At 46.9% G+C, this 144,179-nt stretch overlaps 1 protein-coding gene and 1 long non-coding RNA gene across 6 annotated transcripts; one reads left to right on the top strand and one right to left on the bottom strand.

The window, feature by feature from the left end:
- The first annotated feature begins 45,154 nt into the window (after positions 1 to 45,154).
- On the top strand, positions 45,155 to 115,320 carry LOC146059435 (uncharacterized). Of its 4 annotated transcripts, XM_083171657.1 has the most exons (7): positions 45,167 to 45,401; positions 49,106 to 49,234; positions 54,491 to 54,620; positions 111,513 to 111,608; positions 113,888 to 114,037; positions 114,164 to 114,244; positions 114,624 to 115,320. In XM_083171657.1, the coding sequence occupies exons 1-5, from the start codon at positions 45,329 to 45,331 to the stop codon at positions 113,994 to 113,996; spliced, it is 537 nt and encodes a 178-aa protein (XP_083027783.1). In that variant the 5' UTR covers positions 45,167 to 45,328; the 3' UTR covers positions 113,997 to 114,037; positions 114,164 to 114,244; positions 114,624 to 115,320. The 4 variants fall into 4 exon arrangements, with proteins under 4 accessions (XP_083027784.1, XP_083027783.1, XP_083027785.1 ...); XM_083171659.1 differs by lacking the exons at positions 45,167 to 45,401; positions 49,106 to 49,234; positions 54,491 to 54,620 and adding an exon at positions 105,794 to 106,575; XM_083171658.1 differs by lacking the exons at positions 111,513 to 111,608; positions 113,888 to 114,037; positions 114,164 to 114,244; positions 114,624 to 115,320 and adding an exon at positions 87,451 to 88,104 and having other exon boundaries at positions 45,155 to 45,401.
- On the bottom strand, positions 85,775 to 89,887 carry LOC146059436 (uncharacterized). 2 transcript variants are annotated; one of them, XR_014470238.1, is made up of 5 exons: positions 89,592 to 89,887; positions 88,959 to 89,250; positions 88,339 to 88,621; positions 86,821 to 87,992; positions 85,775 to 86,257 (listed from the first exon to the last, which is right to left on the bottom strand). It is a non-coding gene; the product is annotated as an uncharacterized LOC146059436 (long non-coding RNA). The 2 variants fall into 2 exon arrangements; XR_014470237.1 differs by lacking the exon at positions 85,775 to 86,257 and having other exon boundaries at positions 86,297 to 86,980; positions 87,056 to 87,992.
- Positions 115,321 to 144,179: the final 28,859 nt, after the last annotated feature.

Here is a 144,179-nt window from a genome sequence, read left to right as displayed (position 1 = left end):
AAAGGCACATTTTACCCTCAATTCCATTTGCAATATCACCAATAAAGATATTAAAAAGCACCGGTCCAAGTACAGATCCCTGGGGTACTCCACTTGTAACCTTTCCCTCCTTTGACTGTACTCCGTTTACTACAACTCTCTGTTTTCTGTCCTGCAACCACGCTCTTATCCATTCAACTATCTTAGAATCCAATCCCAAGCTTTCAAGTTTATTTAATAGTCTGCGATGTGGGACAGTGTCAAAAGCTTTACTAAAGTCTAGATAAGCTACATCTACAGCCCCACCTTGATCTATTACTTTAGTCACCCAGTCAAAAAAGTCAATAAGATTTGTTTGACATGATCTTCCCCCAGTAAACCCATGCTGTTTTGGATCCTGTAAATTGCTGGTTTTGAGATATTCTACAACTCTTTGTTTTAAGAGTGTTTCCATCAATTTCCCTACTACTGATGTAAGGCTCACTAGTCGATAGTTGCTTACCTCTTCCTTGCTTCCACTTTTGTGCAGTGGGACTACATTCGCTGTTTTCCAGTCCTCTGGGATTACTCCAGTAGCTAGTGACTGGTTGAATAATTCTGTTATTGGTTTTACCAGCTCCCCTTTAAGCTCTTTTAGTATCCTTGGATGTATCCCATCTGGCCCCATTGATTTATCCACTTTCAGTTTTGAGAGTTCTGTGAGGACTTTCTCCTCTGTAAATGTACTTGCCTCTCCCTCAGTTTTCTGACTATATTTGCAACTTAACTGTGGCCCCTTCCCCTCTCTTTCAGTAGTAAAGAAACTCCTAAAAAGAGAGCTCCACGGAGAACTTCTGAACCGTACTAATCTAAAATGCGGAGCCCGAAGGTTTATATAGTAAAGTACTAAGGGTATAGACAGGGCCGGTGCTAGGGTGTGTGGCGGCCCCCTGCAAACTAAAATTTTGCGCCTTCCCTTCCATAGCACATAAAGGGACAGCTTGTGCTACAAAAAAAGGTTTTGATAGAGTACCTCTTCCCCGTTTGCTGGAAGAGGAACAGTGGAGGAGTAGCTTAGCGCTGTGAAGTAGTGGTGGTGGGGGGAGGGGGGGGCAGCACGGCAGCAGAATTAGTTTTTTTTTTAAACACTGGCCAGATCTCTGAGAGAGCACAGCCATTCAGAGGGTCACTCAGTGTTTTCAACTGTTTATTCAAATTTTGCTGCCGCCGCTGACCCCTGCTGCCCACTAGCACTACTTAACAGCGGTACGTTACTCCACCCTTTTTAGTCCAGAGACCCTTATGTCCCCAGCACTGACTGAATAGTCCCAGTGCACATGGTGCCATGACTACCCTGACTGCTTAGAACCTCAGTCACATGGTACCTTAAGGTGCCCATACACGGTGCGTTTGCACCGTGCGATGCGCGCTCCCGTGGGCATCTCATCGTACAGTACAAAAAGTATGTGCTGCACATACTTTTTGTACTGCCTTCTGATCTCATTGCAAGCATATCGCGTTTCAAAGCAATGTGATCCAGCCCAAAAAGGGTGCGATCGTCACACCTTGTATGGGCACCTTTAGACTCAGTGACTGCACTAGGTGCCATGACCCATAACTGGCAATGGTGAATTTAAAAAGCACCGTTGCTGTATGCCTATCTTCCTCAGCGCCACTGTGCACTACAAGATGACATATTTTAGCAGCATCTTATACAGAGATATCGAGAGAGACAGGCAGAGATAGATAGTATAGACAAAAAGAGAGAGGCAGGCAGGCAGAGATAGATTATATATAGAGAGAGAAACAGGCAGGCAGAGATAGATTATATATAGAGAGAGAGAGGCAGGCAGGCAGGCAGAGATAGATTATATATAGAGAGAGAAACAGGCAGGCAGAGATAGATTATATATATAGAGAGAGAGGCAGGCAGGCATAGATAGATTATATATAGAGAGAGAAACAGGCAGGCAGAGATAGATTATATATAGAGAGAGAGAAACAGGCAGGCAGAGATAGATTATATATAGAGAAACAGGCAGGCAGAGATAGATTATATAGAGAGACAGGCAGGCAGAGATAGATTATATATAGAGAGAGAAACAGGCAGGCAGAGATAGATTATAGAGAGAAACAGGCAGGCAGAGATAGATTATATATAGAGAAACAGGCAGGCAGAGATAGATTATAGAGAGAAACAGGCAGGCAGAGATAGATTATATATAGAGAAACAGGCAGGCAGAGATAGATTATATATAGAGAAACAGGCAGGCAGAGATAGATTATAGAGAGAAACAGGCAGGCAGAGATAGATTATATATAGAGAAACAGGCAGGCAGAGATAGATTATAGAGAGAAACAGGCAGGCAGAGATAGATTATAGAGAGAAACAGGCAGGCAGAGATAGATTATAGAGAGAAACAGGCAGGCAGAGATAGATTATATATAGAGAAACAGGCAGGCAGAGATAGATTATATAGAGAGACAGGCAGGCAGAGATAGATTATATAGAGAGACAGGCAGGCAGAGATAGATTAGGTACTCTTTACCTAGAACGGCGCCCGCGATTAGAATCGCGGGCGTCGGGGGTAAAAAATCGCGGGCATCGCGGGTACATAAAAAACGTGTGCGACGCGATGCCCGCGATTTTCCCATAGGGATCAATGTTAAAAGTCAGATTGGTCGCGATTTTAGTGTTAAATGCCTCAATGCCCGCGATTTTTACATAGGAAACAATGTTAAATGGGCCACAGAGCCCTAATAGTCCCCCTGAAGTCTTAAATGGCCCCCACAATTTTTAACGCCACCCCACGATCAACGTGAACCAGAAGCGTGGCGAGCGCAGCGAGCCCGCGAGGGGCGGCGGTACGCGTCCTCCGACCTTTTCATACCCCCACTATCCACGTCGGCGTGGAGTTGAGAATAGAATAGTGTGGCGAGCGCAGCGAGCCACCGAGCCCGAAGCGTGGCAAGCGCAGCGAGCCCCGCAAGGGGACGTGGATACCTTCACAGTTATACGCGCCCCTTCGCGGGCTTCACAGGTGTCCGTGGCGACGCGGACACCTGTGAAGCCCGCGAGGGGACGCGTTTACCTGTGAAGGTATCCGCGTCCCCTTGCTGGGCTCGCTGCACTCGCCACGCTTCGGGCTCGGTGGCTCGCTGCGCTCGCCACACTATTCTATTCTCAACTCCACGCCGACGTGGATAGTGGGGGTATGAAAAGGTCGGAGGACGCGTACCGCCGCCCCTCGCGGGCTTGCTGCGCTCGCCACGCTTCAGGTTGACGTTGATCGTGGGGTGCCGTTAAAAATTGTGGGGGCCATTTCAGACTTCAGGGGGACTATTAGGGCTCTGTGGCCCATTTAACATTGTTTCCTATGGAAAAATCGCGGGCATTGAGGCATTGAACACTAAAATCGCGACCAATCTGACTTTTAACATTGGTCCCTATGGGAAATCGCGGGCATCGCGTCGCACCCGTTTTTTAGTGCATTCGATGGTCGCGATGGTCGCGATGGTCGCCGTTCTAGGTAAAGAGTACCATAGATTATATAGAGAGACAGGCAGGCAGAGACAGATTATATAGAGAGAGAAACAGGCAGAGATAGATTATATAAAGAGAGAGAGACAGGCAGGCAGAGACAGAGAGAATGAGAGAGATTGATAGATATAGACATACAGACACACATAAAAACAAACTCACTCCTCAAGCAGCTGCTCCTCGGTAGGGTCCCGGGCCATCTCTCACCACCACCACTGATAAGGGCAGAGCTACAGTAGTACAGTGGGATCACATAGGGGCATCTAGTGGCTCCTGGCAGTACAGCAGTTAAGCAGAACTCCGGAGCCATGCTATGCAGATTCGCAATCTTCTGCCTCCCCCAACCCTCCTGCAGGCAGGACATCAGCGGCATGGGTAAGTGCTTCATTTTGCACTACTTTCTGTCATGCTGCGTAACAGGCAGCGGCAGCCGGCAGGAGCAGGGATAGCGCCTCTACTGGTCAGCGCTTACCTGCTTTGCATCCCTTGCTGAGCGGGTTCCGCCGGCCCTGGGTATAAAGTCACCAGGTCAACAAGAGGAAGTTCGACCACTGAGGGGGATATTCAATGTTAGGCCACGACTGTCGGGCTGGCCCGACAGCCGTGACCCTTTCCCGTTCTCGGTCTGTTCGACCGAGAATTTGCAGGCGGGATCCAATGTCCCGCCTGCCGCCGGTCGAGAAGGGGGCCTGGCCATGAGGATCGGCAGGGAATTGGCAACCTGTGGTCGGGAGCTCATCATTTCCCAGCTGTTCTCGGCAGAACGAGCTCAGGTTTTCTTATTGTATGGCTATAGCTGTGCTTGTCTGATAAGGTTAGTGGAAATGATTTACAATTACTTAATTGTACTGATAAGAGAGGACTTCTATTCAGAAGTGCATAAGCTGAGGTGATCCGGTTCATAATCAGTCATTGTGTTGTCTGTAATGGTCTGTATCTTCTGATCCAAAGTTCTTTCAGTAACAAGGGCCAAGCCGGACAAGTTCCAGCGAACTAAACTGTGATTAGCGCTATTGCTGCGTAAGTTATTAACCCACTCAGTGCCAATGTTGCTGTGAGAGGTAAGCAAAATATCCGCTAAAAATGCCAGGGCCGTAGACGAGGAATGTAAATCCCTTTAGTTAATGCCGACAAGTGATCTGAGTCAATGAATTGAAACTTTTGCTGTTCATTCATCAGGATGATTTGGAATCTTTATGATTTCAGACACCGTTTCCCTTAAACTCTCCGGCAGCTTCTCTGACACACAATAGATCTTATGTGTATAATTTCACATAAGATCTATTGTAAGATCTGCAACTCCCAGCACAGCGGTCTTTAGCTGCATTTTCAGATCATGCGTGCAGCACATAAGATCCACCTCACGACCCGCGGACCCTCGTATCGGATTGTAATCACACCAAAGCACCTCAAGATGTGCACAAAAACACACACAATGAATCGTATGACCCGTCACAATTGTGCATTTGGCCCTGAAATCGTTCTAATGTATAGTCAGCTTTATTCAAATCTTCTATATAATAAGTTGAAGAATGTGTGTGCGTCTGTGATCGTCTGTCGCATTGCAAACACACCGTGGCACTCAGAGCCACCAAATTCAGCATCAAGATACCTCTGGACCCGGTGGTGTGCACCTCGAAGCCGTTTTTGGGAAATTTCACTTAGAAATTTAAAGAACACCAAGTTTTAATTTGCCTTCATTGATGATCTGGGAAAAAGATTGACGATCTGGGAAACCAATGACGAATGAACCTGATTTAATTGCCGTCATTTAGGGGGTTATTCTAGTTCATTCTTTCTGACAAAATCCTTCTTAGATGGACAAAACCATGTGCACTGCGGGTGGGGCAGATGTAACTTGTGCAGAGAGAGTTAGATTTGGGTGGGGTTTTTCTTCAAAGTGAGATATATATTGCAGTGTAAAATCATGCAGTCAGTATTTTCCCTGCACAGAAACAAAATAACTCACCCAAATCTAACTCTCTCTGCACATGTTACATCTGCCCCCCCTGCAGTGCACATGGTTTTGTCCGTCTAAGAAGGATTTTGTCAGAAAGAATGAACTAGAATAAACCCCTTAGTAAGAATGACACATTCTAACATTATGGTGGAGGCTTTAAACAATTAGGAATAATTAAGGATATACATAGACCACATATCACACACACACGTACACATTGTACACGCACACACACACACAGTACACCACATACGCACACATAGCACACAACACACACACATATATATGTAGCGCACCTCACACACTTACACATTGGGCAGATACACACAACAAAACACACACACAACACACCACATACACTACAACACACACCCAAATACAGTACAACAAACACACAGAACACACACACTTAAACATTGTGCAAATACAGAAACACACAGAACACACACGCTTAAACATTGCACAGATACACAAAGACACAACACACACACATACACACATATATACATAGCACACCTCATACACTTACGCATTGGACAGATACATACAACACAACACACAACCACATACACTACAACACACACACAAAAACAGTACAACACACAAACACACAGAACACAAAAAAATAATTTCATCATAGCATACCCTCCAACTGTACCGAATTTGCCGTTTATTTCACAGTCTGTACCGGCAAATAAAAACTGTACCTAATGTACCATTTTTCTTTTTTTTCCCATAACTGTCTCTCCAGTCCTCCAGGCTGTCACTGTGCTCCCCAGCCAGTTGCACTGAGAAATCTTTGTCCTGGCCAATGCACCCGTCGATCAATACAGAGTGGGTACACTGCACTCACCCTGTTAGTCAGTTGGATGTTAGGCACTGCCTTAAGGGTTTCCCAGACCCTTTTGGTTCATAGATAATGTTTGGTCGATGGGCATGAGCACTGCCTGTATTTATTTGAATGTTATGAGTGTAAGAAATTGAAGAATAAGACTGATAGATTGTCACGTTAAAGTGATAGTGAAGATTTGTCACGTTAAAGTGTACAATTTACTCAATAAATCGAGCAAAAAATATGGGTACATAGAAGTACAATCAAGAAATGAAAGTAGGATTAAAAAGTAAATTCTGATTCAAACTGATAATTGTTTGGATGGGGGTGGGTTGCGAAACAAATCTATAGGTGGAGGGGGGTATGGATATTGGTACCATAATTGGTGTTTGGTACACCTACAGGGGGTCCCCAGTTGATGAGAAATTTTTACTACAGTGTCACCGTAGGGGGATTTCCAATTGGGGTTCAGGTGGTCTTTTAGGGACCCCTTTACAATCCCCTTGGTCTCTTCTCCTGGAGCCTACAGTCTCCCTCACTAATTAACTATCATTAAGGGAGACCATAGGCTCAAGAGAAGAGGGTACTTGTGTATTATCACGGCGCCCCCGATTTCCATCGCAGGTCATTGTACAACGAAAAATCACGTCGCATCGCATGCGATATGATCGCATGCGATGCTATGCGACCGATTTTAAGTCGTACATGCACCCAGATGCCTAATTCATATGATAAATGCCCCCAGACCCGATTTTAGATTGTACACCCACCCTGATGGGTAATGACTATGTTAAATGCTCCCCCATTGTTAAAGCCACCCCACTATCAACGCCAACCCGAAGTGTGGCGAGCGGCGGCGGTACGCGTCCTACGACCTTTTCATACCCCCACTATCCACGTCGGCGTGGAGTTGATTTTATATAGTGTGGAGAGCGCAGCGAGCCACCGAGCCCGAAGCGTGGCAAGCGCAGCGAGCCCCGTGAGGGGACGCATAATACTTGTGAAGGGGGGGGGGGGCATAATACTTGTGAATGGGGGGGGGCATTTAATATTATACAAGCAGACTCAAAATAATAATGACAAAGAAGTGTATCTTGCCAGACGCAAAGAGGCTAAGAAAGTGATCAGGCATGCCAAGGCACAAGCTGAGGAGAAAATGGCTCAGTCGGTAGATAAAGGAAACAAAACTTTTTTTAAGTATATAAATGAAAGGAGAAAATCAAATGGAGGAATAATAAGACTGCGGACAGACACTGAGAATTTGGTGGAGGGAGACAAGGCAATTGCAGATCATCTAAATAATTACTTTTGCTCTGTATTCACTATAGAAGGAGAAGGGAAGGGACCACAGTTAAGTTGCAAGGACATTCATAAAAATAAGGTAGATGGAGGTACATTTACTAGGGAGAAAGTCCTAACAGAACTTTCAAGACTGAAAGTGGATAAATCAATGGGGCCAGACGGAGTGCATCCAAGGATACTAAAAGAACTAAAAGATGTGTTGGTAGCGCCATTAACAGATTTATTCAATCAGTCACTAGATACAGGTGCAGTTCCAGAGGACTGGAGAAAAGCAAATGTAGTTCCACTGCACAAAAGCGGATGCAAAGAAGAAGCAAGTAACTACAGACCAGTGAGCCTTACATCAGTAGTAGGGAAAATAATGGAAACACTATTAAAAGAAAGAATAGTGGAATATCTTAAATTAAACAACTTACAGGATCCAAAACAGCATGGTTTTACTGCAGGGAGATCATGCCAAACAAGTCTCATTGACTTTTTTGACTCCGTGACCAAAATACTAGATGAAGGGGGGGCTGTAGATGTGGCATATCTAGACTTTAGTAAGGCATTTGACACTGTCCCACATCGCAGGCTGCTAAATAAACTTGAAAGTGTGGGATTGGATTATAAAACAATTAAATGGATAAGAACCTGGTTGCAGGATAGGAAACAGACAGTTGTCGTAAATGGAGTGCATTCTATGGAGGGACATGTTACCAGTGGAGTACCCCAGGGATCTGTACTTGGACCGGTGCTCTTTAATATCTTTGTTAGTGACATTGCAAATGGTATTGAAGGGAAAGTATGCCTTTTTGCAGATGATACAAAAATATGCAACAGAGTAGACACACCAGGAGGGGTAAATCAAATGACTGATGATCTAAGTAAACTTGAGAATTGGTCAAGAGAATGGCAACTACAGTTTAATGCTAAAAAATGCAAAATTATGCACTTGGGACTCAAAAACCCAAAGGCTCAATATAGTATCAAGGGTACTATAATGGAAACTACTGAGGAGGAAAGAGATCTAGGAGTCACTATTTCAAGTGACTTAAAGGCAGGGAGGCAATGTAACAAAGCAATGAGGAAGGCTAGTCAGATGCTTGGTTGCATAGGGAGAGGAATCAGTAGCAGAAAAAAAGACGTAATAATGCCACTTTATAGGTCATTGGTACGACCTCATCTGGAATACTGTGTCCAGTTCTGGAGGCCATATCTTCAGAAGGATATAAATACATTGGAGAGTGTACAAAGAAGGGCAACTAAAATGGTTCATGGCCTACATCACAAAACTTACCTAGATAGACTAAAAGATCTTAACATGTATAGTTTGGAGCAGAGAAGGGAAAGGGGGGACATGATAGAAATCTTCAAATATATCAAGGGTTTTAACATAGTACAGGTGGGAAATTTTCTTCAAAGGAAAACAAGTAATAAAACACGAGGACATGCACTGAAACTGGAGGGAGGTAGGTTCAGGGGAAATGTTAGAAAGAATTACTTCACAGAAAGGGTAGTGGATAAGTGGAATAGCCTCCCATCAGAGGTGGTAGAGGCTAAGACAGTAGAACAATTTAAACATGCTTGGGATAGGCATATGAATATCCTTACAAAGAAATAAGGATTAAAAAGGGTTGAGTTTACCTGAAGGGTAAAAAAGGGGCAGACTAGATGGGCCAAATGGTTCTTATCTGCCGTCAAATTCTATGTTTCTATGTTTATTACCCATCAGGGTGAGGATACAATTAAAAATCGGGTCTGGGTGGGCATTTAACATTGAAATCGCGTCGCATCGCATGCCATCGCATGCCATCGATGCGACGCGCTATTAAAATTGTACACTCTGCATGGGAAAAGCCTCAAATCGGTCCCATCGCATACCTTAATTAGTGGTATGCGATGCGATGGGCGCCGTGATAATACACAAGTACCTACGGGATTGTAAATGTTCCCTAAAAGACCACCTGGACCCCAATTGGGAATCCTCCTATGCTGACACTGTGACCGTGACACTGTAGTGAAAATCCCATCAATTGAGGACCCCCTGTAGGTGTACCAAACACCAATTATGCCCACAATATCCATACACCCCACCTAGAGATTTGTTTTGCAACCCACCTCCATCCAAACAATTATTAGTTTGAATCAGAACTTATTTTTTAATCCTACTTTCATTTCTTGATTGTACGTCTATGTACACTTATATTTTTTTTTTTCACGATTTATTGAGCAAATTGTACACTATAACATGACAAATCTTTATCTCAGTGTTATTCTTCAACTTCTTACAATCCAAACCTTATCAATACATCCATTGATGATTGCAATGGCTGGATCGGTGGATTGGCCCGGCGGGTGTAGGGAAGAATTTGGCCCATTGTACCCGTTCCCAGTGGTGCATTGTAGTCCGGGTAGCGTGCCTTGTGTCATGTTGTCATGTGGCCAGGCCCGAGGACCTGCTCCCACACTCAGGGGCTGCCCCACTGTTGGTAGAGACGCCCGGTGCATGTGCTTTACAGATCTCCAGACCTCAGAGACTGCTGCAGGCAGGATTGTTGAGGGGAGCGGCAGTGGCAGGGAGCAGTACATTTTTAATTAATTATGGCGCGGTAAGTAACACCCACCCCAGTCTCCACGCACTCAGCGCCTGTAATTACACACCCTAGAAACTGTACCATTGAATGTATAGAAATGGAGGTGTGGTCATGCCCCCTTTCCCGTGGCCACGTCCATTTCTGATTTTGTACCAATTTCTGACCCTCAGATGTTGGAGGATATGTCATACAGTAGGTGCTAAATCTCAGGAGTGGATGTGGAATTCATCAACACATACAAGTTATCAACTCAGGAGCGTTGTGTTTCAAACAACAACACCACGCCTGATTTCATTGCCATCATTGAGTATCAATGCAAACACATTCTAACATTATGGTGGAATCTATAACAAATTACAATCTTAGGTCTTTGGCACAGCATACTGTAAGATGACATTTTTCAGCAATTTTGGAAATAAAAAAAAAACCAAGGTTTTCCCGGGCAACGCCGGGCCGGTCAGCTAGTTATTAATAAACCCTTGAGGGAGCGTTACTATCAAAGCAGAATGTGCTATACGCTGTATTCAATTGTTCTTTTGTACTTCAGTAATCCCTTTGCCAAAAACCACATACTGTATAATCAAGCTGTAATGACCGCTTACAGGAATATTAGTCCCTAATTAAGCGGAACTTATGATAAGTTTGGAAAGATACAGAGAGATTTCTGATATCCTCATACTACGCCTTAATTAGGAGTTTATTTGATTCTGAAGTAAGGTTTTTGTTGATAGGCATAAAAAAAACTGGAGATTTCTTACCAAATCTCTCACTTTCTAAATCTCTCATTCTATTACATTCCCCCCCTAATCTGGTAAGAAGTACAATCAATGTGTTGTCTCTTGCTTATCTGAAACACCGGAACCTCTAGTACTTTCCTGAATGTTACAGGATGCTTCGAAGTAGCAAGTAGTTGGGTCAAAAGTGAACGAGACTTACTTCAAGTGTACATTTCTCAAAGGCAACCCGGCTGGCAAGTATTAATATCCATGGAATGGTTGCAGCATGTCAACTAGTGACGACAGTCACCATATAGACTGTGATAATATGTTGACATGATTAGAATGTAGACAAAAAGTTCTTGGTAATCTAATGATGACTTACCTTATTCTGCATCCAGCAGTGTATTCCAGGCCTGGCGATGATGTAATGATGACATCACCTCATCCTGCAAAAGTTCCGGCAATGATTCTCAGTGGGGTCAATAAGAGCTTGTTAGGCTGAGCTGCTGTGTCTCTGCCCGATGTGTTGCTGCACTACTATAGAGCAGCTATCAGTAGCGGGCGTGTTAAAAATGTTACAAAGGGGATAGGGGAATCTCTCTGATCACCCCCCCCCCCCAGATCTGCCACTGTAAAGGCCCCCATTCATTGTGCAATTTGGGCCTGATTTCAGCTGATTCCGGTGGATCGGGCCATGAAATTGACACAAACCACATGTTTATGACATCCAAACCGATGCACGGAGATCATGGGTGAGATTTAATGGAATGAGAGATTCAGAAAGTGAGAGCTTTGGGAAGAAATCTCCAGTTTTTTTAAAGCGGCAATCATTTACACTTCAAAATCAAACTTGTTTTGCAGTGTAAATGGTTACCGCTTTAAAAAAACTGGAGATTTCTTCCCAAATCTCTCACTTTTTGAATCTCTCATCCTATTAAATCTCACCTATTATGTGCAAATCTTATGCGCACCTACGATTTATATCATCCAATGCAGGGGCCTCCGAGAGACGGGAGGAGGGAGCCAGGTGGGTGGACGTCAGGCGCCAGGCAGGGGGATACAGACAGCTGGGTGGGAGGAGCCGGGCAGAGCACGAATTAAAAAAAAATCATACAAATGACTAGGTAGCAATCATTTAAGGCCCCCATCCACTAGGGCGACTTGTCCTTAGGACAAGTCGCCCCCGACTTCCCCCTGAGCTTCCCCGGCTGCTCCCCGGGGGAGCTTGATTAGATTGGCACTTGATGTGCCATTTTTTACATGTGATAAATCGTCTCGATTTATCACATGTAAAAAACCCGGGGAGCAGGGGGGGGGGGGGGGCCTACAGAGCAGGGCTGCTGGTGGGAGCAGGGGGGCTGGGGACGCTGCGGGGGACACAGGCGGCATAGAGCCGGGAGCTGTCAGTGCTAGAAAAAAAAAAGCCTATACAATGAATGGGCAGCCTGTGATTGGCTGAGCGCTCTCTCAGCTAATTGCTGACTGGCTGAGAGAGCGCTCAGCCAATCACAGGCCACCCATTCATTGTATGGGATTTTTTTTTTATTCCGTACGGACAGCTCCCGCCGGCTCTATGCCGCCTGTGTCCCCCGCAGCGTCCCCAGCCCCCCCTGCTCCCTCTACCGCCGCGCCGCCCCACTAGGTCCCAAGTCAGGTGGTCGGACGTGCAGCAGATCTGAGGGGACATCAAAACTAGCCGATTTTGGTCCGATCCGACTGAAATCTGACGAAAATCGGCTAGTGTATGGGGGCCTTTACACTGCAAAACCAGTTTGATTTGGAGTTTTTTTTTACCAAATCTCTCACTTTCGGAATCTCTCATCCTATTGCATTTCACCCTTTGGGTCTGATTCAGATTTTTGCAGATGGACAAAACCATGCTGCACTGCAGTGGGGCAGATGTAACAGATGCAGAGAGAGTTAGATTTGGGCAGGGTGTGTTCAAACTGAAATTTTAATTGCAGCGTTAAAATAAAGCAGCCAGCGTTTACCCTGCACAGAAACAAAATAACTCCCCCAATTCTAACTCTCTCTGCAACCTTAATCCTAACTGCTGACCTGAGTCTAGTCCCTAACCAAACCCCTTTCCTCCTGCAGCCTAACCCACCCCTCACTCCCGGCAGAATGTTGACGTGTCACATGGCAACATTGCAACCATGACGGCATTCCGCAGATACTGTATCAACATGTTCCACCTAGACATTTCAACAATGTGGACATCATAACTGTTGACTTTGTGATTGACGCAGGGTCTGTATCCCATTGTCATACATCTATTGTATACCAACAGCAACAAGGATGTTAGTTTGGAGTTAATAAAGAACACGTAATAGTTTGGTGTATTGTATATGAGTTATTTCTGGACCAATCACATCGCGTCCAGGTTGTCAGTTTGATTTGTCCTCACACACGTGTTCTAAGGCCGCCTGTGTATATGACGGTCACTTGCTGTGTACAGATAAGGTCTGAGCCTGCTTGCAATGCCACCCAGCTAATATTTGCCTGTTTCATTACACGCATCACTGAGTCTGATATAGACGGGGGAAATAGAAATCATTAAATACATATTTTGCCTATTTGGGTATAGTGAGTTCCCCCACCTCTCCAGGACCACTTTAAGCACTGGGTGGTGCTGATGCACAGTTCAAAATTCAAATTGGGTAGACCCAGCAACTGCCACCAACTGTCATTCCAAACTGAAGGTTTGGACTGTGCTGCAGCCCCTCCTCTGGATTATCAAATCCTAAAGTCAAGCGGGTCAATTGGTCAATCTGGGAAAAGGTACTTTAGACAGTAGAAAAGGTTGACAGCAAAATGTCAACAGATTCAAACTGTCTACCTGTAATCACTGTCAACCAATTTCCTGTCTGTAGACCCGGACAACTTTTGGAACCTGTCGACCTGTTGTCATGTCAACCATTTGGGTGAACCTATTGACCGTCTTATCTTTTACTGTAGATCTATCAACCAGTGTGGTCACATGCCCTGACTCAGGTGTTTGGCAGGAACATGTGAGTCACGGATACACCTAAAAGACCACGCTGCAAGTCGGTTCTGATCGCTGCTGGTTTGTCAATAGAGGATATTTCCCAAGTGAAGCAACCAGAAAATACTCCCATAGTACCTGTTGCATAGTTCCTGGTATGTTACCAAGCTGTCTAACTATGACAGGTGATAGAGAATAATAACAGAAGATGCTGAATCATGCTGACTGCTGCGCACATGGGAACAGCACATACATTTCCTATTCTCTCCTCAAGTCCCCAGTCAGCCACAGCGCCGCTGTCTGAGCACCGAGTCTAGGACACAGTGGGAGCGCTGCGCTGATACCGATCGGTGCTCGCCTCTTTGTCCTAATCTCAGCGCTCTTATCAGCAGGTGGCAACGTGACTGGCTCGCTGCCCTACACACTCTTCGGGCACGGTGTTCCGCTACATATGGCACACTGTTATATTCTCACTCTATGCCCACTAAAGTATGAAAACCGCCTTTAAAAAAAAAAGAAAACATGACAAAGTCATGTCAATCTTTTTCATGTCGGCCTTTCCTGTGTTGACCTAATGCTTGTATTGACCTAATGTCCATATTGCCCTATTTTATGGGTCGTCCTAGTGATTCTCGACAAAGGTCCACAAAGGTAAAACTAGTACTTTGTGGGCCCCACAGCAAACTCTTTGAGAGAATGAGAGACTTAGGGCTATTTCACAAGACTCCGGTTCCTGGCCAAAAGCTGTGCCGTGCACAGTAGTTGTCAATGGACACTATTGTGTCCATTCACACGGGACGGCCGCGGCCTGGCTGCCCAGTTGCAGCCGGATCCCACCACTGGAGGGGATGGCTGCCGGGCTGTGGCCATCCCCTCCATTCTAAACTTCTTCACGGTTTCCTGGCCGTGTGGGATTTCGCCGACGGCAGGAGCTGGAGCGTGTGAAATAGCCCAAACGGCTGTTACTGTATCTGGAAGCATGTCGCGGGTATTTAGCCTGCTGGACCTTGGGGCACCCGCAAGCTACTTGGCTGATAGCAGTTCCATTCCCTTCACCCTCTATAGTTACGCCACTGGTGTTCGAACTAATGACTGGCAACCAAGGGACTGCATCCCCCCCTCCACTAATATTGGTGGCAATGGCAGGGAACCAGTGTCGGCAAGTGTGTACACACTAGCTGCTGTCGGCAGGAGGGATTTCTGACGCATAAGAGAAGCGAATGTCATGTGTATTTGTGGAGAAGTCTTTGGATAAACCGTGCGACCAGCTTAGTCCATGGCGCACCAAATGCGTCTGTTAGACGCAACTTAACGTCTCATCTGAGGTGTTTTCTAGACGATCTCCTCTGTCCAACAGACAGTCATTATGGCAACACAAAATGGCCGACATGCATTAGGTCACACAAGGTCAACATGTACAAAATACTGCAACTATAGGTGAAAGGTCAACAGGGTCACAAGGGTAACAAAACATCGGTCGGCACTAAAATGGTTTACACAATGTCGACACTTTTACTAGATAGTGTAGTTCTATCATCTGGATTCCCCTCCAGAACTCCACCTAGAACTGAGTATTCCTATATTTTATTCTAGTAAATATTAATATCCCATCCAACCAAAGCACTGACACTCAGTAGTCACTATAGTAATAATAATAATGATAGTCGAAGATTATCGCAATGTTAGAAAAACTATGATTACCTGCTGACGTCCTGTGCTGCCATCTAGTGGTTAGTGTTGGATTACGCTGTGGTTTCTCTGGTTTGTTGTAAATAATCTTTAACATAATACAGCGTTTATCTTGATATTCTTTTTGCCTACTACTGCAAGATGGTAGAAAGGTGGAAAAGTCCACAGAACTGTATGGATGGAGGCGGGCAGGGGGCGTTCGCATGCCAAAATGCTGGGCGTCCTCGTGGGAAATGATGGGAGTCCCCATGTGAAAGCAGGTGGGCACCTGCCTTCCAGTGGCGGGCGGCTGACTTAACAGGATGTCAGCCGCCCGCCTAGTTCTTGAACCCGGACGCCGAAAGTCTAAGTCATCCCAGACTGACATCGATTTGTGAGCAGGGTAGAAATCATTCGATGATCAGCAACTATTATTGGTTACGCATCCGAGCAAATCACCCAGAATAACCCCCATGGTATACAGGCCAATATCTACCAGTCAGCACCTTCTATATCCAGGTGGCACGCCCTCTCGTGTCCACACACCCCCTCCACGCCCTCTCGTGTCCACACACCCCCTCCACGCCCTCTCGTGTCCGCACACTCCCCCCACGCCCTCTCGTGTCCACACACCCCCTCCACGCCCTCTCGTGTCCGCACACCCCCTCCACGCCCTCTCGTGTCCGCACACGCCCTCCACGCCCTCTCGGGTCCGCACACCCCCTCCACGCCCTCTCGTGTCCACACACCCCCTCCACGCCCTCTCGTGTCCACACACCCCCTCCACGCCCTCTCGTGTCCGCACACCCCCTCCACGCCCTCTCGTGTCCGCACACCCCCTCCACGCCCTCTCGTGTCCGCACACTCCCTCCACGCCCTCTCGTGTCCGCACAACCCCTCCACGCCCTCTCGTGTCCGCACACTCCCTCCACGCCCTCTCGTGTCCACACACCCCCTCCACGCCCTCTCGTGTCCGCACACCCCCTCCACGCCCTCTCGTGTCCGCACACCTCCTCCACGCCCTCTCGTGTCCGCACACTTCCTCCACGCCCTCTCGTGTCCACACACCCCCTCCACGCCCTCTCGTGTCCGCACACCCCCTCCACGCCCTCTCGTGTCCGCACACCCCCTCCACGCCCTCTCGTGTCCGCACACTCCCTCCACGCCCTCTCGTGTCCGCACAACCCCTCCACGCCCTCTCGTGTCCGCACACTCCCTCCACGCCCTCTCGTGTCCACACACCCCCTCCACGCCCTCTCGTGTCCGCACACCCCCTCCACGCCCTCTCGTGTCCGCACACCTCCTCCACGCCCTCTCGTGTCCGCACACTTCCTCCACGCCCTCTCGTGTCCGCACACTCCCTCCACGCCCTCTCGTGTCCGCACACTCCCTCCACGCCCTCTCGTGTCCGCACACCCCCTCCACGCCCTCTCGTGTCCGCACACTCCCTCCACGCCCTCTCGTGTCCGCACACTCCCCCCACGCCCTCTCGTGTCCACACACTCCCTCCACGCCCTCTCGTGTCCACACACTCCCTCCACGCCCTCTCGTGTCCACACACTCCCTCCACGCCCTCTCGTGTCCACACACTCCCTCCACGCCCTCTCGTGTCCGCACACCCCCTCCACGCCCTCTCGTGTCCGCACACCCCCTCCACGCCCTCTCGTGTCCGCACACCCCCTCCACGCCCTCTCGTGTCCACACACCCCCTCCACGCCCTCTCGTGTCCACACACCCCCTCCACGCCCTCTCGTGTCCACACACCCCCTCCACGCCCTCTCGTGTCCACACACCCCCTCCACGCCCTCTCGTGTCCGCACACCCCCTCCACGCCCTCTCGTGTCCGCACACCCCCTCCACGCCCTCTCGTGTCCGCACACCCCCTCCACGCCCTCTCGTGTCCGCACACCCCCTCCACGCCCTCTCGTGTCCGCACACCCCCTCCACGCCCTCTCGTGTCCGCACACTCCCCCACGCCCTCTCGTGTCCGCACACTCCCTCCACGCCCTCTCGTGTCCGCACACCCCCTCCACGCCCTCTCGTGTCCACACACTCCCCCCACACCCTCTCGTGTCCACACACTCCCCCCACGCACTCTAGTGTCCACACACTCCCTCCACGCACTCTCGTGTCCACACACTCCCTCCACGCCCTCTCGTGTCCACACACTCCCTCCACGCCCTCTCGTGTCCACACACTCCCTCCACGCCCTCTCGTGTCCACACACTCCCCCCACGTGTCCACACCCTTCCCCCACATTCTCTCGTGTCCACACACTCCCCCCACACCCTCTCGTGTCCACACACTCCCCCCACGCCCTCTCGTGTCCACACACTCCCTCCACGCACTCTCGTGTCCATACACTCTCTCCACGCCCTCTCGTGTCCACACCCTTCCCCCACATTCTCTCGTGTCCACACACTCCCCCCACACCCTCTCGTGTCCACACACTCCCTCCACGCCCTCTCGTGTCCACACACTCCCTCCACGCCCTCTCGTGTCCACACACTCCCCCCACGTGTCCACACCCTTCCCCCACATTCTCTCGTGTCCACACACTCCCCCCACACCCTCTCGTGTCCACACACTCCCCCACGCCCTCTCGTGTCCACACACTCCCTCCACGCACTCTCGTGTCCATACACTCTCTCCACGCCCTCTCGTGTCCACACCCTTCCCCCACATTCTCTCGTGTCCACACACTCCCCCCACACCCTCTCGTGTCCACACACTCCCCCCACGCCCTCTCGTGTCCACACACTCCCTCCACGCACTCTCGTGTCCATACACTCTCTCCACGCCCTCTCGTGTCCACACACCCCCTCCACGCCCTCTCGTGTCCACACACCCCCTCCACGCCCTCTCGTGTCCACACACCCCCTCCACGCCCTCTCGTGTCCGCACACCCCCTCCACGCCCTCTCGTGTCCGCACACCCCCTCCACGCCCTATCGTGTCCGCACACCCCCTCCACGCCCTCTCGTGTCCGCACACCCCCTCCACGCCCTCTCGTGTCCGCACACCCCCTCCACGCCCTCTCGTGTCCGCACACCCCCTCCACGCCCTCTCGTGTCCGCACACTCCCCCCACGCCCTCTCGTGTCCGCACACTCCCTCCACGCCCTCTCGTGTCCGCACACCCCCTCCACGCCCTCTCGTGTCCACACACTCCCCCCACACCCTCTCGTGTCCACACACTCCCCCCACGCACTCTAGTGTCCACACACTCCCTCCACGCACTCTCGTGTCCACACACTCCCTCCACGTCCTCTCGTGTCCACACACTCCCTCCACGCCCTCTCGTGTCCACACACTCCCTCCACGCCCTCTCGTGTCCACACACTCCCCCCACGTGTCCACACCCTTCCCCCACATTCTCTCGTGTCCACACACTCCCCCCACACCCTCTCGTGTCCACACACTCCCCCCACGCCCTCTCGTGTCCACACACTCCCTCCACGCACTCTCGTGTCCATACACTCTCTCCACGCCCTCTCGTGTCCACACCCTTCCCCCACATTCTCTCGTGTCCACACACTCCCCCCACACCCTCTCGTGTCCACACACTCCCCCCACGCCCTCTCGTGTCCACACACTCCCTCCACGCACTCTCGTGTCCATACACTCTCTCCACGCCCTCTCGTGTCCACACACTCCCCCCACGCCCTCTCGTGTCCGCACACTCCCTCCACGCCCTCTCGTGTCCACACACTCCCCCCACACCCTCTCGTGTCCACACACTCCCCCCACGCACTCTAGTGTCCACACACTCCCCCCACACCCTCTAGTGTCCACACACTCCCTCCACGCCCTCTCGTGTCCACACACTCCCTCCACGCCCTCTCGTGTCCACACACTCCCTCCACGCCCTCTCGTGTCCACACACTCCCCCCACGTGTCCACACCCTTCCCCCACATTCTCTCGTGTCCACACACTCCCCCCACACCCTCTCGTGTCCACACACTCCCCCCACGCCCTCTCGTGTCCACACACTCCCTCCACGCACTCTCGTGTCCATACACTCTCTCCACGCCCTCTCGTGTCCACACACTCCCCCCACGCTCTCTCGTGTCCACACACTCCCCCACGCCCTCTCGTGTCCACACACTCCCTCCATGCACTCTCGTGTCCACACACTCCCTCCACGCCCTCTCGTGTCCACACACTCCCTCCACGCCCTCTCGTGTCCACACACTCCCTCCACGCCCTCTCGTGTCCACACACTACCTCCATGCACTCTCGTGTCCACACACTCCCTCCACGCCCTCTCGTGTCCACACACTCCCTCCACGCCCTCTCGTGTCCACACACTCCCTCCACGCCCTCTCTCGTGTCCACACACTCCCTCCACACCCTCTCGTGTCCACACACTCCCTCCACGCCCTCTCTCGTGTCCACACACTCCCTCCACGCCCTCTCGTGTCCACACACTCCCTCCACGCCCTCTCGTGTCCACACACTCCCCTCCAACTCTCGCAGACTCTTCATTTCTATAACGTTTCATGAACTTTCCCTCACTTTACTCCGTAATAATAGTAGTAGTAGTTTGTTTATAAGGCACCACAAAGTGTCCGCAGCGCCATACATAGCAAACTAAAAAACAAATTACAAGGTAACGTACAGGGTGGGTTGATAAAATACAGCATAAATAGGGGTATAGCTGGTAGAACTAAAATCAGCATCAGTTCTGAAGTAGGCGTCAAAATTGTCGAGGAGACTGAAGATCAGGGTTGCCGACCCTCTCGGAATTACCGGGAGTCTCCCGAAAATCCGGTCCCCCTCCCGGAAGGGTGGCCAACCCTCCTGGACCCCCACTGAGCCCCCCGATCGTGGCATTTAAATGCCGCAATCCGCGGGTCTCAGAGGAGGGGCGGAGCTAAAATGACACACTCGTGTCATTTTAGCCCCGCCCCCTCCATGGAGATCAGTGATTTCGACTATTTCCCGTAATGGGGGCGTCACAGTCAAGCCCCCCCCCCCCCCCCCCCTGAACAGGTAATGAAAGTCTCCTCTCCGGGCTTCTCCTGGAGAGGAGCATTTGAAAGTCGGCAAACCTGCTAAAGATGAAGTAGAGGAAGGGAAGTACAGGGCAAGAGCGCTGGTGAGGTAAAGAGGTAGGGTGAGTACGTGAGGAAGGAGGGCCCTACTCATAAGAGTTAACAGACTAAAAGGAGGTGGGTGGACGAAAAACAATAGGATAAGTAGGAACGGATGGGTACGGATGGAGGGGTAGGGTAGGCAGGATAGGAGGAGCGAAAGAGGTTAGGAGGAGGAGGGATAGGCTAGTCGGAAGAAGTGGGTTTTGAGGGAGCGCTTGAAGGAGGTAAGGGAAAGGGTGGTGGGAGGTTGTTCCAGTGCAGGGAGGCAGCGTGAGAGAAGTCTTGGACACGGGAGTGGGAGGAGGTGATTAGGTGAGAGGTCAGGCGGCGGTCCGCGATGGAGCTAAGAGGACGGGAGGGAGTGTGGATAGAGATCAGTGAAGAGAGGTAAGGAGCAGTGGAGGAGGAGAGAGCCTTGTAGGTGGTGGTGAGGAGTTTAAAGACAACTCGGAAAGGATCGGGGAGCCAGTGAAGAGATAGACAGCGGGGGGAGGTGGAGGTGGAGCGACGGAAGAGGAAGATGAGCCTAGCAGCAGCGTTAAGAATGGATTGGAGAGGTGCGAGGCGGGTGAGAGGTAGCCCAGAGAGAAGGATATTGCAGTAGTCAAGGCGGGAGATGACAAGAGAGTGAATGAGAATTTTGGTCGCGTCAGTGGAGAGGAATGGTCTGTAATACCTACAGTAGTTATTGGATACGGTCCCTAGGTCAACACTTTGAAGGTCGATAATTAAAGGTCGATAGGGCTTAAGTGGACACATGAAATAGGTTGACAGGCATAAGGTCGACAGGGTCAGTAGGTTGACGCAAGCATTAGGTTGACAATGGGAAGGTTGACAGTAAAAAGGTGAACACATTTTTTTTACGTTTAAAAAAAAAAACCAGGCGGTATTTCCTACGTATCATCCGCTAGGGCGCGGAGGGAGAATAGCGTGCCGAGAGCAGCGAGCCGTGCGAGGGGACACTGATACATGTCCATGTCGATTTACACTGAAACTCCTGTCAACTTAATGCTTGTGTCAATCTTTCGACCCTGTCGGCCTTAGGCTTGTCGACATTTTTCATGTATCGATATAAGCCCTGTAGACCCTTTGACCCATATGTGTATTTATCGCCCCAAAGCCTTTACCAAATCATTCCAACTAGGGATGAGCGGGTTCGGATCCTAGAGATCCGAACCCCCACAAACTTACCTGATCCGAGGCGTTCTCGAGCCGTTCGCTTCCATCCCGCCGAAAATCCAGTCCGAAAACGAGGCTAGAACGTCATCAGCTTGCGTCGGATTCTCGCGAGACCGCTACACTATAAATCCCGGCTTCCAGCGCCTGAAACTGGACTTGTGACCAAGCCAGTGCATGGGCCCCGCTGCTGTCTGCACCGCAACCGCCATTTTCCTGTCCACTTTTTTTTTTTTTACTTGACGTTTGGTAGTGCGGGGGCCACGGAATGACAGGCTTTTGTGCAGCGGGCGGGGGATGATCAGTAGTGACAGATCGGATCTCTGTTGTGGATCCGATCTGCGCCGGCACTGCTCCCCCTAGTGACAGCCGCCGCCTGAGCCTGTCACACACACAGAACACAGGCAGCGGCGCTCGCAGCATGGGCTGTCTACGGCGGCGGCCTTCCTACCTCTCCTGCCCGCTGGTCCTCTTGTCCTACCACAGCAACCTCTCTCCCTGTGGAGGAGAGCAGTGACAGCGCTGCCCACCTTTCCACCATCTGTTATGATGCTACCTCCCTCTCCCTCATACCAGCAGCAACAGACCAGCAGCCACACCTGATGGAGGAGGAGCCAGCAGGTCTAGGAAGAGCCTGCAACAGCTCCAAAGTTAGTCAGCACAGTTTCAGGTATGTGATATGTGCTGCTGGGGAGGGGCTTAATATATTAATTTGGGTACTCTTTACCTAGAACGGCGCCACCGATCAAAATCGTGGTCATCGCGGGTAAAAATCGCGGTGATCGCGGTTATCGCGGGCATCGCGGGTAAAATTGGATGGTCGCGATGCCCGCGATGACCGCGATCACCGCGATTTTCCCATAGGGAACAATGTTAAAAAGCCTGATTGACCGCGATTTTACACTTAAATGCCTCAATGGACCCGATTTTGGCATATAAATCAATGTAAAATGGGCCACACAGCCCAAATAGGGCCAATGAACCGTTAAATGTCCCCCCAAATTTTTAACGCCACCCCACGATCCACGCCAACCCGAAGCGTGGCGAGCGCAGCGAGCCCGCGAGGGGCGGCGGTACGCGTCCTCCGACCTTTTCATGCCCTACTATCCACGTCGGCGTGGTGTGAGAATAGAATAGTGTGGCGAGCGCAGCGAGCCACCGAGCCCGAAGCGTGGCGAGCGCAGCGAGCCCCGCGAGGGGACGCGGATACCTTCACAGGTAGACGCGTCCCCTCGCGGGCTTCACAGGTGTCCGGGTCGCCACGGACACCTGTGAAGCCCGCAAGGGGACGCGTATAACTGTGAAGGTATCCGCGTCCCCTCGCGGGGCTCGCTGCGCTCGCCACGCTTCGGGCTCGGTGGCTCGCTGCGCTCGCCACACTATTATATTCTCACACCACGCCGACGTGGATAGTAGGGCATGAAAAGGTCGGAGGACGCGTACCGCCGCCCCTCGCGGGCTCGCTGCGCTCGCCACGCTTCGGGTCGGCGTGGATCGTGGGGTGGCGTTAAAAATTTGGGGGGACATTTAAGGGTTAATGGGCTCTGTGGCCCATTTAACATTGATTCCTATGGCCAAATCGGGTGGATTGAGCCATTTAACACTAAAATCGGGTCCATCGCGACTTTTAACATTGTTCCCTATGGGAAATCGTGAGCATCGCGTCGCGGGCATCGCGGGTGCATTTATGGCCGGCCGCGACGCGACCGACACGATTTCCCTGTTTAACATTGGTTTCAATGGGAAATCGCGGGCATCGCGTCGGTCGCGTCGCGGCCATACATTAATGTACCCGCGATGCCCGCGACGGGCGCCGCACTAAGTAAAGAGTACCACAATTTGTGCTGAAGAGGGGGGTGTCATGGAAATCTGTGCTGAGGAGGGGGGGGTCATGTAAATGTGTGCTGGGGGGTCATGCAAATGTGTGCTGGGGAGGGGGGGTCATATGAATGTGTGCTGCGGAGAGGGGGTGTCATGTAACCGTGTCTGGGGAGGGGGGTGACATGTAAATGTATGCTAGGCAGTAGGTTATGCAAGGGTAGAAGCATATGGAGCGTATGTGGGTGGACAGGAGGAGTAGTGTGTGTGTGTCTGATGGGTATAGGGGAATGGTGATAGCTGTTAGGGAATGTATGTGGACTGTTAAGTGGTAACAAGCGAGAGGAGAAGTGCAAGGGTAATGGGGCATAGAGGTACAGGGGGACGCAGTGGGGCACTGAAAGGCTAAGTATTTTTTTATTTTTTGTGGGCTGCCAACCTCCTGCCACTACTGCTTCTGAGTGCCTGGAGGCAAAAGGGGCACAGCAGTCAGTGAGCAGCAATTGGAAGCAGCAGAGGTGGGACGTCAGCAATAGTGGCACCGGCAGGCAGTCTGCAGTGGAGGGGGAGGTAAGCACTATAAATTTTCTTGACCTCGGCAGCGATGGGGATTTCAGCACTAAGGGGCAGTGCTGTAACGAGGGTGCAGCAGCCGCAGGGGGGGAGCCGGCACCAAGGGGGCGCAAGATAGCGGTGCAGTGGTTTGCTGGGCCAGAGGCTGCGAGAGCTGGAGGCAGGATGAGTGCCAGACCAGGGGTGATGCTAGTTGTGCAGTATCAGCCTAGGGGGATGCTAAGTGTGTCATGTCAGTCCAGGGGTGATGATGCTAAATGTGCCGTATCAGTCCAGGGGTAATTCTAGGTGTGCAGTATCAGCCTAGAGGGTATGCTAAGTGTGCCATATCAGTCTAGTGTTTGTGCCGCACAATTGTGTGGCTTTGCATAGTTATACAGCTACCTCGGTGCAACCTTTTGCCCTAAAAATAATATTGTAAGGTGTGAGCTGTTCAGAATAGACTGTAAATGAGTGGAAATGAATGTTATTGAGGTTAATATAGCGTAGGAGCAAAAAAAATAAAATTCTGTGATTTTAGCAGTTTTTATGCTTTTTTAACAAAAAAAACAACCCAAAACCCAAAAAATCCAAACACAAAACACTTAGGAGGTGTTTTGCCAAAACCCATTAGAACCCAAAACCTCAAGGTAATCAGAACCCAAAACCTCGAAAAGTGGCCGGTGCACATCCCTAATTCCAACCAGAGGTGCCTAAGGCACACATCACTCAGCACAAATGCAGCGCACCCGCAATCAGGGCCAGTGCAAGTCCTGTCATCACCCCAGGTGACCTGCCGCCCCGCGCCCCCCCCCCTCACCTGCTCCGACCCGGTCCACAGGGGAGGCTCATAGGGGGAGGGGGAATTGCCAGTGGGCACCACCTGCCGATTACAGGGGGGGGGGGGGGGGGGGTGCACGCCTCTCTGCGTCTGATTGCCAACTAGCTCCAGGAGGTGGGAGGGGGGGTGTGCGGGTGCTACCCCCGCCGAAGATTTCCTCTGATGACCAGCACAGGTAGGAGGGCAGCTGGCTTAACACTGCTCCATGGGCGGATGCAGGCGGGAAGGGGGGCGTATGGCTCACCTGCTGGTACGAACTCCTGGGTCAGGTGCCGTACTTGGCAGCGCAGAGTTTTCTTCTTCCTGCTCTCCTGCAGCTCTTTACCGCCCTCTAGTGGCTGCAATGTGTGCTGAGAGATGTGTACTGAGTGATCTGTGTTGAGCAGGGAACCCTGCGATCTAAGCAGGAAAGACCGCGCTCACCATCTAATGATTTTTCCTGTGTGAGCAGTAGCCCGGGACTTGCTCAGCGGCTGCGATAGAAGCAGTCAGCCCAGGTCCGGAACGTCACACAACTTCTACTAAACTCCTGAGCAAGCTTGTATGTTCCCTGACACTCCCAGAAATCGGCCGGGGGGCATAGTTAGATCACTTCTAAATGGGGCTTAAATCGTCCGGTGTGCACAAGCCTTTAGATGCTATAGAGGAATCTGTCATAATGATTATTTCTGCTGGGATCACAGTTATCCGGCTGATAGATCCGCAGTATACATAGACAGTCAAAAGGGTTTTTAACCCCTGGATGCTAACTTATGACCGATGAGGACGCCATCTACACTGGAGGTGAGTATCATTTTTTTCTACAGACGGAGCCAGGCGCCCCCTTGCCACCAGCGCACCAGAGTGCATCACAGTGTGGTAGACGGCGCGATGGGTGCTGATGATAGCGGCTCCACCTTTAGGTCTCTTTTTCATTTCTACTGGAGAAGTGGACTGAACCTATGGATAAGAATATGGTGTATGTAAAAAAGTTCTACTTTATTTTGTGCAAGTGTGTTTATTTGGGGATGGGTTATGTTGTGGGACTACAGGACCCAGCTGCTGGAACTTGGGGTTCTCTAAGTATCTGCATGTGGGGGGGGGGGGGGGTGTTGCTGGGACTTTTTGTTCTACATCAAAAACCAATACCTTATTTTTTAATCTAATTTTACACCTTTAATATCAGCCCGGCAGCCAACACCCAGGGGTGCTGGGGACAGCCCCGAGCTGCAGCCTGAGCCGGGGGTGGCCCTTTTAGTAGGGGTTCCCACTCCCACAAGCACCTGACCAGGGCTGACCAGACAGGGTGTTAATGTGATGGCTGGGGGGACCTTGTATAAAAAGTCTCCCCAAGCTGCGGCATGACACAACTGGCTGTTGGAGCCTGGCGATGGTTAAAATAATTTAGGGGACAACTAGTCTTTTTGTCCTTCATATTTTTGTAACCAGGACCAGTCCAAGAACCGGTGCTGGTGTAATATCAGCCCGTGTGACGGTGCACTGTCGGACCTGTACCTTTCAGATGACGGGTTGACTTGATGACTCTGGAGACTTCTTAAATACGTGGGCCTGTAGCAGAAGGATGAGCACCCCAAGCGAGCCCCACACATACAGTATAATCAATATACAAGATAACGTTGACAACAATTTATTGATCGGGAATGACTGGTCACCTCTGCAAGTGAAATTCAGTTAATACCAATTGCAAATATTAAGGACCAACACAATATGCAAGTACAATTGACATTCATGGCAACAACCACCTATAATGGTTCAATAAAGCACTGAATAAAATTAGTGAAGAATTGCATTAATCAGGAACAATACAGTAATACGATTAAATATTTACCAACTAACTCACCATAAAAGAGTAAACTTTCCTTTTTCTATTAACCATATATATCATATATACCCCTTTCACACCGCACTTGTAAAACGGTATATTGCCGTTTTTTTTTTCACATTTCAACACGTTTAAGGCTGCAGTGGGAAAGCGCCAGAGTTGATTTACCGGTTAAAGATAACCGGTATTTCAAAACATTTAAAAAAGCAGAGTCCTACACGTTTCAGAGCCGGTTTTTATGCAGTGAGAATGGCTCTGAAACGGTATTTAGCAAAAAACAACAGATTACAGGCCTGTTATAGGCTGTCCCCTGCATTCTGCCCTGAAACGTGTTGAGGGGATTAAAAATGGTGGTACTTGTTTCCTAGCACGGCACCCATCGGGGTTAATCGCATACCTTAAGTTAAGGTACTTAAGGTATGCGATGGACGCGATTTTCTGTCAATTACCAGCCTTTATTCCCGGCAATGAGAAAACCGCGTTGATCGCGACCATCGCATGCCATTATAATGCATGCGATGCGAGCGACGCGATCAACGCGGTTTTCCCATAGAGATCAATGTTAAATTAGCTTTAAAAGTTAAAATCGCGTTGATCGCGTCAATCACATGCCATTATAATGATTTTACATAGGGAACAATGTAAAAAGGGCCAATGTGCCCGATTTTTGATTGTATATACCCCCTCATGGGCATTAAGTATGGTAAATGGTCCCCCATTGTTAACGCTACCCCACTATTGACGCCAACCCGAAGCGTGGCGAGCGCAGCGAGCCCACGAGAGGCGACGGTACGCGTCCTCCGACCTTTTCATACCCCCACTATCGTCGTCGGCGTGGCGTTTTCATACCCCACTATCCACGTCGGCGTGGATAACTGTGAAGTTATGCGCGTCCGCTCGCCACGCTTCGGGCTTGGTGGCTCCCCACACTTTATAAAATCAACTCCACGCCGACGTGGATAGTGGGGGTATGAAAAGGTCGGAGGACGCGTACCGCCGCTACTCGCGGGCTCTCTGCGCTCGCCACGCTTCAGGTTGGCGTCAATAGTGGGGTGGCGTTAACAATGGGGGGGGGGGGCATTTCACCCATGAGGGGGGTTAGCAATTAAAATTAGGGTTTTGGGGGCTTTTTACATTGGAATCAATGTAAAATTGGGTCTCAGGGACCATTTCACATTGATTCCAATGTAAAAATCGCATTGATTGCGTCGATCGCATCGCATGCGATTTGGTTGCAATTTTTTTGCCCGCGATCAATGCAATTAAAATCGCAGGCACTGTGCTAGGAAACAAGTACCAAAAGTAGTTTTATTGCCGATATCGTATGCATCGCATGCATCTTATGCCGCTCAAACACGACATCCGATACAATCGATGCGATAAAAAAAAAAAGTACTTTAATCGCATAAATCGGATGCATCACATGCATCTTATGCCGCACAAACACATAAGATGCATGCGATGCTTGCAATATCGGCCCGACACATACAATTTAGATCGTGGGCGCCGTGCTAGGAAACAAGTACCAAAATGGTATTTAAAACGGTAATCTACTGCAATGTCAAGGCTCAAACCTGTTTTAAATACTGTTTTAAAATACAGTGTTTTAAAATGTTTAGGCAGTGTGAAAGTGGTAATAGAGAGTTAGTTTTGCCCTGTGCACAGTATTGTATTGTATTCCAGTAGAGTAGAGGGTGCTGTGGTGTATGCAAAACACTGGGTGCATCTCAGCCAATCAGCATATGACCAGTGTTTTCAAAGTTAGAAGCGCTTCCCGTGCCGCCAGGCGGCGGATAGTGCATTGTTTCCAGGTCACTGCAGGGACCCTGGCAACGTCATACTCAGTGCCGCAATGGCCCTTAAGGCTCTCCCTGACAGCAGGTGCCCCCGTGCCGCACAGACCTCCCTGCCAGCTCCCCGGGGGGGGACCTTGTGTTTTAACGGGGGTTAGGGGGCGCCAAAATTGTCCTGGCGGGGGGGCGCCAAAATTGTCCCGGCCACTGGCCTAGCACATAGAGGTGAATTACTCACTATGCTCCTTAGCTGAAGAGTTACATAGCAACACTGGGCTGCTACCAGACTGTGTAAGTGGATGATACTGCCACCTGGTGTTCCCATCACATAAGTACAGTCATTATTTTGTGTTCTCTGTTGTGCATTAGACCCAGATTGCCAGAACCAGATTATCTGTGGTTATCTATTTCCTCTGATAGAGAATGAGAATTTATCCTGGTATCAGTAAGAGAATAAAGCTGGGCGTTCCATAGCTGCATAATCTCTCCTACAGATATAGTTACAATATAATAAGTACATTGCATTCAGAACGCACACATGAATAAATCATGTGTGGAGGTGACAGGGTTAATGTAGTTCACGGAGCCGCGGCTCCGCTGCTCATGATATATCAGGCTGTCACAACATAAAGGAATTTGAGAGGCACAAGCAGACCGACAATAGCCCTTAAAATGAAGGATAATACAAGGCACAGTTGCTAATATTTCAATATGCATTACATAATGTGACACACACGGATCACCAAACTTCTATAAAGCCGTGTATGCGACTAGTCAGTTTGCGGTAGTCATCCTGCCAAACTGCTATAAAGCCGGGTATGCGAGTATAGTCAGTTTGCGGTAGTCACCCTGTAGTCGCATACCCGGCTTTATAGCAGTTTGGCAGGGTGACTACCGCAAACTGACTAGTCGCATATCCGGCTTTAAAGAAATAATGAACTACAATAGTTACACTATAATAAGTACATAGATTCCATTCATGAAGTTGTAATGGCTGGACGAACATGCATATTAGATGTAAATGTGTAGCAGCAAATGATATCAGAAATAAAAAGGGGAGATTTATGAGGTGAATATACTGAACACAGTTTATTTAATCAGTAATAGTGCAATGTTACAATGTTGTCAAAACAAGTCTAGATGGTAACAATTGGAAGCAACACATGTAACAATGTTAGATAAAAGGGTATGTGCACATATTGGGGGAAATTTACCAATATGAAAAACCTAGTTTTTCGTATTGGTATTTTCCCTACGACTGCATACGACTGTTTAAGTCGTATGCAAAGTCGTGTTCCGAAGGATCAGTTACAAAGCAGTCATATACGACTGCTTTGTAACCCTCCGATGTCGTAGGAATTCGTATTAGCAGCCGTATATACAGCTGCTAATACGAATTATTTGTAGGCAGTCTGCACGGATCAGTCAGATCCGTGCAGGCTGCAAGGTGTAAAAAAAAAATTAAATAAATAAATAAATAAAAAAAAAAAACGGCGTGGGGTCCCCCCCACAGCCGAAACAAGCACCAGGCTGACAGAGGCTGGAGCCGGTAATTAAAAATCAGGGAACCCGACAAATAGGGGTTCCCTGATTTTTAACAACCAGCCCCAGGCTCCTGCTCTGGGGCTGGTTCCCAAAATACGGGGGACAAAATGACTAGGGGTCCCCCGTATTTTAAGAACCAGCCCCAGGCAAAACCAGCCAGCAGGGTAATGCCACAGCCGGGGGGACTTGCATAAAAAGTCTCCCCCCGGCTGTGGCATTACCCTGTTGGCTGGTTTTGCCTGGGGCTGGTTCTTAAAATACGGGGGACCCCTAGTCATTTTGTCCCCCGTATTTTGGGAACCAGCCCCAGAGCAGGAGCCTGGGGCTGGTTGTTAAAAATCAGGGAACCCCTATTTGTCGGGTTCCCTGATTTTTAATTATCGGCTCCAGCCTCTGTCAGCCTGGTGCTGGTTTCGGCTGTGGGGGGGACCCCACGCCGTTTTTTTATTTATTTATTTAATTTTTCTATTTTTTTACACTGCAGCCTGCACGGATCTGACTGATCCGTGCAGGCTAAAACGCAAATACGACATGAAAATGGTGTTCTATTTTCCTGTCGTATTTGCGTGGGTGTTTTACACCACTATGCAGCCGTATTATCAGTACGGCTGCTTAGTAAATCAGAAACCACCATTCTTTTGAATGGTGATTTCTGTCGTATTCTATCGATGGTGTAGACATTCGTATTTGTAAATACAAATACGAATGTTCCATCTTTAGGACTACGAATTGTTGTATTTTTGGGATTGTAAATCCCGAAAATACAAATTCGTAAAAAAAAGGTGTATTTCTCCCTACGAATACACCTTTTTTCTACGAATCCATTTTGGTAAATGTCCCCCATTATGTCTGAAAATGGTGAAGAGCAGCCAGATGTGGTGTGGAGCCCCTGGCCAGGGGTCTGTTGGCCGGCTGATCGTAGGGGATGGACAGTAGTGGTGCGGGAGGAGTCAGGTGGGATACCTGAATTCCCACAAAGTTCTTTAAGGTACCTTGTCTTGTAAGCACAGTCCAATGGTAATGAATAGGTCCCCCGTCGCAAGGTCGGACCCTCGACGCCGCTTCCAGTCAAGGCACTGGTGTCCGCGGGTATCTGTGACACTGATGCCGATGATGGCGGATGCACAGGTGTGAGGCTGGATGGCAGTGGCATTGGGTTCCCGTGCTGGTACCGCTGGAGAGGCGCTCTGGGTATCCCTGTGCAGCGTGGTGATGCCGGGGGGGTGAGTTGTCAGTGGGGAACGAGACCGTGGTGATGTGGTGCGGAGCCCCCGGCGGCGTGGACTACACAGGACCCACCACCTAGGTCAACAGGCACCGCCGTCCCCTGTCGCTGCACCACGGTCGCTGGCAGGTGCTCCACGACTATGGGAACCGGGGCAGCGGCGCTCTCACTGTGACATGAAGTCTGAGGTGACTGTGTCCCGACTGTATGGGCGCCTCACAGTGTAAGCTGCCCGGGTACCGCTCTGCCTTCCCACCGCTTACAGCCTTCCATTGATGCCCGAGCTACCCTGCGTCTCCAGTACCCAGGCCACCTCACCGCCACTGCCTGGAGCTGGGACCGGTCACTCACCTCATCCAACCCGGTCCCGGCTGGAACAACCCAGGAACAGCACCAGAAGAACAGTACCGGCTGGAGTTTGCTGAGCCTTGAGGACAGAGGTGCACTGCGGCAAACAGGAATTTAGATTAAATAAATATATATCTTGCTAACTGGAGCCTGGACATATATATTTATATATGAGGGGATATAAATAACAGAGCTACCGCAGTTAATGTGAATTTTCCCGACAACGTAGCAGCTGCTGGGGGTTTATTGGGGGAACTTAATCTAAATTCCTGTTAATGTGGCTATTACAAAACAATATGCATTACATAATGTGACACACACGGAGCACCAAACTGCTATAAAGCCGGGTATGCGACTAGTCAGTTTGCGGTAGTCACCCTGCCAAACTGCTATAAAGCTGGGTATGCGACTACAGGGTGACTACCGCAAACTGACTATACTCGCATACCCGGCTTTATAGCAATTTGGCAGGATGACTACCGCAAACTGACTAGTCGCATACCCGGCTTTATAGAAGTTTGGTGCTCCGTGTGTGTCACATTATGTAATGCATATTGAAATATTAGCAACTGTGCCTTGTATTATCCTTAGACATTTTAAGGGCTATTGTCTGTCTGCTTGTGCCTCTCAAATTTAACTGCGGGACCAGACCGGCATTTCTATACAGAAGTTTAGTAGACGCGTACCCCGTCACTTTTGTTTAGGTTCTGTACTCACGCCTCTTTGTTTTGGTATGCCCTTAACCCAGCCCATTATGATAATTTTGTTCATATATATCGTTTCAAAAGCCCAAATCGAGAGAGTGTGTACGGTGGTACAATCTTTTTCTTGCGACTGTTTGGACGGGAGTACATCGGACGTCGCAAGTAAAATTGTACAGGTGTGTACGCACGTGATCGGCTGTTGTTTGTGGACGGTCCGACGGGAGTACAGTCGGCCAAACGGTTAAAAGAGACATGGATTGTATATATGTGTACCCAGCTTAAGACAGCGGTTCCCAAACACACACAGTTTGGGAACCACTGGTATAAGAGATTACTTCTTCATGGTCTGGAGAAAAGTTGAGATGAGTAAATAGTATGCAATGTGACTCTTCTCTCATCCCCCTATACTTGCCTATGCTCCTGGAATGGTCAGTAGGCTCCCGAAAATTGGGTCCCCCTACCAGTCCCTCAAGAAGGTGAGTTAGTCTCCCGCATCATCCCTGCAGCCTCTTCCCCACTCTTACAAATACCGGATTTCATGGGTCAGCAAGAGGGGGCGGGGCTTAAATGACATCAATAGCATCATTTTAGCCCCGCCCCCGATCCAGGAACCTGCGATTTGCATGGTTTAACTTGCATGGGGGTAGGGCTTGGTGACGGCAGCCTCGTCCCTACCCCTTGACATGTAGGATCTGGTCTCCCCTTTGGGCTCCTCCAGTGGAGGAAAAAACTAAAGTAAGCAAGTATACGCTCCACTCTGTCCTGGTACTCTGAGCTGGGTGCACACATTGATTCTGGCCTGACATGGCTATATCTGTCATACAGGGCTGACATTAGTGTGGTGTGCACAGCACAGTCTGTGTAATACCCATCAGGCCGTCTCCTGATTTAGCTTGTGCTGCACATGCTATGATGGTCAGAAGTACAGACCTCGCCCAATATCTGCAGGCCGAGGTAGGAGGCACCACAGTATATCAGCGAGGTGGTTTGGAATCAAAAGCACTATTTGGGACTAATCTAGTACAGGTCTGCCTACCCTCCCGCATTCAGCTGGAGGCTGCCAACTTTTACAGGCCCCATATATCCCCTCAGCCCTCACAGTTTCTGGTGACCTCTGCATTAAAATCCGGACTGCGCATGTGCACATCTGCAAATGGTCGGTGGGCGCGGCCTGCAGGGAAGACTTTACAACCGGCCAATATGTGGTTTTGGGTAGCGGTGGCCAAGCTGCACTTCTTGCTGACAGGAAGTCCCTTCAGAGTAGGGTGGCCAATCCCGGGATTGGGATCGCCGGGATCCCGGGATTTGGCCCCTAAAATTTCAAATTCCGGGATTGAAAAAATGCCCTGTGATTGGCATCCCTACTTCAGAGCAGCCAGCAGGGGCGCCAGCTCCCAGGACTCTGCTTTACTGAAGCTGGCCCCGCCCACCACACTGACAGTGGACTGTGTGGATCAGACTAGCCTGCTACCATAGTTGCCAAGTCAGCTTGAAACAAGCGGATTTGGGCTTGTTTTTTTCGGGAGTTGCTTATTTTTTTTGATGGTTGCTTGTTGCTTGTTTTTGGGCTTATAATTTTTTTTAGTAGCTTGTTTTGGGCTTGTTTTATTTTGGGCTTCTCTGTAATTCAGTTATTCAGCACAGAGATAAGGGACAAACACAGGTGAGAACTAGGCTTATAGAAATGGTAATGACTCCCATTATCTATGTTGCGGCTTGTGTGTATTCAGTAGGGCTAATCTGATTTTAGCAATGATGCTTGTAGTAAGATTGTTCTATCTTTTCTTAAGATGTCCACGCATGGTACAATTTATCCCGCTCACATCGCACAGCACAAAAAGTATGTGCTCACTAGATTGCATTGCAGCACATTCAAAACGCATGCGATCTAGTACAAAACGTACATCGCCTGTCGCACCATGTATGGTAAATATTTCTCAGTGTGTACAAAGGACAATGTTCACTTGAGATTTTTATTTTCGAGAAAAAAATGAAAGTAAAATATCTCATATTGGGGCAGATGTATGAAGGCGTGCTATGGGGGAGAAGGGGGAATCAGTGCATGTTATGTGCACTGATACCGCTTCTCCCCCATGTAAGAAGGAGCTGGTGTGCACAGGCCGCTATGTAAGGTAAATGTATGAACGGTCCACAGTGCTGACTGTTCCGCCCCCTGCCGCTATCCGCTTCAACAGCTGCAGGGTGACGAAGCCCTATACCCAAAACAGTGACATCACTGTCCCTACTGCTGGCTTCGGGCTGCGCTGGGATCTCACGTGAGTAGCGATATCTCACACATGCCCAGTACAGCCGGCCATGGGGAAGGAGTCAGCGCGCAAGTTTGTGTTCGCCCGCTTCGGCAGACAAGATGTTAATACATCATGAAGCAGGAAGTGTTATAGTATTCTTTAAAAGCCAGTTTTGTGTTTTGATAAAATATCATTGTAAAGACATTACATGTAGATTGTATAAATAATATGTAAAATATGTAAAATATCTACCTATCTATAGTCAAATGTAGTTGGGCTTGTTTTGGGGCTTTTTAGGATTAGATTGGGCTTGTTTTGGGCTTGTTTTTTGGTCATCGGTTGCTTGTTTTACATTTCAGAGTTGGCAACACTGCCTGCTACTCGTGTCTGCCTGTGGTGAGCTGTCTCCTCCCCAGCACACTGCTGGGTCCCAGCACCTCCACAGAATGGGCAACACAGTCAGGTGAGCGCTGTGTTTTCTGAGGGAGTGGGGGCTGTATGTACTACTGGGTGGAGTGAAGGCTGTATGTACTACTGGGGGAGTGGGGGCTGTATGTACTACTGGGGGAGTGGGGGCTGTATGTACTACTGGGGGGAGTGGGGGCTGTATGTACTACTGGGTGGAGTGGGGGCTGTATGTACTACTGGGGGGAGTGGGGGCTGTATGTACTACTTGGTGGAGTGAAGGCTGTATGTACTACTGGGGGAGTGGGGGCTGTATGTACTACTGGGGGAGTGGGGGCTGTATGTACTACTGGGGGGAGTGGGGGCTGTATGTACTACTGGGTGGAGTGGGGGCTGTATGTACTACTGGGGGGAGTGGGGGCTGTATGTACTACTTGGTGGAGTGAAGGCTGTATGTACTACTGGGGGAGTTGGGGCTGTATGTACTACTGGGGGGAGTGGGGGGTGTATGTACTACTGGGGGAGTGGAGGATGTGTATAATTGGGAGTGGGGGGCTGTGTATAATAGGGAGTGGGGGCTGTGTATAATAGGGAGTGGGGGGCTGTGTATAATAGGGAGTGGGGGCTGTGTATAATAGGGAGTGGGGGCTGTATGTACAACTGGGGGAGTATGGGCTGTGTATAATAGGCAGTGGGGGCAGTATGTACTACTGGGGGAGTATGGGCTGTGTATAATAGGAGTGGGGGCTGTATGTACAACTGGGGGAGTATGGGCTGTGTATAATAGGAGTGGGGGCTGTATGTACAACTGGGGGAGTATGGGATGTGTATAATAGGGAGTGGGGGCTGTATGTACTACTGGGGGAGTATGGGCTGTGTATAATAGGGAGTGGGGGCAGTATGTACTACTGGGGGAGTATGGGCTGTGTATAATAGGGAGTGGGGGCTGTATGTACAACTGGGGGAGTATGGGCTGTGTATAATAGGGAGTGGGGGCAGTATGTACTACTGGGGGAGTATGGGCTGTGTATAATAGGGAGTGGGGGCTGTATGTACAACTGGGGGAGTATGGGCTGTGTATAATAGGGAGTGGGGGCTGTATGTACAACTAGGGGAGTATGGGCTGTGTATAATAGGAGTGGGGGCAGTATGTACTACTGGGGGAGTATGGGCTGTGTATAATAGGCAGTGGGGGCAGTATGTACTACTGGGGGAGTATGGGCTGTGTATAATAGGAGTGGGGGCTGTATGTACAACTGGGGGAGTATGGGCTGTGTATAATAGGAGTGGGGGCTGTATGTACAACTGGGGGAGTATGGGATGTGTATAATAGGGAGTGGGGGCTGTATGTACTACTGGGGGAGTATGGGCTGTGTATAATAGGGAGTGGGGGCAGTATGTACTACTGGGGGAGTATGGGCTGTGTATAATAGGGAGTGGGGGCTGTATGTACAACTGGGGGAGTATGGGCTGTGTATAATAGGGAGTGGGGGCTGTATGTACAACTAGGGGAGTATGGGCTGTGTATAATAGGAGTGGGGGCAGTATGTACTACTGGGGGAGTATGGGCTGTGTATAATAGGGAGTGGGGGCAGTATGTACTACTGGGGGAGTATGGGCTGTGTATAATAGGGAGTGGGGGCTGTATGTACAACTGGGGGAGTATGGGCTGTGTATAATAGAAGTGGGGGCAGTATGTACTACTGGGGGAGTATGGGCTTTGTATAATAGGGAGTGGGGGCAGTATGTACTACTGGGGGAGTATGGGCTTTGTATAATAGGGAGTGGGGGCAGTATGTACTACTGGGGGAGTATGGGCTGTGCATAATAGGGAGTGGGGGCTGTATGTACAACTGGGGGAGTATGGGCTTTGTATAATAGGGAGTGGGGGCAGTATGTACTACTGGGGGAGTATGGGCTGTGTATAATAGGGAGTGGGGGCTGTATGTACAACTGGGGGAGTATGGGCTGTGTATAATAGGAGTGGGGGCAGTATGTACAACTGGGGGAGTATGGGCTGTGCATAATAGGAGTGGGGACAGTATGTACTACTGGGGAGAGTGGGTGCTGTGTATAAAAGGGAATGGGGGCTAACTTTAATTACATTTGGCACCCCCAATCTATAAAGTACCTGGGTGTACAAAACACTTTTGACCAATTATTTAAAGCCAATTACGTACCTCTTCTCTGCTCCATTAAAAAAGACCTAACAACCTGGTCCCCTTTATTTATATCCTGGACAGGCCGGATAAACTCGATTAAAATGAACATCTTACCCCGATTATTATACCTATTTCAAACAATCCCCATAGTGGTCCCGACTTCTTACCTTCGTACAATTCAGTCTTTATGTGGTAAATTTATATGGTTAAACAAATCCCCTAGATTAAACAGATCCTGTCTAGCGAAATCTGCTTCCAATGGTGGACTAGGCCTCCGCATGTTTGAACGTTACTTTCAGGCTACGCAATTGAGCCATGTTGTAGCTTTGCACACGCAGTCGGGTGTCAAGAAATGGGTATCTCTGGAGAGCGAACTAATTGACTACCACTCGGTTTGTTTCCTCCCCTGGCTACCGACGAAATTGAGACCAGCCTGGGTCCTGGACACCCCTTGTGTCCACTCTGTGTTAAAAACGTGGGACTATCTAAACAAAAAACTTCATCTGGCACCATATCCCTCCCCTCTCACCCCTCTCTGGCGACACCCGGACTTTCCTTTAGGATGTATGTCTCCTTACTCACAACCCTGGATCTCAGCAGGTATCACTCATCTGTCGCACATTTCAGGGGAATTCGCCCCTCAAAACTATAAAGCACTGTTTAGTCTATGGGATTTTGTGAGAAATATGACAGACAGCGTCTTAGATACTTTGACTACCTCCAGATTCCCAGTTTTGTACAGTCTCTATACAAATCAACTAAGCCCAGATCCCCACTTCCCATTGTACGTTTCTGTATATATAGCCCAGACCGCAGGGGCGCAATCTCATAGCTATAATCCCTGCTGGCAGACAAACCCCCAGCTAAAGAACCTTTCGAGGTAGCTTGGGAAAGGGATTTGGGCATGGCTCTGGACGAGGAGGAGTGGTCAGAAATAAAAACACTAATAGCAAAATCTTCAATAAACTCGAATCTCAAGGAAAATGCCTTTAAAGTCTACTCTAGGTGGTACATGGTTCCCACATTAATACACCATATTTTCCCTTCTAGCTCCAGTCAGTGCTGGCAGAACTGTGGATAAGAGGGTACGTTCATCCACATATGGTGGGACTGCCCCCAGATTAGCTCCTACTGGGATGACATTTTATTTCTTTTAGGAAAGATATTTGACTCCCCGACCCCAAAAAATCCCTTGTTGGCTCTACTTTGCAGACCAGTGCAGGGTCCTCAAACCTTAAAAGCAAGCTATGTGGCCACGTACTCAACTCTGCCAGATTGCTGATCGCGGCAAACTGGAAACAACCTACCGCCCCTTCCATTCAGTCCGTTATCAACAAGGTCTGGTTCGCAGCTTCCATGGAGTATATCACTGCGCTGCTACATGACTCAGTGGGGAAATACAGATCAATCTGGACTCCCTGGTATGTTCATCACCAGAGGCAACTCCCTGGGTAGGAACGATCACTGGCTCGTACTTGTTGCTCTGATAAATTTAGTTCTTGGACAGTAGATACCCTTTCATGTGCAAGGTTAAATGTTCCCCATCCCCCCTCTCTTTTTCCCCCTTCCCCCCTCTGTTCTTTCTTTTTCCGTGTTTCCCCAATGCTATTACTTTGCTGTTTGTTCGCTGATCTAACATAAAAACAAAAAAGACAGTGGAACTCATAGCAGTATATTTTATTTATATGCATTATACCATGTTGTTTGTTTACACCAAATTGTCTGTAAATGCATTGTTCAGATATCAGCCTCATTCAACTGTATTGTTTACCACTGCAAAAATAAAGAGTTAAAAAAAAAAAAAGGGAATGGTGGCTGTACAGTATGTACTACTAGGGGGAGTGGGGACTATGTATAATAGGAGTGAGGGCTGTATGTACTACTGGGGGGAGTGGGGGCTGTATGTAATGGGGAGTGAGGGCTGTATGTAATGGGGAGTGAGGGCTGTATGTAATGGGGAGTGGGGGCTGTGTATAATGGGAAGTGGGGGCTGTAAGTACTACTGGGAGGAGAGGGGGCTATGTATAATGGGGAGTGGGGGCTGTATGTAATGGGGAGTGGGGGCTGTATGTAATGGGGAGTGAGGGCTGTATGTAATGGGGAGTGTGGGCTGTATGTAATGGGGAGTGGGGGCTGTATGTAATGGGGAGTGTGGGCTGTATGTAATGGGGAGTGGGGGCTGTGTATAATAGGAGTGGGGCTGTATGTACTACTGGGGGAGTGGGGGCTATGCATATTGGGAGTGGGGGCTGTATGTACTACTGGGGGAGTGGGGGCTGTGTATAATGGGGAGTGTGGGCTGTATGTAATGGGGAGTGGGGGCTGTATGTACTACTGGAGTGGAGGCTGTGAATAATAGTGGAGCTGTATGTACTACTAGGGGGAGTGAAGGCTGTATGTAATGGGGAGTGGGAGCTGTGTATAATGGGGAGTGTGGGCTGTATGTAATGGGGAGTGGGAGCTGTGTATAATGGGGAGTGGGGGCTGTGTGTACTGGGGTTGTGGGTGCTATATATAATAGGAGTGGGGGCTGAATGTACTTCTGGGGGAGTGGGGGCTGTGTATAATAGGGAATGGGGTGGTATTTACTACTGGGGGGAGTGGGGGCTGTGTACAATAGGGAGTGGGGGCTGAAAATAATAGGAGTGGGGATATGGTCGCTGAGTGACTTTTTGCTAGAAGCGCACTGTGTGTACTGGGCGGTGACACTAGTAGCAAAAAGGCAGGTGGCAGGTGAGGTGATGGTGCAGGCTGCAGCATAAAATATTTCAGAAGTCAGCTCGAGCTTGCTCTGGAGCACTGGCGGCTGTGATGGGTGCACTGGCGTAACTAAGTTTTGGGCGCACCCCCCCCGGCCGTTAGGGGGGGGCGCCCCCCCCCCGCCAAGCACCCCCAATCCCCCGCCGCCCATGCAAACCCCCCCCCCCCCCAATCCCCTGCAGCCTTACCTATCGCGCTGGTCCCGGCGGCTCCGTTCTTCTTCTGCTGAGGACCACCACAAAATGGCCGCCCCCATACAGCAGACAGTTTCAGAGAACTGTGTGCTATATGGGGGCGGCCATTTTGTGGTGGTCCTCAGCAGAAGAACGGAGCCGCCAGGACCAGCGAGATAGGCAAGTCTGCGGGGGATTGGGTGGGGGTGTAACTGTAACACCGCAGCCCCCGGCGCCCCCACATGCACAGCGCCCCCCCCCCTGCGGTGGTGGGGGCTGCGGTGATATAGTTACGCCGCTGGATGGGTGTCAGTGTGGGGGAGCTTTGCCGCGGATCGGATTACCAACAAAGGTCTGATCAGCGGCTGTTGGAGGGGGGCCCTTTAGAGAGGGGGCAGGGGCATTAGAGCATTTTTTGGCTGGGGGGTGGGGTCAAGCTGAAACCTCAGTTTGGTGTAGCCCCACCTCCTTTTCGGACCTTTGGCTGCACTGTAGTGAGGATAGGAAAGTGAAAGTGAACTCCAGCTCACTGCAGCAAGGGCTGCTGGGAAATGTAGTTTATTTTTCTGTTTCTTCACTGCAGTGCACTAGGCTCCTTGACAGGGTGAGGCTCAGCCGGGGTGGTGGGGACTGCTGGGGGGTTATGTGTGTCCTGTCTCCTGAGCTGACCAGTATATTAGGCCAGAACTGTATAATTCTGAGCGGAGATATAGAGTGGACTCCGCCCAGCGTTATACACACATTCAGAGATTGACAGATCTGGCCAAATATACAAGATATACAAATATATATATATATATATATATATATATATATATACACACACAAATTTTCAGCAGGAGTCACTCACCAGTCTTGCAGCTGAAAATATTTTTAATCAGGCAGCATGGCAGACAATTGTGTGGTCGACGTTTCGGTCTACCTCTAGGACCTCTTGACAAATACTCTTGGACCTCGGCGACTATTGTTATAGGAAGTAAGACTATGAGTAGGTATATAGGAAATATAAACAATGTATTCAATAAGGGCGTACAACACCAGTGCACATAAAATGGATCAGATTCCTGAGTGAAAAATCCGCTAATAGTACAGTTCAAAAAATACTAAATAAAACCTATATATATACCATATGTAAATATACTCCTAGAAACACAATAGATATATATAGGATTAAAAATCTATATATAAAAAACGCTGAATAAAAATAGATAGACCGCTTAGCTTAGGTAGAAAGTGAGGTAGGTCTCAGGAGCTTCTGAGACCTACCTCACTTTCTACCTATAAGCTAAGCGTTCACGTTGTGAACATAACCGCACTCAGGAGACGATGTAAATACAATGAATTGTATTAAAAAGACATGGGGGAACGTCTTGGGAGGTCAATCCCATCCTTAGCCCCAACCTACAGCAAGGGGGAATACACCTGCAATACAATTTATACTTACCAGTCCCCGGTATCTCCCAGACCCGCTGGCTGCACGCGCCGGAAGTGGTCATCGCGGCACTTCAGGGATACAGCGCCGCTGCCTGGTTGCCAAGCAACCCCCAGGGTGCATCTCATTCCCCAGATGGCCATGCGTTCCACTGACCAGGCTGTCAGACCAGCACAGCTCTATGTGATGTGGGGAGCCGGGGACTGGCGTACAACACAAGTAAGTGCAATATGACAAAACTCACAGCCCACTGATCCTGCTCCAGTGGCTCATATGTAAATGATTACCTGCAAAGGATCTCTCTCCGGCCTGGATCGCATCACTAGAGCGGCCCCACAGGTAGGATTCCAGGTCCAAGCATTGGTCCAATCACATAGAGACTCCCTGGGCTTCTTGATCCGATCAGGCTAGAGTCTGCAGCAAAGAAAATAAAAAAGTGAATAAAAATGTGAACACACAATGTGATTAAACAGACATGTACATTGCAAGCAGACTAGAGAACATACAAAAAGAACATTAATATCCAATCCAGGATTACACCTGAACGGAATCATCAATCAGAGTTATGTCAAACTGTTCCAATTAATTTTTTCATCCAGGCCATTAGGGAAAATAGTGCCCATTCGGTAAATCCATTCAGATTCCTTGATGAGTAATTGTTTGGCCCTGTCTCAGCCCCGTAAGGATTCCACTACATGATCAATCATGAAGTATTTAAGTTATGACAATGAATGGCCAAAGCTTTTGAAATGATGCACCACCGGTTGGTCCACATCCCTACCTGAACCGGACAGGTTTATGGCCAACCGGTGGGCTGCCATTCGTTCTCTAAAGGTACGGGTAGTTTGGCCAATATAAGGAAGACTGCAAGGGCAAACAATGATGTAAACTACATGAGACATTTTACAGGTCAAGAATGTCATCTTGGAAGAGTGGGGATGTTTGAATTGCTTACACACTACCAGGTGTTTACACGTCGCACAAGAAATGCAACTGTAGCAACCTGGTGCTTTCCTGTGTGTATTGGGAGGTTTGGGAAAACCTATACCTGTAATGTCGGCCCTGACCAGATGGTCTCTTAAGTTTGGACCCCTCCTAAATGCTGCCAGAGGTCTGATTTTGTTCAGCCCAGGTAGCTCAGGGTCAGACTTGATGATAGGCCAAAGGGCATTCGTGGCATGTCTAATCACAGGACTAGCCACAGTGAAGGAGCTAGACCAGGGTAGTACCGCTCTGGGATCTCTGGTTTTAGTGGGTTAATAGTTGAGTTTTTTTTTTTTTTGTTCTAGTAGAGTGCTATAATCATATCCCCTGGTGACAAATTTGGAGACCAAATTATCCAGACGTGGTTCAATTTCAGAGGGATTGCTGATGATCCTAGCAACCCGCATCATCTGTGATCGTGGTAAACCACGTTTCAATGCGGGCGGATGATGACTTGAGGCCATTAGTAAGGTGTTTCTATCAACGTCTTTAAAAAATACATCTGTGCTGATCCTATTGGATCTAATGGACACTGCCACATCTAGAAAATGGGCCTCATCTGTACTCCACGTGGCTGTGTATTTGATGGTTTAGGTACCCGTGTTGATGTCAACCATTAGATTGGATAGGGCCTCAGATCCACCCGTCCATAAGATGAAAATATCATCGATATAATGGGTGAATACTCGCAGGTGATCCCTGACACTGGGATTGGAGAAGAATCTTGCTTCTTCCTCATAAAACATGAAAATGTTGGCAAAAGAGGGGGCCACGGGAGACCCCATGGCACACCCTCTTTGCTGTAGGTAATACATCCTGTCAAATAGAAACTAATTCCTTTGTAATGTAAGGGTTAATAACTGTATAAACAAATCGTGATTAAAAATGGCTGGGTCGAGAAACTGTGTGATAAACCTGCGAACAGCCTTCCCCCCCCCCCCATTTGAGGGATGGAGGTATAGAGGCTGCACACATCGAGGCACACCATTATTGTGCCATCCGGTACCTTGCCCACTTGGTTAAGTAATTGAAGAAAGCTAGTAGTGTCCTTCAAGAACGATGGTTTGAGTAGCGGTAAAGGTTGAAGAAGGTAAAGGTTGAAGAAGATAGTCCAATAATTGAGCGACAGGTTGATATAGTGCATGGGTCTTCAAACTGTGGCCCTCCAGATGTTGTGAAACTACAAATCCCAGCATGCCTTGCCACAGTTTTGCTATAAGGGAGTGTTAAAACTGTGGCAAGGCATGCTGGGATTTGTAGTTTCACAACATCTGGAGGGCCACAGTTTGAAGACCCATGATATAGTGAGTCGCGGGCCGAAATAATTGGCCTACCTGGAGGTAACTGAGGATCTTTGTGTACTTTAGGTAACAAGTGGTGTGTACAGGTGTTCTTTATATACAGCTTTTTTTAAATAACTTTGTGGAAATCATACCCTCTTTGACCGCTGATGAAAGGATCCTATGTAACTCCTGTTGGTATTTGATTGCCAAGTAACCTTTTATAAACCTCTGGATCAGATAATTGATTGTATAGCTCTTGCCGATATTTGGAAATGTCCTGGATGACAACGGCTCTGCCTTTGTCTGCGGGCCTGATGACAATTTCCTATATATTTAGCCAGAACTGTCACTCATGTGTGTATAACGCTGGGAGGAGTCCCAAACTCTGCCCCCCCCCCCCCCATCCTACCTTACACACTCCAAGCGTTATACACACAAGTGGGACAGATTTGGCCACCGTCCCTGCACCCATCGCCTCCTCACTCACCCATCCCATGTCCAGTGTAGAGGTGGGTCGTTCGCGAACAAAGCGATTCTTTGAGACGTATCCCATCCAAGAACGACTGAGCCGCCGATCCCAAAAAGGTGATCCGTCGTTCTTTTACTTTCAGTTTCGTTTTTAATTACAATGCATTTTCTTGATCTCAGCACTGCCACCTGTGGCAGCTGAGATGTACTGACTCCGGAGACTGAGTTCAGTGCTGCTACTGCAAGTAAAAGAAAGAATGATAAGGCTGCTGCTGCTAGGGATGGCCATCGGTGCAGATGCCATCGATGGTTGCCATCAATGGCGATTCTGCACCCAGCCATCGATCAGTGTTTTACTCGGTAATGTGTGTTATTTGTTCAGCTCAATGTTTTTTTTTTTTTTAAAAGTAAAAAATACTGGGGATAAATTATTGTAAGACAAAGTATGCTTCGTTATTAACAATTACCCCTTCTTTCAAACTGAACCGTTGATCCGCCTAAAAGATAAGAATCTTTTCACTGACTGATCTGCTGAACCCCAGCTCTCAGTAGTGACCCGTTTTGCCCATCTCTTGTCCGGTCATGTACTCTACAGTGACGCGCAATCCCCACCCGCACCACGGTTTCCCGTTCTTCCCCCCAACACACACACACTGCGCATGCGCCACACGGCGGTGGGATGCGCAATCCCCACCCGCACCACTGCTCTGTTCTCCCCTTCACCCACTGCGCATGCGCCACACAGCGCCGACGTGATGCACCACGTGAAGTCGCCGTCACTCCCTCTGCTCGCCAGCCACCGCGGGGCTCTGTGGGTAGGGGTGGCTTGCCCAAACAAGGCACAGGCCCCAGCTACACCAGCCGGACCGGAACACCCACACCACCAGAGACCTGCGCCCGACCCACCACCCCTGCCAAGCAACTTAGAAGCATTCTCATGCAGACAGAATGACCCGTCTCCAGCCTCCTGATGCCTGCTTCCAGAGTTCTGACGCCCGCCTGCCTCCGCTCCTTCTTTCTGGTGAGCGTCCTCCCCCCGACATCCGCCTCCAGCATCCCGCCTAGCTCCTCACTTTATCAATAGTGAGCGTCCTCCTTCCTGGCTCCAGGCTCAGTGATGCACCCCCCCTCCCCCCCACTCCAAGCAGTGAGCACCCGTTCCCAAGGGTGCATTGCGGCTCCCAGCCCGGCGTGTGACGTCATTACAAGTATGTAGGGCTGGGGAAATGTTGCCCAGTGCAGAGGCCGGGTCTGTGTCGGTGGCTCCTCCCCCTGCTGCTGGAGCCTGGACAGAGGGAGACACTTCACTCATCCGCCAGCGTGACTGTACAAGCAGCCTTGGCAGCAGCAGAGGAGCCTTCCCCTTTTCCCCTCACCTGGGACTCGGAGCTGGAGGTATCCTGGAGGGGGAGTGACATAAACCAATACAGGAAGCAGCTGTGGGGAGATTGACAGCCCAGGACAGCTAGGAGCTTGGAGGAGATGCTGGGGGAGGAGCAGGAGTGCTCCCAGTTAGTGCATGTGGTCCCTCTGCCTTAGCAGCTACATACTGGTTGGGACTGTATTTAAACAGCTGGGTGTGGCTGTGCATGCTGGTAGTGACCCGTGTGTGTGTGTGTGTTTGTGTATGCTAGGGTGACCCCTGTGTGTGGGGGGGCTGGTAGTGACCCCTGTGTGCGTGTGTGTAGGCTGGTAGTAACCTGTGTGTGTCTGTGTAGGCTGTTATTAACCTGTGTGTGTGTGTGTGTGTGTGTGTGTAGGCTGGTGGTGACCCCTGTGTGTGTGTGTGTGTGTGTGTGTGTGTAGGCTGGTAGTGAAGCCAATCTCCAATATATTTGCCCAGATCTGTCACTCTGTTAGTGTATGTGTGTATAATGCTGGGCGGAGTCACTTTATGACGCCGCTCAGCGTTATACACACATATCTGGCCTAATACATAGAAAAAAAGAGATATAGGTGGGCAATGGGCCACAGCAGATGGTACATATATACTGTATATGCAACCTGTGTGCGCCAGCGGGTGCCCGCTGTTAACCTGCTGCCATTGTTAGGGGACAGGGAGGGGGCGGTGCTCTTGGACAGTAGGGGCGGGTGTTGGGCTGTGATTGGCAGCCGGAGCCGCTAATCCCGGAAGAGAAGTGGCTGGCCACATCACCTGCGATGTTTGGAGACAGGGTGCCGGAGCAACAGGAGGTTCCCCCCCATGAGCTGCTATCTGCTATCTCCCCCCTCACACACACACACCCCATCATCACAAACATACACCGGCGTCATCACCATCCGCCGCACCCACTCTCCCGCCAGTGTCCCCAGCCCTCAGTCCTCGGCACCGTGATCTCCCCCCAGTGTCCCCAGCCCTTACTCCCCCACCAGCCGCAGCCCCCTCACTCCGGACAGTGTCCCCATCAGTCCCTCTATAGCATCACCAGCCACACTCCACCTCCGCAATCTCCCTCCACAGTGTCCCCAGCCATCAGTCCCTTGGCAGCATTAGTTGACGCACCGCACCACCGTTTTGCCAAACTGCACCAAAACCCCCATCCCCGGCGATCTCCGGACAGTCCCCTACAGCGTGGGTGGTGATGCTGTGGGAGACTGTCCGGAGATTAGGGGAACTGAGGGTCAGCGCCCCTACAGCATCACCACCCACACCCCCTCCCACCGATCTCCCGCCACTGTACCCAGCCCTCAATAACCCAACAGCATCACCAGCTGCGCCCCCCTCCCTCAAGATCGGCCGCCACTGTCCCCAGCCCTCAGACCCCCCGCCAGCATCGCCAGCTGCACCAAAACCCCCTCCCCCCGTCCACGGCAATCTCGGGACAGTCCCATACACCATCACCACCTGGCCTCAGTCCCCCTACAGCATTACCACCCGCACCCCCTCCCACCGATCTCATGCTACTGTCTCCAGCCCTCAATCCCCTGGCAGCATCACCAGCTGAACCCCAACCCCTCAAGATACCCCACCAGTGTCCCCGCCACCTCCTTTATCCCCCATTAGCATCCCCGCACCAAACACTGTAATTTACCATGTTACCAACTACAGTACAAAAGTAACAAAATATTAAATTTGTGCTTCTACAAGAACAAAGGGGCTAATTCAAATCTGCTCGCAAGGCTGCCTATATTCGCTGCCTACCGAGCATGTAAACACCGCCCCGCCAAACACACCGCCCCCCCCCCCCCCAAAAAAAAAAAAACAACAACATTCCTGCACTACCAAACGGGCGGATATAAACACTTATGCGTCCACTTACGGGCGGATGCAAGGAAGATAAATCATTCGATAGTCGTTCCCCATCCAATGATTTGTGTAGCCTTCACTCTGAAAACTCTATACTTACCTTTCAGATGCTCGCTATCTATCCGCCAAATTGGGGAATGGCGGCTAATGTCATATGACGTCAGCCACCCACCCCATGAATGCATGTCCATGCCTACGTTCCCAAGGGTACGCCCACCATTTCCATAATCGCAGCAGCACATCCACCATCCACAACAACACCGCACCCGCCCCAGCGTCCACTTACAAAACACTGCAACCACACCTCCACCACCCGCAGTACACCTGCCCCTCCCCCACAGCACTCAAGCCTCTCCGACATCCACAGCACGCACAAACCCCATCCCGCGTCCACCCCTCCAACACTGCCAGCACACCCGCCACCGTCCATCCCCAACCCAACTAAAGCACATCTGCCCCTACACTGCCCACATGCGCCCACGCACCTAGCCAAACCACCCTCATGGCCCAATCCAGACCAGGCAACAGTATCCACCCACAGTATCCACAAACCCACCACTCCCCCACCCACACCCACCGATAGCACCCATCCCTCACCCACTCATTAAATGCGTTAACAGGTTAAGGGGGCGCAGACCCTTACGACGGTGTGTGAAGAGCGCCCGTAGGGCGCGATGAATCACCTAGTGTCCTCATATTTACCAAGAGCACTGAGAGCCTGTGATTCCAGTGTTGACATAGTGTTCCTTCTAGGAACTAGGGCGGGCAGGGCGGGGGGGTCGGACCGGGCACGCCGACGTCACTATTTTGGGCGTGCCCGGGCCGCCAACGTCACAAAAGGGTTGTGCCCGGGTCGCGCCGTGACAAAAAGGGGCGTGCCCGGCCAGCGGAATCACGCAGAAGAGAGGGCGCGGCCGGCGGCGTCATGCACAGGGGTGGGCGCGGCCGGCGGCGTCATGCACAGGGGGGCGGACCCGGCCACCCGGAAGGCTGTAAACTGCCGGGGAAGTGCCGGGCATCGCTATGTACAGCGGCGCCGGGCTTCCCCGGTCAAAACAGCGGGGACAAAGGCAGGCTGGTTTAGCGGGGCGCTGCCAGAGGGGCAGGGCGCATTTTTCACTTTAGAAATCGGGCAGGGCGCAGCGCCCCGCTAAAACAGCCTAGCGGGAACACTATTGACAAATTATTTTTCATTTTGGCCGAAGAGAACTTAATTATCGAGTCATCCAATAGTCTGCCAAATGTCTGGATTGACGGATTGACAGAAACAGGAAACAGATTTTCCCTAATGGCCTGAATGAAAAAATTAATTGGAACAGTTTGACATAACTCTGATTGATGATTCCGTTCAGGCGTAATCCTGGATTGGATATTAATGTTCTTTTTGTATGTTCTCTAGTCTGCTTGCAATGTACATGTATGTTTAATCACATTGTGTGTTCACATTTTTATTTACTTTTTTATTTTCTTTGGTGCAGACTCTAGCCGGATCGGATCAAGAAGCCCAGAGGGTCTCTATGTGATTGGAGCAATGGTTGGCCCTGGAATCCTACCTGTGGGGCCGTTCTTTAGTGATGCGATCCGGGCCGGAGTGCGGTCCTTTGCAGGTAACCATTCACATATGAGCCACTGGAGCAGGATCAGCGGACTTTGAGTTTTGTCATGTTGCACTTATTTGTGCTGTACGCCAGTCCCTGGCTCCCCACATCACATAGAGCTGCGCTCATCTGACAGACTGGTCGGTAGAACGCATGGCCGTCCGGGGAATGAGCCGCACGCTGGGGGTTGCTTGGCAACCAGGCAGTGGCGCTGTGTCCCGGAAGTGCCGCCATGACCACTTTCGGCGGTTTGACGCATACAGCCAGTGGGTCTGGGAGATGCCGGGGACTAGTAAGTATAAATTGTATTGCAGGTGTATTCCCCCTTGCTGTAGGTTGGGGCTGAGGATGGGATTGACCTCCCAAAATGTTCCCCCATGTCTTTTTAATACAATTTATTGCATTTACATCATCTTCTGAGTGCTGTTTTGTTCACATGAGAGCAGGAGGCTGGGCAGTAAAGCATGATAGGGGAATGTGGGCAACACAGGGTGAGCGGGTCCCCACTGGCGGAAGTTACGGGGCAGGAGAACAGGAGGCAGGGCAGTGATAGAGGTGTGTGGGCATGAGGGGTAGTAAAGGTTTTTGGCTGTTGCAGAGTAGGGATGGCCCTTGGTGCAGAGGCCATCGATGGTTGGCATTGATGGCGATTTTGTACCCTGCCATCGATAGTAGTAAAATATTACTTGGATAACCATCGATTGTCACAGCTATCGATGGTCATCCCATTATTTCTGACTGAATAGGCAGTGGGTCAATCAGAACTCGGTGGCGGGACTTCCGGTTGTGTGTGTGGGGGGGGGGGGGGGGGGAGCTATGCTCCGTGTCCCGGCACCTTAAAATTCTGAAACTTGATCGGTTCTCCTTTGCCATCGATGTAGGGAAATCATCTGGTCCTCACATCGATGGCAAAAGTATTCAACATCGGCCATAAACCATCGATGATTTGAAATCATTGATGGTTGATGGGCATCCCTAGAACTGGAAGAGGGTGGGGGACAGTATGCAGCTCCCGGCAGTGGGTGAGCGTCTCCTCCCACTGGGAGGGAGGGTGCATGAGAGCAGGAGGCTTAATAATAGTGGTATGTGGGCAAGACATTGATAAAAGTTGTGGCGCTGGTGCAGAGGACCGTGGGGACACTTCTGGATATATATATATATATATATATATCCGGCCCCCGAAGCGTTACCTGGATAGACCAATTATGCAATAAAGCTTGGTCTTGATTCACTGCTGATGGAGTCCCTGAGTGCCCGTTATTTCTGAAATATATGCTGTGGGCTGTGTTGTCACGCTGCCCTCTTTGGTTGGCACCAGGGCAAGTTATCCACCACTGCAGCTACAGTAAGTCCTGAGTGACGGTACTCTCCTCTCGCCATCATTGTGTGCACACACAGCCTTTCTCAAGACCCTTGTGTGTATTCAGGACCAAGCACCAGGCATGCTGCTTTTCTTCAGATTCATCTACCTCCATCCCTGAGTGTGTGATACATTCAGGCAGAGTAGTCCTCCCCCGAGGCTTAGAGGTAGTAGGTCTGGCAAATAGGTCCATACCTGTAGCCCACAGTTGCTGTACACCATCTGGATAATGACCAGTACAGAACCGGAGTTTCCCGCAGCAGCTGCATATGTACTACAATGTGATAACATCGATTTGCTTAGTTACTCCGAAGCTGAAGCTGAGGAAATTCTCCTAAAAGATTCAGCATTTGAGGACACTGGTCTTAACACCAATGATGACATCTACAAGAAGCTTTACAAATTAAAAAAGAGGGTTACTACCGAAACAAACAAATTCCTAGGGGATTTCATGTCCATAACACCCCAACGATTGGACGTTACAGTGTACCATTTTGTAAAAAAATGGATTTCTATTCTAAATAAATGCTTCATGGACCTAATCTTGCTAGTCATAGAGGAGTCCACAAAGGAGTATAATTCAACCAAGGAGAAGATCAAGAGTTTTGAATCCACCAATCTACATACACTGGTTGCTGATCCCAGCACTAAAAGCCAACTTGACACGTACAAGTCTGAATTGTTACGGTTTAAAAAAGAAAAACTCAAAAAAGTGCAGCTCGATTACGAGCAACATTCTGTGTACCCTTGGCTCGGTAACTCATCTAGACCTACCATCCGCAATAGAATTGGTGGCCATTTTACACCACGCCATCGTTTTCAAAATTCCAGCACCTCTGGCAGTGAAACGGATTCCATCCAAAGAAGTGGCCCACAGTCTAGCCGCGGTCCCAGCCCTTTAGGGGTGAACACCAGGACCGGAGGCAAGACCGGCCCAAGAAACCAACAAGAAGAGGCAGGTAAAACCAACGCAAAACCAATGCAAAAACAAAAAGGAAACCTCCAAGGGGCCAGTGGACATAATATTCAATTTGTCATCTACCCCTCTCACAGCTCCAGAGATGGGAGTATTGAGTAAAGGGCTGTCCTTTGTGCCTCTAGAGGGCCTGCCAAATTTTGCTGGAAAGAAGATTCTTACAAATTCCAGAGGAATTTAAAATTTATGGATTATTTTTCTAAACAAACGACATCTCAGTCTGAGGAAATGCTCCCTATGGCAGTCAAAAATCTTTGAACTAAATCCAAGTTCAATCCACCCTCAACCAATGTATCCATTAAAACTTTCTATCGCCTGTTGGACTCTGCTCTCCCTAACCCCCCACCGCAGGTGTTTCCCAATTTGTCCCAGGCAGAACGTTCAGCCCTAAAGGACTTGGGTCAAAGGACTGACATTATAATCCAGGGGGGGGGGGGGGGCGGATAAAGGGGGTGCCATAGTTGTTATGGACACCTCCTATTACAGACCTATGAAAAATTCCATGGGGATCCCACTCAGAAGTTTAAGATCCATTTAGATACGATGTTGGCAAAGGCTATGGGGGATAGTGTAATCTCTGAGGTGGTATGTAAAAAGTTGGGGACTGAGTTTTCCGTCATCTCAATTTTTTATACCATCCCTAAAATCCATAAGGATGCCCAGCGGCCCCCCGGCAGACCCATCATATCTGCCAGGGGGTCGCTGTGCGAATCCATTGCCATATATTTGGACACATTTCTCCAACCTTGTATACAGCTATTGCCCGCATACCTCAGAGATTCCACCTCCCTGCTACAAAAGGTTTTGACTACTACCACTATACAGGAGGATACGGTACATGCCACACTGGATGTGTCAAGTTTATATAGTTGCATTCCTCATGCTGATGGCATTAAGGCAGTTATAGGTCTCATACAAGGCAACCCGGCATATCACGGGCCTTAGTTTTTTGCACGGCTATTGGAGTACACTCTGTCACACAATTATTTATTTTCCGATGGTGGCTTCTATTTGCAAAGGACGGGTGTGCCAATAGCCCCGTCCTTTGCAAATGCTTACATGTGGCAGTTGGAGCAAGAGTTTTGTACAACCCTGTGATTGAGCCGTTTGTCCATTTATATGTGCGTTATATAGATGATATCTATATCATGTAGAACGGGCCTATACAGCCCTTATGTGACCTTGTTAACACACAAAATGAGTCACCACATCCAGTTAAGCTGACCCTGACCACTAGCACCACACAAATCGCCTTTCTTGACATCCTCATTTCCATTTCAGCAGGGCAGTTGCATACATCTTTGTTCGTCAAACCAACGGACCGCATCACATTGCTCAGACACAACAGTTTCCACCCACGCAATACGGTGGAAAGCCTCCGTATTCCCAGTTTCTTAGAGTGTGCAGGATTACTGACACCGACTCAGAAACTATGCACACATTTGAAGAGAAAGGCTACCCTAGGCAGAGCCTACTACTAGCGTGTGATCGCACAGCCCTTATCACTGGTGCTAAACCCAAAGTCAAAAAAACATGTATCCCATGGGTGAATTACTTTAGTTCAGCTAGGTCAGAGAAACCATTGGTAGAGTTAAAAACTGGTGGGAGAACGTCAGTACTGATCCTGAACTACCTGTTTTCAAAGATACCAAGCTCATGCCCAGTTACAAACGTGGCCCAAACTTGAAAGACCTGTTAGTTAAGACCGAGATCACTAACTTTGACACCCCTTCTAGTCAAACTAGGCCTCCCAGAGTTGGTTGTTACCTTTGTCGTGGCTGCACGACGTGCAGCTATATGACATCCTGCAAGGAAATTGTGCACCCATACACGGGCAAGAAGTTTAGGATTAAATGGCCCCTTAACTTGCACCACAAAATTTGTTATCTATGTTATCTTCTGTCCGTGCGGGTTACATTACATCGCAAAACTAACTCTACTTTCAAAGTAAGGATGGCACAACATTGTTGTGCCATCCGGGCGGCTTTACAATCTGGTACTAGTGAGCAGCCAGTTGCTAGGCACTTTGCTGAAGCTAAACACGTAAACACGCTAAATAACGTTAAGATATAAAATCTTAGACCACGTGCCTGCACACGTACGGGGTGGCAATCGCTCCAAGATACTTCTCCAACATGAGTCCCAATGGATTTTCAAGTTGGACACTTTATATCCCAGAGCCCTTAATGACACCTTGGGCCTCCATAATTTTTGTATAATTTTTATAATTTGGATATTACTTTGCTATTGTGACAGCAATTTCCATTATTGTCATTAGTTGCATCAATATGTCTTTGCCTCCCTATTTTGCCTCTCTATTCTGCCCTCCACTTATATCCATATCCATTGTAGGGTGTCATTTGCTGGCTGTTCTCATTTTACAGCTCCGCAGGACTGTACAGCTTATATTGATATCATACAGTACAAATGTGCAAACTGGTGGCACAGCTGTTTTATCCACCCAATGCACTTATGTCAAATCTTAGGGCCTCTATCAGGTTCATTAGTTATTGCATACAGCAGAGAGTGTTAAAGTCCCCCTGCTAGTCTGGCACTTAGCCATTGTCCAATTTTGAACCAGCCAATTCTTGTGATTTATTTAGGTGTATTTATTGACATTACTGTTTGTAACAGCTGTCATACCCCACATTGAGGTTTGCGCCTAATTTAGTATTACATTATTACCTGATACTTGCATAGCCGTAATATGGCTATTTTTATGTTGTATGTCATTTTAACTTTTTAACCACTAGATGTCACTGTACTTATCATATTTCACGTTTGATATTTCTATTTTTTTTATTTCTTCATTTGTGCACGTATGTTTTGCATCCTCAGAAGTATGTGTTTTCATGGACGCCCTTTTTTTAATATGATAATGTTACACTGTTTTGATTAATAATACTGTGTGCTGCATACCCCTTTGCAGCCTCCCCACGTGACCACGGGATGACGGCCATGATGATGCGCCTGCGGCCGAGCGCGGTGACGTCACCGCAGTGTGCAGGATCCCAGAAACCGGCCCGGAAGCGTGTGTGTGTGACGGCTGCAGGGAGGGGGTGAGTATGCTTTACTTTCTCTATATATTTCCATGCACTTGCACTTTACCACTGTTATACACCGCTTTTCACTTGTCCTGATGACGGGGGTCCGGCCCCCGAAACGTTGATTGGATAGACCAATTATGCAATAAAGCTTGGTCTTGATTCACTGCTGATGGAGTCCCTGAGTGCCCGTTAATTCTGAAAAAAAAAAAAAATTGGACGTGAATAAAGTGATTAAGTGCTTATCTTAAAAAGAAGAAACGCGTTGGGTGTTCCTAGCCTCCAGAATCTTATTTTTAAGATAAGCACTTACCGTATATACTCGAGTATAAGTCGACCCGAATATAAGCCGAGGCACCTAATTTTACCACAAAAAAATGGGAAAACTTATTGACCCGAGTATAAGCCTAGGGTGGGAAATGCAGCAGCTACTGGTATATTTCCCTGTATAAAAATACCAGGACACAACAGACTGCTCCCCTTGCATAATAGCAGGACACCACAGGCTGCTCCCCCTGCCTAATAGCAGGACACCACAGGCTGCTCCCCCTGCCTAATAGCAGGACACCACAGGTGGCTCCCCCTGCATAATAGCAGGACACCACAGGGGGCTCCCCCTGCAGAGGACACCACAGGCTGCTACTCCTGCACAATACACCTCAGGCTGGGACACCACAGGCTGATCCCCCTGCTCACCCCTGGGACACCACAGGCTGCTCCTTCTGCCTAATAGCAGGACACCACAGGTGGCTCCCCCTGCATAATAGCAGGACACCACAGGTGGCTCCCCCTGCAGAGGACACCACAGGCTGCTCCTCCTGCACAATACATTATAGGCTGGGACACCACAGGCTGATTCCCCTGCTCACCCCTGGGACACCACAGGCTTATCCCCATGCAAGCGACACCACACAAGTGCAGCCGGGCAGCGAAGTGGATGGCTGGACGCAGCAAAGAAGCCACTGACTCGAGTATAAGCCGAGTGGGGGCTTTTTCAGCTAAAAAAAGGGCTGAAAAACTCGGCTTATACTCGAGTATATACGGTAATCACTTTATTCACATCCAATTTTCATTATATATTTGTGGTTTTTTTTTAATATTTTATATATATATTTTTTTTACTGTAGTGTCATAAATTATTTTATATTTATATACCCTCTCCTCTAAAAAATACTTTTTCACTGACCATATATCTCCAATTCCAGATTACTACAAAACAATTAGTCGCCGCCTCTTTATCCATTGTACACATTTCTATTTTGAGTAATATTGTTCCCCCTAGGAATTTTTTGGGGCAGGGCGCCGCTGTATGGGATGGGGGCGGACAGGACACACCGACGCCATCGTTGTAGGCGTGCCCGCGCCGCCGCGTCACCACAGGAGGCGTGCCCGCGCCGCCGCGTCACCACAGGAGGCGTGCCCGGGCCGCCGCGTCATCAGAGGAGGTGTGTCTGGGCCGCCTCGTCACCAAAGGAGGCGTGCCCGGGCCGCCGCGTCACCAAAGCGGGCGTGCCCGGGCTTCCTCCTTCGTACAAGGGGGCGGACCTGGCCCCGCCGAAGTCCGTGAGCTGCCGAGGAAGCCTAGCGCCGCCGAGATTGCGGTGCCTGGAGCTTCCCCGGGCACAACATTAGTCAGGCAGCAGGCTCTTTTCGCGGGGCGCTGCTGGAGTGGCAGGGCGCATTTTGCCCTTTAGAAATCGGGCAGGGCGCAGCGCCCCGCTAAAACAGCCTAGCGGGAACACTAAGTAATATACCAATACACTATTTTTTAAAGACTGGCTGACACCTTTTGTGAGGGAATATCGTTTTTTAAATAATTGTCCAATCAGAACACACAAGTGGTGCCCCTCATCCAATTTTTCACACACACACACACACACACACATATATATATATATATATATATATATATAAAAATCTGTGCCTCCCTATTAGTTACTTAGTTGAATAGCTGTTTATGTCCCTTTCTCATTGATAGATATTTCAATGTCAACTATTGTTCTAACTAACTTCACGTTCACTATATCAAGGTTGTTTAGAAACTATATGCTTTCACTAATAGTATTTGGAATTGGGTAGAATTCCCAATTTAAATAATTGAATTCTACCCAATTAAACCCAGAATTCTACCCAGAATTTAAATAATTATTGTTACACCATATACCGAATCACAAGCATCAATTATATTATATAGATATATTTCTTTAGAAAAAACAGTATAAAGTATATTAATAATAGTGTATACTTTGATACGGTGGCCACCGAGTAATGTTTAAATCAAATCAAATGTATACATATAATGCATAATAAAATGACAATCTAATAGTAGATTTATATTGGTCAGGTGTGAATATATTAAAGAAGTGTGTGGATGCACCACACATAGACAACTCTGTCCAGGTGATGCCTGATTACAATGTTTATTAGCAGGGTTCTATAAACCTATGGACTGGGACTGGTATTGGGTTATTGTTGTGTTCGTAGGAGATCACCACATGTACATATGAGCGACACTTCAGTGCTGATTAATGTCACTTCCAGCTTGTGTCATCTCATTACCTCACCTGCAGGTGGATTCCAACCTTGTAGGTGGCAGCTGTCACTTCAGCGCTAGATGAATGTCACATACAGTACTGTGGGACCTTGTGAGGGAGGAGAACACAACCTGTGGAAGTTATTATCCAAACTGCCTTCACCAGTCCTGCATTATGCTTATTGTGCACTCAAGGTTTCCTTTTAAGTGTGTGTAGATATAAAAGCCGCTCACGCGGATGTACAAGTTCTCAGATATAATAGCCACTCACGCGGATGTACAAGTTCTCAGATATAATAGCCGCTCACGCAGATGTACAAGTTCTCAGATATAATAGCCGCTCACGCGGATGTACAAGTTCTCACATATAATAGCCGCTCACGCAGATGTACAAGTTCTCAGATATAATAGCCGCTCACGCGGATGTACAAGTTCTCAGATATAATAGCCGCTCACGCGGATGTACAAGTTCTCACATATAATAGCCACTCACGCGGAGGTACAAGTTCTCAGATATAATAGCCGCTCACGCGGATGTACAAGTTCTCAGATATAATAGCCGATCACGCGGATGTACAAGTTCTCAGATATAATAGCCGCTCACGCGGATGTACAAGTTCTCAGATATAATAGCCGCTCACGCGGATGTACAAGTTCTCAGATATAATAGCCGCTCACGCGGATGTACAAGTTCTCAGATATAATACCCGCTCACGCCGATGTACAAGTTCTCAGATATAATAGCCACTCACGCGGATGTACATGTTCTCAGATATAATAGCCGCTCACGCGGATGTACATGTTCTCAGATATAATAGCCGCTCACGCGGATGTACAAGTTCTCACATATAATAGCCGCTCACGCGGATGTACAAGTTCTCAGATATAATAGTCGCTCACGCGGATGTACAAGTTCTCAGATATAATAGCCGCTCCCGCGGATGTACAAGTTCTCAGATATAATAGCCACTCACGCGGATGTACAAGTTCTCAGATATAATAGCCGCTCACGCAGATGTACAAGTACTCAGATATAAAAGTTGCTCACGCGGATGTACAAGTTCTCAGATATAATAGCCGCTCACGCGGATGTACAAGTCCTCAGATATAATAGCCGCTCACGCAGATGTACAAGTACTCAGATATAAAAGTTGCTCACGCGGATGTACAAGTTCTCAGATATAATACCCGCTCATGCCGATGTACAAGTTCTCAGATATAATAGCCACTCACGCGGATGTACATGTTCTCAGATATAATAGCCGCTCATGCGGATGTACAAGTTCTCAAATATAATAGCCGCTCATGCAGATGTACAAGTTCTCAGATATAATAGCCGCTCACGCGGATGTAGAAGTCCTCAGATATAATAGCCGCTCACGCAGATGTACAAGTACTCAGATATAAAAGTTGCTCACGCGGATGTACAAGTTCTCAGATATAATAGCCGCTCACGCGGATGTACAAGTTCTCAGATATAATAGCCGCTCACGCGGATGTACAAGTTCTCAGATATAATAGCCGCTCACGCGGATGTACAAGTTCTCAGATATAAAAGCCGCTCACGCGGATGTACAAGTTCTCAGATATAATAGCCGCTCACGCGGATGTACAAGTTCTCAGATATAATACCCGCTCATGCCGATGTACAAGTTCTCAGATATAATAGCCGCTCACGCGGATGTACATGTTCTCAGATATAATAGCCGCTCACGCGGATGTACAAGTTCTCAGATATAATAGCCGCTCACGCGGATGTACAAGTTCTCAGATATAAAAGCCGCTCACGCGGATGTAGAAGTCCTCAGATATAATAGCCGCTCACGCAGATGTACAAGTACTCAGATATAAAAGTTGCTCACGCGGATGTACAAGTTCTCAGATATAATAGCCGCTCACGCGGATGTACAAGTCCTCAGATATAATAGCCGCTCACGCAGATGTACAAGTGCTGAGATATAAAAGTTGCTCACGCGGATGTACAAGTTCCCAGATATAATAGCCGCTCACGCAGATGTACAAGTTCTCAGATATAAAAGCCGCTCACGCGGATGTACAAGTTCTCAGATATAATAGCCGCTCACGCGGATGTACAAGTTCTCAGATAGTAGCCGCTCATGCGGATGTACAAGTTCTCAGATATAATAGCCGCTCACGCGGATGTACAAGTTCTCAGATATAATAGCCGCTCACGCGGATGTACAAGTTCTCAGATATAATAGCCGCTCACGCGGATGTACAAGTTCTCAGATATAATAGCCGCTCACGCGGATGTACAAGTTCTCAGATATAAAAGCCGCTCACGCGGATGTACAAGTACTCAGATATAATAGCCGCTCACGCGGATGTACAAGTTCTCAGATATAATAGCCGCTCACGCGGATGTACAAGTTCTCAGATATAAAAGCCGCTCACGCGGATGTACAAGTTCTCAGATATAATAGCCGCTCACGCGGATGTACAAGTTCTCAGATATAATAGCCGCTCACGCGGATGTACAAGTTCTCAGATATAATACCCGCTCATGCCGATGTACAAGTTCTCAGATATAATAGCCACTCACGCGGATGTACAAGTTCTCAGATATAATAGCCGCTCACGCGGATGTACAAGTCCTCAGATATAATAGCCGCTCACGCAGATGTACAAGTGCTGAGATATAAAAGTTGCTCACGCGGATGTACAAGTTCCCAGATATAATAGCCGCTCACGCAGATGTACAAGTTCTCAGATATAAAAGCCGCTCACGCGGATGTACAAGTTCTCAGATATAATAGCCGCTCACGCGGATGTACAAGTTCTCAGATAGTAGCCGCTCATGCGGATGTACAAGTTCTCAGATATAATAGCCGCTCACGCGGATGTACAAGTTCTCAGATATAATAGCCGCTCACGCGGATGTACAAGTTCTCAGATATAATAGCCGCTCACGCGGATGTACAAGTTCTCAGATATAATAGCCGCTCACGCGGATGTACAAGTTCTCAGATATAAAAGCCGCTCACGCGGATGTACAAGTACTCAGATATAATAGCCGCTCACGCGGATGTACAAGTTCTCAGATATAATAGCCGCTCACGCGGATGTACAAGTTCTCAGATATAAAAGCCGCTCACGCGGATGTACAAGTTCTCAGATATAATAGCCGCTCACGCGGATGTACAAGTTCTCAGATATAATAGCCGCTCACGCGGATGTACAAGTTCTCAGATATAATACCCGCTCATGCCGATGTACAAGTTCTCAGATATAATAGCCACTCACGCGGATGTACATGTTCTCAGATATAATAGCCGCTCACGCGGATGTACAAGTTCTCAGATATAATAGCCGCTTACGCGGATGTACAAGTTCTCAGATATAAAAGCCGCTCACGCGGATGTAGAAGTCCTCAGATATAATAGCCGCTCACGCAGATGTACAAGTACTCAGATATAAAAGTTGCTCACGCGGATGTACAAGTTCTCAGATATAATAGCCGCTCACGCGGATGTACAAGTCCTCAGATATAATAGCCGCTCACGCAGATGTACAAGTACTGAGATATAAAAGTTGCTCACGCGGATGTACAAGTTCTCAGATATAATAGCCGCTCACGCAGATGTACAAGTTCTCAGATAATAGCCGCTCATGCGGATGTACAAGTTCTCAGATATAATAGCCGCTCACGCGGATGTACAAGTTCTCAGATATAAACGCCGCTCACTCGGATGTAGAAGTCCTCAGATATAATAGCCGCTCACGCGGATGTAGAAGTTCTCAGATATAATAGCCGCTCACGCGGATGTACAAGTTCTCAGATATAATACCCGCTCACGCCGATGTACAAGTTCTCAGATATAATAGCCACTCACGCTCATGTACATGTTCTCAGATATAATAGCCGCTCACGCGGATGTACAAGTTCTCAGATATAATAGCCGCTCATGCGGATGTACAAGTTCTCAGATATAATAGCCGCTCACGCGGATGTAGAAGTCCTCAGATATAATAGCCGCTCACGCAGATGTACAAGTACTCAGATATAAAAGTTGCTCACGCGGATGTACAAGTTCTCAGATATAATAGCCGCTCATGCGGATGTACAAGTTCTCAGATATAATAGCTGCTCACGTGGATGTACAAGTTCTCAGATATAATAGCCGCTCACGCGGATGTACAAGTTCTCAGATATAAAATCCGCTCACGCGGATGTACAAGTTCTCAGATATAATAGCCGCTCACGCGGATGTACAAGTTCTCAGATATAATTCCCGCTCATGCCGATGTACAAGTTCTCAGATATAATAGCCACTCACGCGGATGTACATGTTCTCAGATATAATAGCCGCTCACGCGGATGTACACGTTCTCAGATATAATAGCCGCTCACGCGGATGTACAAGTTCTCAGATATAATAGCCGCTCACGCGGATGTAGAAGTCCTCAGATATAATAGCCGCTCACGCAGATGTACAAGTACTCAGATATAAAAGTTGCTCACGCGGATGTACAAGTTCTCAGATATAATAGCCGCTCACGCGGATGTACAAGTCCTCAGATATAATAGCCGCTCACGCAGATGTACAAGTACTCAGATATAAAAGTTGCTCACGCGGATGTACAAGTTCTCAGATATAATACCCGCTCATGCCGATGTACAAGTTCTCAGATATAATAGCCACTCACGCGGATGTACATGTTCTCAGATATAATAGCCGCTCACGCGGATGTACAAGTTCTCAGATATAATAGCCGCTCATGCGGATGTACAAGTTCTCAGATATAATAGCCGCTCACGCGGATGTAGAAGTCCTCAGATATAATAGCCGCTCACGCAGATGTACAAGTACTCAGATATAAAAGTTGCTCACGCGGATGTACAAGTTCTCAGATATAATAGCCGCTCACGCGGATGTACAAGTCCTCAGATATAATAGCCGCTCACGCAGATGTACAAGTACTCAGATATAAAAGTTGCTCACGCGGATGTACAAGTTCTCAGATATAATAGCCGCTCACGCGGATGTACAAGTTCTCAGATATAATAGCCGCTCACGCGGATGTACAAGTTCTCAGATATAAAAGTTCCTCACGCGGATGTACAAGTTCTCAGATATAATAGCCGCTCACGCGGATGTACAAGTTCTCAGATATAATAGCCGCTCACGCGGATGTACAAGTTCTCAGATATAGTGGGACATTTACCAAAATGGATTCGTAGAAAAAAGGTGTATTCGTAGGGAGAAATACACCTTTTTTTTACGAATTTGTATTTTCGGGATTTACAATCCCAAAAATACAACAATTCGTAGTCCTAAAGATGGAACATTCGTATTTGTAGTTACAAATACGAATGTCTACACCATCGATAGGATACGACAGAAATCACCATTCAAAAGAATGGTGGTTTCTGATTTACTAAGCAGCCGTACTGACAATACGGCTGCTTAGTGGTGTGAAACACCCACGCAAATACGACAGGAAAATAGAACACCATTTTCCTGTTCTATTTGCGTTTTAGCCTGCACGGATCAGTCAGATCCGTGCAGGCTACAGTGTAAAAAAATAGAAAAAATAAATAAATAAAAAAAAAAACCGGCGTGGGGTCCCCCCCACAGCCGAAATCAGCACCAGGCTGAAGGAGCCGGGGCCGGTAATTAAAAATCAGGGAACCCGACAAATAGGGGTTCCCCGATTTTTAACAACCAGCCCCAGGCTCCAGGTCCGGGGCTGGTTCCCAAAATACGGGGGACAAAATGAGTAGGGGTCCCCCGTATTTTAAGAACCAGCCCCAGGCACAACCAGCCGGCAGGGTAATGTCACAGCCGGGGGACACTTATAAGGTCCCGCGGCCAAAACATTCTCCCTACCGACCAGTCAGCCTGGCCAGGGGCCCTGGGGGAGTGGGGACCCCCCCAATGAAGGGGTCCCCCCCCCTCCAGGACTTACCTGACCAGGCTGAAGCCTGGTGCTGTCCTCGATGCCCCTGGGCGGTGGGCATCGAGCTGATAAATGGTGTAAAAAAAAGATGAACCTATTGTTTTTTACTGTGGCACTACAAGTGCCAGCAAGCCTCCCCAGCAAGCTGGGACTTGGAGAACCACAAGTCCCAGCCTGCTGGGCATTAAAGGGCCCGCTGGCACTTGTAGTTCTACAGTTAAAAAAATAGTGCACAAAACACACTGACACACTTTTAAAATAAAACTTTATTACATACAAAGCCCACACATACTGATACTTACCTATCTTCTTTCCATAGGTCGCCCTGATGTCCTGTGTCGGCGTCTTCTGGTCCTGTGTCGTCTTCTTCCTCCATGTCGACCGTCGCTGTCGCCGTCCGGATCCGACGAAATCCATTTGGGAAGCTGTGGAAGGAAACCATACTCACCTGTCCCAGCGCGACGAAGTCCAGGTAAGGGTCTTTGCAAAAAAACAAACCGAACACCCCAAAACCAGACCGGACTGACGGAGACGCACGGTGTTTACATCGTGCGGCTCCGCCTCCCGAATGCCGCTATTGGCCGCCTTGCGGCCTAGCGGCTCCTGATTGGCCGCTAGGCCGCAAGGCGGCCAATAGCGGCATTCGGGAGGCGGAGCCGCACGATGTAAACACCGTGCGGCTCCCTGCTTGTCCGGCTGGATTCGGGTGCTCGTTTTGTTTTTTTGCAAAGACCCTTACCTGGACTACGTCGCGCTGGGACAGGTGAGTATAGTTTCCTTCCACAGCTTCCCAAATGGATTTCGTCGGATCCGGACGGCGACAGCGACGGTCGACATGGAGGAAGAAGACGACACAGGACCAGAAGACGCCGACACAGGACCAGGGCGACCTATGGGAAGAAGATAGGTAAGTATTAGTATGTGTGGGCTTTGTGTGTAATAAAGTTTTATTTTAAAAGTGTGTCAGTGTGTTTTGTGCACTATTTTTTTAACTGTAGAACTACAAGTGCCAGCGGGCCCTTTAATGCCCAGCAGGCTGGGACTTGTGGTTCTCCAAGTCCCAGCTTGCTGGGGAGGCTTGCTGGCACTTGTAGTGCCACAGTAAAAAACAATAGGTTCATCTTTTTTTTACACCATTTATCAGCTCGATGCCCACCGCCCAGGGGCATCGAGGACAGCACCAGGCTTCAGCCTGGTCAGGTAAGTCCTGGAGGGGGGGGACCCCTTCATTGGGGGGGTCCCCACTCCCCCAGGGCCCCTGGCCAGGCTGACTGGTCGGTAGGGAGAATGTTTTGGCCGCTGGACCTTATATTATAAGTTGAAGACACAAAAACAAAACAAATATATTGGCGCTAAAACTCAAACCGTACTATGTCCTTATTTAGTTTATTGGGGTGTAGACCATATACTCTACTATCTGCTAAATCCCAAAACTATGGGGATAATGCACACAGTAGGTTCCTGCAGCGTATTTGTAGGAAATGCCAATTTCCCAGAAGTAAAAATACAGAAAAAGAACATATAACGCGCCGGAAACAATGTATATATAAAATAATACAAATATTTATTAAGCTAAGAAAAAAGTATTTAAATACACATATAATATGTAACACTGGCCAGTGATAAAAAAACAATTTTATAAAAGCACAATCATTTGCAGACAAAATCCAGTGTGATGGGTTCAACACAAATGGGATATGAATTTTCTATTTATCCCATATATAGGTAGGGAGTGTTAGTAGCTCCCTTAAATATTTGATTTTGCCTGGCCAGACACACTAAAAAGTATGAAGAAAAAATAATAAAATAAAAATAAAAATAAAAATGAAAAATAAAAATAGGTAAGTTTATATTATATAATATAAAAGTCCAAAGGGAGAGATCTCCCTGTACCTGCTATTTATGCACCGGTGCAGTTTTGTTTGGTAGGGCTGTTTGTTGTCAGTGTTTGTTGCTGCAACACAGCCCTACCAAACAAAACTGCACCGGTGCATAAATAGCAGGTACAGGGAGATCTCTCCCTTTGGACTTTTATATTATATAATATAAACTTACCTATTTTTATTTTTCATTTTTATTTTTATTTTTATTTTATTATTTTTTCTTCATACTTTTTAGTGTGTCTGGCCAGGCAAAATCAAATATTTAAGGGAGCTACTAACACTCCCTACCTATATATGGGATAAATAGAAAATTCATATCCCATTTGTGTTGAACCCATCACACTGGATTTTGTCTGCAAATGATTGTGCTTTTATAAAATTGTTTTTTTATCACTGGCCAGTGTTACATATTATATGTGTATTTAAATAATTTTTTCTTAGCTTAATAAATATTTGTATTATTTTATATATACATTGTTTCCGGCGCGTTATATGTTCTTTTTTTATATTATAAGTGTCCCCCGGCTGTGACATTACCCTGCCGGCTGGTTGTGCCTGGGGCTGGTTCTTAAAATACGGGGGACCCCTACTCATTTTGTCCCCCGTATTTTGGGAACCAGCCCCGGACCTGGAGCCTGGGGCTGGTTGTTAAAAATCGGGGAACCCCTATTTGTCGGGTTCCCTGATTTTTAATTACCGGCCCCGGCTCCTTCAGCCTGGTGCTGGTTTCGGCTGTGGGGGGGACCCCACGCCGTTTTTTTTTTTATTTATTTATTTTTTCTATTTTTTTTTTACACCTTGCAGCCTGCACGGATCTGACTGATCCGTGCAGACTGCTAGAAATAATTCGTATTAGCGGCCGTATATACGGCCGCTAATACGAATCATTACACCATCGGAGGGTTACAAAGCAGTCGTATATGACTGCTTTGTAACTGATCCTCCGGAACACGACTTTGCATACGACTTAAACAGTCGTATGCAGTCGTAGGAAAAATACGAATACGAAAAACTAGGTTTCTCTTTCAATGGTCCTGGTGACACAGCTTCACATTGGGATGTAGGAGGGTCCGCAGGAGCCAGGCACCTATCCTAAAGCTTTTGGAGGGTAGGCTCCTCCCCTACTGCATCCCAGATTCCTCAGTTCGTGTTAGGTGCCCACTGGAGTGGGTGCTATTCTAAAGGGCTGCTGGAGCAGCCGAAGGAGTAGAGTTAGTTAGGGTTTTTATTATTTTATTAACTTCTACACTAGCTAGGTAGGCACAGTGTGAGGATTCTCATTAGTGAATCCTCACACTGCTAGCGCAGCAGGAGCTGACAGAAACGAGTCCTGTCAGCTCACTGTGCACGAGGGAGACGCTGTCTGGCCTCCCTGTGCAGCGCTTACAGCTTCTTTTAAGAAGCTGCCTGGGCTCCGGAGCGCTCTGAAACCGGCTTCACGCTAGGTGGGGATCATGGGGGACAGGCGCTCCGTGATGGCGGCGGCCATTTTCTGCGGAGCTTACACACTGAGCTCCTGATATGAGAGGACAGCAGTGTTGTTACAGGCATGTTCCGAGTGGTCCCCAGCTGAGGGGGAGATACTGGAACGAGGAGATCCTACAATGGGAGCGGCTGTCTGGGGGTAGTTGGCGCCAAAAGTCACAGACCCCGCAGCAGCAGGGACTTGGTCCCTTCCCTCACTCTGTTTTGGCGCCATTCAGAACGCTTGCAGCGGAGCTGAGCTGGCTTACAGATCCTGACAGAGTGATTGGATTTCCTGGGCTTCGCTTTCCCCATTCTGAAGACTACAGAAAGCTAAGTGACTGAGTACACTGTATATAATGTATGTACATTTAATGCTGTGACTGTGTTATTGAGAACATCATGTCTGAGCAACAGTCTGTGGTTTTGGGGGAGGGAGCCTTTAATGCATTGAGCGCTTGCAGTGGTTGTACACTGAAATTTGTCCCTAAGGGGGGCTTATGTATTTGTTGCGCTGCTGTGAAACCCATGGGGAGTGAACCCCAGAGGGTAGTGCATCGGACCTTGTGAGGGCTAAGTCCCTGAGACAGGTCGGAAAATGCTTTGGTGCATTACTGGACAGGCAAGAGTGATGGCTGGTAATTTCCCTAGACCAGGGCCATTCTCTCAGCAGTCCGTCCAGCTCTTTACCTCGGACCCAGACAGATCCTGACTTCTACAAGTCATGCAGGATACTGCTATGGGAATCAGCAGGTTTAAATTACTTGCTTGACAAGCTTTATGGTTATTCTGGGGGGACCCCTAAAAGGTCTTATTCAGTGCCATTATTAGCTGCTGATGAGGAGGGAGAGTACACAGACATACCCTGGGTTCAGGGTGATGTTTCTGAAGAGTCCTCACCCTCTGGGGTGGAGGATTTGATTACTGCTGTAAACAGGCATTGAATTTGTCTGTGAAGAAAAAACTCCTGCTAAGGTTGTTTTTAAGAGACAGCGTGAGGGAAATGATATCTCTCTGCAGACAAGGGTTTACAAGATTTATTGGAAAACCCCTGACAAAAGGCTTTAGATGCCAAAATAGATGGTTAAGCCTGTATCCCATGCCTGAGGATCATGCAGACCTCTGGGAAAATGTTCCAGTGGTAGAGGCTTCTGTGGTATACTTGTCAAAAGCCACTGTGCTACCAGTGCAAGCCTTCAAGCAAGCAAGTCCTCTGATTGGCTTCAGTCTGGGTCTCTAAGGCCAGGATTGGTGGGTCAGTGACCTGTGCTCTAGTTGACATACTGTTTTGTGTGTGTTGTTACTATGCAGAGAAGTCTAATGCTGCTGCAGAAAGGTGATTCAGGCTGAGCAGGAAGCTCTCAAAATGGCTGCCAGAGTTTCCTCAGTGTTTGGAATACCAGGAGAGTGCTCTGGCTTATAGCTTGGAAGGCAGATAACAAGTCTAAAAAGGCTTAGAGGCATTAGCTTTTAAAGGAAAGCTGTTATTGGTTTACAACTGAAAGAGATCAATAAGCAGGCCACAGGTGGAAAAGCACTTTCCTGCCTACCCCTGCAGCCAAGCAGACATCAAGGTTTTCTGTTTTCAGGCCATCCTTTCGGCCCTCCCCTAGAGGAGGTGCGTCCTTTTGAGAACAGTCTTTTAAGGGATAGTCTCAGTCCTCCAGGGGCAAGGCCCCATAGTCAAAAATTGGGTTCTTTTTATAAGAAACCAAAGGAGAGGAAAAATCCTCCGCATACTGCCAGGGGTTTTGCCCGGCGGTGTTTAAGGAGGGGGGACGTCTGTCACTGTTCAAAGACGCAGGGGCACTGTTAGACCGGAACGCTTGGGTTAGAAATATAACCCAGGGTTAAAAGATTCCCTTCAAAGTTCTTCCACCGAGAAGGTTCATTCCTACACCACTACCAAAGGAGGCTCGACTCCGTACAGCTCTCTTGGGAGCGGCTCATTCTCTTTTAGAGAAGGGTGTGGTAGTCCCGGTCCCCAGAGCGGAGGGAAAAAAGGCTTTTATTTCACTCTGTTTTTGGTGCCCAAACCAGACGGGTCTTTCAGCTGATCCTAAACTTAAAGGCATTAATAGCCATTTGTGGGTAGACCATTTCAAAATAGAGTCTCTACGGTCTGTGCTGCTAAGCCGGGACCAGGGAGAATTTTTAGCGCCCATGAAGGTCCAGGACGCATACTTGCAGGTTCCTATGCACTCGGAACATCAGGGTGTGCAATAGGAGACCTTCTCCTGTAATAACAGGCGTTGCCTTTCGGTCTGGCCACAGCGTCAAGGGTATTCACCAAATAATGTCAGAAATGGCGGATGTGCTTCGACTTAGGGAAATCATGGTTATTCCATTTTTGGACGACCTGCGGTTTAAAGCGGAGTCAGCAGACAAGTGAAGAGTCACTTGGCAGAAACCATCAGGTTTTGCAGATTCACGGCTGGCTTTTAAATTTACAAAAATCTCAATCGGTGCCGTCACAGAGACTCCAATTCTTGGGGATTGGTCTGGATACCCAGTTGCATTGGGTGTTTCTACCAGAGGCATAGGCCAAGGATCTGGCTGCCTTGGTACAGGAGATCCTAGGGTCTCAGAGCACAGCAGTATGGAGGTGCCTCAAACTGCTGGGGAAGATGATGGCGTCTTTCGAGACGTTACAGTTCGCCAGGTTCCACTCTAGAGTGTCCCAGTGGACAGGGAACACTCAGACCATGAGGTCAGAACAAATGGTGTTGTTTTCAGAAACTCGATCCTTCCTAAAATGGTGGATGGAGGTGGATTCCCTTCGGGGGAGTCGGTTCCTGCAGTCCTGGAGCTGGTTGGTAGTCACTACCGACGCCAGTCTCAGAGGCTGAGGGGCAGTAGTCGTGGACCTGCGTCTGCAGGGCTTGTGGACTTTAGAGCAGAAAGTCTGATACTTTACAGTCTGCCTTACTGATCAACATCTTGGAACTGAGGGCTGTGTGGAAGAGGTTTTCTCTGGCGGGAGAAAAGATTACAAGAGCTCCCTTTTAGGCATTCAGACCGACAACGTCACAGCTGTGGCGTATCTGAATCACCAGGGAGGCACACACAGCAATCTGGCCATGTGGGAGGTGTCCCGAATCTTCTTGTGGGCGGAACAGAATGTTCTAGCATTATCAGCAATCTTCATACCAGGAGTGGAGAATATAGAGGCCGACTTTCTAAACATGGAGAAACTGATGGAAGGAAAATGGAGGCTGAATCCACAAGTATTCCACTAGATTACAATAAGGGGGAAACCCCGGATAGAGACCTGAAGGCATACAGGTTCATCCATCAGGTACCCAGGTTGTATGACAGGACGTGGGATCCACTGGCAGAAGCAGTGGATGCCATGACTATCCCCTGGGAGGGGAATCTTCTTTATGATTTTCCACCAGTTCCAATGCTGGCAAGAGAGTTGAAAACAATACAGGCCCAGACAATTCCAGTAAATTTTAGTGGCCCCAGATTGGCCAGGGAGATCCTGGTACTCGAGGCTTCAGAGATTCTCTGTGGACTCGTGGCGTCTACCTCTGAGGTCAGACCTTCTAAAACAAGGACCGTTCAACCAGCTGGATTCAGCTCGATTAATTTTGACGGTCTGGCTGTTGAAAACGCCATTTTGAGGAATATAGGATTCTCAGAGGCGGTTAACGCAATGAGGAAAGCCAGAAAGTCAGTGTCTTCTGTAAATTATTTTGGGGCCTGGAAGACCTATATTTGGTGGTGTGTAAGACAGAGGTCACGCACATCGAGATTTAAAATGGCTAAATTGTTGGAGTTTTTTACAGGAGGGCCTTTCCTCTGGGTTAGGCCTTCAGTCACTCGGAGTACATATCTCGACCGTGTCAATTTTTCTTTCCAAAGAAGGATTGCGTTAGAACCAGAAGTACAGACCTGCCTGCAGGGGGTTTATCTATTGAAACCTCCCTACAACCAACCAGTAGCGCCAGGGGAATTATCTCTGGCTCTGGAGTACCTTAAAGAGGCGCCTTTTGAGCCGTTAAGGTCGGTTGACCTTAGTTTCCTTTCAGGGAAGCTGGTAATTTTGTTGGCGGTGGCGTCAGAAAAAAAAAAAAAAATATCGGAGTTGATTGCTTTGTTCTACAAGTCTTCCTCCCTTATATGTCATGATGATAGGGCTGCCTTTCGGACAGTACCCCTAGATTTTTACCAAAAGTAGTCTCTGCTTTTCTTCTAAATCAGGAGATTGTTCTGCCTGTGTTTCAACCCCCAGAGGGTTGTTAGGAAAAGGGACAAATTGAGGAATTTGGATGTTGTGCGCGTCTTGCGCGTTTATGTGGACAGAGTTAAGAGTGTCAGAAAGACTGATACTTTACTGGTTTTGTATGACATACACAAACTTAGTTGGCCTGCTTCTAAGCAGACCATTGCTAGGTGGTTGCGCTCTGTTATTGCGTTTGCATATACAAAAGTTGGTAGGCCTGTACCGGCCAGGATTAATGCGCATACCACCAGGTCGGTTGCCACCTCTTGGGCGGTTCGACATGGGGCAACAGCTGAGCAGGTTTGCAGCGCTGCCACTTGGTCATCTGTTCATAATTTTGCCACATTCGATAGGTTCCATGAGTTCGCGTCGGTGGACGCATCATTCGGGCGAGCAGTGATGAATACTGCAGACCTGAGCGTACCCACCCAAAAGGACCGGCTCTGGAACGTCCCAATGTGAAGCTGTGTCACCAGGACCATTGAAAGAGAAAAAGGGATTTTTGTAAGAACTTACCGTTCGAATCCCTTTCTCTGATAGGGTCCTGGTGACACAGCGATCCCTCCCTTACGCTCAGTAAGTATGCCAGTGTTCATGATGTTTCATGTTATAATTGGTTGAAAAGTTAAATTTAAAATTGTGCATATAATATGTGCAGTTGTTTGTACTGAGTTAATGTATTCCAGTGGCTTTGAAAGATTGAACTGAGGAATCTGGGATGCAGTAGGGGAGGAGCCTACCCTCCAAAAGCTTTAGGATAGGTGCCTGGCTCCTGCGGACCCTCCTACATCCCAATGTGAAGCTGTGTCACCAGGACCATATCAGAGAAAGGGATTCGAACGGTAAGTTCTTACAAAAATCCCTTTTTATCATATTGGTAAATTTCCCCCATAATAGCCGCTCACGCGGATGTACAAATTCTCAGATATAATAGCCGCTCACGCGGATGTACATGTTCTCAGATATAATAGCCGCTCACGCGGATGTACTTGTTCTCAGATATAATAGCCGCTCACGGGGATGAACAAGTTCTCAGATATAATAGCCGCTCACGCGGATGTACAAGTTCTCAGATATAATTGCCGCTCACACGGATGTACATGTTCTCAGATATAATAGCCGCTCACGCGGATGTACAAGTTCTCAGATATAATAGCCGCTCACGCGGATGTACAAGTTCTCAGATATAATAGCCGCTCACGCGGATGTACAAGTTCTCAGATATAAAAGCTGCTCACGCGGATGTACAAGTTCTCAGATATAAAAGCTGCTCACGTGGATGTACAAGTTCTCCGATATAATAGCCGCTCACGCGGATGTACAAGTTCTCAGATATAATAGCCGCTCACGCGGATGTACAAGTTCTCCGATATAATAGCCGCTCACGCGGATGTACAGGTTCTCAGATATAATAGCCGCTCACGCGGATGTACAAGTTCTCAGATATAATAGCCGCTCACGCGGATGTAGAAGTTCTCAGATATAATAGCTGCTCACGCGGATGTACAAGTTCTCAGATATAATAGCCACTCACGCGGATGTACAAGTTCTCAGATTTTGGGGGACATTTACCAAAATGGATTCGTAGAAAAAAGGTGTATTCGTAGGGAGAAATACACCTTTTTTTTACGAATTTGTATTTTCGGGATTTACAATTACAAAAATACAACAATTCGTAGTCCTAAAGATGGAACATTCGTATTTGTATTTACAAATACGAATGTCCTACACCATCGATAGGATACGACAGAAATCACCATTCAAAAGAATGGTGGTTCCTGATGTACTAAGCAGCCGTACTGATAATACGGCTGCTTAGTGGTGTAAAACAGGCATGCAAATATGACAGGAAAATAGAACACCATTTTCCTGTTCTATTTGCTTTAAGCCTGCACGGATCAGTCAGATCCGTGCAGGCTTCAGTGTAAAAAAATAGAAAAATTAAATAAGTAAAAAAAAAAAGCGGCGTGGGGTCCCCCCCACAGCCGAAACCAGCACCAGGCTGAAGTGGCCGGGAATTAAAAATCAGGGAACCCGACAAATAGGGGTTCCCCGATTTTTAACAACCAGCCCCAGGCTCCAGGTCCGGGGCTGGTTCCCAAAATACGGGGGACAAAATGACTAGGGGTCCCCCGTATTTTAAGGACCAGCCCCAGGCACAACCAGCCAGCAGGGTAATGTCACAGCCGGGGGACACTTATAATATAAGGTTCCGCGGCCAAAACATTAACCCTACCGACCAGTCAGCCTGGCCAGCGGCCCTGGGGGAGTGGGGACCCCCCCAATGAAGGGGTCCCCCCCCTCCAGGACTTACCTGACCAGGCTGAAGCCTGGTACTGTCCCCGATGCCCCTGGGCGGTGGGCATCGGGCTGATTATGGTGTAAAAAAAAGATAAAACTATTGTTTTTTACTGTGGCACTACAAGTGCCAGCAAGCCTCCCCAGCTAGCTGGGACTTGGAGAACCACAAGTCCCAGCCTGCTGGGCATTAAAGGGCCCGCTGGCACTTGTAGTTCCACAGTTAAAAAAATAGTGCACAAAACACACTGACACACATTTGAAATAAAAGTTTAATACACACATCACAAACACACTGATACTTACCTATCTTGATCCCGTCGGTAGGTCGCTGGCTCCGGTGTCGGCGGCTCCAGTGTCGGCGGCTCCGGGTCGGCGTCCTGTCTGAAGAAAATCCATAGAGGACCTGTGGAAGTAAATCCTACTCAGCAGGTCCTCCATGGATGGTCTTCTGTCTTCTCTCTTCTTTTCCAGGACTTTATTCTTTCTCTTCTGTCTTCTGTCTTCTTCTTTGTTTACGCTGCCGGCTGTCGGGACTTTCAGAGCTGGAGAGATGTTGCCTCCTCGACGTCTGGACTAAGAATGAATTCTAGCCAATCAGGAGCCGCCTAGTGGCCAATCAGGAGCCAGTAAAGTCGGCTCCTGATTGGCTAGAATTAATTCTTAGTCCAGACGTCGAGGAGGCAACATCTCTCCAGCTCTGAAAGTCCCGACAGCCGGCAGCGTAAACAAAGAAGAAGACAGAAGTCCTGGAAAAGAAGAGAGAAGACAGAAGACCATCCATGGAGGACCTGGTGAGTAGGATTTACTTCCACAGGTCCAACATGGATTTTCTTCAGACAGGACGCCGACCTCGGAGCCGCCGACCCTGGAGCCGCCGACACCGGAGCCAGCGACCTACCGACGGGATCAAGATAGGTAAGTATCAGTGTGTTTGTGATGTGTGTATTAAACTTTTATTTCAAATGTGTGTCAGTGGGTTTTGTGCACTATTTTTTAAACTGTGGAACTACAAGTGCCAGCGGGCCCTTTAATGCCCAGCAGGCTGGGACTTGTGGTTCTCCAAGTCCCAGCTTGCTGGGGAGGCTTGCTGGCACTTGTAGTGCCACAGTAAAAAACAGTTTTATCTTTTTTTTTACACCATAATCAGCCCGATGCCCACCGCCCAGGGGCATCGGGGACAGTACCAGGCTTCAGCCTGGTCAGGTAAGTCCTGGAGGGGGGGGACCCCTTCATTGGGGGGGTCCCCACTCCCCCAGGGCCCCTGGCCAGGCTGACTGGTCGGTAGGGTTAATGTTTTGGCCGCGGGACCTTATATTATAAGTGTCCCCCGGCTATGACATTACCCTGCTGGCTGGTTGTGCCTGGGGCTGGTTCTTAAAATACGGGGGACCCCTAGTCATTTTGTCCCCTGTATTTTGGGAACCAGCCCCGGACCTGGAGCCTGGGGCTGGTTGTTAAAAGTCAGGGAACCCCTGTTTGTCGGGTTCCCTGATTTTTAATTACCGGCTCCAGGCTCTGTCAGCCTGGTGCTGGTTTCTGCTGTGGGGGGGACCCCACGCCGTTTTTTTTTTTTAATATTTATTTCTTTTTCTATTTTTTTTACCCCTTGCAGCCTGCACGGATCTGACTGATCCGTGCAGACTGCTAGAAATAATTCGTATTAGCAGCCGTATATACGGCTGCTAATACGAATTGTTACACCATCGGAGGGTTACAAAGCAGTCGTATCTGACTGCTTTGTAATTTCCCCTCCGGAACACGACTTTGCATATGACTAAAACAGTCGTATGCAGTCGGAGGGGAAATACCAATACGAAAAACTAGGTTTTTCATATTGGTAAATTTCCCCCATAATATCAGCTCATGCGGATGTACAAGTTCTCCGATATAATAGCCGCTCACGCGGATGTACAAGTTCTCCGATATAATAGCCGCTCACGCGGATGTACAAGTTCTCCGATATAATAGCCGCTCACGCGGATGTACAAGTTCTCAGATATAATAGCCGCTCACGCGGATGTACAAGTTCTCAGATATAATAGCCGCTCACGCGGATGTACAAGTTCTCAGATATAATAGCCGCTCACGCGGATGTACAAGTTCTCAGATATAATAGCCGCTCACGCGGATGTACAAGTTCTCAGATATAAAAGCTGCTCACGCGGATGTACAAGTTCTCAGATATAATAGCCGCTCACGCGGATGTACAAGTTCTCAGATATAATAGCCGCTCACGCGGATGTACATGTTCTCAGATATAATAGCCGCTCACGCGGATGTACAAGTTCTCAGTTATAATAGCCGCTCACGCGGATGTACAAGTTCTCAGATATAATAGCCGCTCACGCGGATGTACAAGTTCTCAGATATAAAAGCCGCTCACGCGGATGTACAAGTTCTCAGATATAATAGCCGCTCACGCGGATGTACAAGTTCTCAGATATAATAGCTGCTCACGCGGATGTACAAGTTCTCAGATATAAAAGTTGCTCACGCGGATGTACAAGTTCTCCGATATAATAGCCGCTCACGCGGATGTACAAGTTCTCAGATATAAAAGTTGCTCACACGGATGTACAAGTTCTCAGATATAATAGCCGCTCACGCGGATGTACAAGTTCTCAGATATAATAGCCGCTCACGCGGATGTACAAGTTCTCAGATATAAAAGTTGCTCACACGGATGTACAAGTTCTCCGATATAATAGCCGCTCACGCGGATGTATAAGTTCTCAGATATATTAGCCGCTCACGCGGATGTACAAGTTCTCCGATATAATAGCCGCTCACGCGGATGTACAAGTTCTCAGATATAAAAGTTGCTCACGCAGATGTACAAGTTCTCAGATATAATAGCCGCTCACGCAGATGTACAAGTTCTCAGATATAATAGCCGCTCACGCGGATGTACATGTTCTCAGATATAATAGCCGCTCACGCGGATGTACAAGTTCTCAGATATAATAGCCGCTCACGTGGATGTACAAGTTCTCAGATATAATAGCCGCTCACGCGGATGTACAAGTTCTCAGATATAATAGCTCACGCGGATGTACAAGTTCTCAGATATAATAGCCGCTCACGCGGATGTACAAGTACTCATATATAATAGCCGCTCACGCGGATGTAGAAGTTCTCAGATAAAATAGCCGCTCACGCGGATATAGAAGTTCTCAGATATAATAGCTGCTCACGCGGATGTACAAGTTCTCAGATATAATAGTCGCTCACGCGGATGTACAAGTTTTCAGATATAATAGTCGCTCACGCGGATGTACAAGTTCTCAGATATAATAGTCGCACACACGGATGTACAAGTTCTCAGATATAATAGCCGCTCACGCAGATGTACATGTTCTCAGATATAATAGCCGCTGAAGCGCGCATAATCATTTCCTCTGATAAATTAGTCGCACACGCGAATGTACAAGTCCTCGAATATAATAGTCGCACATGCGCATAATCATTTCCTTGGATATAATAGTCGCACACGCGGATGTACAAGTTCTCACATATAATAGTTGCACATGCGAATGTACAAGTCCTCGGATATAATAGTCGCACACGTGCATAATAATTTCCTCGGATATAATAGTCACACACGCGGATGTACAAGTCCTCAGATATAATAGCCGCTCACGCAGATGTACAAGTTCTCAGATATAATAGCCGCTGAAGCGCGCATAATAATTTCCTCGGATATAATAGTCGCACACGCGGATGTACAAGTCCTCGAATATAATAGTCGCACACGCGCATAATCATTTCCTCGGATATAATAGTCACACACGCGGATGTACAAAGAGGTTTATGTCCAAGAGGGACATAAAAAGGCAGAACCAGAAAGGTTTTTTAGGGCACGCTTTAATGAATAATTTTCACAATGAATGGAATAATGATAAGATTAAAATATAACTTTTATTACACTTGTTAAGATAAAGGCGTCAAAAAGAATTATTTCGTCACTAAGGATTGAAACTAACAATGCTGAGTATCAAAGGAATTAGTGATACTTTTAAATGTGATAATTATACAAACATACATGTGAAATCACAAGCATAACTGTAAATACCTAGCGAAAATGTTTGGTTATCCGTGGACCAACCCCGACACACCCTGGTCAATTGTATTACATATACCTATTGACTCTTCATGTCTTGGGTGAGTTTAGATAAGGCGTCATTAATTAAGAAAGAGGTGCAGGAGATGCTGAAAGAGAAAATAGTAAGGGGAAAATGCCCTCATGAAAACCAGATGCAGCTGTGGCCAATTAACTATACAGCACCGAATATTCCCTACTGGTCCCCCAGTAGGTACTGATCCGGCCTTTCACTGCTTAGCTGCTGAGATCGGACGGGATCAGGCGGCACAGTGAGGTATGATCGTATCCGTAATGGGTTTTGAAGCAGGTGGCTGACCTGTAGGACTGCAGGGCACTTCTGCTTTCCAGAGGGTCAAACAGGTCACCTCCCTGTTGACATAGGTGACATTGCAGGGGGGGACTGGTGGCCCAGATGGATGAGAGAGTGACAGATATATGAAGTTGTAGTTCAAGTGGTTTATGCGATACACAGACCCTTCTGCTATCCTACCATCATAATGTACATAGGATGGAGGTTGAGAGTGATAATCTGTGTATGCTCCCCACAGAGAGATATTCAAAAGGCAAAAAGATAATAAAAAATGGATGTACCCCGTATTGATGTCACACTTGTGTCAGTATTAATGGAAACTGACCAACTGTATAGACAGGGGGTTAAAGTATTGCTTTATATAGACAAAAGGAAACAAAGTTTAAATGAAATCAATGTAACCTTGTCATCTCCCTGATAGTAATTGACAGAACACTGATCTTAGAAAATGTTTACAGCATGTAAGATAACTAATAGCTCAAATATACACATGTAGCAGGACCATATAGAAGATTTAGACACAAGTATTTAATGTGCAGAATCGCGGGCTGCCACCTTTAGAAGAAAGATTAAACTGCCTTCTTTTACAAGTTATAAGAAAAACTGACAACAGGCTTCTGATCACAATTGTCGGAAGTCAAAGTAACAATGTTGTATGTAATGAAGCTCAAGATACTTCTTGTGCAAAGCCAGATTAGCACAAAACTTAAACTTCATACAGGTGACAAGATAATTGGTGCGAACTACAAGAACAGCAGACAGGTAATGCACACTATTGATTCTTGGTGCAGAAAGAAATGATCGCAAACTCTCACATAAATATGCCAGATTTGTCAGTACAATACTGGGTATGGATACAGAGTTACCTGCTAGCGCTGTCGGAGCGCTGGTGATCAGTGTAATTGCTCGGCAGGGATTGGGGGTGACGCTGAGACAGAATCTGTAAGAGACTCCGGCGCCTGTGTCCGTTGGACGGAAGCGGGGAAGCCGGCTCGCTCCGTGCAGCCAGCTAAGTGTGAAGCCGCTGCAAGGAGGGAAGTTTCGCGCCGGCACCAGTTTCCGTTGGGCGTCGGTCGGGAGACCGTCTTCACGCCGTGCGGACAGCTAGTGAGTGCCGGTAATTGCAGTGTAGTGAAGAAATGACGTCAGGGGGGTTGTCCCGGATAGGAAGACACGTGTTTCGCACTTAGGCTTGTTCACGAGTGACGCACTGGTGTGGGATTCACCTGGGCGTTAAATACTGGAGGTGACCAATGGGAAGGGTATGGGATTGTGGGCGGGGGTCCCGTGCATATACGGGAATTGAGCTGTATGCCTGGGCTGTATAATTGAATTGAAAAGCCCTATAGTGAGATTACGTAGGGCACTTGATGCTCATTTATGGTGGATACAAAGTGGTATATGGATGACTCATCTACTGGGATGAGTAATAAGCAAGTTTATTATGCTGATGAGAGAAATGATGTGAAAAGTAATAATGATAGTCCCAAGGAAATTTGGGTTTGGGCTGTCAGTCGCAAATGGGGTAAAATGGAATGGTCTGAAGGTTAATGTTATAGTGTAAGTTTAGACAAGGCGTACATTAGTTAAAAAAGAGGTGCAAAAAGATGCCGACAGGGATAGATTAGAGGGAAAATGCCCTCATGAAAACCAGATGCAGCTGTAACCTAATTAACTATACAACACCGAATATTCTCTACTGGTCCCCCAGTAGGTACTGATCCGGCCTCTCACTGCTTAGCTGCTGAGATCGGACGGGATCAGGCGGCACAGTGAGGTATGATCGTATCCGTAACGGGTTCTGAAGCAGGTGGCTGACATACAGGACTGTAGGGCACTTCTGCTTTCCAGAGGGTCAAACAAGTCACCTCCCTGTTGACAAAGGTGACATTGCAGGGGGGGACTGGTGGCCCACATGGATGAGAGAGTGACAGATATATGAGATTAAAGTTCAAGAGGTTTATGCAATACACAGACCCTTCTGCTATCCTACCATCATGATGTACATTGGATGGAGGTTGAGAGTGATAATCCGTGTCTGCACCCCACAGAGAGACTATCTCTCTGTGGGGTGCAGACACGGATTATCACTCTCAACCTCCATCCAATGTACATCATGATGGTAGGATAGCAGAAGGGTCTGTGTATTGCATAAACCTCTTGAACTTTAATCTCATATATCTGTCACTCTCTCATCCATGTGGGCCACCAGTCCCCCCCTGCAATGTCACCTTTGTCAACAGGGAGGTGACTTGTTTGACCCTCTGGAAAGCAGAAGTGCCCTACAGTCCTGTATGTCAGCCACCTGCTTCAGAACCCGTTACGGATACGATCATACCTCACTGTGCCGCCTGATCCCGTCCGATCTCAGCAGCTAAGCAGTGAGAGGCCGGATCAGTACCTACTGGGGGACCAGTAGAGAATATTCGGTGTTGTATAGTTAATTAGGTTACAGCTGCATCTGGTTTTCATGAGGGCATTTTCCCTCTAATCTATCCCTGTCGGCATCTTTTTGCACCTCTTTTTTAACTAATGTACGCCTTGTCTAAACTTACACTATAACATTAACCTTCAGACCATTCCATTTTACCCCATTTGCGACTGACAGCCCAAACCCAAATTTCCTTGGGACTATCATTATTACTTTTCACATCATTTCTCTCATCAGCATAATAAACTTGCTTATTACTCATCCCAGTAGATGAGTCATCCATATACCACTTTGTATCCACCATAAATGAGCATCAAGTGCCCTACGTAATCTCACTATAGGGCTTTTCAATTCAATTATACAGCCCAGGCATACAGCTCAATTCCCGTATATGCACGGGACCCCCGCCCACAATCCCATACCCTTCCCATTGGTCACCTCCAGTATTTAACGCCCAGGTGAATCCCACACCAGTGCGTCACTCGTGAACAAGCCTAAGTGCGAAACACGTGTCTTCCTATCCGGGACAACCCCCCTGACGTCATTTCTTCACTACACTGCAATTACCGGCACTCACTAGCTGTCCGCACGGCGTGAAGACGGTCTCCCGACCGACGCCCAACGGAAACTGGTGCCGGCGCGAAACTTCCCTCCTTGCAGCGGCTTCACACTTAGCTGGCTGCACGGAGCGAGCCGGCTTCCCCGCTTCCGTCCAACGGACACAGGCGCCGGAGTCTCTTACAGATTCTGTCTCAGCGTCACCCCCAATCCCTGCCGAGCAATTACACTGATCACCAGCGCTCCGACAGCGCTAGCAGGTAACTCTGTATCCATACCCAGTATTGTACTGACAAATCTGGCATATTTATGTGAGAGTTTGCGATCATTTCTTTCTGCACCAAGAATCAATAGTGTGCATTACCTGTCTGCTGTTCTTGTAGTTCGCACCAATTATCTTGTCACCTGTATGAAGTTTAAGTTTTGTGCTAATCTGGCTTTGCACAAGAAGTATCTTGAGCTTCATTACATACAACATTGTTACTTTGACTTCCGACAATTGTGATCAGAAGCCTGTTGTCAGTTTTTCTTATAACTTGTAAAAGAAGGCAGTTTAATCTTTCTTCTAAAGGTGGCAGCCCGCGATTCTGCACATTAAATACTTGTGTCTAAATCTTCTATATGGTCCTGCTACATGTGTATATTTGAGCTATTAGTTATCTTACATGCTGTAAACATTTTCTAAGATCAGTGTTCTGTCAATTACTATCAGGGAGATGACAAGGTTACATTGATTTCATTTAAACTTTGTTTCCTTTTGTCTATATAAAGCAATACTTTAACCCCCTGTCTATACAGTTGGTCAGTTTCCATTAATACTGACACAAGTGTGACATCAATACGGGGTACATCCATTTTTTATTATCTTTTTGCCTTTTGAATATCTCTCTGTGGGGAGCATACACAGATTATCACTCTCAACCTCCATCCTATGTACATTATGATGGTAGGATAGCAGAAGGGTCTGTGTATCGCATAAACCACTTGAACTACAACTTCATATATCTGTCACTCTCTCATCCATCTGGGCCACCAGTCCCCCCCTGCAATGTCACCTATGTCAACAGGGAGGTGACCTGTTTGACCCTCTGGAAAGCAGAAGTGCCCTGCAGTCCTACAGGTCAGCCACCTGCTTCAAAACCCATTACGGATACGATCATACCTCACTGTGCCGCCTGATCCCGTCCGATCTCAGCAGCTAAGCAGTGAAAGGCCGGATCAGTACCTACTGGGGGACCAGTAGGGAATATTCGGTGCTGTATAGTTAATTGGCTACAGCTGCATCTGGTTTTCATGAGGGCATTTTCCCCTTACTATTTTCTCTTTCAGCATCTCCTGCACCTCTTTCTTAATTAATGACGCCTTATCTAAACTCACCCAAGACATGAAGAGTCAATAGGTATATGTAATACAATTGACCAGGGTGTGTCGGGGTTGGTCCACGGATAACCAAACATTTTCGCTAGGTATTTACAGTTATGCTTGTGATTTCACATGTATGTTTGTATAATTATCACATTTAAAAGTATCACTAATTCCTTTGATACTCAGCATTGTTAGTTTCAATCCTTAGTGACGAAATAATTCTTTTTGACGCCTTTATCTTAACAAGTGTAATAAAAGTTATATTTTAATCTTATCATTATTCCATTCATTGTGAAAATTATTCATTAAAGCGTGCCCTAAAAAACCTTTCTGGTTCTGCCTTTTTATGTCCCTCTTGGACATAAACCTCTTTGTACAGCTTATCCTGCTGAACTCATTTGGGAGCACCACCAACTTGAAATACGGGCTATATCATACCCTGATTAGCTTTATGTTGGTTTCTTATATGCCATAGTGATTCTCTACCACCATTAATAGCCTGTGACAAACCCCCTCCTTCCAAAAAAAAAACACACGCGGATGTACAAGTTCTCAGATATAATAGTCGCACGTGGTGAAGTACAGTCTTTGGATATTATAGTCGCTCACGTGAATGTACAAGTTCCCAGATATAATAGACGCACGTGTTGATATACAAGTTCTTAGATATATTAGTTGCTCATTCGGATGTTCAATTCCTCGGATATAATAGTCGCACGTGGTTATATACAAGTCTTTGAATATAAAAATCGCTCACGCGGATGTATATTTTCTCAGATATAATAGTCTCACACAAAGATGTACAAGTCCTCGGATATAATAGTCTCACACAGAGATGTACAAGTCTTCGGATATAATATTTGCACTCGCGGTTGTACAAGTTCTCAGATATAATAGTCGCACAAGCGGATGTACAAGTTCTCGGAATTAATATTAGCTCACGTAAATGTTCATGTTCTCAGATATAATAGTCACACATCCGGATGTACAAGGCGTCTAAGTTCTGCTTCCTCATTATCTTCAGAGTACGTACATTCTGAGGAAGGAATATTCTACGATAGGGTTGACAGTGAATTCAGTCTTTTAGAAGAAAATAATCCTCCCAAGTAACACAGAGAAGGTTAATGAGTTAAAACGCAGAAAGGAGAATTTTATCACTTGACAGCTTAGAGTGATAAATGTTTGTCATTTAGCTAACCTGTGGTGGATAGTCGGTGGTTTAGACTAAGCTGTTTAACCACCTCTGCAAAATAGAAAAGGAAAAGATAAATTATGCCTTGGTTTTAATCTTAGAAAAAGATTCTTTTGAAAAAAATTAAATAATGTAATTTCGTTGTTTTCCAATTTTTATGTTGTTTTCCAATGACAATAAACTATTATTTTATCTTATCTGCAGCTGGTTAGCTAATTACTGTAACAAAAATACAGTGAGGAAAGGAGTTTAACGCTTACATGTAAAAGATACAAAGTAACAAACAATCCAAGCAACTTCAGAACAGCAATTGCATAACGATACACAGATCTGTCACAAATACACACATTAGATGAATTGCGCAAAATACAACACAGCGACTGGATTGTAATGTTATTTTTTTAGTCTTTGTGGTTTATGTATTTAGAATGTATTTGTTAGAATGTTCTTGGTAATGTTTAAGGTAAGTAAGTATATTTATCTTTCGACAAAGAAACAAGAACGATAAAAGAGACGTGTTGTAATAGAATAACGCTATAAACAAAACCACCAGGTTCGAAGTATTGAAATGTTTGCTATAAATTTATTTAACTTATTCTGTAAATGATTATATTGTATTCAGTATTATGTTGTTCATAATAATCTCTGTGAAACTTTCATCTGACACCTGTTTGATTACCTACAGTATGGAAAGGAAGGAATCTAGGATATATTTAACTAGTTATTACACTCGTTCTTGGATATAATAGTCACACACATCGCCGATGTACAATCTCTCGGATATAATAGTCGCTCATGCAGACATTCATGTTCTCAGATATAATACTCGCACGCATTATTGTACAAGATCTCAAATATTGGTAGAGGCAAATACAGTAGAACAATGTAAACATGCTTGGGATAGGCATATTGATATCCTTACAAAGAAATAAGGATCAAATATGGTTTGAGGTAACATGTTTAAAAAAGGGGAAGACTAGATTGGCCAAGTGGTTCTTATCTGCCATCACATTCTATGTTTCTATGTTAATAGTTGTAAACATGGATGTACAAGTCCTCAGATATAATAGTCGCACGTGGTTATGTACAAGTCTTTGAATATAATAATCGCTCACGTGGATGTAAATTTTCTCAGATATAATAATCTCACACACGTACAAGTCCTCAGATATAATAGTCTCACACACAGATGTACAAGTCCTCAGATATAATAGTCTCACACACAGATGTACAAGTCCTCAGATATAATAGTCTCACACACAGATGTACAAGTTCTCAGATATAATAGTAGCTTATGTAAATGTTCATGTTCTCAGATATAATAGTCGCACACAGATGTACAAGTCCTCGAATATTATAGTCGCACACACGGATGTACAAGTTCTCCTATATAATAGTCTCACACACGGATGTACAAGTTCTCAGATATAATAGTCGCACACAAGGATGTACAAGTTCTCATATATAATAGTCTCACATACGGATGTACAAGTCCTCAGATATAATAGTAGCTTATGTAAATGTTCATGTTCTCAGATATAATAGTCGCACACAGATGTACAAGTCCTCGAATATTATAGTCGCACACACGGATGTACAAGTTCTCAAATATAATAGTCGCACACACGGATGTACAAGTTCTTAGATATAATAGTCTCACACACAGATGTACAAGTCCTTGGATATTATAGTCGCACACACGGATGTACAAGTTCTCAGATATAATAGTCGCACACACGGATGTACAAGTCCTTGGATATAATAGTCGCACACACAGATGTACAAGTCCTCGGATATAATAGTTGCACACGCAGATGTACAAGTCCTCGGATATAATAGTCGCACACGCAGATGTACAAGTCCTCGGATATAATAGTCGCACACGCAGATGTACAAGTCCTCGGATATAATAGTCGCACACACAGATGTACAAGTCCTTGGATATAATAGTCGCACACACAGATGTACAAGTCCTCGGATATAATAGTTGCACACGCAGATGTACAAGTCCTCGGATATAATAGTCGCACACGCAGATGTACAAGTCCTCGGATATAATAGTCGCACACGCAGATGTACAAGTCCTCGGATATAATAGTCGCACACACAGATGTACAAGTCCTCGAATATTATAGTCGCACACACGGATGTACAAGTTCTCCTATATAATAGTCTCACACACGGATGTACAAGTTCTCAGATATAATAGTCGCACACAAGGATGTACAAGTTCTCATATATAATAGTCTCACATACGGATGTACAAGTCCTCAGATATAATAGTAGCTTATGTAAATGTTCATGTTCTCAGATATAATAGTCGCACACAGATGTACAAGTCCTCGAATATTATAGTCGCACACACGGATGTACAAGTTCTCAAATATAATAGTCGCACACACGGATGTACAAGTTCTTAGATATAATAGTCTCACACACAGATGTACAAGTCCTTGGATATAATAGTCGCACACGCAGATGTACAAGTCCTCGGATATAATAGTCGTACACGCAGATGTACAAGTCCTCGGATATAATAGTCGCACACGCAGATGTACAAGTCCTCGGATATAATAGTCGCACACGCAGATGTACAAGTCCTCGGATATAATAGTCGCACACGCAGATGTACAAGTCCTCGGATATAATAGTCGCACACGCAGATGTACAAGTCCTCGGATATAATAGTCGCACACACAGATGTACAAGTCCTCGGATATAATAGTCGCACATGCAGATGTACAAGTCCTCGGATATAATAGTCGCACACGCAGATGTACAAGTCCTCGGATATAATAGTCGCACACGCAGATGTACAAGTCCTCGGATATAATAGTCGCACACGCAGATGTACAAGTCCTCGGATATAATAGTCGCATACGCAGATGTACAAGTCCTTTGATATAATAGTCTCACACGCAGATGTACAAGTCCTCGGATATAATAGTTGCACACACAGATGTACAATAATAGTGTATGTATAATAGTCGCACGTGGTTATATACAAGTCTTTGAATATAAAAATCGCTCACGCGGATGTAAATTTTCTCAGATATAATAGTCTCACACAAAGATGTACAAGTCCTCGGATATAATAGTCTCACACAGAGATGTACAAGTCTTCGGATATAATATTTGCACTCGCGGTTGTACAAGTTCTCAGATATAATAGTCGCACAAGCGGATGTACAAGTTCTCGGAATTAATATTAGCTGATGCAAATGTTCATGCTCTCAGATATAATAGTCACACATCCGGATGTACAAGGCGTCTAAGTTCTGCTTTCTCATTCTCTTCAGAGTACGTACATTCTGAGGAAGGAATATTCTAAGATAGGGTTTAGACAAAGCTGTTTAACCACCTCTGCAATAGAGACAAGGAAATGATAAAATATGCCTTGCTTTTAATCTTAGAAATAATATTCCAGCTGTACTGTAACAAAAGTACAGTGAGGAAAGGAGTTTAACGCTTACATGTAAAATATACAAAGTAACAGACAATCCAAGCAACTTCAGAACAGCAATTGTATAATAATAGACAGATCTGTCACAAATACACACATTAGATGAATTGCGCAAAATGCAACACAGTTACTTGATTGTAATTTTATTTTTTTAGTCCTTGTGGTTTATGTATTTAGAATGTATTTGTTAGAATGTTCTTGGTAATGGTTAAAGTAAGTAAGTATATTTATCTTTCGACAAAGAAACAAGAATGATAGAAGAGACGTGTTGTAATAGAATAATGCTATAAACAAGACAACCAGGTTCGAAGTATTGAAATGTTTGCTATAAATTTATTTTACTTATTCTGTAAATTATTATATTGTATTCAGTATTATGTTGTTCCTGTTTGACACCTGTTTGATAAGAAGAGATACTTACCTACAGTATGGAAAGGAAGGAATCTAGGATATATTTACTTACTGTAGTTATTTCACAAGTCCTTGGAAATAATAGTCACACACATAGATGTACAAGTTCCCGGATATAACAGTCGCACACATCGCTGATGTACAAGTCCCCGGATATAACAGTCGCACACATCGCTGATGTACAAGTTCCCGGATATAATAGTCACACACCCCTGATGTACAAGTTCCCGGATATAATAGTCACACACACGGATGTACAATCTCTCGGATATAATAGTCACACACACGGATGTACAATCTCGGATATAATAGTCACACACACGGATGTACAAGTTCCCGGATATAATAGTCACACACACCGCTGATGTACAAGTTCCCGGATATAATAGTCACACACACCGCTGATGTACAAGTTCCTGGATATAATAGTCACAAACTTCGCTGATGTACAAGTACTCGGATATAACAGACACACACGGTCATGTACAAGATCTCGGATAGAATTGTATCTCGCGCAGATGTACAAGTCCTCAGATTTAATAGTGATACACACCTATGTACAAGTACTTGAATATAATAGTCGATCATGCAGATTTACATTTTCTTGTATATTATAGTCACCTACACGGATGTACAAGTTCTTGAATATAATAGTCACTCACGCAGATTTATTTCTTTACAGTTTCTTATATGGCGCAGCATATTCCGTTGCGCTTTACAATTTGTACAAGTTCTTGGATATAATAGTCTCTCACGCGGATGTTCAAGTTCTTGGATATAATAGTCTCTCACGCGGATGTACAAGTTCTTGGATATAATAGTCGCTCACACTGATGTATGCGTTGGTGTCCTATATTGTTCGCCACTGTCTCCAGGCACACCTCTGCTATACAATATACTGTAAATAAATGTACAGATGGAGACCGGCTCATTCAGGCAGAGGCTGACGAAACTATCGCATATTTGTAATGATGAAAAGTTCCCAGATGCCGGCAGATCACTTCCACTCACTGTCATAGAACCACTACAATACTATAGGGAGCAGCAAGAAAAGCCACACACATCACTCCAGCAGCAGCAGCAGGCTCAGACCCAGCGACCTGCTCCTCTCACCAGCCAAAGGCAAATGAACAAGAAAGTGTATTCTCTCTTCTGCTCCGCCCTCCTGCAGAAATTGGCTGCCTCTCACCACATGTGATTGGACGCATGACTCTGTCCAGGCCCCTGCAAAATACATTTTATTATGTTTCTGAATTTTACACATTTCTTCATGCTATTAAAATAACCTTCTAGTACAATATATAAAGAAAAATATAAAAGTAAGACATTTCTAACACCCCCCCCCCCCCCCCCCCAAAAAAAAATTATATTTATAATTTTGCGGCAAGACTGAACCAACAACCTGAAAAATATTAGCTTAAAAAATTACTTGTGAAATAAATCCTAAAATAAAATATGCTGAAGTTCTTTCTAACCCACTATGTAGAGGTGATGCACTTATGTCAGGTTTTCATGTAGTGGAATGTGATCACTACTTATTTCATTTTATTATTATTATTAATGTAATTACCTTTATTACTTTTATGAGAGCATATTTGTAATGATGAAAAGTTCCCAGATGCCGGCAGATCACTTCCACTCACTGTCATAGAACCACTACATTACTATAGGGAGCAGCAAGAAAAGCCACACACATCACTCTAGCAGCAGCAGGCTCAGACCCAGCGACCTGCTCCTCTCACCAGCCAAAGACAAATGAACAGGAAAGTGTATTCTCTCTTCTGCTCCGCCCTCCTGCAGAAATTGGCTGCCTCTCTCCACATGTGATTGGACGCATGACTCTGGCCAGGCCCCTGCAAAATACATTTTATTATGTTTCTGAATTTTACACATTTCTTCATGCTATTAAAATAACCTTCTAGTACAAATATATAAAGATAAATATAAGTAAGACATTTCTAACACCCCCCCCCCCCCCCCAAAAAAAAATATATATAATTTTGCAGCAAGACTGAACCAACGACCTAAAAAAGCTTAAAAAATTACTTGTGAAATAAATCCTAAAATAAAATATGCTGAAGTTCTTTATAACCCACTGTGTGGAGGTGATGCACTTATGTCAGGTTTTCATGTAGTGGAATGTGATCACTACTTATTTCATTTTATTATTATTATTAATAATGTAATTACCTTTATTACTATTACTTTTATGAGAGCATATTGGTAATGATGAAAAGTTCCCAGATGCCGGCAGATCACTTCCACTCACTGTCATAGAACCACTACAATACTATAGGGAGCAGCAAGAAAAGCCACACACATCACTCCAGCAGCAGCAGCAGGCTCAGACCCAGCGACCTGCTCCTCTCACCAGCCAAAGGCAAATGAACAAGAAAGTGTATTCTCCCTTCTGCTCCGCCCTCCTGCAGAAATTGGCTGCCACTCTGCACATGTGATTGGACGCATGACTCTGGCCAGGCCCCTGCAAAATACATTTTATTATGTTTCTGAATTTTACACATTTCTTCATGCTATTAAAATAACCTTCTAGTACAAATATATAAAGAGAAATATAAGTAAGACATTTCTAACCCCCCCCCCCCCCCCCAAAAGAAAATGATATTTATAATTTTGCAGCAAGACTGAACCAACAACCTAAAAAATATTAGCTTAAAAAATTACTTGTGAAATAAATCCTAAAATAAAATATGCTGAAGTTCTTTCTAACCTACTATGTAGAGGTGATGCACTTATGTCAGGTTTTCATGTAGTGGAATGTGATTACTACTTATTTCATTTTATTATTATTATTAATGTAATTACCTTTATTATTATTACTTTTATGAAAGCATATTGGCATATTGGTAGTGATGAAAAGTTCCCAGATGCCGGCAGATCACTTCCACTCACTGTCATAGAACCACTACAATACTATAGGTAGCAGCAAGAAAAGCCACACACATCACTCCAGCAGCAGCAGCAGGCTCAGACCCAGTGACCTGCTCCTCTCACCAGCCAAAGACAAATGAACAAGAAAGTGTATTCTCCCTTCTGCTCCGCCCTCCTGCAGAAATTGGCTGCCACTCTGCACATGTGATTGGACGCATGACTCCGGCCAGGCCCCTGCAAAGTGATTGGTACACATACTGTTGCACATTTCCCCGGTTTGCAGGCTCTGTAATAGAGTCACTACTAAATGACAGGAAACTGTGAAAAAAATAAGCATAAAAAAATCATATTTTGCTGTACGAATACAAATTTTTTATACGATTTTATCTTAGTAAAACATCAGTGAGGTGCAAAACATCAGTGAGGCGATGGTGGTGGACAGTGACAACAATTTGCATCTCACTTATGTTTTGCGCCTCGCTGTTTTTTTTTGCGCCACTGTCTCGTCACACCTTTGCTAATTGTATAAATAAATGTAGCAACATGGACTCTCTGCATAATACACCATGGCCTCACTCACCATCTTATTGGGAAAGGCTGCCAAGCTTATGATATTCTCCACATTTCTACTAAATCTGGCTGCAACCAACAACAGGGGATTACTGACAAGAGATGACATCTTTAAGGTCTTAAAAATTTGGATAAGTGGCAGGATCGTATATATTGTATAAGAATTAAGTGTTCATTTATGGTGCATGGTTGTACAGGTTGAGTATCCCTTCTCCAAAATGCTCGGGACCAGGAGAATTTTGGATAATGGATTATTCGGTATTTCGGAATATTTTAATATTTCAATGATGTATTTTGAAGTATCTTGCATTTATGCTGTATAAACACATAAATATATGTTCTTACCACATAAAATACACACAAATCTCTTATATATTTGGCTACATCTGTCAATCATCTGCGGCTGTAACGCTGGGCGGGGTCACACACCACCCAGCCTGCAAGATCGTAGCCAAATATATAACAGAAGAAGAGAACCAGGGGTTAAAGTGGGGCGGAACGGGGCGGAAGTTCTTATTGAAGCTGGAACTCAGTTCTGCCTCCTTCCACCCATCATGTCTGGCCACAATTGCAGTTCCCCAAAAGCAGGCAGGCTGGCTTAGGCTGCATTAAGCACTGCATCCAGCTTTTACGTCTTGCGCACGGGCACCTTAATGTCTGGCCTGCGCAGCCTCAGGAGTCAGGACACTCAGCTCAGCCTAACAAGCGTCCTGCCGCCGCCAAAGCCACCTGCCCCGATAACAACCCCCCCCCCCCACCGCAGTGGTAAATGCGTTAATTACCTCCAGGCTCCGGCTGTCAGCAAGGGGGTTTCAAGCAGCAGTGGACCGGAGCTTTGCGCTATGCCATCCCCCTGCCGAGTGAGACAACCCTGAGGGTGTGACTCCTCTCACCCTCAGGATTGTCTCACTCGGCAGGGGGATGGAATAGCGTGGAGCTGCTTGAATCCCCCTTGCTGACAGCCGGAGCCTGGAGGCATTTAAAGCATTTGATGCAGGGTGCACTAGATCTTAAGAATACAACTTAACAGGCAGCGTGCGCCGGCGGCTGCCCTGCCCGCCGCCTGCCTCTTGCCCTGCTCACCCGGTCCAAACGTCACGGACCGGACGGTGAGGCCGGGCGGCTAATTCACTGCTCTCTGTTGCTGCTGCTCCTGCTTGGGCCGGCTTCCGGGCAGCGCAGCATAACAACTCCTCTTACAGTCACCCACCTGCCCATGCTACCCTCCTCCCTGGCTACAACAGCGCTATCAGCCATCCCAAGCGCTGGCTGTAGCCTGGAGGAGAAGGTGTTCTGCTGCTGCCTGTGCTGCCCTGGACCTGCTGCAATCATTGATCCTTATCTACAAGGTGAAGGTGGATTTTTTTTTATATAGCTATTTAATGATGTTATAAACTTGGGGGATTGGTGGGGTGGGGATGCTGTATTTATTTACAGAATCTTATATAGCGCAGCAGATTCCATTACAGCGTCTTATATAGCGCAGCAGATTCCGTTACAGTGTCTTATATAGCGCAGCAGATTCTGTTACAGTGTCTTATATAGCGCAGCAGATTCCGTTACAGTGTCTTATATAGCACAGCAGATTCCGTTACAGTGTCTTATATAGCGCAGCAGATTCCGTTACAGCGTCTTATATAGCGTAGCAGATTCCGTTACAGCATCTTATATAGCGTAGCAGATTCCGTTAGTGTCTTATATAGCGCAGCAGATTCCGTTACAGTGTCTTATATAGCGCAGCAGATTCCGTTACAGCGTCTTATATAGCGCAGCAGATTCCGTTACAGCATCTTATATAGCGCAGCAGATTCCGTTTCAGTGTCTTATATAGCGTAGCAGATTCCGTTACAGCGTCTTATATAGCGTAGCAGATTCCGTTAGTGTCTTATATAGCGCAGCAGATTCCGTTACAGTGTCTTATATAGCGCAGCGGATTCCGTTGCAGCGTCTTATATAGCGCAGCAGATTCCGTTACAGCGTCTTATATAGCGCAGCAGATTCTGTTACAGCGTCTTATATAGCGCAGCAGATTTCGTTACAGTGTCTTATATAGCGCAGCAGATTCCGTTATAGTGTCTTATATAGCGCAGCGGATTCCGTTACAGCGTCTTATATAGCGCAGTAGATTCCGTTACAGCGTCTTATATAGCGCAGCAGATTCCGTTACAGCGTCTTATATAGCGCAGCAGATTCCGTTACAGTGTCTTATATAGCGCAGCAGATTCCGTTACAGTGTCTTATATAGCGCAGCAGATTCTGTTACAGAGTGTTATATAGTGCAGCAGATTCCGTTAGTGTCTTATATAGTGCAGCAGATTCCGTCAGTGTCTTATATAGCGCAGCAGATTCCGTTACAGCGTTTTATATAGCGTAGCAGATTCCGTTAGTGTCTTATATAGCGCAGCAGATTCCGTTACACTGTCTTATATAGCGCAGCAGATTCCGTTAGTGTCTTATATAGCGCAGCAGATTCAGTTACAGCGTCTTATATAGCGCAGCAGATTCCGTTACAGCGTCTTATATAGCGCAGCAGATTCCGTTACAGCGTCTTATATAGCGCAGCAGATTCCATGACAGTGTCTTATATAGCGCAGCAGATTCCGTTACAGTGTCTTATATAGCGCAGCAGATTCCGCTACAGCGTCTTATATAGCGCAGCAGATTCTGTTACAGAGTGTAATATAGCTCAGCAGATTCCGTTACAGTGTCTTATATAGCGCAGCAGATTCCGTTAGTGTCTTATATAGCGCACCAGATTCCGCCAGTGTCTTATATAGCGCAGCAGATTCCGTTACAGCGTCTTATATAGCGCAGCAGATTCCGTTACAGCGTCTTATATAGCGCAGCAGATTCCGTTACAGTGTCTTGTATAGCGCAGCAGATTCCGTTACAGTGTCTTATATAGCGCAGCAGATTCCGTTACAGTGTCTTATAAAGCGCAGCAGATTCCGTGACAGTGTCTTATATAGCGCAGCAGATTCCGTGACAGTGTCTTATATAGCGCAGCAGATTCCGTTACAGTGTCTTATATAGCGCAGCAGATTACGTTACAGGGTCTTATATAGCGCAGCAGATTCCGTCAGTGTCATTTTAATGGGGCGCAGCCCCCTACGATGGTGTGAAGAGCGCCCGTAGGGCGCGATGAATCACCTAGTATATTTTATTTGTTCAAAAAACAAGGTTTAAAAATGAATCGAAATGTCTTTACGATCTGATACTGAATTTGAATAAATAAATGTAACAACATGGACTCACTCACTCTGCATAATACACCATGGCCTCACTCACCATCTTATTGGGAAAGGCTGCCAAGCTTTTGATATTCTCCACATTTCTACTAAATCTGACTGCAACCAACAACAGCGAAATACTGACAAGAAATGACATCTTTAAGGTCTTAAAAATTTGGGTAAGTGGCAGGATCGTATGTATTGTATAAGAATTACGTGTTAATTTATGGTGCATGGTTATAGATGACTTTTGAGTAGATTTTACTAGGATTTCTGCATTTCTCACTACACATTAAATGGGTTCCGACCAGAGGCGTAACTAGAACTTTGTGGGCCCCAAAGCAAAATTTATAATGGGTCCCCCCTAACTCGGGTCTCTACCAGTGCGCATCGCACCGTGTGTGGCCACCATTAGTGCGAACAGTGAAAATGTGCCCCGCTAATAGATATTTTAAAAATAAAGAATGCACACATTCTTATAAAAAAGGAGTGTGGCCTCGCTTCAAACGATAATGCCCCTCACACATTATATGACACACCGCAAAGCCCATTACACGTAATGCGACACACCGCAAAGCCCATTACACATTATGTGACATATCGCAACGGTCATTACAGATTATATGACACACCGCAAAGCCCATTACACATGATGTGGCACATCGCAAAGCCCATTACACAATATGGGACACACCGCAAAGCCCATTACAGATTATATGACACACCACAATGCCCACTACACATTATATGACACACCGCAAAGCCCATTACACAATATGGGACACACCGAAAAGCCCATTACACATTATGTGACACACCGCAAAGCCCGTTACACGTTATGCAACACACCGCAAAGCCCATTACACAATATGGGACACAACCCAAAGCCCATTACACGTTATGCGACACACCGCAAAGCCCATTACACAATATGGGACACACCGCAAAGCCCATTACACCTTATGCGACACACCGCAAAGCCCGCTACACCTTATGCGACACACCGCAAAGCCCATTACATGTTATGCAACACACCGCAAAGCCCATGACACATTATGCGACACACCGCAAAGCCCATTACACATGCGACACACCGCAAAGCCTATTACACATTATGTGACACACCGCAAAGCCCATGACACATTATGCGACACACCGCAAAGCCCATTACACCTTATGCGACACATCGCAAACCCCATTACACCTTATGCGACACACCGTAAAGCCCATTGCACCTTATGCGACACACCGCAAAGCCCATTACACATTATGTGACACACCACAAAGACCATTACACAATATGTGACACACCGCAAAGCCCATTACACATTATGTGACACACCGCAAAGCCCATTACACATTGGCCCTTATTCTGATCGGTTCGGTAACGGCCGCATGCGGCCGTTCCGCCGATGTTTTTGCTCTGCGCATGTGCAGAGGGCACTCTGCGCATGTGCAGGCGAAATCGCCGCACACTTTTTTTGACCGCCGCAAAGGGGGCGGATAGGGGCGTGAGGGGCTACTTACCCTCATTTCCCTATGCATACGCCCCGCGTTTCATGGGCGTTCCCATGCAAACGCGGGGCGTATGCATGGTAATGAGGCCGTGACGCGCGTGTAGGGGGCGGGCAGCTGACATCGCCGGATGTCAGCTGCCCGCCCCAATACAAGATTTCACACGGACAAGTGTCCGTGTGGTCTTGTGTTGCGGGACCTGGTGGAGCGTGCGGCCCTGCATTCGATGGTCTGCGACCATCGAATGCAGGGGCTGCTCCCAAGGTGGAGGAGGCGTATCCCCGTCCACTTTCATACGGATCGCCACATATCCGCGTACGGACGGAGGTGGCGATCCGTATGCAAGGCGGGGATTCGTCTGTGCGGTCGGAGCCGCATATGCGGCTCCGGCCGCACCGATCAGAATAAGGGCCATTATGTGACACACCGCAATGCCAGGTGGTATTTTGAATGTGCCGCTCTCCTGAAGCAAATCACAGACCGGCAGCCAATCGGGAGTGACTGCCGATCTTCGAGCAGTGATTAGTTCACAGGCAGTCCTAAGGAGCAGCAGTAGCAGCAGTCTGGTCTCCTGCAGCTCCAGAGATTTGTATCTGGGTCCATGCGGCGCTAGTTACCTCCCCCTGGCATTAGTGGGGAGCGTTAGGTCGGTGGGATAGCAGCGGCGACCGCAGTGGGTGTAGGCTGCGGGGAGGGTATCGTCGGCAGCTCCTCCCTAGCAGCCTCTCTTCCGGACTTACAGGCCCACCCAGAAAGGCGCGATCCCGCCCGGCTCCCTACTCCCCTTCCACTTCATACAGGCATCAGAGGCTGCCTTGTGATGGTGCAGGGGAGTGCTTGCTGTCCGGCGGGCTCCATAGCAGCTGCACCCTCCATAGTTCCACCACTGGAGCAGGGGCAGGAGAAGAGTAGGTGGATAAAGGATAAGAAAGGGGGGAAGTAAAGGATGAGAATGGGAGAGTAGAGGAAGCGAGGGGGTGGGATAAGAGGATGAAAGGGGGAGGGAGTAGAGGATGCCATGATGGGGATAGAGGAAGAGAGGTGGGGGAGGGGATTAAAAGCTTGCGATAGCCATCACTTTGTCCCATCTAACCCATCCCACCTCTTTGAATATAATAGTCGCTCACGCGGATGTAAATTTTCTCAGATATAATAGTCTCACACACAGATGTACAAGTCCTCGGATATAATAGTCTCACACACGGCTTTACAAGTCCTGGATATAATAGTTGCACACAGAGATGTACAAGTCCTCGAATATAATAGTTGCACTCGCGGTTGTACAAGTTCTCAGATATAATAGTTGTACACACAGATGTACAAGTCCTCAGATATAATAGTTGTACACACAGATGTACAAGTCCTCGGATATAATAGTCGCACACACAGATGTACAAGTTCTCAGATATAATAGTTGCACACAGAGTTAAGTGTTCATTTATGGTTCATGGTTAACTTTGACTTTTGAGTAGATTTTAGTAGGATTTCTGCATTTTTTCAATACACTTTAAATGGGCTCCGGCTTTTTCTGTACATTTTATTATGTTCCTGAAGTTCTTTCTAACCCACTGTGTGGAGGTGATGCACTTATGTCAGGTTTTCATGTAGTGGAATGTCATCACTACTTATTTCATTTTATTATTATTATTAATGTAATTACTTTTATAACTATTACTTTTATGAGAGCATATTGGTAGTGATGAAAAATTCCCAGATGCCGGCAGATCACTTCCACTCACTGTCATAGAACCACTACAATACTACAGGTAGCAGCAAAAAAAGCCGCACACATCACTCCAGCAGCAGCAGGCTCAGACCCAGCGACCTGCTCCTCTCACCAGCCAAAGACAAATGAACAGGAAAGTGTATTCTCCCTTCTGCTCCGCCCTCCTGCAGAAATTGTCTGCCGCTCTCCACATGTGATTGGACGCATGACTCCGGCCAGGCCCCTGTAAAGAGATTTACTGAAATAACATGTTGTGAGAGCTGCAATCAGCCAATGATGATGCATCCTTCTCTAACACGCCCCTCTGGGTGGGGGCTGCCCTGTTCCCTTTAATAGAATGTGCAGCCATCAGACAGATGCAGCTCCGTGTCTCCTGCTGTGGGAGCTGCACAACTGACTGATAGTATTGGAGAATGGAGCTGTGAGAGCTGAACCAGTGAGCAGCTACGATGTCTATGGGAAAACTGCTGGGATCTCTGTACAAGGAGCAGCTGTGACACACAGACAATGCTGCGAATCAGTCTGATACTTATTATATTAATCAGAAGACGCAGAGACAGATGCTACAAGGACACAGACAAGAAAGACACCAAACATGATAGTGTGCTGACTGCAACACTACAAGAGGCTGCAAACTCAGTGAGGAAACGTCCCCAGATGCCAGAAATCACATTCATGGACTGTAATAGACTCAGCACCATATGACGGGTGCAGTGTGATGAGATGCACTCGGGGATGTCCATGTTCTCAGATATAATAGTCACACACAGCGATGTCCATGTTCTCAGATATAATAGTCACACACGGCGATGTCCATGTTCTCAGATATAATAGTCACACACAGCGATGTCCATGTTCTCAGATATAATAGTCACACACAGCGATGTCCATGTTCTCAGATATAATAGTCACACACGGCGATGTACATGTTCTCAGATATAATAGTCGCACACGGCGATGTCCATGTTCTCAGATATAATAGTCGCACACAGCGATGTACATGTTCTCAGATATAATAGTCGCACACGGCGATGTCCATGTTCTCAGATATAATAGTCGCACACGGCGATGTCCATGTTCTCAGATATAATAGTCACATAGCGATGTCCATGTTCTCAGATATAATAGTCACACACAGCGATGTCTATGTTCTCAGATATAATAGTCACACAGCGATGTCCATGTTCTCAGATATAATAGTTGCACACAGCGATGTCCATGTTCTCAGATATAATAGTCACACAGCGATGTCCATGTTCTCAGATATAATAGTCACACAGCGATGTCCATGTTCTCAGATATAATAGTCACACACAGCGATGTCCATGTTCTCGGATATAATAGTCACACACAGCGATGTCCATGTTCTCGGATATAATAGTCGTACACAGCGATGTCCATGTTCTCAGATATAATAGTCACACACAGCGATGTCCATGTTCTCAGATATAATAGTCACACACAGCGATGTCCATGTTCTCAGATATAATAGTCACACACAGCGATGTCCATGTTCTCAGATATAATAGTCACACACAGCGATGTCCATGTTCTCAGATATAATAGTCACACACAGCGATGTCCATGTTCTCAGATATAATAGTCACACAGCGATGTCCATGTTCTCAGATATAATAATCACACACGGCGATGTCCATGTTCTCAGATATAATAGTCACACACGGCGATGTCCATGTTCTCAGATATAATAGTCACACACGGCGATGTCCATGTTCTCAGATATAATAGTCACACAGCGATGTCCATGTTCTCAGATATAATAGTCGCACACAGCGATGTCCATGTTCTCAGATATAATAGTCACACAGCGATGTCCATGTTCTCAGATATAATAGTTGCACACAGCGATGTCCATGTTCTCAGATATAATAGTCACACAGCGATGTCCATGTTCTCAGATATAATAGTCACACAGCGATGTCCATGTTCTCAGATATAATAGTCACACACAGCGATGTCCATGTTCTCAGATATAATAGTCACACACAGCGATGTCCATGTTCTCAGATATAATAATCACACACAGCGATGTCCATGTTCTCAGATATAATAGTCACACAGCGATGTCCATGTTCTCAGATATAATAGTCGCACACAGCGATGTCCATGTTCTCAGATATAATAGTCACACACAGCGATGTCCATGTTCTCAGATATAATAATCACACACAGCGATGTCCATGTTCTCAGATATAATAGTCACACAGCGATGTCCATGTTCTCAGATATAATAGTCACACACAGCGATGTCCATGTTCTCAGATATAATAGTCACACACAGCGATGTCCATGTTCTCAGATATAATAGTCACACACAGCGATGTCCATGTTCTCAGATATAATAGTCAGATTCCGTTAGTGTCTTATATAGCGCAGCAGATTCCGTTACAGTGTCTTATATAGCGCAGCGGATTCCGTTGCAGCGTCTTATATAGCGCAGCAGATTCCGTTACAGCGTCTTATATAGCGCAGCAGATTCTGTTACAGCGTCTTATATAGCGCAGCAGATTTCGTTACAGTGTCTTATATAGCGCAGCAGATTCCGTTATAGTGTCTTATATAGCGCAGCGGATTCCGTTACAGCGTCTTATATAGCGCAGTAGATTCCGTTACAGCGTCTTATATAGCGCAGCAGATTCCGTTACAGCGTCTTATATAGCGCAGCAGATTCCGTTACAGTGTCTTATATAGCGCAGCAGATTCCGTTACAGTGTCTTATATAGCGCAGCAGATTCTGTTACAGAGTGTTATATAGTGCAGCAGATTCCGTTAGTGTCTTATATAGTGCAGCAGATTCTGTCAGTGTCTTATATAGCGCAGCAGATTCCGTTACAGCGTTTTATATAGCGTAGCAGATTCCGTTAGTGTCTTATATAGCGCAGCAGATTCCGTTACACTGTCTTATATAGCGCAGCAGATTCCGTTAGTGTCTTATATAGCGCAGCAGATTCAGTTACAGCGTCTTATATAGCGCAGCAGATTCCGTTACAGCGTCTTATATAGCGCAGCAGATTCCGTTACAGCGTCTTATATAGCGCAGCAGATTCCATGACAGTGTCTTATATAGCGCAGCAGATTCCGTTACAGTGTCTTATATAGCGCAGCAGATTCCGCTACAGCGTCTTATATAGCGCAGCAGATTCTGTTACAGAGTGTAATATAGCTCAGCAGATTCCGTTACAGTGTCTTATATAGCGCAGCAGATTCCGTTAGTGTCTTATATAGCGCACCAGATTCCGCCAGTGTCTTATATAGCGCAGCAGATTCCGTTACAGCGTCTTATATAGCGCAGCAGATTCCGTTACAGTGTCTTATATAGCGCAGCAGATTCCGTTACAGTGTCTTGTATAGCGCAGCAGATTCCGTTACAGTGTCTTATATAGCGCAGCAGATTCCGTTACAGTGTCTTATAAAGCGCAGCAGATTCCGTGACAGTGTCTTATATAGCGCAGCAGATTCCGTGACAGTGTCTTATATAGCGCAGCAGATTCCGTTACAGTGTCTTATATAGCGCAGCAGATTACGTTACAGGGTCTTATATAGCGCAGCAGATTCCGTCAGTGTCATTTTAATGGGGCGCAGCCCCCTACGATGGTGTGAAGAGCGCCCGTAGGGCGCGCTGAATCACCTAGTATATTTTATTTGTTCAAAAAACAAGGTTTAAAAACGAATCGAAATGTCTTTACGATTCCGTTAGTGTCTTATATAGTGCAGCAGATTCCGTCAGTGTCTTATATAGCGCAGCAGATTCCGTTACAGCGTTTTATATAGCGTAGCAGATTCCGTTAGTGTCTTATACAGCGCAGCAGATTCCGTCAGTGTCATTTTAATGGGGCGCAGCCCCCTACGATGGTGTGAAGAGCGCCCGTAGGGCGCGCTGAATCACCTAGTATATTTTATTTGTTCAAAAAACAAGGTTTAAAAACGAATCGAAATGTCTTTACGATTCCGTTAGTGTCTTATATAGTGCAGCAGATTCCGTCAGTGTCTTATATAGCGCAGCAGATTCCGTTACAGCGTTTTATATAGCGTAGCAGATTCCGTTAGTGTCTTATATAGCGCAGCAGATTCCGTTACACTGTCTTATATAGCGCAGCAGATTCCGTTAGTGTCTTATATAGCGCAGCAGATTCAGTTACAGCGTCTTATATAGCGCAGCAGATTCCGTTACAGCGTCTTATATAGCGCAGCAGATTCCGTTACAGCGTCTTATATAGCGCAGCAGATTCCATGACAGTGTCTTATATAGCGCAGCAGATTCCGTTACAGTGTCTTATATAGCGCAGCAGATTCCGCTACAGCGTCTTATATAGCGCAGCAGATTCTGTTACAGAGTGTAATATAGCTCAGCAGATTCCGTTACAGTGTCTTATATAGCGCAGCAGATTCCGTTAGTGTCTTATATAGCGCACCAGATTCCGCCAGTGTCTTATATAGCGCAGCAGATTCCGTTACAGCGTCTTATATAGCGCAGCAGATTCCGTTACAGTGTCTTATATAGCGCAGCAGATTCCGTTACAGTGTCTTGTATAGCGCAGCAGATTCCGTTACAGTGTCTTATATAGCGCAGCAGATTCCGTTACAGTGTCTTATAAAGCGCAGCAGATTCCGTGACAGTGTCTTATATAGCGCAGCAGATTCCGTGACAGTGTCTTATATAGCGCAGCAGATTCCGTTACAGTGTCTTATATAGCGCAGCAGATTACGTTACAGGGTCTTATATAGCGCAGCAGATTCCGTCAGTGTCATTTTAATGGGGCGCAGCCCCCTACGATGGTGTGAAGAGCGCCCGTAGGGCGCGCTGAATCACCTAGTATATTTTATTTGTTCAAAAAACAAGTTTTAAAAACGAATCGAAATGTCTTTACGATTCCGTTAGTGTCTTATATAGTGCAGCAGATTCCGTCAGTGTCTTATATAGCGCAGCAGATTCCGTTACAGCGTTTTATATAGCGTAGCAGATTCCGTTAGTGTCTTATACAGCGCAGCAGATTCCGTCAGTGTCATTTTAATGGGGCGCAGCCCCCTACGATGGTGTGAAGAGCGCCCGTAGGGCGCGCTGAATCACCTAGTATATTTTATTTGTTCAAAAAACAAGGTTTAAAAACGAATCGAAATGTCTTTACGATTCCGTTAGTGTCTTATATAGTGCAGCAGATTCCGTCAGTGTCTTATATAGCGCAGCAGATTCCGTTACAGCGTTTTATATAGCGTAGCAGATTCCGTTAGTGTCTTATATAGCGCAGCAGATTCCGTTACACTGTCTTATATAGCGCAGCAGATTCCGTTAGTGTCTTATATAGCGCAGCAGATTCAGTTACAGCGTCTTATATAGCGCAGCAGATTCCGTTACAGCGTCTTATATAGCGCAGCAGATTCCGTTACAGCGTCTTATATAGCGCAGCAGATTCCATGACAGTGTCTTATATAGCGCAGCAGATTCCGTTACAGTGTCTTATATAGCGCAGCAGATTCCGCTACAGCGTCTTATATAGCGCAGCAGATTCTGTTACAGAGTGTAATATAGCTCAGCAGATTCCGTTACAGTGTCTTATATAGCGCAGCAGATTCCGTTAGTGTCTTATATAGCGCACCAGATTCCGCCAGTGTCTTATATAGCGCAGCAGATTCCGTTACAGCGTCTTATATAGCGCAGCAGATTCCGTTACAGCGTCTTATATAGCGCAGCAGATTCCGTTACAGTGTCTTGTATAGCGCAGCAGATTCCGTTACAGTGTCTTATATAGCGCAGCAGATTCCGTTACAGTGTCTTATAAAGCGCAGCAGATTCCGTGACAGTGTCTTATATAGCGCAGCAGATTCCGTGACAGTGTCTTATATAGCGCAGCAGATTCCGTTACAGTGTCTTATATAGCGCAGCAGATTACGTTACAGGGTCTTATATAGCGCAGCAGATTCCGTCAGTGTCATTTTAATGGGGCGCAGCCCCCTACGATGGTGTGAAGAGCGCCCGTAGGGCGCGCTGAATCACCTAGTATATTTTATTTGTTCAAAAAACAAGGTTTAAAAACGAATCGAAATGTCTTTACGATCTGATACTGAATTTGAATAAATAAATGTAACAACATGGACTCACTCACTCTGCATAATACACCATGGCCTCACTCACCATCTTATTGGGAAAGGCTGCCAAGCTTTTGATATTCTCCACATTTCTACTAAATCTGGCTGCAACCAACAACAGCGAAATACTGACAAGAAATGACATCTTTAAGGTCTTAAAAATTTGGGTAAGTGGCAGGATCGTATGTATTGTATAAGAATTACGTGTTAATTTATGGTGCATGGTTATAGATGACTTTTGAGTAGATTTTACTAGGATTTCTGCATTTCTCACTACACTTTAAATGGGTTCCGGCCAGAGGCGTAACTAGAACTTTGTGGGCCCCAAAGCAAAATTTATAATGGGTCCCCCCTAACTCGGGTCTCTACCAGTGCGCATCGCACCGTGTGTGGCCACCATTAGTGCGAACAGTGAAAATGTGCCCCGCTAATAGATATTTTAAAAATAAAGAATGCACACATTCTTATAAAAAAGGAGTGTGGCCTCGCTTCAAACGATAATGCCCCTCACACATTATATGACACACCGCAAAGCCCATTACACGTAATGCGACACACCGCAAAGCCCATTACACATTATGTGACATATCGCAAAGGTCATTACAGATTATATGACACACCGCAAAGCCCATTACACATGATGTGGCACATCGCAAAGCCCATTACACAATATGGGACACACCGCAAAGCCCATTACACAATATGGGACACACCGCAAAGCCCATTACAGATTATATGACACACCACAATGCCCACTACACATTATATGACACATCGCAAAGCCCATTACACAATATGGGACACACCGAAAAGCCCATTACACATTATGTGACACACCGCAAAGCCCGTTACACGTTATGCAACACACCGCAAAGCCCATTACACAATATGGGACACAACCCAAAGCCCATTACACGTTATGCGACACACCGCAAAGCCCATTACACAATATGGGACACACCGCAAAGCCCATTACACCTTATGCGACACACCGCAAAGCCCGCTACACCTTATGCGACACACCGCAAAGCCCATGACACATTATGCGACACACCGCAAAGCCCATTACACATGCGACACACCGCAAAGCCTATTACACATTATGTGACACACCGCAAAGCCCATGACACATTATGCGACACACCGCAAAGCCCATTACACCTTATGCGACACATCGCAAACCCCATTACACCTTATGCGACACACCGTAAAGCCCATTGCACCTTATGCGACACACCGCAAAGCCCATTACACATTATGTGACACACCACAAAGACCATTACACAATATGTGACACACCGCAAAGCCCATTACACATTATGTGACACACCGCAAAGCCCATTACACATTATGTGACACACCGCAATGCCAGGTGGTATTTTGAATGTGCCGCTCTCCTGAAGCAAATCACAGACCGGCAGCCAATCGGGAGTGACTGCCGATCTTCGAGCAGTGATTAGTTCACAGGCAGTCCTAAGGAGCAGCAGTAGCAGCAGTCTGGTCTCCTGCAGCTCCAGAGATTTGTATCTGGGTCCATGCGGCGCTAGTTACCTCCCCCTGGCATTAGTGGGGAGCGTTAGGTCGGTGGGATAGCAGCGGCGACCGCAGTGGGTGTAGGCTGCGGGGAGGGTATCGTCGGCAGCTCCTCCCTAGCAGCCTCTCTTCCGGACTTACAGGCCCACCCAGAACGGCGCGATCCCGCCCGGCTCCCTACTCCCCTTCCACTTCATACAGGCATCAGAGGCTGCCTTGTGATGGTGCAGGGGAGTGCTTGCTGTCCGGCGGGCTCCATAGCAGCTGCACCCTCCATAGTTCCACCACTGAAGCAGGGGCAGGAGAAGAGTAGGTGGATAAAGGATAAGAAAGGGGGGAAGTAAAGGATGAGAATGGGAGAGTAGAGGAAGCGAGGGGGTGGGATAAGAGGATGAAAGGGGGAGGGAGTAGAGGATGCCATGATGGGGATAGAGGAAGAGAGGTGGGGGAGGGGATTAAAAGCTTGCGATAGCCATCACTTTGTCCCATCTAACCCATCCCACCTCTTTGAATATAATAGTCGCTCACGCGGATGTAAATTTTCTCAGATATAATAGTCTCACACACAGATGTACAAGTCCTCGGATATAATAGTCTCACACACGGCTTTACAAGTCCTGGATATAATAGTTGCACACAGAGATGTACAAGTCCTCGAATATAATAGTTGCACTCGCGGTTGTACAAGTTCTCAGATATAATAGTTGTACACACAGATGTACAAGTCCTCAGATATAATAGTTGTACACACAGATGTACAAGTCCTCGGATATAATAGTCGCACACACAGATGTACAAGTTCTCAGATATAATAGTTGCACACAGAGTTAAGTGTTCATTTATGGTTCATGGTTAACTTTGACTTTTGAGTAGATTTTAGTAGGATTTCTGCATTTTTTCAATACACTTTAAATGGGCTCCGGCTTTTTCTGTACATTTTATTATGTTCCTGAAGTTCTTTCTAACCCACTGTGTGGAGGTGATGCACTTATGTCAGGTTTTCATGTAGTGGAATGTCATCACTACTTATATCATTTTATTATTAATGTAATTACTTTTATAACTATTACTTTTATGAGAGCATATTGGTAGTGATGAAAAATTCCCAGATGCCGGCAGATCACTTCCACTCACTGTCATAGAACCACTACAATACTACAGGTAGCAGCAAAAAAAGCCGCACACATCACTCCAGCAGCAGCAGGCTCAGACCCAGCGACCTGCTCCTCTCACCAGCCAAAGACAAATGAACAGGAAAGTGTATTCTCCCTTCTGCTCCGCCCTCCTGCAGAAATTGTCTGCCGCTCTCCACATGTGATTGGACGCATGACTCCGGCCAGGCCCCTGTAAAGAGATTTACTGAAATAACATGTTGTGAGAGCTGCAATCAGCCAATGATGATGCATCCTTCTCTAACACGCCCCTCTGGGTGGGGGCTGCCTTGTTCCCTTTAATAGAATGTGCAGCCATCAGACAGATGCAGCTCCGTGTCTCCTGCTGTGGGAGCTGCACAACTGACTGATAGTATTGGAGAATGGAGCTGTGAGAGCTTAACCAGTGAGCAGCTACGATGTCTATGGGAAAACTGCTGGGATCTCTGTACAAGGAGCAGCTGTGACACACAGACAATGCTGCGAATCAGTCTGATACTTATTATATTAATCAGAAGACGCAGAGACAGATGCTACAAGGACACAGACAAGGAAGACACCAAACATGATAGTGTGCTGACTGCAACACTACAAGAGGCTGCAAACTCAGTGAGGAAACGTCCCCAGATGCCAGAAATCACATTCATGGACTGTAATAGACTCAGCACCATATGACGGGTGCAGTGTGATGAGATGCACTCGGGGATGTCCACAGTGGCGTAACTACCGTGGGTGCAGGGGGTGCAGCTGCTATGGGGCCCGAGCTGTTTCCAGGGCCCGCAGCTCCCCCTGCGCACACACTGTAGTCTGCCCTCAAAGCTTAAGACTTGGTCCTCCCTGCCGGAGCAGAGCCTGCACCTCCCGGCTACTGTAAGCAGCAGCAGCCGCCGAGGATGAAGCGGCGGCGCCCTACCCCGACCCCCCCACAAAGTTTTCACTAGCCTGTCACTGTCAGGTGGCAGGCCTCGCTTCGGGCTTCTGTCCGAGACGCAATTCGCGGACATTTAGGGGGCGGGGCTTAATGCTGGGAAGGCCCCGCCCCCATCAGAGACCTCTCTGGCTGACTTGCTCAGGGCTGCTGTTATAAGGTAACTTTCTCTCAACTCCCTTCCTAGTACTTCCTTCTCTCTACACCTTCACTCAATTCATCTCTCTCAATCCAAGTGAAGCAAGCAGTGTGTTCAGGTCACTGACACTAATAGGATTTTTAAATGTTTATAATCTGGACATACTTTAGCACCTTGATTTTATCTGAGTTAGGATAGAGGGGCTTCCTGTGTGTGTACTTTCCCCACAAGTAATAGCTGACTGCCCCTACTACTGTAAGCGTGCTGGTGGTCTGCCAAATGACTATAGGTGTACAACAACTGCTACCTCATTTGTGTGTGTGGGTGTGTGACACCCAGAAACCACCTCCCAGCTGTGTAACCCCTTCCCTTTTGTGTGACACCCTGTGCTTCCCCCCTGTCCCCACCTTGTGTGACACTGTACACCCCCTATCCATGTGTGTGTGACACCCTATAACCCCCTCCTCACTGTAAGTGACACTGTACACCCCCTACCCGTGTGTGTGTGTGTGTGTGACCAGTGGCGTAACAATAAATATTGCGCCCCCCCGCCGGGAAAAATTTAGCGCCCCCTTTCCTCCCCCCCCCCCCAGTTAAAACACCCCCCTAGGGAGCGGGCAGGGGGACCCGTGCGGCGCTGATGTACCTGCAGCGCTGTCAAGAAGCTGCGGTGAAAAGATTCCCTTCGTCGCTGCGTACTCAGTTGGCGCCGTGTGACAGGGTCCCTGCAGTGTCTTGGAAATAAGAAGTCTGCCGGGCGGCGGCGCGGGAAGGGCTTCTGACTTTAAAACCAATGTCCGCACGCTGATTGGCTGAATCTCAGCCAATCAGCGTGCGGCCAGTGTTTTCGAAACCAGAAGCGCTTCCCGCGCCGCCGCCCGGCAGACTTCTTATTTCCAAGACACTGCAGGGACCCTGTCACACGGCGCCAACTGAGTACGCAGCGACGAAGGGAATCTTTTCACCGCAGCTTCTTGACACTTAGACAGCGCCGCAAGTACACCGGACCGGCCCCCCCTGCCTGCACCCTGCTGCCCACACCCCGCTGCACCCACAAGGAGGGGGGAGCTGGGGGCGTAACAATAGTGCTATAGTTACGCCACAGTCCCTCCCTCCAGTATTACAGATGCAGCAAGGAGGGAGTACACACCGGAATGAGATCCTGCCTCTCCGTGCGGGAGCCGGCGCCCACGCAGCCCCCGCTCCCCCAAGCAGTGGCGGGGGCTGCCTTACACAAGCTACGCCCCTGTGTGTGACACCATGTACCCTCCTATCCCTATGTTTTGTGATGCCTTGTACCCCCAATCAACCTGTGCATGTGTCACCCTATACCCGCACTATACATGTGTACCTCCGCTCCCTGTAGAAGGGGGGCCCCTTCAAAATTTTGCTATGGGGCCCACCAAGTCCTAGTTACGCCCCTGGATGTCCATGTTCTCAGATATAATAGTCACACACAGCGATGTCCATGTTCTCAGATATAATAGTCACACACGGCGATGTCCATGTTCTCAGATATAATAGTCACACACAGCGATGTCCATGTTCTCAGATATAATAGTCACACACAGCGATGTCCATGTTCTCAGATATAATAGTCACACACAGCGATGTCCATGTTCTCAGATATAATAGTCACACACAGCGATGTCCATGTTCTCAGATATAATAGTCACACACGGCGATGTCCATGTTCTCAGATATAATAGTCGCACACGGCGATGTCCATGTTCTCAGATATAATAGTCGCACACAGCGATGTACATGTTCTCAGATATAATAGTCGCACACGGCGATGTCCATGTTCTCAGATATAATAGTCGCACACGGCGATGTCCATGTTCTCAGATATAATAGTCACACAGCGATGTCCATGTTCTCAGATATAATAGTCACACACAGCGATGTCCATGTTCTCAGATATAATAGTCAAACACAGCGATGTCCATGTTCTCAGATATAATAGTCACACAGCGATGTCCATGTTCTCAGATATAATAGTTGCACACAGCGATGTCCATGTTCTCAGATATAATAGTCACACAGCGATGTCCATGTTCTCAGATATAATAATCACACACGGCGATGTCCATGTTCTCAGATATAATAGTCACACACGGCGATGTCCATGTTCTCAGATATAATAGTCAAACACAGCGATGTCCATGTTCTAAGATATAATAGTCAAACACAGCGATGTCCATGTTCTCAGATATAATAGTCACACACAGCGATGTCCATGTTCTCAGATATAATAGTCGCACACAGCGATGTCCATGTTCTCAGATATAATAGTCACACACAGCGATGTCCATGTTCTCAGATATAATAATCGCACACAGCGATGTCCATGTTCTCAGATATAATAGTCACACACAGCGATGTCCATGTTCTCAGATATAATAATCACACACAGCGATGTCCATGTTCTCAGATATAATAGTCACACACAGCGATGTCCATGTTCTCAGATATAATAGTCACACAGCGATGTCCATGTTCTCAGATATAATAGTTGCACACAGCGATGTCCATGTTCTCAGATATAATAGTCACACACAGCGATGTCCATGTTCTCAGATATAATAGTCGCACACAGCGATGTCCATGTTCTCAGATATAATAGTCGCACACGGCGATGTCCATGTTCTCAGATATAATAGTCACACACAGCGATGTCCATGTTCTCAGATATAATAGTCACACACAGCGATGTCCATGTTCTTAGATATAATAGTCACACACGGCGATGTCCATGTTCTCAGATATAATAGTCAAACACAGCGATGTACAAGTTTCATAATGTACCGTGCATGAAAAGTTATTACGGTAAATGCTATAAATCCCTAAACGTCATGATAATTATGCCGATCCCTACAAATCATGGTAAACACGGAAATGCTAACTCAGACGCAAACTCTAACGCCATCGGAAAATAAACCAACGGCTCGGGATGGACGGACGGGCAAATGACGCTAACGGAAATGGTAACTCAAACGCAAACTCTAACGCCATTGGAAAATGAGCCAACGGCTCGGGACGGACAGACGGGCCAATGACGCTAACGGAAATGCTAACTCAAACGCAAACTCTAACGCCATCAGAAAACAAGCCAACGACTCGGGACGGAAGGACGGGCCAATGATGCTAACGGAAATGCTAACTCAAATGCAAACTCTAACGTCATCGGAAAATAAACCAACGGCTCGGGACGGGCCAATGACGCTAACGGAAATGCTAACTCAAACGCAAACTCTAACACCATCGGAAAATAAAGCATTGGCTCGGGACGGACGGACGGACCAATGACGCTAATGGAAATGCTAACTCAAACACAAACTCTAACACCATCGGAAAATAAACCAACGGCTCGGGACGGACGGGCCAATGACACTAACGGAAATGCTAACTCAAACGCAAACTCTAACGCCATTGGAAAATGAGCCAACGACTCGGGACGGACAGACGGGCCAATGACGCTAACGGAAATGCTAACTCAAACGTCATCGGAAAATAAACCAACGGCTCGGGACGGACGGGCCAATGACGCTAACGGAAATTCTAACTCAAACGCAAACTCTAACGCCATCGGGAAATAAACCAACGGCTCGGGACGCGCCAATGACGCTAATGGAAATGCTAACTCAAACGCAAACTCTAACGCCATAGGAAAATAAACGAAACGGCTCGGGATGGACGGACGGGCCAATGACACTAATGGAAATGCTAACTCAAACGCAAATTCTAACGCCATCGGAAATTAAACCAACGGCTCGGGACGGACGGACGGGCCAATGACGCTAATGGAAATGCTAACTCAAACGCAAACTCAAACGCCATCGGAAAATAAACCATTGGCTCGGGACGGACGGACGGGCCAATGACGCTAACGGAAATGCTAACTCAGGCATTCCCAACCACGGTCCTCAAGGCACACCAACAGTGCAGGTTTTAGTGATATCCAGGCTTCAGCACAGATGGTTTAATCAAAATCCCTCAGATACTAAATAAGTCACCTGTGCTCAAGCCTGGATATCTACAAAACCTGCACTGTTGGTGTGCCTTGAGGACTGTGGTTGGGAATGCCTGTGCTAACTCAAACGCAAACTCTAACGCCATCGGAAAATAAGCCAACGACTCGGGACGGACGGACGGGCCAATGACGGTAACGGAAATGCTAACTCAAACATCATCGGAAAATAAACCAACGGCTCGGGACGGACGGCCCAATGACGCTAACGGAAATGCTAACTCAAACGCAAACTCTAATGCCATCGGAAAATAAACCATTGGCTCGGGACGGATGGGCCAATGGCGCTAAGGGAAATGCTAACTCAAACGCAAACTCTAACGCCATCGGAGAATAAACCAACGGCTCGGGACGGGCCAATGACGCTAATGGAAATGCTAACTCAAACGCAAACTCTAACTCCATCGGAAAATAAACCAAATGGCTCGGGACGGACGGGCCAATGACTCTAACGGAAATGATAACTCAAATGCAAACTCTAACGCCATCGGAAAATAAACAGTAAATACATTATTTCATGTTCTGCCCTCTATCAGCAATCGGCTGCCGCTCTCCAACTGTGATTGGACGGATAACTCCGGGCAGGCCCGTGCAAAGTTATTGTTACAAGTACTGATATTAGTGAGATGTAGCATCAGGACGGACGGGCCGCCAACTCCAAATGAGACGTCAAGACAAATGTTACGGCCCGGACATGAAATGAGTCCCGGGCCCTAAAATTCCTGATGGCAGCCCTGTTGGGGCATGTCCATTGTAAATGCAGCATATGTGCAGTCAGGCGTCAGTTGGTCTAGTGCGAGAACATCGCCCATGGTCCCTGTGTGTGTGTGTGACAGCATCAGCATTAGAATTAGGCCCTGGGCTTCCAGCTACACCCAAAGCTTCATTTTCAGCCATTGCATTTCTAAAATGTTCTTTTCCTTTACAGATCTCAGGCAGCAAAATTCCTCAAACCACTGAGTGCAATCGCACAGATCCGTCCGAAGACATCCGTCAAATCAAATCCCTATTTATCTACTCAAAGGTAGGTTTGGGCGCCTTCACCAGTGGCGTCACTAGGGAGGTGCGGCCCACACGCCTTATAAAGGCCCCCATACACTAGTAGCTATCCCTATAAAGGCCCCCATACACTAGTAGCTATCCCTATAAAGGCCCCCATACACTAGTAGCTATCCCTATAAATGACCCCATACACTAGTAGCTATCCGTATAAAGGCCCCATACACTAGTAGCTATCCCTATAAAGCCCCCCATACACTAGTAGCTATCCCTATAAAGGCCCCAATACACTAGTAGCTATCCCTATAAAGGCCCCCATACACTAGTAGCTATCCCTATAAAGGCCCCAATACACTAGTAGCTATCCCTATAAAGGCCCCAATACACTAGTAGCTATCCCTATAAAGGCCCCCATACACTAGTAGCTATCCCTATAAAGGCCCCCCATACACTAGTAGCTATCCCTATAAAGGTCCCCATACACTAGTATCTATTCCTATAAAGGCCCCCATCCACTAGTAGCTATCCCTATAAAGGCCCCATACACTAGTAGCTATCCCTATAAAGGCCCCCATACACTAGTAGCTATCCCTATAAAGGCCCCCACACACTAGTAGCTATTCCTATAAAGGCCCCATACACTAGTAGCTATCCCTATAAAGGCCCCATACACTAGTAGCTATCCCTATAAAGGCCCCCATACACTAGTAGCTATCCCTATAAAGGCCCCCATACACTAGTAGCTATCCCTATAAAGGCCACCATACACTAGTAGCTATCCCTATAAAGGCCCCCATACACTAGTAGCTATCCCTATAAAGGCCCCATACACTAGTAGCTATCCCTATAAAGGCCCCCATACACTAGTAGCTATCCCTATAAAGGCCCCCATACACTAGTAGCTATCCCTATAAAGGCCCCCATACACTTGTAGCTATCCGTATAAAGGCCCCCATACACTAGTATCTATTCCTATAAAGGCCCCCATACACTAGTAGCTATCCCTATTAAGGCCCCATACACTAGTAGCTATCCCTATAAAGGCCCCATACACTAGTAGTTATACCTATAAAGGCCCCCATACACTAGTAGCTATCCCTATAAAGGCCCCCATACACTAGTAGCTATCCCTATAAAGGCCCCATATACTAGTAGTTATCCCTATAAAGGCCCCCATACACTAGTAGTTATCCCTATAAAGGCCCCCATACACCAGTAGCTATCCGTATAAAGGCCCCCATACACCAGTAGCTATCCCTATAAAGGCCCCATACACTAGTAGCTATCCCTATAAAGGCCCCATACACTAGTAGCTATCCCTATAAAGGCCCCCATACACTAGTAGCTATCCGTATAAAGGCCCCATACACTATTATCTATTCCTATAAAGGCCCCCATACACTAGTAGCTATCCCTATAAAGGCCCCCATACACTATTATCTATTCCTATAAAGGCCCCCATACACTAGTAGCTATCCCTATAAAGGCCCCCATACACTAGTAGCTATCCCTATAAAGGCCCCCATACACTAGTAGCTATCCGTATAAAGGCCCCATACACCAGTAGCTATCCCTATAAAGGCCCCCATACACTATTATCTATTCCTAAAAAGGCCCCCATACACTAGTAGCTATCCCTATAAAGGCCCCATACACCAGTAGCTATCCCTATAAAGGCCCCCATACACCAGTAGCTATCCGTATAAAGGCCCCCATACACCAGTAGCTATCCCTATAAAGGCCCCATACACTAGTAGCTATCCCTATAAAGGCCCCATACACTAGTAGCTATCCCTATAAAGGCCCCCATACACTAGTAGCTATCCGTATAAAGGCCCCATACACTATTATCTATTCCTATAAAGGCCCCCATACACTAGTAGCTATCCCTATAAAGGCCCCCATACACTATTATCTATTCCTATAAAGGCCCCCATACACTAGTAGCTATCCCTATAAAGGCCCCCATACACTAGTAGCTATCCCTATAAAGGCCCCCATACACTAGTAGCTATCCGTATAAAGGCCCCATACACCAGTAGCTATCCCTATAAAGGCCCCCATACACTATTATCTATTCCTAAAAAGGCCCCCATACACTAGTAGCTATCCCTATAAAGGCCCCATACACCAGTAGCTATCCCTATAAAGGCCCCCATACACCAGTAGCTATCCGTATAAAAGCCCCCATACACCAGTAGCTATCCCTATAAAGGCCCCCATACTCTTCACCTCTAGAAGGGAGATCTGTTCCTCGCACATCACAGAATACAGTAACTTATACAGTTGTACATCTGCCATCAGAAGGAGGACGCAGCCGCCGTTGTTAATAAAGTTATGGAACAAGTCGCCATATTCACCTACTGTCACTACCAAGTGCTCGGGTACAAACAGCAAGACGCGGAGAAGATAATGGGGATCGTACATAGCCGTACTGGGCTGCTACCAGACTGTGTAAGTGTATGATACTGCCACCTGGTGTTCCCATCACATAATTACAGCCATTATTGTGTGTTCTCTGTTGTGCATCAGACCCAGACTGTAGGAACCAGAGGATTTATTTGTCATTTTCTGTTTCAGAGTATGAGAACTCGTCCTGGTATCAGTAAGGGAATAAGAGATTACTTCTCCCCGCTCCGGGACCTTGTGAGAGATAAAGAGGTGAGATGTGTGTGCAGTATGTAATGTGACTTATCTAACATCCGTCCCCTAGTACTGGGTACACATTGATTCTCGACCTGACATGCGTCCATCTTACTGTTGAGTAAAGCTCACATAGCGTTGGCCACGCCCCCATAGTGATGTGAAAAATAGGGGTGTGGATCGCAACTGCAGCATTGTTGTATGGATACACTTCCTTTTCACAAGCCACACCCCTTTTGGGAGTGCATGAGTCCTGATGAGGGATTTTAAAATGTTAAGGAGGCACAGTGTCAGTATCAGCAGATTTCCACAGCCAGCCAGATTCTGAGAGGAGGAGACAGATTACATGTTGTTGCTTTCTGTATCCAACTAACCTGATTCTTATTCTGTTTCCTAGAGTGTTGATGTGTGCACCAGGGGGATCATTATCAATAAGTTCAGGAGACTCATTATACAAGCTCATCAACACTGCTCCCGCATAGAACAATAACGCATCATCGGCTGATCACACAGAGGCTGCCCAGCTTGCCCTCATATTCACCAGGATCAGTAACACCTCACTGGAGCTGCGCAAGGTGCCCTCCTGCTTCAAATGTTTTATCATTGTCCCGGTCCCTAAGAAATCATCTATCACGTCCCTAAATGACTACAGACCAAATGCGCTAATGTCTGTGGTCATGAAAGTGTTGAGTGACTGGTGTTGATCCACCTCAAAGATATAAGTGGCCCTCACCTAGTCTGGTATGGATCCACCAGTGAGGGGGACAGACGCAGGCTACAAAGGGTGGTGAGGACGGCTGAAAATATCAGTTCCAACCTCCCCCCTGTTCAGGATCAAGAAACGTGTTGGAAATCATAGAAGACCATTTGCATCCTGGACACGTCTTGCACAAAATGCTTCCATCTGGCAGACGCTTCAGAGCTATTCCTGTAAAGTCAACTAGAAGCTTAAAAAGCTTCTTCCCCAAGCCGTCCATCAACTGAACAATTGTAGTATGCCCCAAAACCAATATCTGTAAAGTACTATACACTGTGCTCCACGTTGTCTGTGTATATTGTATACCTCCCGCTGTTGTGTTGTCTCTTGGCAGAAACCGCCCTCCCCCCCCCCACACTTCTTTCTTTCTTGGTGCCCCTATGACACCTGGTGCCAGGTAGCGACTGCCTCCAATGTCTCAGGGATTCCACCACTTCTATAATAACTTCTTATGCTCTGTACATCTACAAACTTCTACATCTGCGTGTGCGGCTTTTACTGCTATTACCTGTTATATTATAGTGATCCTATTACAGTGCATAAAAAGCAATTTCCTGGCATCTGAGGACTTTTCATCATTACAAATACACTTTTATGAAAATATGTGAAGTATATTTGTATTCATTGAGTATCAGAGATAACAGAACAATTAAGAATGTATGCCAAAGAAATAAAATGTTATTTACTGTATATTAGATTTATGTCTCAGTCTCAAATACTGTATATTTTATTTAACAATGAAGCAAGTCTTTAAAATGAAGGTGACAAAGGTGCCACATGCATAAGGAGAATATTACAGAGGAGCTGCCTCAGTGGAATGTGTGCACAGGGGCGGATTGGGACTTGATTCCGGCCCGGGAGCAGGGGGGCGCCGGTATGTAATGCGCGGGGGTGTGTGTGCACCGGTATGTAATGTGCGCGGGGTGTGTGTGTGTGTGCTGCGGTATGTAATGCGGGGGGGGGGGGTTGGGGGGTAGCGACGGCTCACCTCCTGCTTCTTTCTGTGAGGTGACAGAAGGTAGTCAGTATGCAGCAGGCAAAGGTCGCAGCTGTCCACTCTGCCTCAACCAAGATGGCCGCTGTCCGGAGATTACAGGAGGAGCAGCAGCAGGGAGACACGGAGACATCACAGCACTAGATGCCCGCCCCTCCCTAAACATGCCAGCAGCCGCACAGTAGTAGGTTTCTTTTGTCTCCAGAGTATTTAGCCTTTAAAGTACGACCAAAAAAATGGGACATTTCCAGGTGTGGTAAAAAATTATATTTAATGTACAAAAAACAACAACACGGATAAAAAGTAAACCAGACCGCATTACAGTCCAAATAAAAAAAAAAAAAAAAAAAAAAAAAAAAAATATATATATATATATATATATATATATATATATATATAAAGGGAGAAAGGATAGGGGTGCGCTAAGTATACCACTCTGTGGCTTTACATACAATAAATCAAATAAAATGAATAAAAACAAGTCAACATTTATTGAAAGGTTAAATCCAGCATTCAGTTTTCATTTCACAGGGTTTTTTTGATTAGTGCCACATATAGTTCAGATCCGCTTCCCTACGCATTTCGTCCCTTGGGACTTCATCAGGGGCGATGAACCAATCTTGGTTCATCGCCCCTGATGAAGTCCCAAGGGACGAAACACCTTGGGCAGCGGATCTGAACTATATGTGGCACTAATCAAAAAAACCCTGTGAAATAAAAACTGAATGCTGGATTTAATCTTTCAATAAATCTTGACTTGTTTTTATTCATTTTATTTGATTTATTGTATGTAAAGCCACAGAGTGGTATACTTAGCGCACCCCTTTCCTTTCTCCCTTTCTATCCTATCCAACCTGTACCTTTATTGACAGCAAGGTACGATAGAGGTGCTGCTCTTTGAAGCGCATTATTGGGGCCACAACCTTCTGTCCATATGTATATATATATATATAAAAAAGGGGGGGAGATCAGAGTGCGCTAATGAACAATAAATGTCACTTAGAAAATTGTATATTTAATATAAAATATAAAAAGTACACATATACATCATGTACAATAAAAGAACCCTTCTTGGGGTATCACAAATACACAATTGGTGAACATCAGTAGTAATTGCTCAATTCAGAGATTTCGTGATCACAGATAGAAGGCCCAACGCGTTTCGTCAAATCATGACTTCATCAGGGGCAGAAATTGCAATCAGCAGTAACTATGAATGTTCAGTACAAAAAAGACTTAGGAGTCAGGTGTCTCAGAAATAATCCGGTAAGCTTCCAGCAATCAGAAAAAATAAGGGATTTTTCTAGCTTGGTATAACCAATCAAAGATATTTGCCAGATGTGATAGAATCCTCAAAGTAAATTGGCAAGGATAAGAGCAGTCACATACAGCAGGGGTTCACACTGGTGAACCCCTGCTGTATGTGACTGCTCTTATCCTTGTTCTGTACTGCACGTTTGACTTTTTGTCTGGTCAGTTGTCCTGAGGAAGGGGCGCAATGCCTCGAAACTTGTCGACACCTACATGCTGACTCTGTTTTCCACGTTTGTCATGGTTTGAATACAGTTCATCACGTTTTTTGAGAGTGCCGCCTCCTGTCTTCCTTTGTTTGGAACTCTGTTTCCTTGTATCTGGAGATACGCTGCTATATTAATACCTGGAAGGCACCTCACTTGAGTTAACCCCTGCTGTACCAAGTGCCAGTCCGTTGCTCACACATATATATATATATATATATATATAGATCCAGACGGCGGCACTCCCCCAATAAAGATATTCTCACTCAGCAGAATTCAACGTTTCGAACCTTTTATTTAACGGTTCTTCATCAGGATATACCACCCTGGCACCCTGACTTATTCTTCTGGTTGAGGACGTGCTGCTCCCATCTGGACTTTATATATATATATATATATATATATATATATATAAAGTAAAAAAATAGAAAAAAATATTTTAAAAATGGAAAGTGTTTTTTAAATTCCTTCATACATACAACCAGTGGCTAGAAGGTAATTCGACCGAAACGCGTTGGTGGATCCAGTGTGTGAGCAGCCATCACCTACCTTCTAGCCACTGATTGTATGTATGAAGGAATTTTAAACTTTCCTTTTTTTAAATGTTTTTTTTCTATTTTTTACTTTCTTTATATATATTTTTTTTATATGGACTGTATAAGGCCTTTTTTTTTTGGATTGTTTACTCAGTTATTTTGGACTTTTGCTATATTTCTGTGCACAGACACGCATACGGTGAATGCGGTCTAGTTTTTATCCGTGTTGTCTGGATGTTTTTCATACATTAAATATAAATCTTCCCCGATGCTCGCCTCCACCGCCGCCGGCGACAGGGTTCGCGTCTCCTGTAAACTGGGACGTTCGTGTGTGGGACACTCATGCGCCCCAGTCACATGCAGCACCATCTCGCCAGCGGTGCAATCCTAGTGAGTCCCAGTGCTGAATGAGAGGTGCTCCATCGGTATATACATCACATCAGGGACTGTGGGTGAGAGTGTCACATTACTCCAGCAGCAGGTTCAGACACACAGGGGCAACATCTTCTTTTTTTCTCACCGGCCAAAGGAAAATGAACAGGAAAGCCAGCAATTGTTATAAATGCACACAGCCAACATCCTGTCCCTCTAGTATTTATGTCTCCTTATATCAGAACTCTTTTATATGAGGGAGAGTTTTATTTGACGTTACTTTTTGCTTATTTTTTAGTTCCTCACTTTGTTTATTGCTATAGATACGTCTTCTCCTTTGTATGGGTTATGGATTTTATTATTGTAATACCCAGCAACTATCTGAAGCAGCCTGTGCGTACAGGAGCATATTTTACTTATTTGCATAAATACTTTCACCTTCTCTGGGATTGGCTGCAGATACGGAAAATAGGTGGAGCTTTGGGACACTGCTGATGTTTAAGTATCTCTAAACACAGTGAACACTCGGTGAGCGTCTGTGGCTCATCAGGTTGCGTCTCTCACCATGTACGCAATAGACCCGGGTTCGATTCCCATAAATAGAATGAAACGTTTTCCTTATGACATGGTGATAGAAGGCGCTGGATATGCTTGTCTTGTTATAAGAGATCGCACTGTAATACTGAGCCTGGGCACCTTCATTTACTGTGTCTGATAGCTGCATAGATTTATCCCCTACTAACATCACACTAGGAACATGAGGTATAGAGGTGAGGAGAAGCATTTCTGTACTCATACAAGGAATCAGTCAGCAACATAGCCATAATGACTGCTAAGATTTACATAGTCTGTGTATTTCTGCTCAGCCTGGGATTAGACAGTGGCTACAAACTACCAAAGAGAGATGTGGTGATGGAGCTCTCTAAGACCCTGCTGAGCGCGGTGGGTTCCTCACCATAGAGCATTTGCTCTGAATCCCTTCTGCGCTTCAGCAGAAAGATGATTGTGCAAAAGCAAAGTTCCCCCACATGTGTCAGCAGAAGGATCCTACTCCCCATGTAGTCTCCAGTATCCCCAATGGCCAAACTTGTTCTGTACATGAGGCATCTGATTGTCACCACAGATCGTGACTGTCCCGCGGGCAGCGGTGTCCCTTGGTGTGGGCAGTTGGGAATCCCCCTGTCATTCACTGCTCTGTTTACCAGAGAGGTGGTGGATTGACATGGTGGGCATGCGCATGCGTCTATCTATTCACAGAGAAAGATGAACTGAGGGCATGGCCAGCAGCTCAAAGCCACGAAAATAGGGATGTGACTCACGATCGCAGCATCCCTGTGAGGGCCAAAGTGCTGCCCGCCTCTCCCTTCCAGCATGCATGCCACTGGGCACCTGTGCCAGTTGCTAGTGTTGCCTTCAGTATGATGACCATGCACAGGAGATAGCAGGCAGACTGACGCATTGCTTTCTCCTCTGCTGGCGCCATGTCTCCAGAGATGGAAAGTAGTTGGAACGTCTACAGTGTCTAGGTAGACATTCAATAGAGTGACACTGACAAAAGGTTGACATACATTAGATTGACATTGACAATAGGTTAACATGGTCATTACGTTAGTTACATGGGGGCAGAGCCGAACCTCTCATACTCCAGTATACTCCAGATATGACTATAAAATCATAAGAATAATACAAAGTAATTGTGGGCAGCGGCGGCTCTTACCTCTGCGGAGGAGGGGGCTGGTGTGATGCGGGCCCCCTTTGCTGCCACCGCTGTGCTCGTGGTCCCCGCCGCTGCCACCACCAATCCTGGTCCCCGCCGCGGGGCTGGCACATGTGCTGTCTCCCAGACTCTACGGGCTGCCTTTGTAGCTTCCCCCATAAGCATATTCTGTGTCCTGGGTCATGCGCCCGTTTTTTATGGTCTGGCGCTGAGCAGCCAATGTAGATGCATCCCAGAAGGGAGGAACACCTCCTAATGGGACTGCCTTGGGTGACTGGCAGGTCGGACTACCAATAGGAAGTCAGTGCCAGTCACAGTGAAGTCACAGTGAAGCCTGAGCATCTGGCTTTACTTAGGCAGAGAACAGTGGCGGATTTTACCTGGAGAGGCTGCAGTCCTGCAACCCATTGGTAAAGCCGCCATTGATTGTGGGGCAGATTTATTAAGCTTGGTGAAGTGATAAAGTGGATGGTACTGTCATATTTTAAACCCAGCCTGTAACTTGACAGTTCGGAGCTGATTGGTCAGCGATAAAGGGCCTCATTCAGACCTGATCGCAGGAAAAATTTGTTCAGAGACCTAGATTTTAGTGAGTTATGTTCAAAGTGAAATCAAAATTGCAGTGTAAGAATAAAGCAGCCAGTATTTACCCTGCACAGAAACAAAATAACTCCCCCAAATCTAACTCTCTCTGCACATGTTACATCTGCCCCACCTGCAGTGCAGCATGGTTTTGCCCATTTTGAGAACAAATTTGTCATGCGATCAGGACTGAATTGGGTCCAAAGTGCCAGACACTTTATCACTACACCGAGCTTAATAAATCTGCCCAGTATAACTTATAATATCTTTAGTGTATCATATATATGTTTTTCTTATTCAAATCATTTTTATAGTCATAGCTGCATTATCTGGCTGTGATACCCCCAGAGCCACTGACCTCACCGCACCCTACTGTTAGGCGCTATTGGCACACTGTTACTGTTATGTCATGGGGGAGAATGACATTACTTATACTCTTATTTTAGTTTTTTCCTCCCCAGAGCTTCAGCTGGGAACCTCCACAGACCCTTGAGTGCAACACATCTACGTTCTCTGCTTACAGATCTGACAGCAAATCCCTATTCAATGTGTCCCGGGTATGTTGTGTTTCTTCACCAGCCATTTACCTCCCAACTGTCCTAATTCATGTTGCGCAGCACAGTAGTCTTCATTATTCAAATTATGCTACACAGCACTGCCACTTATGCACATTACACAAGGTAGAGCCCTCATGAACATTATGCCAGGTAGAGCCCATCGTATAGATTACGCCACGTTGATCCCTCATATAACCTACTCCAATTAGAACCCCTTTTAGATATTACTCCAATTAGAGCCCCCTTTTACACTTTGTGCTAACTTAAAACCCACTTTTAAACATTACTCCTGGTAGAGCCCCTTTTACACATTATGTCAGGTAGAGCTCACTTTTACACATTATGCCAGGGAAAGCTCACTTTTACACATTACTCCTGGTAGAGCCGCCTTTTACACATTATGCCAGGTATAGCTCACTTTTACACATTACTCCTGGTAGAGACCCCTTTCTAAACGTTATGCCAGGTAGAGCCCCCTATTACACATTACTCCAGGTAGAGCTCACTTTTGCACATTATGCCAGGTAGAGCCCATTTACATACATTGTGCCAGGCAGAGCACCCATTATGTCAGGGAGAGACCCCATTACACATAACTCCAGGAAGATCCTCTAATGTACATTATTCCAGGTAGAGCCCTCATTGTACGTGATACCATGCAGGGCAACCCATTACACATTACATTAGGCAGATCCTCATATCACCTTATGATAGGCAGAGGCCCTTTATCTACAATATGCCAGGTAGAGCCCCCTTATACACAATACACCAAGTAGACCTCTCATTACACATTATTCCAGGCAGAGCTTCGGTAGGCCAAAATGCTTCCAGCCATCATACGTTACACCAAGTCAGAACCATTGTTACACATTATGCCATGCAGTTCCCCTGTTACACGTTATGCGATACAGAGCCTCAATAAAAGTTATGCCAGACAAAGCCCCTGTTACACATTAAACCATAAAGAGAAGTAAATAATTGGAAGAGGAGAAAGAGAATGAGAGGCAGAGAGGGAGAGAGAAAGAGACAGAGAGGGAAAAGGAGCAGATAATTCCTGATGGCAGCAGCTGCAGAAAACTCTGTTGGGGGCGGGCTATTCCTGGCATTGAGCCCCACCCCATAAATAGCTGCGAATTGTGGCATTTTGAGCCAGTGAGATAGCCCCACCCTGCTATATCCTCTGTGCACCTCCGGAGTGGCAGGTCCCTATTAGAAGACCACCAAAGTTGGGAGTTACAGAATGCATCCGTACTGTGTATGTCAGGGTACACAATTCTTACACACACCACAACATGACAAATAGATGATTAATGCTGCATTTTATGTGTATAAATTAGATACAGTCTCATTTAAATCTATCTCTCCATATAATAACAAGCAGGTAGAGCAGAGATAACGTCCCTCTGTGTCACATCCTGGAATATATTATATATGTTATTATATAGATGTACGTCTGACTTTCAGGTGGACGATGCAGCAATCCTTATGGGAGATGCTATGATCCAAAGCTTCAGATATTTTTGCTGCCACAACCAAGGACCTTACAGACAGCAACAGCATCAATGTGAGAAGATAAAGAGTCTGTTACATGAGATGACGGGACTGCTGCCTGACTGTGTAAGTATAGTGTCACTTAGCTCAAGAGGCGGATTTACACCTCATGGGGCCCTAGGCAAGACACCAGTGTGGGGCTCCCTCCCTTTACAAACAGTTTTTCTACTATCAGAGAACATCAAAGAGTGCAGGAAGGTTCACCTGATGTCATGATATCACACGTAGTAGAACAATGCTCCTCTGGGAACAGTTTGGATGACCAGGGTAACTTTATGAGGCCCCTTGGGACCTGCTAGGCCCTAGGCAAGTACCTAGGTTGCCTGGTGGAAAATCCGCCTCTGCTTATCTCACTCATTGGCTTCTGCCATACAGTAAGGGCAAAATTTACTAAGCTGCCATGTTCCAGGCAATTTATAACTTGCATGGCTACGAATGTGATCGGGTCTGTTTTGTGGATTAGTGTTTTCCGATGGTGAATCATAACCAGCCCTGGGCTTGCTGGTTCCAAAAATATAGTGGAAAAGAGACATAGGCTGGGATGTAATGAGAGACTTTTTTTTGCGGCTCAAGTTCGGATGGTAGACTGTCGGAATTGTTTGCAACTCGGAAAATGTGAGCGACTTTTACACCCAAAATGCGCCTGGATGTGACAATTTCAGAGGAAGACCCAGTATTTCATTAAACCCAGCCATCTCTCATCCTTGACTTCTACCCCTTCCGTGTCACTTCTGTCTAAGAAGTCGCATGCAATTTACTAATGGAGTTTAATTATTGCAAATCATTATATTGGCCAAGTTAGATGTCAAACAAGTTTTTTAACGCCGCTAAAATCATCTCTTAATAAACATGCTTAGGAAGGGGGACTCAACGCATTTAATAAAAACCTTTTTAATCTTTTACTTTTACACACATAAGCACTGCATGGATCTGACTGATCTGAGCAGGCTTCTGCAAACCCTGCTGCCAAAAGGCGGTCTATCGGCAGAGTTTGCTAATACAAATTATAGTATATATATATATATATGTATATATAGTACTTCCACAATGTCTTGCCGAGTTTGATTGATGGTTTGGCTGATGGTCTATTGATTTATACATATATGATCTACCATGAATTTTGTTCGTATTATATAAACTCTGACTTTTTTTTTGTAAATTATATTTCCGAAATGGGATTCCCGGATGAAATGCCTCACTCGTAGCCATTGGATTTGAGTAAATTTACCCCTTACTGTCTATACACCAGAATGTAGTGATCCCTCTCCCTAATGTATTGAATGTAGTGATCCCTCTCCCCAATGATTTATGTGGATATTTCTTGTACTTTGTTCAGGCGGCAGACAGCAGCAATCAACATACTCGTATAAAGAACATAAACGATCACTTCTCCAAGCTCTGGAACTTTTTGGAAAAGGAGGTAAGCTTTGGGCATGTTATGGGAATTGTCTGACACAGAGGCGGATTTGGCCCTCATGGGGCCCTAGGCAAGATACCAGTTTGGGGCCCTCCTTCCTTCAAACAATACATAGCACTATACTTTTGCTGCTGATTGGTGGCGGCAGCGGTAGAGAACCTTGGTACATGCACAGTCTACCGATAAATGTTCATCTGAACCAGGCTCTAGGTGTTTTGGAAGTAGGCGTAATACCTGTGTCATGTGTATAGTAACTGACTGCTCACATACAGTGGATGAAACTATTTTGGGAGTCCAAATAGTTTTTATCCTATTAATGAACATCAAAGGGACTTTGGGAATGTGGGCGGGTCCATGGGAAGTCATGGCGTCACGTGGTAGTCGCACAATGCTCCTCCTGGAACATTTTGGACAGCCAGGATATATTAATGGGGCCCCTTGGAACCTGCTGGGCCTTAGGTAAGTGCCTAGGTTGCCTTGTGGAAAATCCTCCTGGTCTGACACAACATAAATAGTATCATAGTACATCTACCTGTATAATGAGCAAGTGGTTTATACTACAGTATAATAACCAGTGGTGCAAGCAGAGTTTTTTTTTTTTGTGGCATTGATAGCGTGCTCTGCAGATGTGCACCAAAATGGGTGTGGTTACGTGTCAAGAGGGTGCAAGGTCACACAAAACTAGGGATTGGATAAATGACAATAAGGGCGTATCCACATTATGCCACATATCATAATGCCACTTACATATTATACCACACACAGTAATGCCCATTATGCCACACACCATAATGCCTTTTTCATATTATGCCACAAACCATAATTGCTTATTACATATTATGACACAAACCATAATTGTTTATTACATATTATGACACACCATAAATGCTTAATACACATTATTCCACACACCATAATGCCATTACACATTATGCAATACAGTACATCATAATGTCCATTACACATTATGCCAGAAACCATATTGCCCATTACACATTATGCCACACACCATAATTTCCATTACATATTATGCCACACACCCTAATGCCCATTACGTATTTTACCACACACTGTAATGCCTATTACACATTATGCCACAGCCCGTAATGCCCATTACACATTGGCCCTCATTCAGGTTCAGGCGCTCGCATGCACATTTGCAAGCACTCTTGCGGGAAAAACCACACGCACGCATCGGGCGAAGGCACGCCTACAGCGCTTGCGAAATCATTCGCACGCAACCATACAAGTAAGGGGGGTGGTCTTTCGCTGTGCGTACGTGTAACTGGTCGCACGCGCCCACACATTTGCGCACGCACACTCACCTCTAGCTGCTAACGAACATGCTCTACTCCCCAAATGTTAGCAAACCAAATACTAGTATGCACATGTGTTGTGTTGTAAAGGAAGTATCTGATATCTATGTTGCATGTGAGGTGACACATGTCGACTAATGTTCACAGGGGCAACATGCTAAATATAGCAGAGTAGAAATGACAATAGTGGTGGTATGTTACATAAGGCAAATTTATAAGGGTGGGATTTGTTTGGTTTTAGCGCATTGGTTTGGTCAAAATAACTTTAGCAACAGAAGAAGTTTGTAACTGCTAACACTTGATTGCTGGTGGTATGCAATCAGAAGTTGTGCTGAGGTAATTGTCTCATGAAATCAACCATGTATTGGTGTCAATAGTGTGCAGGTGCCATTGATTTACCCATTGATTTAGCCATTTTGTGTGTGTGTTTGCTCCGTACGAATGAGCACATTACAAGGAGCAAGGAGTGCGAAACGAAAAACTTGCTTTGAGCTGGCGAAAAGTTTTGCGTTGGAGGGGAACAATCCCTCTTGCACTCATGCGAAAGCACTCCCACCACTCATAGTGAACGCCCATGTGTACGCCCATGTGTACGCCCACTTTTGCTCATTATAATGGTCGCGCCCATGCTAACGCCCACTGCACGCCTACTACCGATGAACTCGTTCGCACGGAGAAATCTCCGCGAAAGTTTGCTTGCGAGCATTTTTTCATGACATTGCACATGCGCATTGCGCTTGCTGCACATGCGCAGTGGGGGTTGCCGGGTGAAACGTGCAAATTCGCATGCGTACGCGCCAATGTGAATAAGGCCCATTGTGACACACCATAATGACATTACACATTATGCAATATATCATATTTTCCATTACACATTATGCCATAAACCGTATTGCCCATTACACATTATGCTACACACCATAATACCCATTACATATTATACCACACCGCATAATGCCCATTACACATTATGCCACACACCATAATGGCTAGTGTACATTATGCCATACACAGTAATGCCACACACCATAGTCCCCATTACATAAAATGCCACATACCTGACATAGTGCCCCCTGTAATGCCGCTTAAACATAATGCCCCTAGTAGGACCCTACATGCTCATTGCAAGGTGTTTCATGCTGTTTGCCCAGGAGTTACATTCTCCTTGTCATGGGGGTTACATTCTACTTGTCTGGGGGTAGGCGCTTATGCTTACTGCATGGAATCCAATGCTCCCCTGACAGATGCTAGTGCTCCAATAGGACCAAGATGGTGGTGAATTTTGGAAGGGCACAGGGTCTCTGTCCATGTTGACAGAGACACTGCACCCTGGAGTACCGTCACTTGGGCTGGTGGTACAGGGTACATGGTTCTGGCTAAATATGTCTTCATGGTATGCTGTACCACCCCTACCACCATAACTGCACCACTGAATAAGATACTAGGTGGCACTGCAGAAATGTCAGTCTGATTGAATGCATCTCCCAAGTTGTCCAGCATCTGAGAGGGATGATACATACTGTATTGTAACACAGCTATTACTTCACTTTTACTGTCTAACTAACCTGATTCTTATCCTGTTTTCCAGAATTATACAGACTGCGCCTGGGGAATGGTCACCTTAGAGATCAGGAGAATCCTTCGTTATATTCCAAAATTCTTCAAGAACATATGGAAACACTAAAGAACCACAAGCTGAACAGACAAACAACAAGCCACTGGTAACAAACAACAAGACAAAGACAAAAAACAAGCCATAGAGAAACAAGCCACCAGCGAACACAAAAAACAAGCCATAGACAAACAACAGGACATCGATAAAATGACAATCCACTGACATAGAACAAACTGATAATTAAGGATCAAGAAGGCACCAACAAGCAAGATTTTTCAAAACAAGAACATGATGTCAAACTAGAAGACAAAGATGAAGGAGGCAACTTCGTCATTGTCATCTTCTTCAATGTCTTCATCATATTTTTGACAATTTACCATTACCGTCTTCTTCACTTTCTTCTAGTCACCCCCCAAAAAAACCTTACTATTGTACCATGCCCCCCTGCAGTTTTCTAGTCCTGATTATAGAAAAAAGAAACAGGGAGATTCCCACTGGGATATCATCCTCTCCTATATCCCAGAATAAAAAAGTTATCAGGGTTCTTATTATTACGATCCGCCTCCAGCAGGTCAGTGTAACTCTGCAGTCACTATGTTCTGTGGGGGTTTTGTATTTGTTAGCTGGATCAGTGCTCTGGGTTTTGCTGATCCACCTTGCCTGGGTTTCATGCACACCTTGGTCTTTGGGTGTGGCTGCCTGCTAGGCCTCTGGGTATTTAGGTATTCTCCCAGCATTCAGACCCTGCCATTTATAGTTCTTAGTGCAATTCTGTTTGTCGGGGTTCCTGCTCCAGAGTGTTCCCGGTCCCAGCACCTTGTATCCAACGTCCTGTGTACCAGCTTTTTTGTGCCTCAGTCAGCGTATTCCTGGTTCCAGCCACTGCATTCCAGCCTCTCTGTCAGTCTATGGTGCTCCCTTCTGAAGTGGTCTGCTTCATTCCATCTCTCAGATAAGTCAGGAGTTGTTGGCTTTGGTTTACTTTTCTGGTGTCATCTTCTTGCATTGTTGCATTTATTATTGTCTTATTACCTAGGTACCATCTTATTGCATTGTTGCATTTACTCTCTTTTGATATTATTACTTAGGGTTCCATCTGGTGTATTGTTACATTTAGTATTTCTATTCTCTGATATCATCTTTCTGCACTGTAGCATTTATTACTCGGTACGGAAGGTGCATGTACCTTACCCAGTTTCTCTTGCGGTACCCTGCCACCTGTAGCAGCCTTGTATTCCGTAAGACCAGGCGGCACCGGGGTTGAGGTGGAAATAATCTACCTCTTCGAATGTGGCTGTTATTGGTGAAGCCTAGTTCGCAGGAGGCAATCAGGACAGCAAGGGGTCCGCAATGGAGTGCTGGTACATGCCCTTCCTATCACTTATTTGGATGTGTAATATAATTAATTTATTAAATTGTCTGGTCGAGATTTCAAAGGTGTACTCGTACTGCTTCTCCGGTTCGTTGGGAGAAAAGGGAGTTTATAGTGTTGTGAATTTAGGGTGCACTGCTGCCTCCTTATCTATTCACCCAGATGAGATACAGGTATTACTATATCTACACAAGTGTAAAGCAAAGAAAAGGGGGTGGAAGAATAGTGATCTGGTGGCGCTAGTAATAATGCTGAAAATCAATACACAAAAGTGTACAATGAAAAAACAACAATTAAAAGATATAATATGTCCCTTTTGACGATGGTGGTAGTGGGTCCTTTGGTGAAATAAAGTTCTTTTAGTGGAAAAGTTCTGTGGTCGGTGTGTTGATTTTGTAGTCGATATTCCAATGTGAGGAGCTATTCCTTGTGACGATGTTCACTCGATATACGTGAAAAAGCATAAATAAAAAACAAATGTGAGGGGAGTGTATAATTAACATATATCCATTCTGGAGTAAAGGAATCAAGAGAAGAAAAAAAAATAAAAATATAAATGTTCTCTGTGGGTGTATCTCGCTCCCCTTTGTCCCCTATTGTCCATCAATAACAATAAAAGATTAGGAAAATTCTTTGAGATGCATCCTCCAGTCTCTCCCATTAGAGATTCTCGTCATACAGCTGTTTCTCTAACCTCATGGAACAATTTGGAGGTTTCATCATTAGAAAGATCTCCATTCTGACCTGTAAATATTCACTGTTGGTTTTGAGTTTATTACTATAACATAACACTGATCCCTATGCCACCTAATCACATTGTTATGTGTGAGAATCTCAAGTGCAAATTTTTGTTTGTTCCTAAAAGTAGGGACCGATATATTACCCTTTTTATCATTTTGTCATATTGTTCTGTGATTATATGATATTTTCTACTTGATATAAATATTTAATGCTCTATAATCTGTATTTTGTTTGCAGTTCTATAATAAAATATTTTTGGGAAAGAAAGACAGTGTCCCAACCAATATGTTATATATAGAAAATAGATGTCATTTGTGCTGTGTGCAGCCAATCCAAATCTGTATATGAAAGAAACACAGAAGGCTGAATAAGCCTGAGGTGACATAAACCAGTGAGGGTTCTCCCAGGGTACACTCTGCTGTTGATCACATGCCATTGTAATGAGGATGGGCACAAGGCCTATCAGAGCAGGGGGAGGGTTTAGACAGGGTAGGAATGATCACGAGTTTAGAGTGACCACCCTCTGTTCAAGAAGCCCCACCCACCCTTCCCTATTTCTCTTCCTCTTCGGCGGCGGTAAAGAACAGTCATTCTTTAAGAACTCTGTGTGTGTGTAGGTAGTGGGGTGCACTCTCCCTCGACATCGATTGTCATGGGCCATGCTTCTATCCGGGGGATGGCCGTCACCACCAGGCCTGGTGGCTGACCAGGGAGAGTGGTCACCCAGTGTTGTAAGTATGCTTAGTGATCTTTAACCCCACCTTTCCTATAGTGACCGTTCTTTAGTGCCGCCACCATTCATAGGCCCTTATTCTGATCTGTGCGGAAATTCCCGCATTCTTACGGAGCGGTCCGCACGCCACGGTGTTTTGCCGCATGCGGCCATCGTCCGTAGAAACGCCCACGTGTCCTCCGCATTCGGACGGACTCACTCTTTAAGAACAGGGCGTGTTTACGGACGACATACAAAGCATGCGTGTGCGGGAGAAACACTCCGATTCGGCACGGTATTACAGAGTATTACAGAGTATGCTCGGGAATACCGCATCCGAACGGGAGCCAAGCGGTGCTACCGCACGTAAGCGGAGTATTTACGCCAAACAACCCACTATTATTTCAATTCTGCAATGCATCACACTGGCATTGACTGTGACATGAATATAAATAAATGTGTTTACTTTACCCAAAATGTGTGGTTTCATGAGTACATGTCAAATACACATGTGTATTGCTAGTATTAATATTCTGTCATGTCCATTGTTAGCAGTTTGAAAGTGTCTGACAAGTACAGCATATGTGGGTGTTTAGTACGGGTTCCTTGAAGCAGCAATGGTTTCAATTAAAGCACTGACAAGCGTCCTATTAGTGAGTAATGAGTAAAGGAGTAGATTCTATTGGGTTCAGGTGTTAATGGTTGTAGTCATTAGGCGTACGTTCGCCTACCGCATGAACGAGTGGTGTCCGCAAAGCAATAGTACACTTGTGGACACCGCACATTTCTGCCCTTTTTTCATCACGTGCATTCGGAGTGGTTTCCGAATGTACGCCCCCCAACATAAGTGTACTCCCCCGTGTCCGCCCATGTTTCCGCCCCGTTTTGCCCACTTTGAAACTACGCCCATGTGTCATTCCGCATGACGCCCATAATACGCCCCTATTTCCCGACTGATAGCGGTGAACAGTTTTGGACGGGATTTGGCCGAACTGGTACCGAGTCAAGCCGTGGCACATGCGCGTAGCGTTCTCCACGCATGCGCAGACGTCATAAAGACGCGATCCGTAAGTACGCGGTAAAGTCCGCATCAATCAGAATAAGGGCCATAGTCTTAGTTAATTGTCAAAATAAATTTGACATTCTTTTTGAAACGCCAGCACTTTGTGTCGTGTCTTTATTTTAAGTTAAGTTATATAAGGTTTAGAGTTAAGTTTGTATTTAGGTGTATCAACCGTCGGGGTGGGCCAGGGGGATACCGGATGGTGAGTTTAATATGCCAATGTATATCCTGAAATTGATAAAACAGTAACGTGTTTGCATTGACTATCCCTTACAGTAGCGCACGCAGGGGGGGTTTCTGAGTACCCAGAAACCTCCCCTAGGAGTCTAAGGGGCCTAGTCTGAAAGCTGAGAGTCCCCTCTTTCCATGGGTACAAGAATTTTGAAAATCGGCCCTTGGTAACCGGAGATATCTGACATCAAAGCAGTGGTCCCCATCCAAGCCTGTTAATTGCTATTCCCAGTCAGATATTTCAGGTTCTGTCTAACTTAGAGTTTATATTCCAAAAGCTGGGACTCTCCCCCTTTGATGGACACTAGAAGCTTGTCTCTACTGTTCACAGAACCAGAGATATCAGCCTTCCAGCAGCTGGTTACTGCTCCAGCTCCACACACCTGGTATGTAGTTTTATATTCTCGTTGGCAGATTACTCTGCCTCCTGAACCCTGATCCCCTAGTCCCCAATATCATTTGGTAGGTGGGATTCTCTAGTTTTCAGTTCCATTAAAATCTAAGAAATCTATTTTTGGGAACTGGAGACATCTTCAGTCAAGCAAGCTGTCCTCCCCCCAGAAAATTATGAATAATATGTCCACTCCACTATACACCCCTCCTCTGCATATTAAACACCCTCTACCACCCTGGAAGTTATGTATCAGGGCCCCTTCATTCAGCCCAATGCCCCCTTCTCACACCTCATCTCCCACCATCTGTTCCAGTAAAAGGGTAATTAGTAGAAATTACTGATCCGGGCCCTACATGCTGAGCGGTTGATATAATACCCCCTGCCACCCGTGGGACATCAAAGCTTCCCCCACCCCTACCGCTGGAGGATAGGTAGGGGCCCCAATACATTGCTATGCCCAGGGGTCTACACTGCTGTTAAAGCCCCTGTATGTATGTATGTATGTGTGTATATTATATATATATATATATGGTACTTGTTTCCTAGCACGGCCACAACGATTTAGATCGTTGTGGTCGTAAGATAAAAAATCGGATCGATCGCATCGCATGCGATTTGGTCGCATACGATGCGACCGATCCGACCGACCGATTTTTCACCCGATTTTTTTTTTTTTTTCACCAGATTTGTTTCAATTGCCCCCCCAAATGTTACTAAGTGGGCTAGACCCCACGATAGACGTCAACCCGAAGCGTGGCGAGCGCAGCGAGCCCGCGAGGGGCGGCGGTGCGCGTCCTCCGACCTTTTCATTCCCCTACTATCCACGTCGGCGTGGAGTTGAGAATATATAGTGTGGCGAGCGCAGCGAGCCACCGAGCCCGAAGCGTGGCGAGCGCAGCGAGCCCCGCGAGGGGACGCGTATAACTTCACAGGTATACGCGTCCCCTCGCGGGGCTCGCTGCGCTCGCCATGCTTCGGGCTCGGTGGCTCGCTGCGCTCGCCACACTATATATTCTCAACTCCACGCCGACGTGGATAGTAGGGGAATGAAAAGGTCGGAGGACGCGTACCGCCGCCCCTCGCGGGCTCGCTGCGCTCGCCACGCTTCGGGTTGACGTCTATCGTGGGGTCATGGCGGGCACATAAAAAATGTGAAATGGGTCATATTGGCCCATTTCACCTTTTTTTATAATTTTTCCCTATGTGAGATGGACTTAATCAAGTCCATCTAATCTTGTGCCATTATAATGGCACAAGACCGACGCGATCCTCCCGATTTCAATGTTAAAAGATTTTTTAACATTGAAGTCTATGGAAAAATCGGGTGAATCGGTCGGTCGCATCGCGGCCGATTTTAATTGGTCGCGACCGACCGATTGACCCGATTTCTGTCATTCAAAGGGAAAAAATTGTAAAAAATCGGCCACATCGTGAGGATCGTGTCCCTTAATTAAGAGCCACGATCACTCACGATTGTGGCCGTTCTAGGAAACAAGTACCATATATATATATATATATATATATATGTGTGTATATATATATATATATATATATATATTTATTATTATTATTATTGATATACAATTGGTCTATCTATAATACTTTAACTGACCCGGCATATACTGGGTCACCTAAGTGTCCATCTCCGTGCTTTGCTCCGCCCCTCTGGAAACCCCCTTCTGAAAATCCTGCGTTTGCCCCTGCCTTAGGGAATCAGCTATCCCCTAAATATAGCAGATATGCGACAAACAACTATGTGTAGGATTAACAAAAGATTTTTATTTTTACAATGTGCAGGTATATATAAAAGATATTTGTTTCAATTTTTTTTTAAACAGTAGACAAAAAAAAGAAAAAATATATATATTTTTTTTTTAAAAACTGGACTTCTTGTTTTTTCTTTTTCCTGTCATTTTTTGTCTACTCTTTAAAAAAAAATTGAAACAAATATCTTTGATATATACCTGCACATTGTAAAAATAAAAATCTTTTGTTTATTCTACACATACTTGTTTGTCGCATGACATTATAGTCGCTGGACCCCTATCCCATATTCCACATACATATATATGTACAGTATATGTGTGTGCTGCCACCATGTGGTTAAATATAGTTATAGCACACCCAATGTGATCTAAATAGAATCATAAAATTCACATTATTTACGTGTCCATGCTTGACCCATCATTATTCTTGGGATGTGTACCTTAAAATCAAAAGAAAGTGCTCCTACCAGGGGAAAAAAATCTCAGTGTAATAAAGTTTTTACATATTTATTACATTAAATACTAGTAAAAAACAAAAAATGGACTTGTACAATAAACAAATTATAAAAGCTTATCTGGTGTATACAGCATCACTCATGGAGAGGTAGGTAGTCGTTCCCAATGCGTGTCGGGAGGTTATTCTGGTTGGTGCGTAAATTTCCGAATTATTTCGGAGCGGACCGCACGCCACGCTGTGCGGACATCGTGCGAAGAAACGCCCACCGGTCCTCCGCATTCGGACGGACTCACTCTTTAAGAAGAGGGCGTGTTTACGGACGACATCCAAACCTTGCGTGTGCGGTGGACACACACATATTCTGCACGGTCTTACAGCATCTGCACGGTCGTACAGCGTCAGAACGGACGGGAACCTGCCCGTACGCACTGATGCGGTGTATTAACGCAAAATTCACGACTATAAGTAGCCCATAACTTAAATACCTTTACATTATTTATTAATAAAAACCCTTATCTAAAATAAATGAGACGACACCAAATAACTCACACGGACAAGAAATAACCACACTGACACCAAGAGTTAAGTTTAAAAAGGTCAGAGGAATATTTATTGAAGACCCTGTAAGCTAAACTAATAAATTTGGGATTTGAATTTGGATATTGAGTCCCTAACTTTAAACTAAAGGTTGGAGGATGGCAAAGACCAAGCCGCTACCAACACGCCAGCCCAGTCAACTTGAAATACGTAAACAGAACTGCAGGAGGGGTGTCACACGTAGCCGCGACGGAGCGCGGCGGGTACAGTACTCACCCGTCCGCGCCCGCCGCCGGCTAGCGTGTGCAGGTCCCAGGCTGCGGCGTGCGAGTAGGGGCAGCTCCAGGTAGGGATGGCAGCAGGGGAGGCCGGCGTCGCCATCTTGGTTGAGGGCAGGAGACAGATTGGCCCAGAGTGGAGGTTCCCTCCTCTTCCTGCGCTGACAGCAAATGGCAGCCACCCCCTGGGGATATAGGGGATCTGCCTAGGCTGTTCAGTGTCAGTGCAATGAGTCTTTGGAGTCATTCACAACTCCTAGCTGTTTCCTGGATCCTGGCTCTTTCTCTCCTGACTCTGGTGCCTTGCTCCCTGCATCTTTCTACAAGGAAGTTTTCTCCTGACACCAATGCTGCAAGTCCTACCTAGTGCTTGTTCCTGCTTGTGTCCCAGAATTACCCTGCTCAGCTTTCCGCTGTCCTTCTTCATTCAACTCATTCATTCCATCATCTTTCAGTCATCCGGATCCATTTCTTCTATCATCAAATCAACCTCTTTCCGGATCTTCCTCTATGTACTCTGGCTCATCAAGTATACGTTTCCAGATTTACCTGCCCGTTATTAGTATTGTGCTGGACTCTATTTAAGTTATCCAACTGTCACTTAAAGAAGTATTTGAGTGAAGTTTATCATTTATGAAATCCGTTATTAAACCGGCACGTTTCAATCCTACTCCTCCTGGTCCGTCTCCAGTTCCTGTGCACCACACGACTCCATCCAGCCCTTTAGCCGTGACAGTTTGCACTGACCCGATGGAATCGGGTGAAGCACAGGCCTCCATGACGGATGTTCTTCAAGGCATCATGGCTCGCTTGGAACAAGTAGAGGCTACCCAGCGTCAAGTGGCTCAATTCCTCCAGACCTTGTCACCACCTCAGGCGGCTCCCTCAGTTTCGGCAGCACCTACATCCGGAGCTTCGGCCTCTGCTGCTTCTCCGGGGCCAGCTGCTCCTCACCATCTGCAGCTGTCAACCCCCAGTAAATATGACGGGTCCCCAAGGGGGTGTCGAGGATTCCTGAATCAATGTGACGTCCATTTTATCCTCCAGCCTTCCAATTTCCCCTCTCCCAAGACTCGAGTGGCTTACATCGTGTCCCTACTGGCGGGCCCAGCCCTGGAGTGGGTGTCCCCCCTCTGGGAGCGTGCGGATCCCATCCTCAACAACTATGAAGAATTTGTGGCTTCCTTCCGTCGCATATTCGACGAGCCTGGCAGAGTGTCCTCCGCAGCCACGGAGATCCTAAGAATTCGTCAGGGCAGTCGCCCAGTGGGACAATATGTTGTGCAATTTCAAACCCTGGCTTCCGAACTCAGATGGAACGAAGAGGCTCTCGTCTCTGCCTTCTGGAACGGCCTAGCCGGCCGCATCAAGGACGAGTTAGCAACTCGCGATTCTCCTTCCACCCTGGCTGAACTCATTTCATTATGTAACAAGGTCGATCTGCGACTCCAAGAACGCCAACTTGAGAGGAATCGCTCTGATCGCCTTCGCCCTCGATTCCCTTCCAATGTCGCACCCGCTTCCAGACCAACCCCGCCTCCTGCGGTGTCAACAGATGAGCCCATGCAAATCAACCGCTCTCGTCTTTCTCTCGAAGAGAAGTCCCGAAGACGGCGAGAGAATCTGTGCATGTACTGTGGCTCCTCAGCTCACCTGTTGGCTTCCTGCCCGCTGCGGCCGGGAAACGACCGCTCCTAATCTCCACGAGGGAGGTCCGATTAGGAGTCTTGCTTCCATCTCCCTCTTCTTCTGATTCCACCATTCCGGTTACCCTTGTGTGTCCCCAAGGGAGAAAAAGAGTTCAGGCCCTATTGGACTCTGGGGCAGCGGGAAATTTCCTTTCGTCTTCTTTTGTCACCCAACATGCCCTGCCGGTGCAACCCCTGGATCATTCGCTGGTCCTCACTGCAGTGGATGGGAGTCGAATTCGTAGTGGACAAATCACCCATCAGACCACCCCGGTGACACTGCTCATAGGAGCTCTACATCAAGAGACCCTCGAATTCTTCATTCTTCCACAGTCCTCACATCCAATGGTCCTGGGCCTTCCCTGGCTCTCTAAACATAACCCACACATCGATTGGACCAATATGGAGGTCAAGGCCTGGGGAACAGATTGCCAGTCTACCTGCATTCCTCAGATCCTTCCGGTCTACCAGACCCATCCACAACATGAGGATAACTGTCCTTCATCCTCTTCAGCTCCACCCTTGCCTATACCCGCACCATACCGTTCATTTACAGATGTCTTCAGTAAAGGAGGTGCAGACACCCTGCCTCCTCACCGTCCTTGGGACTGCCCGATAGAACTGGTGGCCGGGAAATTCCCTCCTCGTGGCCGCATCTATCCTCTGTCGCTACCCGAGACTGAGGCCATGTCCTCATACATTCAAGAGAACTTAAACAAAGGTTTCATTCGACCATCTACTTCTCCGGCCGGGGCCGGGTTTTTCTTTGTGAAAAAGAAGGATGGCGGTCTTCGGCCATGTATCGACTATAGGGGTCTGAACGACATCACCATTAAAAACCGCTATCCCTTACCCCTTATCGCAGAACTATTCGACAAGATCAGAGGGGCGGCAATCTTTACTAAATTGGACCTGCGAGGGGCCTACAATTTGATCCGGATCCGTCCAGGTGACGAGTGGAAGACGGCTTTTAATACGCGCGACGGTCACTATGAATACCTGGTGATGCCCTTCGGCCTTTGCAACGCCCCCGCCGTCTTCCAACAGTTTGTAAATGATATCTTTCGGGACTTGCTGTACCACTCCATCGTAGTCTATCTAGACGATATACTCATCTTCTCTCCAAATCTTCAACTTCACAGACAGACAGTGTCCGAAGTCCTACGACGTCTTCGCCAAAATCAACTGTTCTGTAAGTTGGAGAAGTGCGTTTTTGAGGTCACGTCCATTCCATTCTTGGGTCACATTCTCTCCGCCACTGGGATAGAGATGGACCCAGAGAAGGTGAGAGCCATCCAAGACTGGGCAGCCCCCACAACGCTCAAAGGAATTCAGAGATTCCTAGGGTTCTCAAACTATTACCGGCGATTTATCCGGAACTTCTCTACTATCGCTGCTCCCCTCACTGCTCTCACTTGCAAAGGAGCTGATCCAAGCCGATGGTCGCCCGAAGCATCCTCTGCCTTCCAGCAGTTAAAAAGAGCATTCGTGACGGCACCAATCCTCCTCCAACCAGACCTCGACAGGCCCTTCATTCTCGAGGTGGACGCATCCTCGGAAGGGATCGGGGCCATCTTGTCACAAAAAGGTGAGGATCAAGAATTACACCCTTGTGCCTTCCTCTCCAAAAAATTCCTTCCGGCAGAGAGGAATTACCCCATCGGGGAACAGGAGTTGCTTGCAGTCAAGGCTGCGTTAGAGGAGTGGCGATACCTTCTGGAGGGGGCACGGCATAAGATCACCGTGTATTCAGACCACAAAAATCTGTCCTTTCTTAAACAGGCTCAGTGCCTTACTGCCCGCCAAGCCCGTTGGGCGATGTTTTTTGAACGCTTTGATTTCCAAATTAAATTCCGACCTGGAACCACGAATACTAAGGCGGACGCTCTATCCCGCTCCTTTGAGACGACTTCTGACCTAGAGACACCTCCTCGTCCAATCCTCGATCCGGTGGTCTTCGCCCAAGTAACCATACAGCCATCTCCTCCTCCAGGTAAAACGTTTGTTCCCCCCGAACTCCGCAAGAAAATATTGACATGGGCACATTCTTCCCGCTTTGCAGGGCACGCAGGAGCACAAAAGACCTTGATGTTCCTGTCACGTTCTTATTGGTGGCCAACCATCCGCCACGACGTAACCAACTTCGTCGCCTCTTGTGTGAGATGTGCTCAGCATAAGGTGCCCAGAACAACTCCCGCTGGTCCTCTCCGCCCTCTAACCATTCCCACAGAACCATGGACCCATCTGTCAATGGACTTCATTTGTGAACTACCTCCCTCAAAAGGTCATACTGCAATCTGGGTAGTGGTTGACCGATTCTCTAAAATGGTCCATTTTTTCCCACTAAAAGGTCTCCCCTCTGCTCCAGTACTGGCCCAGCTGTTTATCTCAACCATTTTTAAACTCCACGGACTGCCCAAAGAGATTGTATCCGACCGCGGAGTACAGTTCGTTGCAAAGTTCTGGAGAGCTCTCTGTGCCGCGGTACAGGTCAAACTCAAGTTTTCCACTGCCTTTCACCCCCAGACCAACGGCCAGACAGAACGGGTGAATCAAGACTTGGAGGCCTTTATCCGACTGTTTGTCTCGTCTTCCCAAGATGACTGGGTGGATCTTCTCCCGTGGGCAGAATATATGCATAACAACTCCTATCACTCTTCCTCCGGAACCACTCCCTTCTTTACAGTATTCGGCAAACATCCACGGTCTCCGGATTTCTCAGAATTATCCTCTTCCGAAGTTCCTGCAGCAACCACTTCATTACAACGCTTTGCTAAAATCTGGTCAGAAGTCCACACCGCTCTTCTTAAATCTTCCGCCCGATACAAGAGGATGGCAGACAGAAAAAGAAGGGCAGCGCCCCGATTGAAAGTCGGAGACCGGGTATGGCTGTCTACCCGCCATATACGCCTCCGTCTGCCCTCTATGAAGCTGGCTCCTCGGTTCATTGGGCCATACCCTATCATCCAAGTCATTAATCCGGTCGCTTATAGACTTCAACTTCCTCCTTCCCTAAGGATTTCGAATTCCTTCCATGTGTCCCTCCTCAAGCCTTTAAGGTTGAACTCTTATCAAAATAGGATTCCCAAACCGCCCAAGATTAACTCCGAGAGTGGGGCTGAATTCGAGGTAAGACGCATTATAGACTCTCGCTGCCGCAAATCTCGTACCCAGTATCTGGTGGAATGGGTTGGGTTTGGTCCCGAAGAGAACTCTTGGGTGGATTCCATTGATCTTCACGCTCCGAAGCTGATAAAGCAATTTCTTCAGAGAAATCCTCACAAGGCCCATAGGCGCCCTGGGGTCACCCTGAAAAGGGGGGGTACTGTCACACGTAGCCGCGACGGAGCGCGGCGGGTACAGTACTCACCCGTCCGCGCCCGCCGCCGGCTAGCGTGTGCAGGTCCCAGGCTGCGGCGTGCGAGTAGGGGCAGCTCCAGGTAGGGATGGCAGCAGGGGAGGCCGGCGTCGCCATCTTGGTTGAGGGCAGGAGACAGATTGGCCCAGAGTGGAGGTTCCCTCCTCTTCCTGCGCTGACAGCCAATGGCAGCCACCCCCTGGGGATATAGGGGATCTGCCTAGGCTGTTCAGTGTCAGTGCAATGAGTCTTTGGAGTCATTCACAACTCCTAGCTGTTTCCTGGATCCTGGCTCTTTCTCTCCTGACTCTGGTGCCTTGCTCCCTGCATCTTTCTACAAGGAAGTTTTCTCCTGACACCAATGCTGCAAGTCCTACCTAGTGCTTGTTCCTGCTTGTGTCCCAGAATTACCCTGCTCAGCTTTCCGCTGTCCTTCTTCATTCAACTCATTCATTCCATCATCTTTCAGTCATCCGGATCCATTTCTTCTATCATCAAATCAACCTCTTTCCGGATCTTCCTCTATGTACTCTGGCTCATCAAGTATACGTTTCCAGATTTACCTGCCCGTTATTAGTATTGTGCTGGACTCTATTTAAGTTATCCAACTGTCACTTAAAGAAGTATTTGAGTGAAGTTTATCATTTATGAAATCCGTTATTAAACCGGCACGTTTCAATCCTACTCCTCCTGGTCCGTCTCCAGTTCCTGTGCACCACACGACTCCATCCAGCCCTTTAGCCGTGACAAGGGGTTCACCACCGCCTCCTAATGGCACAACCTGCACCGTGCGGGTCCCACCACCCCCTAACCTGGCTGAGCCCTTAGCGGACGGTCCCGCAGGGGAACGCCCCCTGTCCACCCGCATGGGAAGGACCACCCGCCGTCCTACGAAAGGGGTGGTGCCCCACGATGACCGCTTGTGCCCCTTTTGACCGCTGGCTGGTAGCGACTTCCCGCCACAACAAGGTTAACTAACCGCAGCCGCCATCCCCAAAAGAAAAATTATACTATCCGGGAATCAAACCCCCTTCTACTCAATCCCACAAACGAAAAATGTCCTCAAGAAACATGCAGTTTCCCGCAGGGGAAAGGTGCACCCCATCCTCCCTATAGAATCTCACATTGTCCAAAACAAGTGATGTTTCACCACTCTGCCGCCCATAGCCCTGACAAAGACCCCTATGGCTGAATTCCCCTTTTTTTTTGTGCTTTCTCAATAGCTGAGGTCCTGACAGCCCCCCGCCAATGGAACCGAGGGATAATTTCGGACCAAACTATTCTCACTTCGGGCCAATGAGCCCGCACAGCCACCAGATCCGACTTGATGCTTAAAATCAGGTCTATGCTCTTGACCATTCCCATGTCGTTGCCACCCAGGTGGATGACCAACCACTGTGGACGACCCCAACTCCTCTCATGCCTGAAAAGCTCATTCAAGAACTCTCCCCATCGCATGCCTCTTACACCTATCCACTTGACTGTCCTATTTCCTAAATAGTCATGTGACCTCCTCCCCATCGGGTGCCTCCCTGCCCAGTATATAAAAGAATGGCCAATGAGCCATATCTGTCCAGAGGATACCATTGAAACTGCAAAAAGAAGAATCCTTACCGTCAGTAACTTATCAGTAACACAAACTTAAATAATCAACCCATGTGAAGGAGAAAACTTAAAAAACCTCCCGTGGACCTTGGTTTGCCAATTGAATTTAGGCCCCCTCGGAGGAAAAAGTAAAAGCAACCTTCACACCCACGATTCCTGAACGCTTTCGTTCAAGAACCGGGAGTAAACTACGTTTTAGGGTTGGCGCAACAGGCGCAACTACAACTTATCCAATCTAACGTAACTCCTATACGAATCAGACTTCCACCGGCCTAGCACCTGGATCGCCCCTGGGGACAACCCAGCTGCCGCAGCCTGTGTAGCTGAACCAATCCGAAAGGAATGGGTACCATACTCATGAGGCGAAAGCCCCAAAGCACTCAGACAACGCTTTGACACAGTTGCAAATTGAAACTTAGACAGTGCAGACTTGTCTTCATGTAACAAAAACTGACCTCCCACCCCCACGGGGAGGATCCCCAAATAAGCCTGCGCCAATTGTACTGGACAAACCTCCGACTCTCACTGTGCTTGTAGCGCAACCCACCTACCTTTTCCAACTTGGTCTGTCTTGGACCTAGCTATCCTGCAAAGCACACTTCCGCTGCGCAATTGAACATCACTGAACAGCAAACCGGACTTACCATCGCTCTTACCCTTGGCAACTAGCTCGCTAACCCGAAATGCTCCAAAAAATGCCAAGACGAAAGCCGTGCGAAAAAGCAAGATTTCGAACCCTGATTCTGCGACTTCCGCCAAAATCCCCACTAACTCCTTTAATAAAGCCAAATCGATAGGCCTCCGCGAGTCCTTGCCCACCGGAACCACCTTTGCCCAGCCTTTCATCGCCTTTATCAAAACAAAAGACCGCGTGAGGTCTTCCTGCCCTCTTATTCGCGAATGAAAAGCTATGCCCGCAAGGGCAGTGGCCATGGCCCCTTTTGCCCTTCCTGCCTTGAAGTGCTCCCAAGCAAACGCACACAACCTATCCTCCCAGGACTCCCCTTCCTGACCATACCTACACAGAAACTCCTGCCAATCCCTCCAAGCCGCATCATAAGCCTTCTTCGTAGAAGGCGCCAAAGCGTTCCTTGCCAATCCCCCTGTACCAGCTCGACAATCTGCCAGATATAAGGGGGGGGCATGGTAAACCTACAGCCGCGGCACCCGGCACCAATTCCCTAAACCTGCCCCACTGAAAACGGGACAGGGCATCTGTGATCGTATTATCAATACCAGGAACGTGACAGGCTGAGAAAACCACATTAAAACGCAAACACTGTAAAACCAAATGCCCAAGTAACCGCAAGGCTAAAGGGCACGAAGTCCTTTGATTGTTGATGGTGTGCACGACTCCCATGTTATCACATCGAAAAACAACCTGCTTCTCTGCCAGATCGCGAGCCCACAACTCCAATGCAATCACAATCGGAAACAATTCCAAAAGCAGCAAATTCCTAGTGAAACCCCTGTCCACCCAGGAGGCAGGCCACCCCTCCACGCACCACTCCAAGCCAAAGAAGGCCAATCCCAAGGTAACACAGACAGCGCGTGGGGCCCTCAGTTTTATCTTCTGCGATTGGAACCCCCAATTCCCCTAAAACCTGTTCTGTGGTCTCCAACAATTTCTTGCAAACTGAACTGCTTTCAGGGTCTACAAACAGGAAATTGTCCAGATAATGTGCAATACCCTGACACCCCGAAGCTCTCTGAATGCACCAATGAAGAAAACAGCTAAACTTTTCAAAATCCGCGCATGACCCTGAACAACCCATAGGCAAACACCTATCCACAAAGAAATCCCCCCCTAGTTTAAAACCCAGAAACCGCACGGAATCCGGGTGAATCGGGAGCAACCTAAAAGCTGACTCAATATCAATCTTCCCCATTAATGCATTCCGCCCACAGTCCTGAACCAAACAAAGGGCCTCCTCAAACAACTGGTACTTAACCTTACAAAGCTCCTCCGGTATAGCATCATTAACCAAGCCACCATGTGGGTGAGAAAGATGCTGTATCAATCTAAATTTTTCCGGGGTGCTCTTGGGAAACATCCCCACCGGGGAAATACACAATCTCTGAATAGGAGGAACCTTGTAAGGGCCACACATGCGTCCCAGCCTGTCTTCCGCATAAACTTTCTCCCTAACAACTCGGGGGAAATCCCTTGCGGACTTCAAATTTCTAGAAGCCACAACATGAACTGCGCCCTTAATGGGGAACCGAAAACCTGAACTAAAACCCTCATACAGGAAATGAGCCACCGCGGCATCAGGGTACCCCTTGAGCCACCTGCCCAGCTCGGAAATCACCACCGGCGAGAACTCCTTACTTGTGACTTCCCCCGGCCTCCCTGGCATCGGCTGATTTGCCAGCTGGAGCTGTGGTACAGTCCTTTGCCACGTGATTGCCCCCACAGACTCTGCAGGAGTGACGAAAACGACAGTTCGCCCCCTTGCTACACTTCCCATAGTTGAATGCGAAGCATTTACCTTTACCCGCTACTTTGGTGACTGGCGACGCTGCTACCGCCGCTTTCTTACCCACCCCCTCCGCCGGGGGCTTGGTCTGCTGTGTGACCTCCAGCCAGACCTCTACATCCTTAAACCCCATGGGCAGAACAGCGTTACCATCCTGCTTACGGCGAAACTTTTCATCATACTCCCTCCAGGAGTAACCCTTTGTTTTTAGGTACATTCCATGTACCAAAAACAAATATTTCACTACATTGGGATACTCGTCAGGCCTGGTTTCCGCGCAACAGGCTGCAAAAACCAGAAAACCCCTCAACCACTGATGAAAATTCCGGAATGCATTTTC

The sequence above is a fragment of the Crinia signifera genome, chromosome 2, assembly GCF_055691185.1.
Source record: "Crinia signifera chromosome 2, ASM5569118v1, whole genome shotgun sequence".
Lineage (NCBI taxonomy): Eukaryota > Metazoa > Chordata > Amphibia > Anura > Myobatrachidae > Crinia > Crinia signifera.
The sequence above is the reverse complement of the archived record's forward strand: the minus strand, read 5'-3'. Positions and strand labels throughout refer to the sequence as shown.

What these genes read in the sequence shown, in the direction of transcription:
- LOC146059435 (XM_083171655.1), top strand. Translation starts at nt 111,342, where the DNA reads ATGCAGCATATGTGCAGTCAGGCGTCAGTTGGTCTAGTGCGAGAACAT. An exon ending in CTGGGCTGCTACCAGACTGT is followed by an intron (nt 114,038 to 114,163) that starts GTAAGTGTATGA and finishes TTTCTGTTTCAG; the next exon opens with AGTATGAGAACTCGTCCTGG. An exon ending in ACCTTGTGAGAGATAAAGAG is followed by an intron (nt 114,245 to 114,623) that starts GTGAGATGTGTG and finishes TCTGTTTCCTAG; the next exon opens with AGTGTTGATGTGTGCACCAG.